The 142120-nt window shown below is 46.7% G+C and overlaps 2 protein-coding genes across 10 annotated transcripts; one reads left to right on the forward strand and one right to left on the reverse strand.

The window, feature by feature from the left end:
• The first annotated feature begins 7683 nt into the window (after positions 1 to 7683).
• On the forward strand, positions 7684 to 92380 carry FANCI (FA complementation group I). Of its 6 annotated transcripts, none has more exons than XM_082736063.1 (38): positions 7684 to 8315; positions 11398 to 11500; positions 21414 to 21486; positions 25448 to 25578; positions 26004 to 26160; positions 26240 to 26297; positions 28382 to 28423; positions 28741 to 28864; positions 29319 to 29404; positions 31116 to 31242; positions 34220 to 34312; positions 35326 to 35462; positions 39229 to 39409; positions 40879 to 40966; positions 58225 to 58355; positions 58825 to 58895; positions 60749 to 60863; positions 62150 to 62272; positions 64190 to 64258; positions 70110 to 70211; positions 71188 to 71358; positions 71551 to 71672; positions 72410 to 72571; positions 73155 to 73334; positions 78039 to 78205; positions 78556 to 78632; positions 79519 to 79635; positions 82058 to 82109; positions 83123 to 83250; positions 83348 to 83416; positions 83573 to 83666; positions 84035 to 84222; positions 85336 to 85389; positions 85472 to 85531; positions 89169 to 89240; positions 90453 to 90548; positions 90817 to 90924; positions 91704 to 92380. In XM_082736063.1, exons 2-38 carry the CDS (start codon positions 11417 to 11419, stop codon positions 91782 to 91784), a joined length of 3990 nt encoding a protein of 1329 aa, XP_082592189.1. In that variant the 5' UTR covers positions 7684 to 8315; positions 11398 to 11416; the 3' UTR covers positions 91785 to 92380. The 6 variants fall into 6 exon arrangements, with proteins under 6 accessions (XP_082592189.1, XP_082592188.1, XP_082592190.1 ...); XM_082736062.1 differs by having other exon boundaries at positions 7690 to 7790; XM_082736064.1 differs by having other exon boundaries at positions 7696 to 7790; positions 84038 to 84222.
• POLG (DNA polymerase gamma, catalytic subunit) lies at positions 91616 to 109143 on the reverse strand. 4 transcript variants are annotated; one of them, XM_082736069.1, is made up of 24 exons: positions 108927 to 109113; positions 107369 to 108148; positions 106520 to 106676; positions 104456 to 104651; positions 103463 to 103627; positions 103211 to 103357; positions 102984 to 103063; positions 102070 to 102252; positions 101833 to 101987; positions 101540 to 101666; positions 100386 to 100622; positions 99414 to 99534; positions 99180 to 99278; positions 98777 to 98884; positions 97107 to 97267; positions 96412 to 96465; positions 96193 to 96310; positions 95613 to 95748; positions 95270 to 95516; positions 93933 to 94055; positions 93638 to 93806; positions 93300 to 93508; positions 92505 to 92665; positions 91616 to 92127 (listed from the first exon to the last, which is right to left on the reverse strand). In XM_082736069.1, the coding sequence occupies exons 5-24, from the start codon at positions 103616 to 103618 to the stop codon at positions 92069 to 92071; spliced, it is 2850 nt and encodes a 949-aa protein (XP_082592195.1). In that variant the 5' UTR covers positions 103619 to 103627; positions 104456 to 104651; positions 106520 to 106676; positions 107369 to 108148; positions 108927 to 109113; the 3' UTR covers positions 91616 to 92068. The 4 variants fall into 4 exon arrangements, with proteins under 4 accessions (XP_082592195.1, XP_082592197.1, XP_082592194.1 ...); XM_082736071.1 differs by having other exon boundaries at positions 102984 to 103106; positions 108927 to 109092; XM_082736068.1 differs by lacking the exon at positions 106520 to 106676 and having other exon boundaries at positions 108927 to 109143.
• Positions 109144 to 142120: the final 32977 nt, after the last annotated feature.

Raw genomic sequence — 142120 nt, forward strand, 5'->3', positions numbered from 1 at the left:
AGGGGATTGGCCTGGGCCTGGCTGCAGCCACCTCAAAGCCCTCTTTTGTGTGCTTCTGCTCCCGAGTTCCTGCTCAGCCATGTGGAAGCTGGGCAGTGGGGGTGCGATCCGGGTCAGCCCCACCCCCTCCTCCTCGCTCACTCACGCTCACTCTCATTTGCGGGGTTGGGGGGTTCTGAGAAAGCACATCCCAGGGTAAGAAGACATGCAAGAGATGGAGGGCAGTTTTAAATGTGACTGTGGGTCCGGTGGAGGCGGTGACCGATCCAGGCCTGTCCCTCTCCCCCTGGGTGTGGTACTTGTCCCCTCCGCAGTGAGTGGGGACCCCTGGTTAAGGCAGAGTGGGAAGAGGGCAAGGCAGGGGGAGCCGCCTTCCACGCAGTATGGCGAGTGGTAGGAGCCTGCTTGGGAATAAGGCTGGCCGCTTTTCAGTCCTAACTCCAGACCCTTCTAGCTGTGAGAATTAACTTCAGCACTCTAACTCAGTGTCCTTGAGAAGCTGGGATAATTAGGCACAGGCTGGTGGCTTTAGTGAGGATGAACGTGCTTGGCTCAGTGCTGGACACTTAGTAAACGTAAAGGCACAGTAGATGTTGGCAGTTACTCCAAGTCCAGAATCCATATGCATCTGGGTGGCAGGGACCCACATTATCCAACCCTCTGCTGTCCCTCAGCAGGTGGCTTCCCGGGGGCTCTGCTTTGGTAGTTCCGTGCTGGGGGTGCGGTGGAGAGGGGTGGCGCGGGATGATTCTTTAGTCTTTCTCTGGGATTCCAAGGGCAGGGAGCTCCTTGCTTTTACTAGAGGACGATATTAGAGGATGATCCTCCTTGCTTTAAAACTCCTCCTCCGTCTGACCCCCAAGCAGCCGTCTATAATGTTACCCTCGGTCCTGATTTTGCCTCCCGGGACAGGGCCAGGATCTGTGCACAGGACATTTTCCAGAGTCCAACCCCAGAAAGGCTTTTTGTTTTTCCCCAGAAATAGTTCTTGGTTTTCAACCGATTCCTACTTGGATAGGTTTGGGATCCCTTCACCCTCCTGTTCCCGCTCCAGACACCCTGGGGCTTATGAAAATGTCATGGAGGGGCAGTCCCTGGGAGCAGCACCTGACCCCACTGGTCTCCCTAGACCCCTTCCTCTAGAGCAGGCGGCAATACCTGGGCTTGGATCTTGGGGTGCAGCTAAGTGATGTTAATCTCCTTTCTTCTGATGGCCCCTTCCCTGGGCTCCTGCTCAGGCTGCTGTCTGACTCTATTTCCTCCCAAGTCCTCCCTGGAGCTGGAGAACCCCTCATTTCTAGCATTTTGCTCCTGAGAATTCTGCAGAAGCCACTGGCCACATGTAGCTGTTTAACGCCTGAAGTCGGATAATGGCACCAAAGAACTGAACTGTAACCTTAATGAACTTAAATTTAAATTGAAAAGTTGGTACCAGTTCCAGTTATTGGGAAACGGTGAAGTATGTTTGGAATAACTTAGGTGTATGATTCTACTTTTTCTTTCTTCTTTTTTTTTTTTTTTTTTAAGATTTTATTTATTTATTTGACAGGCAGAGATCACAAGTAGGCAGAGAGAGAGGGCGAAGCAGGCTCCCTGCTAAGCAGAGAGTCCAATGCGGGGCTCGATCCCAGAACTCTGAGATCATGACCTGAGCTGAAGGCAGAGGCTTAACCCACTGAGCCACCCAGGCCCCCTCTACTCTTTCAACAGCAAATTCTGTGATCAAGTATTTAGAGTCTGACCTGAGATGTGCTAGAAATATAAGATACCTGCTGGCTTTTGAAGACTGAGTACAAAAGGAGCATACAATTTCCTTTTTTTAATTAAAGATTTTTATTTATTTGAGAGCAAAACCACTCATGCACGATCTGGTGGAGGGGCAGAGGGAGAGGGAGAGAGAATCTTAAGCAGACTCCCAGCTGAGCACAGAGCCCAGAAAGGGCTTGCTCTCTGGACCACCGTGAGATCATGACCTGAGCTGAAATCAAGAGTCAGATGCTTCACAGACTCAGCCACCCACGGGCTCCAGCCTAAAATATCTTATTAAGGATTTTTACATGACTTAGTGTTCTGAAATACTAGTGCTTATTGGGTTGAAAACATGAGTTAATTTCACTTGTTTCCTTTTCCTTTTTTTGATGTGGTTATTAGAAAATTTAAAATTTTCTCATTTTAATTTTAATGGCTCCCATTGTATTTCTAATGAACGGTGCTGGTCTAAACATTGCTACTCCTTGGAATGTGACCTGTAGACCAAGAACATCAGCATTATCTGGGAGCTTGTTAGAAATGCAGATTCTCTGGCTTTTCCCCAGATAGGCTAACTCAGAATCAGTAGGTTAACAAGGACTGCCCCCCCACTCCCCCACCCGCTCCTTCCCTCCCCCGCCTTCCCCCTGGCCCTACCCGTGATTCCTATGCACAGAAAAGTTTGAAAAGCACTGCCCTAGAGTTTCTGGCCCTCTCCCCCTTCTGCCTGTGCCCAGCACATGACCTTGCCTGATCTCAAATCTGAGGATTGGTGGGGAAGTAGATTGAGGATTATCCTTGCCTCCATCCTCTTCCTCTTTGGGGCAGGCCAGTGGTGGCGTGGGTGGGGATATAGGAAGTAGAGAAAGGAGAATGGGGGGGGGGGGATCCTAACCTGATTCCAGGCCACAGTTGCTCTCAGAGGGTGCTCAACACCTGTAAAATGGTGGTACGGGCTGAATTGTGTTCCCCCAAATTCATGTCTGGGAAGTACTATCCTCCCTCTGAAGGTGACTGTATTTGGAGATAAGGCCTTTAAAGGGTAAGTAAGGTAAAGTGAGGTCATCAGGGCAGGCCCTAATCTGACTGGTGTTCTTATATGAAGAGGAAATTTGGACACAGTTATAGAGGGAAATTATGTGAAGACACATATTGCACCAAAGGAAGAGGCCTGGGAAGAAACCAGTCCTGCCAACAACTTGATCTTGGGTGTCTCACCTCCAGAATTGTGAGAAAATGCATTTCTGTTGTGTAAGTCCCTCAGTCTGTAGTACTCTGTAACAAGCTAATGTAGATGTGATTCGGAACTTTCCCCCAGGTACCTCCCAGAGCGTGAGCTTTGTGGGAGACAGGGTGTGGTGGGTGAGAACTCCGGCTGCTCTGCGGGAAGGAAGGACAGAAGGCCCAGCTTAGGCCCGGTAAAAGCCAGCTGATAGAGTGCATTGCAAGGAACACTCCAGGGCACCAAGAACACTTGTGGGTTAAAGCCCCAGAAAAGAGCTTTTCAGGATGCGAGCAGGCCGTGAGGCCCTTTGTAGGGAGCAGAGCTTTCTGTGGCATTATTTCTGCTCACAGCCCTGCCTCTGCCCTGCCCTTCCCCCACCCGCAAGAGTCACGTTCATGTCCAGTTCCTGTGCTGGAACAATAGTGCCTTTGTGTGAGAGGGGATGCTGCCCTCATTGGCCCAGACACCTGTGCTGGTCATGTTGGCAGAAAACCTCGGGCTCCCTGGCTCTCTCTCCCAGGCTGGAGGCAGGCAGGGAGGGGGCTTGGATTGGCTGTGCCTCCTTCTGTACTGTGACAGGTGACTTACTTGCAGTATCTCATCCAGTCCTTTCAGATGTGAGGAAGAGAGGATCTTCCCCTTTCTTACAGAATAGGGAGCTGAGAGTTAGAGAGGTGGGAAGCCCTGCCCAAAGCCACACAGTTAGTGGGGAGTGCGGTCCTGGTCACTCTAAAGCCCCCTTACTGTGCAACACACAGGCTGGGTTCCGGCTTCCAGACCCTCCAGACATGAGAATGACACAGGTGTGGCTGCTCAGGAAAGTGACACCTGCCCCTGGCTTCTGGGGAAGATGACATCACCTCACTTTCCTGAGGTCAAGAGTCTGGTTACTGCCATTCCCTTTAGACCAGCAATAAATGTCCTGTGGGAGGGAGGACCCTAAGGAATGTCCTGGTCTCAACCTCTCCTTTGGAAAATAGGAAAACCCAGGTTGAGGGACATTCTGCTTCTTCCTTACAGTCACACAGTGGGAATGAGAGTGATATGACTTTCACGGGCTGCCCCACAGAGCTAAAAGCTTTCAGGTGTCCCGGAGCCAGGTTCATTCTTCAAAGAAGTGTCTCCCCGGTGGCAGTGGGAGAGTGGGCAGTGCCAGAGACGAAAGCTGTGAAAATAAATAAAATCCACCGAAGTAAGGTTTAACAATAAAAGGAAAAACAAACAGGATGTATTTCCCCCAAAAAAGGGACATTCTCATAATGAACCACAGTATAATGACCAAAACCATGAAACAATTAGATAATCTACAAACCTTTAAATTCCAGTTGGTTGGCATACAGTGAACTATGATCAACTACAAGCCTTAATGAAATGTTACCAATTGCAAGGGGCCGGGTTTTAAGGATTACTTTCCCCTCTCCTCCTCATCCTGTCTCTTAGACCTCTGAGAAAAAGAGAGACTGAGCAGGGGGAGGGAACTAACATTTTTGTTTGTTGTGGTTGTTTTGAACTTTTATTTTAAAAAAAATATTTATTTATTTATTTATTTGAGAGAGATCATGGAGGGGCAGAGCCAGAGACAGAGAGAGTCCCAAGCAGATTGCCCCTGGAGCACAGAGCCCATCATGGGGCTCAATCTCATGACCCTGAGATCAGGACCTGAGCCAAAACCCAGAGTTGGACACTCAACCAGTTGCACCGTCCAGGCACCTGTTTTGAACTTTAAATCTTCAAATGACTGCAAGTTCACAAGAAGCTTCAAGAGGAGTAATATATTTTTAAGCCGAAATTTGGGGTTTGAAATATAACATTTCATTGGGATAATTTAAAACCATATTTTTCCAAGGATGAATTCATGATTTTGTACCCATTTAATAAGCATGAAGTATCCTGGGCGTCACTTTTCTAGACACTGGGGATACAGAGAGTGAGCCGTTAAATTCCTACCCCAAACCCTACCAAGTTGGAATTTCTTCAGTGTAGACTCAGCTGGTTCTCCTTAACAATCTTATGAGCTGCCCAGATCGTATTATCTTTTTTAATTTTTTTGGCTAATTATCCTCACCAGCTTCTAGTGTCTACCTCAGTAGTGTGAAGTGTTCATATTGTTGTAAAGCAGATCTCTAGAACTTTTTCATCTCGCAAAACTGAAACTGTTCTCTATTCAACAGTAACTCCCTTTTTCTTCTTCCTCCCCAGACCCTGGTCAAGCATCATTCTACTTTGTGTTCCTGTGAATTTCACTCCTTTGATACGTCCTGTGAGTGGAATCATACAGTACTCGTCTTTTTGGGACGGGCTGATTTCGCTTAGCATAATGTCCTTTGGGTTCATCCGTGTTGTAGTGCCAGCATTCCCTCCTTTTTCAAGGCTAAAGATTATTCCTGTGTATGGCTATACAGACATATTCCTTCACTAGTCCTTGAAGATTTTGGTTGTCTCCACCTTTCGGCTGCCGTGAGCAATGCTGCTGTGAACAGGGGTGTACAAACCTGTGTTTGAGACCCTGAGTTCAATTCTTCCATATTCTTCCATATTTAGACCCAAATGTGGGACTGCTGGAGAGAACTGACACTGGGAAGGGTTTCTAAGTGCTAGGCTCGGTCCACGCTGGTGTGTACAACTGTAGGCCCAAAGGGTAGCCAACGGCCAGTCTAGGGGGATGAAGTGGTTTTCACGCAAACACAGGAAGCCCCTCACACCGCAGTACCCACTGTCCTGAATGGTAGGGGGCTTCTGTTTGTCCTTTTTCTCTGGACTCTTGCAAATATCAGTAGTGATAACGTTACCACACAAATGTGAACTACGGACAAGGCCTGAAGAACATTTCGTTCCACTATTGTGAACCTGTTTTTACTTGGCTGTTTCTTCTAAAGTTAATGGATCACCAGCTGCCCAGTATAGGAATCTAGTTGGTTGAAGCAGATAAGTAAGATTTGTTGTTTAGTAAGGAAGCCTGCGGCAGGGTGGGGAACACTGTTATTCGAGTCCCGTTCTTTTCCTTTGCATGTATAACACCCATTCGTGCTAATGGAAAACAGATGATGCATTCACTCAACAAGGGGGAGGCACATTGAACTGTCAGTGCCGCTGGGGAGAGACGCTCACACGGGCAGTTCAGTACGTGTACCCGGGATGCACACCAGGAGGCTCAGAAAGGCAAATGAGCACAGCCACATACGTTTGTCGCTGTCTGGCCCGCTCCCATAAGCAGCCAAGAAGGGAGGCTTTGAGGGAGAAGACGAGGCAAAGTCATCTGTGTCCTTGGCAAGCTAAAGGATTCCTTTCAGGAATCGTCTTCCAACTCAGCTGCTGTGTTTTAGCCACATATTACAGCTCAATATTGAGCCAGAAACGTGATAGAAGTAAAAGTTGCTTAAGAAGGGTCATAAGCAAGGAGCAGGCCTGGGCAGCTGACGGGCGTCCCTCTCTTCCAGCGGTTGTTTCTTCCAGTACTGGCCAAGTAGACCCATCCCACCCCTGCGGACTGCGGGTCAGGCTCCACACTGAATGCCTCCCATCTGAGTATTCTTTCCCATGAAAGCATCCTCATCACCCTCTCCCCAAAACCTACAGTTTTGTCTGTGCTCCCTGTGTCAGTTCCCAGGCAGTGTCAACACACCCCCGCCTGTCACTCAAGCCTGGATATTCCTCAGCTCCTCCTCCATCTACCCCAAACTGGGGCACTCCACTTCCTAATCTCTTTCACATGCAGTCCACTTGTTTCCGCCTGTCCCCACTGCAACTACCTGTTTCCAGGGCAATATAGCCCCTAGAGGGTCCTGCCTTCAGTCCTCCCCAACTCCATCATCTTTTTCTTTTTTTTTTTTTAAAGATTTTATTTATTTATTTGACAGACAGAGATCACAAGTAGGCAGAGAGAGGAAGGGAACCAGGAACCAAGCAGAGAGCCTGATGCGGGGCTCGATCCCAGGACTCTGGGATCATGACCTGAGCGGAAGGCAGAGGCTTTAACCCACTGAGCCACCCAGGTGCCCCCCATCATCTCTTTTTAAGTCTCTGCAGCACTCACCTGCCAGAGAGATTTTCCTACAATGAGTACAGTCCTTCCACTTCTGCTCTTCTACACTACCCATGATGTGAAGAGGACTTCTAAGCTCCTGCGTTCTCACCCCACCCCACCTCCACCTCCTGCACTAGTCAGGAGCTTTCTTGCTTGGTGCTCTCAGGCAGGCCCTTTGCCCAAGCTGCTCCTTCAAGCTAAAAAATCTGCCTGCCGCCCCCGACCCATCCCATTGCTCTTTGCTCTACTGTTAGTTGTTCAGTTAACAAATATTTACTGAGTATTTACTGCTTTGCCAGGCTGTGCGCTAAGAGCTGAGGTTTTGCAAAAAAGCCCCCTGGCACGTGGGACTTACATCTTGGGGGGGTTACCGACACCTCCCCTAGCACAAGGAGTGGGACACTTCTTGTGTCTTCATCTGCCTTCCAGGTGCCTCCAATGCAAAGACCTGCAGGTGCCTTGATTCTGCCACTCTGGCGCTCACTGTTCCCCTAACAGTAACCAGGGAGTGTTAACTGGTCAACACCACGCTCCAGCTGCGTTCAGGCCACATTACGCATGCTCTCCGCGGTTCTGAATGCGAGTGTGCACGCTGCGCCTCCCCGCGACTGGGAATGGGAACGTCCGAGGACTGCCGTTCCCTTCTGCCTTAATGGTACACCCCATGCGCATGCGCCCTGACAGCGGAACTAAGTCGCGGGTGGGGCGGGGCCTGCTGCGTCCCGTGACGGAAGGGCGGCGACGTGCAGTTGAGCGGGCTTTTTGGAAGTTTGTTGTGGCGGCGAGGCCGAGGTAACCGGGCGGAGGGGCTTCTCGCGCTGCCGGGGCGCAGGCACTCCGCGCCTCAGGGAGGGAGCGGGTCTGGGAACGCTGGAGGACTGCTGTTGCCAGCTGGCGTTCTGGAGGTTTCTCCGGCCTGTCTCCCGCCGCATCCCTCGGATTCCGCGGCTGCCACCTCCCGGGCGGGCTGCGTCCTCCGCCCGCCTGCTAGGGTCCTCTCTCTGTCGGGGTTCTGCTCCTGCGCCGGAGACCCCTCACCCCGTGTCTCCTCTGGGGCCGGGTCACGGCCCGCATCGCCAGCCGCCTCCCGTCCTAGTTTGTGTTTACGTGTTGCTCTCGGGGGAGTCCCGGCGCGAAGACCCGCGCGTTTCCCGTCCCCGAGCCGCGCTGGTCCCAGCGCCTCCAGACAAGAGGTGCTGCGCGCTTCGCAGTCGCCTGGTCGTTAGTTCCTCCTCTCCGGTTTTAGGCCGAATTTAGCAAATGGACCTGCTGAGATAGATTTCAGCGTGTTCCCCCTCTGGCTGCTCGTCTCTCTTGGTCAGTACGCCCTTTCTGCATTTTCTCTGCCCTCCCCGCTCCCCCCACCCAACCCAGGCCCTGACGGGGGCGGGAGTAGTAACTAAGAGCCTGCGGGTCTTGGGGTCTTGGGGGCTGGAGCTGGACAGATCTGGGTTTCATTTCTGTCTCTGCCACTACTGGCCTTCTAACCCTTGGGGGCAATTATGTAATCTCTCTAAATCCCTAAAGATCGATCTTCACCTATACTTTTTTTTTAAGGCGTTTGTTTATTTGACAGAGATGACAAGGAGGCAGACAGGCAGGCAGAGAGTGAGAGGGAAGCAGGTTCCCTGCCAAGCAGAGAGCCCGATGCAGGGCTCGATCCCAGGACCCTGAGATCATCACCTGAGCCGAAGGCAGAGGCTTGAACCCACTGAGCCACCCAGGCACCCTAAGATCTTCATCTAAATTGGAACTAATAGCACCTGCTTCACAGGGGTGGTCTGAGGATCAAATTAATGAATGTAAAGGGCTGGGCCCAGGGGCTTGCCATTAATTGTAAGGAGTTCAGTAATTTATTTGTTCAACAAATATTTATTGGGCTCTTGTTACAAGGGAGGTACTGTGATTAAGTACTGGAGGATCAGTGGTAAACAAAAACAGACATGCCTCCCCATCTTCATGAGGCTTGTAGTCAAATGGAGATAGTTCTTGATCTAGTAATTACAGGTGTCATGTTCAAGGTGTATGACGTAAGAGAAACTGCTGTTGCCTTGAAAGAATATAATAGGGGAGTATTTGGGGGCGCCTGGATGGCTCAGTCCCTTTCTGTTCAGGTCATCATCTCAGGGTGGTATGATGGAGTCCTGGTGGGACTGGGCGGGGATTTAGCTTGAAATTCTCTCTCTCCCTCTCCTCCTGCTCGCTTGCTCTTTCTCTCTAAATAAATCTTGAAAAAAAAAAAAATAGGGGAGCATTTAACCTAGCCTTAGCTTCTGGGGAAGGATAGATTGAGCTGAGATCTGAAGGATTTGTAGGAATTAAAAGACTGGGGGGTTGGGGATGAGAGGAAGGGTATGTATAGAAGTTCCAGACTGAAATTCAAGTGTAAGGGCCTGTGGCAGGAGAACTTGGGAGTTGGAAGGACTGAAAGCAAGAAGTATATAGTGATGAAGGGGACTTAGGTGTGGGCCAGACACTGCTGGGCTTTTTTTTTTTTTTTTCAATTTTTTCAATTTATTTATTTTTAGAAAAACAGTATTCATTATTTTTTCACCACACCCAGTGCTCCATGCAATCCGTGCCCTCTATAATACCCACCACCTGGCACCCCAACCTCCCACCCCCACCTGCTGGGCTTTTTTATCTTGAAGTCTGGATATTGGACCAATAGGAGAGCTGTGGAAGGGTTCTGAGAAGTTTTAAGGTGAGAATCAGAGGTGGAAGGAGAGTCAGCCACCCCCTCTGGTTTGTGTTTCGGAATGATTACTTTAGTTGCTGTGTGGGGGACAAGTTAGGAAGTTTTTGTAGTCATTCCGATGACAGATGCTGGTGGCTGTGGAGTGATGTGGCAGCAGTGGATCTGAGAAGTAGATTCGAGAGAGGTTTAGGGGGTGACATTGCCAGGACTTGTAGCGGATGTGAAGGATGAAAGTGAAATTGTTTAGAATGTCCTCCAGGCTTCTGGTTTCAGCAGCTGTGTGGAGGGTGGGACATTTTATGGGGATGGGAGACAAGAAGAAATACAGGAGGGGGAGCAGGTCTTCTTTGCAGCAGTCTGCATTTCCGCACTTCCCATAATACTCCTATAGCTGCTCACTAAATCCCACCTTCCAATAGGCTTCCGTTTCATCCCTTCCTTTCCACGCCCAGAGTCACCACAGGCTTTTGTGTCCATCACCAAAATAACCCTCCATAACTTCCTAGTCTCTGCTCTGTGTCCTTGCTCTCTGCCCACTTTAAGTGTTGATGCCAGATTGTTTGCTCAAACACTTAATTCTGTCCGAAACAGGCAGAATCTGAATCAGGTAGATTTTCTTTTTTTCCAAGAATTTTGGTTGTCATCATTTACAGAATAAAATCTGAATCCCTTAATCTGGCATTTAAGATCTTCCACAGTTTAGGGGCACCTGGCTGGCTCAGTAGGTAGACCATGCAACTCTTGATCTTGGGATTGTGAGTTCCAGCCCCACATTGGATGTAGAGATTATGTAATAAAATCTTAAAAAAAAAATCCTGCACATTTATTCCCAGCCTATCTTTCTAGCCTTCGTACTCATTGCTCCCCTACTTGAACTTCAACCTCTGTCCCTCATTTGCCCTAAATAGGTTTTTCAGATTCTTATATGAAGACCTTTGTTCATGACATTCTCCTTCCCAGTAGTGTATAAAGTACACCATCTGGCTGTCTTGACGATCTAAATTTAATCTCTAAGTTCCAGTTCAAGCTTTCTACTGGGAAGCCTTTTTGACTTCTATGCACACATTTATTTCATTAGTCTTGTTAACTTCTCATTTGTTTTTATACCATTTTTTTTTAATTTTTAAAAATTTTTTAGAGAGAGAGTGCTTCCAAGTGAGGGAAGGTGTAGAGGGGGAAGCAGATTCTCCACTGAACAGGGAGCCCAATGCAGGACTAAATCTCTGGACCCTGGGATCATGACCTGAGCCAAAGACAGATGATTAACTGACAGAGCCACCGAGATGCCCTGTTGTTATTCCATTTAATTGGCACTTTGTATTTACAGTGTTGTTGATGTATTCATTTATCAAATATTATTATAAGGTTATAATACATATTCTTATGTATATGTTTATAATTATTTGATATACTGTTATGTAGCAGTTTTGTTCTAGGCGGTGTGCTAGGTAGATGCTAAAAAAACATAAAAATGTGGACAAAAACTGTTGAACTACTTGATTAGAATACAGGTTTCTCATGTGAAAATTTCAGGGAATTCTCCAGATTATTTTGGTTCGGATAAGAATCACTTACTCATACTAATGAGAACCTACTGTGTACATGGTTTATAAAATGTGTGAAATAGTTAACAGGGAAAGAAAATAATCAAGCTTGTTTATTTCTGAAAGTATCATTCAGCTCTGACACTTTCCCTTACAGTTCCTTGGTATGTGCAAAAATGGACCAGAAAATAATATCTCTAGCAGCAGAAAAAACACCAGATAGACTGCAGAAATTTCTTCAGACCCTCAAAGAAGATGATGTAAGTATAAAGAAGCAAGTTTTGTTGAAACCAAATGTCAAGCATGATGGCAAATTCTTAGGACATGTTAGAAAAATTATTCTACCACTTCATCTACCTCCACTCTCCTTAGGAGACAAGGGTTTATTTGATAAAAATTCAAATGTAAAGAAATGGGGGAGAGGAAGAGAAACAGACAACAAATAGACATTTGTCTACAACTATATAACATTTAAACATTTATGCAACTGTATATACATAAACAAATTACCTTTAAGATTCTTAGGGCAATCCTATTTGAAGATAATATCCTGACTGTAATTATTGATGTGAGACATTTTGTCTATTGGTGCCCCTTTATTAATGTTTTCCCTTAAAGAAAATAAGTTTATAAGCAGTAAAATATTTTTAAGTTACTACTTGAATCTTCTTACTCTCCTGATATATATTTCCCTTTTTCCATAATAAGTGATCTCAGCTTATTCAGATTCCTGCATAGAAAGGAATCCCTGCTTAACATTAACCTTAAAAATTAAATATGTCTGACTTTGAGTATTATGTTTTTAAAGGAAATTTTGCATGCTTGTGTTATGGTCATTGAAGCTAGGTAAAATCTAGCTTGTAATCTCTGTTAATGTGTGACACTAATTGGGAGTTGATGCAGGGATGGGTTCTGGCTCTGTTTTTGATTGGTTGGTTGGTTTTTGTTTTTTTTTTTTAAAGTTATGTAGGATTGGTTTTTTAGTACCTTTTGAGACAACCCACTGGATGAGTTTCAGCTTGAAACATTCTATAGACATTTATGATTTGGTTAAAGCCAGCTTTTAATTAATGTATTGATTTAGAATTTGTGTTTTAAATGCTTCCAGAAGGAGTTTTAAGAGGTTTTAACATTATAAGTAAAACTAAGAACTAGAACAAAATTCATGATATAAGTAGATGCTGTGAATTACTTCTCTGATTCTTGCTTATCCCAAGGAAGGATCCCTATCTCTTGTTTTTTTTAAAGATGAAATGAGGTAATGCATATAAACCATCTAATAGGTACTGAATAAGTGTTAGCAAATTTCTTCACCAATGTAGACACAGTCTTCTGAACATTTCTGTTAACATTTCCCTAAAAGTTTTATACTTAAATTGAAGGACTTAGCATGACGTAGCATGTTTTCTACCACTAGAGTAGAATGGACTAACATTTCTCTTATTTCTCCATTCATGCAGAATCAACTTTTTGGCCACAGTATCATACTGTTGTCTCGTGCTCTTACAAGCAACCAAAAACTCCAACTTATTTTTGCATTTGTTGATATTAGGCTGATTTCCATCATCTCTGAATTCCTGTAGTTAAGTTTTTAGAAACCACCACATACAAAATTTTATATCTGTTAATTATCTTTTTAAATTAATTTCATTTCACTGTCAAGATCTTTTTGGATCTTGATTTTTTGACCAGTATATTAGTCATTTTTTAATATCTTCTACAAATTTGTTAAGTATTCTAGCAATATGTACATTTTTATTTAATAAAATGTCCATAGAAGGGGCGCCTGGGTGGCTCAGTGGGTTAAAGCCTCTGCCTTCAGCTCAGGTCATGATCTCAGGGTTCTGGGATCGAGTCCCACATCGGGCTCTCTGCTCAGCGGGGAGCCGGCTTCCTCCTCTCTCTGCCTTCCTCTCTGCCTACTTCCGATATGTCTCTGTCAAAGAAATAAATAAAATCTTAAAAAAAAAATGTCCATAGAAGATATGCTTAGAATAAAAAAGTATAAAACACAAAAAGAAGTCTGTGACAAGACAGAGTGAGATATCCAGTAATGGGAAAATTCATATTTGAAGATTTAGAGAGACTAGAGGAATATAAAAGGGACGTTACATTTCATACAACTATTTAATGTGATTTTTAACATATCCACATATGTGAGTGAAGAAATAGAATCCATAAAATAAGAAGGGATGGATTTGGAAAACAATCAGAAAACTAGAAGTGAAAACCTTGATGGTTAACAGTAGACAAAAAACACTGCTAAAGAGGAAATTAGTAGAAATGGAATATAGACTTTAAGATACCTAAACAAAACAAAGATTGCAAAGAGATGGAAAATATGAAGAGTATTTAAAACATGGGGAGAATACTTTAATAAAAGAGAACACATCTTCGGGGCGCCTGACTGGCTCAGTCAGTAGAACATGCAACTCTTGATCTTGGGGTTGTAAATTTGAGCCCCACATTGAATGTAGAGATTACTTAAAAAATAGATCTTTAAAGAAATACGTATATATCTTCTTAAACGTGTAAGGTGTTTGCAAAAATTGATTATTGTGTCCTATACTAGAGCACAAAGAAATCGTTGATGGGTCCCATAAGGTAGAAATAGATAAACCACCCTCTTTGATCACAACTCAGTAAAGACTAGAAATTAAAAATGAAATAAATAAAAAGGTAGTTTGTTTTTATTTGAGAGAGAGAGAGGAGAGGAAGAGGGAGAAAGAATCTTAAGCAGACTCCCCATTGAGCATGGAGTCCAATGCAGGGCTTGATTCCCAATCTTGTTTTTAGGATTGTGCCAAATCAAGAGTCAGCATTTAACTGACAGAGCCACCCAGGTGCCCCAGAAAGATTTTTCTACCTGGAAGTAAAATACCTTCTAAACAACTTTTTGATAAAAAGGAATATACTAACAGAAATCAGAGGATTTCTAGAAAAATAATGAGAACGCTACATATCAGTCTGCAGAATACTTTTTAAAATCACCAAAATCAGTTAAGAAGAAATAAATGAATAAAATTCTTGAAAGAGCAGCAAAGTAAACAAAAGAAAGACACAAAGAGGAAACCACTAAAATAAAACCGGAAACTTATCAAGTAGAGAACAGAAAACCAGTAAATCAAATTAATATATCAAAATCCTAATTATTTGGAAAAAATAGTTAAAACCATTATCTGACCAAGAAAGAAAAGTGGTAAACACAAATGTACAAAGTAAGAAATGAGAAAGGAAAATAACCTTTTTCTAAAAGATTTTTGTTTATTTGAGAGAGAGCATGAACCCAGGGAGGGGCAGAGGAAAAGGGACAAGCAGACTCCTCCCGGAGCCCAAGGTAGGGCTTGATCCCAGGACGCTGAGATCATGACCTGAGCTGAAGTCAGATGCTTAACCAACCAGGCCACTCAGATGACCTGGGAATAATTATTAGTGAAGAGAGAATATCAAATTTACTAAGACACTACTTTGTACACATGTATGCAAATAAATTTGAAAATCTAGAGGAAATGGATAATTAAGAGCATGGAGTTTAATAAAATTGACCCAGTTTGAGATGGAAAGCTTAATGAGACCAATTTACATAGAAGAAAAAGAGTTGAGCAGTTAATTTACACAGAAACACCAGGCCCAGATAATTTCACAGGGGACTTCCACCAAACTCTTAAAAATCAGAAATTAGAGATAGTCTCAATGCTACATAATTTTTTGACAGCATATATAACGTGGAAAAAAATGTATATACATAAGGAAAACTTCTAGATGCATAATGTTGATACTCTGAACCTGATAAAGATAGCATAGAAAAAGGAAATTAAAGGGCATCTTCACTTATAAACATTGATGCAAAAATCTTAAATACTAGGGGACATATTCCAGTATCAGATGAAAAGAAAATCAGTCATGACCAAGTGGAATTTATGCCAGGAATACAAAGTTGGTTCAGTGTTAGAAAGTATATTACTCAAAAGCCCCTGTGATTATCTTCACAAGTCAGAGAATGTCTTTGACAAAATTCACCCATTCCTGATAAAAACTCCTTGAGAAAATAGGAGTAATGCCTGTTTCCTTACCTTGGTAAAACCTATCCTAAAAAGTCAGCATCTTAATCGGAAACCCTAGAGGCATGATAATGAGACCACTGAGACCAGAAACCAGGCAGTATGTCTGCTCTTTCCACCGCGATTTAACATTGTCCCGGTCTGTTAGCCAATGCAGTTAAACTAGAGAAAACAATGAAAGGCATAGGATAGGCAAAAAAGATTAAAAACTGTCTTTGCAGATGTCGTACTAGTACACCTGGAAAACCCTGAGGAAGCTGTGGTCAGACCATCTACGGCAAGAAGTCAGCAAGGTAGCGGAGTATAAAAATCTGTAAAAATCCATAGAATTTCTTACACGTAGTAGAAACAAAGTTCATATAGAAAAATAGGCAAGAATATCTAGGAGAACGCTGAAATCGAAGATCTTTGAGGAAGGACCAGCCCTACCGGATACTGAATGTACCAAAAATCCTCTCTCATTCAGTGCGGTATTGGTGCATGAAGAGAAGAACAGGTAATGGAATAACAAAGTCTCTAAATAGACCCAACTATGTATAAAATTTAGTGTATGATAAAGTGGTATTCCGAACAATCGGAGCAAAGATCATATTTAATAAATGGTGTTGAGACAACTAGATAGCCATTTAGGGGAAAACAAAAAAAAGGTAAAATTGGGTATACTCTTTACATACTCCTAAAGAATAAGCTCCACATGAATCAAATCTAAATGTAAAAAAAAATTTGGGGTGCCTGCGTGGCTCAGTCTGTTAAGCATCTAATTTCACCTCAGGTCAAGGTCTGAGTCTTAGGATGGAGCCCCTCCCTACCTTTTCAGGCTCTTTGCTCAGTGGGGAGTCTGCTTGTCCCTCCCCCCACTGTGTGTGTGCTCTCTCTCTCAAAATCTTTTTAAAAAATTAAATCTAAATATTAGAAGAAAATGGTTGAAATACCTCTTTTTAATTTCAGTGCAGAGAGGGCTTTTCTAGGACTCAATCTAGATACAGTAGAAGATTGGTAAATTTACCTCCATATAAGTAAAATTTATGTGACCAAAAACACCATATACAGAATCAAAACACAAATGACAAATTGGGAGAACATGTTTGGAATGTATCACAGATAAAGGATTAATATCCCTAATTCATAGTAATTCAAAATAATTGGGGGTGGGGGGAAAAGCCCATAGAAAAAGAACAAAATGAATGAAGAGGATAATCACAGAAAGACATAGAAAGAGCTGTAAACACAAGAAAAGATGCTCCAGGGATGCTTGGGTGGCTCAGTTGGTTTAAGTCTGTCTTTGGCTCGGGCCGTGAACCCAGGGTCCTGGGATAGAGTCCTGCATGGGGCTCCCTGCTTAGTGGGGAGCCTGCGTCTCCCTCTGCCTGGTGCTCCCCCTGCTTGTACTTTCTCTTTCTCTCTGACAAATAAACTCTTGGGGGGGGGAAAAAAAGATGCTCCACTCATAAGAGAATAAAGATTAAAATGAAACAGCTACTATTTCTTATCTGTCAGAGTAGGGAAAAAAAATGAACATCTTGACTATATACTCTTGGTGAGATTGAGGAATCAGTGACTCATGCATTGCTGGTAGGAATGCAGAAATGGATAAGACCATGATTAGAATTTGATGCTATCTAATAAAACTACTTAAATACATTTTCCCTCAACACTCATCCCACTTCTAGGACTACCCTAAAGATGTACCTCCAACAACATGAAATTATATTATGCACGAGGTTGTTCTTCGACTCTGTAAAAAACAATGAACTTTAATAGGGACTGATAGTGATTTCTTAATACTAAGTTAAAAAGGGAAAATGAAAAATGTATATTATTCTACCTTTTATATAAGAAAGAAGGGAAGTAAAGTGTACATATATCTGTGTATGCTTACAAAAAGAAACTCAGGAAGAATTCCATAACCATACTGAAGGTGGGGAGGTGGGGAGAAAAAAAAAAGAGCTAATCCAAGTATTTGACTATATACCCTCTGTCTTGGGCAGAGGATTGAAGGAAGAAATACGAATAAACTGTGAACTTTTTAAAAAAGGATTATTTAATGTGATGATATGGTCAACGCGCTTCTGAAATGATTTTTAGGTGTAATACAGAGTTCAGTAAATATGTTGAGGTTGGGAGTCAGCATTTTTACTGTGGTACAAGGGATAAATACAGGATATAAGGTGGCAAGAAAGAACCCTGTGGGGATGAATTAGAAATGGAAGTGCTGGGCGCCTGGGTGGCTCAGTGGGTTAAGCCTCTGCCTTCGGCTCAGGGTCCTGGGATCGAGCTCCACATCGGGCTCTCTGCTCAGCAGGGAGCCTGCTTCCTCCTTTCTCTCTGCCTGCCTCTTTGCCTACTTGTGATCGCTATCTGTCAAATAAATAATTTAAAAAAAAAACTTAAAAAAAAAAAGAAAAAAAAGAAATGGAAGTGCTGATATGAACTTAATGACATACATGCATATCCACACACATGTATATTTGTATGTGTTTGCATATATGTATACATACCTGTGTGTGTGTGTGTTTTAAAGCTCTGTTCACTGAAAGAACTAAGATGTGGCACCAAAGATGCCACAGTAGTAACAAGCACAGCCATGAATTAGATCTTTGGTCTCTAATTATCATTCCCCACTAAAAGGAACCCTTTCAGAGAAATGGCTGATTTTAAGAGGGGTGCTTGCTAGATACAAAATGAGCCTGGAACATCTTGCTAAGCCAGAAAGTAAAGAAGTGCTCAGAAAAAATGATGAGGGCAAGTCACAAGGACATACGAGCTAGCTCGGACGGGTTCCATCATCTAGATCTGAGACTATTAGAACATCAAAATAATTAAGTTCAGCTATGAATTATAAGACATTGAAAAATAAATCTGTGACTCCATACTGATAATAAAAAAATAAGTGGGTAAGTGGGGAGAAGGACAGTCTCTTGCTTACTGTGCTAGCATTAGAAAATTGTTGCTTTGCAGCTGTCATGATGAATATTGGATCAGGCAAGAAACCAGTGGATGCTAAATCCAGGAAATTTTTTTGTTTTTGTTTTTTTGCTTTTATTTTGAGCTGCTTTTAGACTTACAGAAAAGTTGTAAAAATAATTCAGAGAATTTTGTGTATCCCTCCCATAGCATCTTACATAACCTTAGTCAGAATTTTTTTTTTTTTTAAAGATTTTACTTATTTATTTGAATCAGGCAGAGATCACAAGTTGGCAGAGAAGCAGGCAGAGAGAGGAGGAAGCTGGCTCCCTTCTGAGCAGAGAGCCCGATGCGGGGCTTGATCCCAGGACCCTGGGATCATGACCTGAGCCGAAAGCAGAGGCTTTAACCCACTGAGCCACCCAGGCGCCCCCCTTAGTCAGAATTTTAAGAATCAAGAAATTAACGTGGGCGCAATACCATTAGCAAACCTAAAGACCCTAATCAAACTCTGTATGGTGGTTTTCCCACTAATGTTCTTTTTCCCCCCCAAGAATTCCAGTCAGCATAATACACTGCACTTGTTATCTTTCCCTGATTTTCTGCAGTTTGCAACAGTTCCTCAGTTTGTGTTTCTCATGATCTTGATAACCCTGCAGAGTATTGATCAGTTATTCTGCTGAGTGTTCCTCAGTTGGTGCCTGTCTGGTATGTCTCATGATTGGATCGAGGTCATTCATCCCTGGTAGAAGGACCCCAGAAATGGTGCCTTGCCTTTTCCAAGTGTATTATATTGCTGGGCTCATGATGTCTATGTCATTCCTGGTGATATTGACTTTGATAACCTGGTAATGGTGGTTGTCATTGGACTTTTCCATTATACAAGGGGAAAACTAGATGAGGAGCAGGATATGTGCATGGTTAAAGTATTTCCCTACAAACTGCTCACTGTTTGTAACTATAAAGTGGGAAAATGAAGCAAAACACTTGGCTGAGTGACCAGAATTATTATTACCGGTGAGGGATAGATGGACATCCCATGCCTCTAGGTGTGACGCTATGAGAAGGACACAGTATCACCTGTGTTCTGACCAGGAATGCATAAACTCCGTATAATCATGAGGAAACATCAGACATTGCAAAATGAGGGCTGTTCTATTTAGGGGAAAAAAAAAGTCTGTGTCTGGACTGTGCCGTTAACTTGATAGTTGCAGTCTACCAATTAAAAGAAAGATGTTAAAGCCGTCTGAAACGACAAGGATACAAAATCTTATTTCGTTTACTTTTATGTTTTAAAATGCAGTAAAAAGCATAAAGTCAGAAAGGAAGAGGAGAGATCATGTAAGTGGAGGGCAGAAGGAGAGCAAGGGCCGAGGGAGTAGAAGAGTTACTCACTGAGCACCTGGACATTAGTTCTGTGTGTGTCATCTGCGTGACTCCTCCTAACTGTTCGTGGAGGTAGGGACATGGAGACACATACATTCGAATAACTTGACTGAGATCATGAAGCTGGTAAATGGCACGGCCAGGATTCATCATGTGATTCTAGGTCCAGTTTTCTTTTTTTCCCCATGCCATACTGCTTCCTAATGAAACTGAAATTGTTTCAAGAAGTGTCAGGGTTTCAATGTTTATAGCAGCAATGTCCATAATAGCCAGACTATGTAAAGAGCCCAGATGCTCCTTGACAAATGAATGGATAAAGATGATGTGGTATGTATACTCAATGGAATACTAAGCCATCAAAAAAAAAAGAAAGAAAGAAAGAAAAGAAAGAAAAAGAAATCTTGGCCATTTGCAATGATGTGGATGGAAGTAGAAGGCTCATATGTGGAGTTATAAATGAGGAACATTTATTTCTCATGGTTCTGGAGGCTAGAATTCAGAGATGAGAGTGCCAGTATTGTCAGATGAAGGCCCTATTCTGGATTGCAGACTTCAGTTGTATCCTCACATGGTGGAAGGAGCCAGGGAGCTCTCTTTATTGACTCATCTCATTCATGAGAGTTCTCCCCTTATGACCTAATTATCTTCAAAAGTTTCATTTCCAAATACTATCACATTGGGCATTAGGTTTCCAACATGTGCATTTAGGGGGGACGTAAACATTCAGACCACAGCAAAGTCCTACTAATTTGAGCTGTCAAATATATCTTTAGTCTACTACTTCTTTTTAAAAAAGTTTGCCAGGGCTGCCAACTATAAAAGTATTATAAACTGAGTACCTTAAATGATAAAAATTTATTTTTTGGTTGGAGATTCAAAGTCCAGGATCAAAGTGCTGGCAATGTTGGTTTCTTTAAGGCTGTGAGAATCTCATCTAGCTTCCAGGGGTTGATGACAATCTCTGGTGTTCCTAAGCTTCTATCACCCCGCTCTCTGCTTCGTTTTCACCCAGCACACTTGCACATCTGTCTCTGTGTCCAAGATTCCCCTTCTTATGAGGATAGTCATATTTGCACCAATTGTAATGACCTCAACTAATTACATTTGCAACAGCCCTATTTTCAAATAAGGTCACATTCTGAGGTCCTCTGTAGGTCAGAACTCCAATATTAATTTTTTTTTAAATTTTATTTATTTATTTGACAGAGATCACAAGTAGGCAGAGAGGCAGGCAGAGAGAGGGGAGAGGGAAGCAGGCTCCCTGCTGAGCAAAGAGCCCAATTCGGGGCTCGATCCCAGAACCCTGAGATCATGAGACCTGAGCCGAAGGCAGAGGCTTAACCCACTGAGCCACAACTTTAATTTTGAAGGGGGTTGGTGCAGGCACAGTCCAACCAGTAATATCTCCACTGCTCTTTGGGCTAAGCCACTCCCATCTCTCACTTTTGAACACTGTTGCAGTCTCCTAACATACCTCTCTTTCACTTTTAAGCCCCACCCCACCAGCCATTCTCTACAGAAGGAATAAGACTTATTTAAAGAAAAAAAGAAGAAGAAGAAGAGAGTATCCTGTCACTGTGCTCTTTTCTCTTTAGTTAGTTCTGTTGTACTTAGACATTATAGAGTGAAGATACAAATAAATTTCAGTCTTGACAGCCGTGCATCCTGTTAAGTTCTATGCTGTTCTAAGTCCGTGATATTTGTGATACCTGAAGTCTCTGAAGGGGGTGAACCTGACAGAGGATTCATATTGGGACTTTAGGCCATTGGGATAGCGAAATTGTTGCCAGAAACTTGAAGCTTCTTTTTTCTTTCATTGCAGCTGGCTAATCTCCTTCAGAATCAGGCCGTGAAAGGAAAAGCTGCAGGAGCGCTCCTGCGAGCCATCTTCAGAGGTAATCATTCATGCCACTTCTGCCCGCCTGGGTTTGTTAGATTGGTTTACTTTGGACACCTATTGCTGCTTTTCTTACTGTTTGAAGCCACACTGAGACTTCTCTTTGATTTTGGGATTTTTCACAAAGTCAACTAAGGCAAGCAGCCTCCTGTCTTACGGACTCAAATAATTTTACTTAAGGGGATTGAAGTGGATACGTGAGATTGTATCATTGGTTTGGGGGCCTATAAAGGATGTGTTTTCATGAAATGCACTTTGGTTTATTTGTGCTTTAAGAATTGTGGAGAAGAAAACAGCAATGTTTAGTACTTAACCTGTGCTTACTAACGAGGGGCAAAGGAGCTCTGGGGCTTAATGACTTGGAATATCTTGGTTGACTTCTATATTATGTTCCCACCAGCACTGAAGGAGGATGATGGTTTCTCCATATCCTTGTCAACTTTCTTACTGTCTTCCTCACTGTAGCCGTACTAGGGGGTGGGGGTGGTATCTCACTGTTGTTTTGATAAGCATTTCCCTGAGGGCTGATGATGTCGCGCATCCTTTCAGGTGCTTACTGGCCATTTCTGCATCTTCTTTGGAGAACTGTCTATTCAGATAATTTGCACTTTAAAAAATTGGGTTGTCCTTTTATTATTGAGTTCTATTAGTTCTTGATCCGTTCTAGGTACATGTCCCTTATTAAATACATCATTTGCAAACATTTTCTCCTCTTCGGGGTTGTTTTTTCACTCTTCTTTGATAGTATGCTTTGAAGCACAAAGTTTTTTGACGCCCATTTTATTTTCTTATAGTTTGTTCTTTGAGTGTTTTATCTAAGATACCATTGCTTAGTCCAAAGTTATGAAGATTTAAACCCATGTTTTGTTTTCAAAGTTTTATAGCCTTAGCTTTACATTTAGATCTTTGATCCATTTTGAGTTTCTATTTGTATGTGGTGTGATGTGGGAGTCCAACTTCATCTTGTCTTGTTTTCACTAGAACTCTTACTGAAAATCAGTTGCCCAGAAATGTGAGGGCTTATGTCTAGACTCAAGGTTCTAGTCTCTTAATCTGTATGTTTCCTTACATCAGCACCACACTGTCTTGATTACCATATTGTTGTAGTAAGTTTTAAAATCGAGAAGTTTGAGTCCTCCAACTTTGTTTTTCTTTTTCAGGATTTTTTCGGATATTCAGGGTCTCTTGTGTTTTCAGATGAATTTTAAGATTAGCTTGTCAGTTTCTGAAAAAAGGGAAGCTGGGGTTTTAGTAGGATTGTGTTGAAGCTGTGTATGAATGTGAGAACTATTGCTATCTTAGCCTAAGTCTTCCATTACATGAACATGGAATGTCTTTCCATTTACTTAGGTTCTCTTTTTTTCTTCCAGTGGTATTTTATAATCTTCAGAATATAAGTCTTATACATACTTTTTTTAGATTTATTCTTAACTATTCTATTTTTTTGATGCTATTGTAAATGGAATTTACTTAATTTAGTCATCTAATTGTTCATTGTTAGTATATGGAAATGCAGTAGACCTTTTTTTAAGATTATATTTTAAAATTTATTTATTTGGAGAAAGAGAGAATGAGCAGGTGGGTGGAGAGCCAGGCGGAGAGAGAATGAGAATCCGGAGAAGGGACTTAGCACTGAGCCCCTGCCGGGCTCAGTCTCAGGATCCTGAGATAAGATTTTATTTTAAAGTAATCTCAAAAGGGGCACCTTGGTGGCTTAGTTAAGCGTCTGCCCTCTGGTCAGGCCCTAATCCTGGGACCCTGGGATCGACCCCTGCATCAGGCTGGCTGCTTGGAGAGGAGTCGGCTTCTCCTTCTGCCTCTGCTTGCTGCTCCCCCTACTTGTGCTCGCTTTCTCTGTCAAATAAATAAATAAATAAAATCTAGAAAAAAAAAGTAATCTCTGCTCCTAACATGCGACTCAAACTCAACGACCCCTAGATCAAGAAGAGTCACATGTTCTACTGACTGACCAGGCAGGTGCTGCCCTCTAACAATTTATTTTTTTGAGTCTACCTTAGGGTTTTCTATAAACATGATTATGTCATTTATGAGTAGGGATATGTTTACTTGTTTTTCAAATTGGATGCCTATTATTATTTTTTTTAAGATTTTATTCCTCATTTTTTAGATTTTATTCATCAGGGAGAGAGCTTGACTGAGCGCCCCTTGGGATGATTTTTTGTTTGTTTGTTTTCATGTGCATATGTTAAATCTCAGTCTCTGGGCTGTCAAATTCTATGCATTTGGCAGTACTTCAGATTCTGTATGCAGCACTCCAGGATCCTGCAAGATAATCCCATCACCTGAAACCCCCCCAGGCCTCCCCTCTGCAGTTGCCCACTTCCCTTCCCCCAGCCTGTCAACCACTCAGCTGGGTTTTTTTGTCCCTACAGTTTTGCTTTTCCTAGAACATCTCTTGAATATAATCACACGACCTGTAGCTGGGGTTTGTGTATGTGTGTGTGGTGGTTGTATTTTGTTTTTGTTTTTGTTTTTAAAGATTTTATTTATTATTTGACAGAGCACAAGGGGGAGCAGCCGGCAGAGGGGAAGCAGAAGCAGTGTCCACTGAGGGGGGAGCCCATTGTGGGGCTCGATCCCAGGACCCTGAGATCATGATCTGAGCTAAAGGTAGACGCTTAACCGACTGAGCCACCCAGGTGCTCAACATGTAGCTGTTTTGATCTGTGTTCACTCACCTAACAAAATGCATTTAAGATTTTATTCATGTCATGTGAGTCAGTAGCTCTGTCCTTTTATCACCGAACTGTACCCCATTGTATGGGGGTCCACTGTTCATCCGTTCACCTACCGAAAGACAGCGTGGTTGCTTCTGGTTTTTGATGATGATGAGCAAAGCTGTGGTAAACATTGGTTTTCAGCAAATAGGTTTTTGTGTTGCCCTAAGTTTTAATTGGCTGAGGTAGATTACCTGGGAGTGCGATCGCTTCAGGGTCCTATGGCAAGTTTGTGTTTAACTTTATAAGAAACTGCCAACCTGTCTTCCAAAGTGGTCGCATCGCTGTGTGTTCCTCAGGAGCGATGAAGGAGCTTTCCCCGTGCTCTGCGTGGCCGCTAGCATTTGGCTGGGGAAGGGTTTCTGGATTGTAGCCGTTCCAGTAGGTGGGCAGTGGTATTTAATAGTTGTTTGCGTTTTTACTTCCTTAACAGAAAATTATGTTGAACACGTCTTCATAGATTTACTTGCCATCATAGGTCTTTTTTTTTTTTTTTTTGTCTGTTTAGATCTTTGGTCCATTTTAAAAATTGGGTTGTGTGTTTTCCTATTTTTGAGTTTTAAGATTTCTTATTCTGGATACATGTTTTTTTTTTTTTTTTTTTTTTGGATACATGTTGTTTATAAGATATGTGGCTTGCAGATCTATCAGTTTGTGGCTTGTGTGTTAATTTCTATTCTGTTTTTTCTGTATATGGGCCATACTCTTAAAGGATATTTTGTGGGAACTCTGGAAATCAGATTCCATTCTCCTCTCCCAGGATTGTTGTTGTTGATGGGTTTTATTATCTTTGTCAGTTTTCTTACTGCTTTTATGGAAGGAAGGATTTTCTGAGGTCTTTATTATTCTGCCATTCCTGCTGGCATTACTCAGTTATGTTTTGAAGTGGAATATGTTAAAGACATTTAATTTGGGTTACTGGACCCCAAAAGGCTCTAAGGTGTATTAGAAGGTATTTCTCCTTTTGCACTATGAATTTGTTTTTACAAATTAATGCTGTAGGAGGAAAAAAAAAGATGGCATTTCAATTGTCTGTCTCATTTAAGTATTCTTATAAAGCTCCTAAATATTGCTGTTCTAAACATTCTAGTAATCAGTAGTTTGATAGTTCTACTTCTGTATTAAAACTATATAGCTGTTTGTTTTTCCTGTTTGCCTTTCGACTTTCTAAGATTTCTTCCTTTATTCTTTGTTTCTGTACTACTTGTTTAAAACAATAAGGTTCCCCCTGCTCTGAGGAGGCTGGAGCTCTGAGGAGACTTAAGATATACATTTGTTGTATCCACTTAGTGGAGTCAGGGGACTTGCAGAAAGAAGTAGCATCTGAGATCATAGGATTACTAATGCTAGAGGTAAGATGGGAAACAAAAGCTTTTTAGGTTTTGGGTGGATTTGGGGACGGGGCTTGTAATTTGTTAAGGGAGGGTAAACTTAAACGTGCCAAACCTAGCCTACATAATTCTTACTTATGAATAAGAACTACTGTTAAATGGAATAGGTGATGGATGGGCCATAAACCCATGTTTATGTTAATTTCTGATATTGTGGACATCTGGTATCTTTGAAGAGTATTTGAAGACATTGGAGAACTGCTGGAGGATTCTGACCTTTGAAATCTTATAAGTTTGTACCAGAGCAGTCGCTCTCTGGGGTCCCTTATAGGACCAGTTCTGGGTTTCAGTACCAGTTCTGTTAATTCAGCAAGAGACACTATTTTGCGGAGATACCAAACATCTAGATTTATGCTTAACATTTTCTTTATCCCATAAACTTTTAGGCTCACAATTTTCCAGGATCATTCCTGGTTAAATTGGCCAAGGAGTTTGTTGGTGCTATCAAAGAGGGCAGCTTGACAAATGGAAAGTCTTTGGAGTTATTACCCATTATTCTCACTGCCCTTGTTGCCAACAAGGAAAATCTAAATTATGGAAAAGGTAATTTTCTTCCAAGTTTAGTGGCTTTTTTGCTACTTACTTAATCAAATTTATTTCTCAGTGTATTTTGCATTTCTAGGTGAACTGAGTGGGGAGGAATGTAAGAAGCAGTTGATTAACACCCTGTGTTCTGGCAGGTGAGTCTTATTAATGTGTAGCAGTTTCTCAGATTTACAAGTGGCCAAAAAAGGGAGTACTGTTTATTTCAGGAATTTGTATCACTAAGTCTTCAGTCTGTTAGTTTGTTTATAATGTACAGCATAAAACCCTTTTTATAGTTTGTGATGAATTTTTGAGAGATTACTTACTATACTTTCTGTTCTAAGATTCCATATAGTTTCTATTTACTTGACTTTCATCTTTTTTTTTTTTTTTTAAGATTTTGTTTGTTTATTTGACAGAGATCACAAGTAGGCAGAGAGGCAGGCAGAGAGAGGGGAGGCAGGCCCCCCCTGAGCAGAGAGCCCGATGCGGGGCTCAATCCCAGGACCCTAAGATCATGACCTGAAGGAAGGCAAAAGCTTAACCCACTGAGTCACCCAGGCGCCTCTACTTGACTTTCATCTTAACACAGTTTTGTCCTCTAGCTTTATTTGGAGTCCTAAGGTCCTTAAGGCTGAGAAGTCGCCCTGCTACTATATCTTTTATATTTTTTTTAAATGAGTGGCATATATATAATTAATGGTTGTACCTTTAAGCCAGAAATATGGGAAGCTACCCTAAAGAAAGACTCCAGCATAATAAGAAAATCTTCATACATGAACTTGTTCAACCCAGAAGATTGTGACCCACTTAAGCATATAATAATAGAGAAATGTAAGTTATTATGGTATGTAATCTATGTAAGTTAAGGTAGAGCCACTCCATGAAATTTAACCCCATTAAAGTGAAATATATAAAACCATCAAAGGTGAAAAATCCTTACTATAGTCCGTGAAATAAAGAGAATACTAAGTTGTATAATACAGTGATTACATTTGGGTACATTAAAAAGAAACAGAAGAGAGCTTCCAATCAGAAACAACAGCTTTTATGGTTCTTTATATAAGATTTTTAACATATCTAATTTTAAGTATATATCCACTCATTTGTTTCTAAATTTAAAAAATTTTTAGGATTTTTTTTTTTTTGAATTTTATTTTTTAAAGATTTTATTTATTTGACAGAGAGAGAGAGAGAGCACAAGCCAGGGGAGCAGAAGAGGGAGAAGCAGACTCCCCACCGAGCAGGGAACCCGATGCAGGACTCAATCCCAGGACCCTGGGATCATGACCTGAGACGAAGGCAGTTGCTTAACAAACTGAGCCACTCAGGCGCCCCTAAAGATTTTATTTTTAAATAATCTCTATACCTAACATGGGGGGATCAAACTCGATCCCGAGATCAAGAATCACATGCTTCTCCAACTGAGCCAACCAGCTATCCCTCATTCGTTTTTAATACACTAAAGAGTTTATTCGGTACATATTGTAATATACCTTGCATTTTTCATTTAACACATCTGTTTGTGTCAGTATACACAACTCTACATAGTTCCTTTTTTAAAAAAGATTTTATTTATTTGAAAGAGAGAGAGAGAGACAGATAGCACAAGCAGGGAGGAGAGAGAGAAATATGTTCTCCTCTGAGCAGGGAACCCAAGGCCTGAGTCAAAGGCAGACGCTTAACTGACGAAGTCACCCAGGTGCCCCTACATCTTCTTTTCAATAGTTTTATACTATTCTGTTATAAATGGCTAATCTCTAATTGTTAAGAGTGGTTTTTTCCCCAATAAATAATATTTAGTTTGTTTTTTTGCTATTATAAAAAGTATTGCAATGAACATCCTTACATCTAGGTGACTTTTTATAAGCCTGTACTTGGGATATATTTCTAATACTAATTTGAGGGGATCTGTGGTTATGTGCATTTTTAAACTTGATAATTATTGCCAGCTTGTCTTTCCAGAAGACTTATATCAGTATACACTCTCTAAAATAGTATATGGAGAGCATTTGTTTCCCCAAAATTCCCAGCATTGAGTATCATCAGACTTTGATTTTTGTAGTTTTGTAGGTTAAAAGCTGTTACTTCATTGAGTCTTTGATCTTGTTTTCCAGTAGAACCCAATCAAACTTAAAATGACCTTAATTTTTTCCCTCCTTATTAATTTTACATAGTAATATGCAAATGAGTTAAATTGAGAAGAACTTTCATATTCTTTGTCATTTTCTTTAACCAGATGGGATCAGCAGTATGTAATCCAACTTACCTCCATGTTCAAGTAAGCATCATTATTCCCTTTTCTCATTTTTCCTTGCTGTGTGAACTTGTCGGTTAGAAATTGAAGTTTAGCAAGCTCAAACACTACTCTCCCCCAAGTAAGAGTATTGGTACCTCTTTTCTGTTACAGAATTTTCTCCCTTTTTTACTTTAATTGCTTATTTAAAGTAGAACTATGATTTTTTTCCAATGTGGCTTTGCTTATGTAAAGCTTTTGGCCCCCTTTATGGTTCTCTCTTAGATAAAAACCAAAGAGGCAGTTATAATATTCTCATGTCTCCCAAATTAGCTCTGACCTTCAGAGTCTTTGATCCACAGGGATGTCCCTCTGGCTGCAGAAGAGGTGGAATTTGTGGTGGAAAAAGTATTGAGGATGTTCAGCAAGTTGAATCTTCAAGAAATACCACCTCTGGTCTATCAGCTTCTAGTTCTCTCCTCAAAGGTATAAGTAAAAAGTGTATATATATATATATATATTTTTTTTTAAACTCTAGTGGAATGATCAGTTAGGGCCATTCATACTCTTGATTTACATACTAAGACATAGATGCTTTCATTTCGTGTCTGAGGATATGATGAGTAGAAGGGTCATGCTCCTCGGCCAATGAAAATATGCATGTCTCTTGTATTCCCACATTGTGTGTGTGTGTATTAGCAGAAGAGATAAAGATCTCAAGAAAGTGTGGACTATTGGCCCCTTAAGTCTGACACTAAGATGCATTTCAAACCCAATCTCAACTTGAAAAAGTGTTCTGTAAATCCTTAGTGTGACTTTAGGTTGTAATTTACCTATTGAGGTTCATATTTGAGAATCCTCTAAGCTGAAAAGTAGATTAAGTTCAACTTGGTGACCTTGCTCTTTATGGGGAGACCTTACCTTTTTTGTATTTTTTCAGGGAAGCAGAAGGAGGGCTTTGGAAGGAATCATAGCTTTCTTCAACGAGCTAGATAAGCGACACAATGAGGAACAGAGTGGTGATGAGTGAGTAATACAGTACAGAAATAAAGTCATTTTGACAGATGCGTCTTCTTTTATGTGTTCGACTTCCTCTTATTTAACCTTTCAGTCCCTACCTTCACCTTAGCACAGAACCTCCCTAGTCCTCTCTGAGCTGCTCAGTCCTAAAGCAGCCAGCCTCCTCACCTAACTTATTTACAGCTCTCCAGGAGAACAGCGGTAGTTGTTGTGGAAGTTGCAGGTTTATAAGTTGTTTATGAAGTGTCTACTCTGTTCCAGGGACTATTTGGCCCTGGGACTGTAGTGTTGAAGCAGTCAGACAAGGTTCCTGCTTTCAAAGAGTTTAAATATTGGTGAGAAGAGAACAGGAAATAAATAAGAAAAATATTAGAAAGTGCTATGCAGATAACTCAAATGAATGATGTGATAGTGACAATGTAGTTACTTTAGAGTGGTGGTCAAGAAAAACCTCTTGCAGAGGGTGTTACTTTAAGTGAAGCCTGAATGGTGAGAGCCACATTACATAGATCAAACATTCTCAGCTCATGGAATACTTAGTATGAATGCAGGACACAGCTTGGCATGCCTGAAAAAGTTGGTTTTTGGTTTTTTTTTTTTTAAGATTTTACTTATTTATTTGACAGAGAGTGAGCACAAGCAGGGGGAGCCACAGAGGGAGAGGGAGAAGCAGGGAGCCCGATGTGAGGCTTGATCCCAGGACCCTGGGATCTGGAGGCAGACACTTAACTGACTGAGCCATCCAGGTGCCCCTGAAGAAGATTTTTCCTAAAGCAAATATTTGGAGAGTGTTTACCTGTGCTAGGTGCTGTTCTAAGCACTTAAACCTCACAACAGCCCTATTTTGCCTCTACTTAATGCATGCGGAGACTGAGGCATGGAGAAATTAAGGGATAACCTAAGATGATAGAGCAGTGGAGCTGAGATTTCAACCCATGGCTGCAGAGCTCATGCTGTTAATCTGATTGTAGCCTACCACTTCTACTGTAGGGTAACTTTTTGTTACGTGGCTTGAGCACCTAATTATAAGGCAATCTTATATACGGAGTTAGGAAAAACTGATGGAAAAGCAGGTGTGGGACAAAATAAGCTCAGTTTTAACCATGTTAAGTTTGAGATGTATATTAGCATCCCATATGGAGATATTAAGCAGATAGTCTAGAGATAAGAGATTGGAAAGAACTAAAACCATGGGACTGAATAGGGAATCCTAGGGAAATTGTGAAGAAAACCCATGACTGAACTTAACAGCATTCCACCATTTAAAGGGAGGGTGAGCCAGCCAAAAAAAAAAAAGAAGAAGAAGAAGAAGAATTCAATGACAGTGCCCTAGAAGAGAAGAGAGTGTTTCAAGAAAGAAGTGGTCAGTTGTATCCTATCTGCGGGGATATTCATTAAGGTGGGACTTGATTATAGGATTTGGCAACATAGAGGTCATTTGTAACCCTTGCAAGAATAGTCAAATGGCATTGAGGGGAGTGGGTAGAGAGGAGACAGAGCCTGGTTGAATTGGATTTAATGGAGAATAGGTAAAGAAGTGGAATTAATGATAATAGACAATTCATGCTTTCAGGAAGTTTTGTTATAAGTAGCTAGGAATGAGGCAGTAGAATTTACACTTCCTGCCTCCAGTATGAGTTCAACTTGAGTTCATCGGAGTACCTGCACTCTTGTCTCTTGCTCAAACTAGCTCATACCTTTCTGTTGAATCTTTCAGGCTGTTGGATCTTGTTACCGTGCCATCAGGTGAACTGCGTCATGTGGAAGGCACCATTATTCTACACATTGTGTTTGCCATCAAACTGGACTGTGAACTAGGCAGAGAACTCCTGAAACACCTAAAGGTAACCACAGACTCCTTCGGTGACCCAGGAGCTCTTTATGAAACAGGGATGTGTAAACTCAGGCCCCTTTGAGTGCCCGTTAAGGACAGGAGACGAGTGGAAGCATTGTATAATGGTCCTAGATCTAGAGGATGCCTTTTAATTTGGAAGTAGAAAATCTACATCACAACATTCTTAAGCAAGTTCCATTTCAACACCATGCTTAAAAGTTTGAGTGTTTAAAAAGAAAAAAAAGATGAGGACTGTTCAGCAGGAAACTTAACATTACATCATAACTCCATCATTGTCCTAGGCGAGCTTCAACCTTGACCTCTCTTTCTCCATTTGAGAATTGGGAGAGTGCCTATTTCTAGTAGTGTATTATGGAGTTTTGTGAAACTAAGTCATTCATCAATACATATGTGTAAGGTTGCTAGAATAAAATTAAAAGTGTTTTGAATTCTTAAAGAATATTAAGTGTACAGGTAAAGGACCCGTTTTTTCCTGTTTCATCTTTTGGTTAAGACAGTGACCATAAGTTTTCTTCATTTGCAAAGATCTAGGTTTCCTTTTGTAGTTAGAAAGTGATCTGTGGGCTTATAATTTAGATCATGTGAAAATCCTTTTCCTTAGCAACCTTTCACACAGTGGTTTTCGTTTTCCCATCTACTATTAGTGTTAATCAGTAATTATATGGGGAGTTGCAAAATGGTAGAATTAAAATAAAAAATTTCCAAGTCTATTATTCTTTCTACATTATTTAGCTGGCTTTCTTCCATGAAAAAAGCCTCGCCCCCCTTATCTGTATGCACCCACTAGCCTTTTTTAGTTCCTTGTATTCATTATTCACTACTTCAGATGAGACCCATATTTGGCCACGTGGGTCCTTGCGTTGGCTTCCGTGTCCTTCTGACATGACCCTTTGAGCACTGCTCTCCAAGGCTCTCCTTGTACTTGGTTTCCCTATTCATATGGCTATTACCTGTTTCTCCAAGGAGCCCTGGGTCCCTTTCGTAGGAAAGGATACTTAAAGACAATGATGTGGAGCTAGACTTTAAAGCTTCTTTATCTCTTCTGTATATGTTCACTCTTTTTATTTAGTTGCTATAAAACTAGAGATCATTATTGATCTTTTCAAAGAACCAGTTTTGTCTTTTTTTAAAAGATTTTATTTATTTCAGAAAGACAGCACATGCACAGGCAAGCCTGGTGGGGGCGGTGGGGGGGGGCGGGGGTATCAGGGTGGGGGATGGAGGGGGAGGTGTGGCGGAGAAGTCTACTCCCTGCTAAGGGAGAGCCTGATGCAGGCTTGATCCCAGACCTGAGCTGAAGGCAGACACTTAACCGGCTGAGACACCCAGGCGCCCCACCAGTTTTGTATTTCTTGATCTACTCCATTGTATTATTTTTGTTGGTTTTTTGGATTTTTTTATTGTCTTTTGGGTATCATTTCTTTTAGGCCTCAAAGACCTATTTTTAAAATTTTATTGAGATATTTTCTTATTTAAATTCAATTTAGCTAGCATAGAGTATATTAGTTTCAGAGGTAGAATTTTGTAATTCATCAGTTGCATATGACACCCAGTGCTCATTATATCCTGTGCCCTCCTTAATGCCCATCACCCAGTTACCCCATCCCCCCACCAACCTTCCCCCCAGCAACCGTTTGTTTCCTAGAGTTAAGGGTCTCTTATGGTTTGCCTCCCTTTCTATGTTCATCTTGTTTTATTTTTCCTTCCCTCCCCTTATGTTCATCAGTTCTATTTCTTAAATTTCACATGAGTGAAATCATATGATGCTTGTCCTTCTCTGAGATAAAATTTACATGACATACAATTTATCCATTTTAACTTTACCTCCTTATGCAACCATCACCATAACCCAGGTTTAGAACATTTTCATCACCCTGTAAAATCCCTTATGCCCACTTATAGTGCATTCACATTCCCAGGCCACCACTGCTCTACGGTCTCCATAGACTGACCTCTGCTAGACAGTTCCTGTAAAGGGAATTATACAATACACGATCTCTTGTGTGTGACTTCTTTTATTTAGCATGATGTTTTCAAAGCTATCCATGTGTTGTAGCCTCTGTCAGGATTTCATTCTTTCTTCTTGTTTAATAGTATTCCACTGTGTGGATCTATCAGATTGGTTTAGCTGTTCATCAGTTGATGGACATTTGAATTGTTTCCACTTCTGGGCTATTATGAATAACGCTATTGTGAACATTCATGTGTAGGTCTTCATGTGGACATATATTTCACTTCTTTTGGATAGATATCTAGAAGTGGAATTTCTGGGTTATGTGATAACTCTATATTTCATTTTCACCAAAGTGGCTATGTCATTTTACATTCCCACCAGCACTGTAGGAGGATTCCTATTTATATGGGTCCCTGCCGACATTGTTACTGTCTTTTTTATCATAGCTGTTTCAGTGTGTATAAACCGGTATCTCACTGAGGTTTTGCTTTGCAGTCCCTTAATGACTGCTAATTGAGTACTTTTTCATGTGCTGATTAGCTGTTCTTCTCTGGAGAAATGTCTCTTTAAATCTTTCGCCCATTTTTTGATTGCATATCTTACGGAGTTTTAGGAATTCTCTGTATATTCTGAGTGTAAGTCCTTTATCATGTAGCTAATTAGTAAGTATTTCTTCCAGTCTGTGCCTCATCTTTCTATCTTCTTAATGGTATCTTTTGAAACACAAATATTTGAATTTTTATGAGGTCCAATGTATCAATTTTTTCTTAAATTATTTTTAAATATTAAAAAAATTAAATTTTCTTAAATTTATTTTCATAAATTACGATTTTGGTATTATATCTAATCTTTGCCTAATTCAAGGTTTTAAAGATATTCCAATATATTTTGTTTTTAAAGCTTTATAGTTTTAGGTCTGAAGTTTAGATTTCTGATCCATTTAAGGACCTGTCTTCAATAGGCTATGTTATACTTTTAAAATGTAAATGACTCCTTTTTGGTTTCTCTGTAGGCTGGACAGCAAGGAGATTTCAGTAATAACATATGTCCCTTCAGCATTGCCCTTCTGCTCTCTGTAACAAGAATACAAAGATTTGAGGAACAGGTATTGATTAATGACTTTTTGGTTCCTTCTGTAGTTGATAAGGAGCACAAGAGCCCTTTCTTAGCCGGTTCTGCTAGTGGGGAATCCCTCGGTGTGAGGCATGTAGGCCCACGCTATTTTCTGGGGGCTGCTGGGAGACTTATTCAGGTACTTGGTATATGCCTTTACCTCCCTATGGTGTGGTAAGCCAGGTAGTGAGTGGGAAGAAGAGTGGAAACATACTACACAGGTGGAAAATGGGAAGTTTAGCTTGGAATTCACTGGCAGTTTATTATGTTGCAGTTTTTTAAGAAATTATCCCTGATTGAGTTGAAATTAATGAGAGCAATGTAGTTGCAAGGATAGAAATATAAAATCTTATACCCTTTTTTCTCATATGTGTTCCCTGATTGTGGGTAATATTAATATGGATTTTACCCCTTTTCCTTTCACTCTCTTTTTTTTTATAGAGAGGGAGAGAGTGAAGGGTAGGGAGAGTGAGTGAATCCTTTTTTTTTTTTTAAAGATTTTACTTATTTGAGGGCAAGAATGAGAAAAAGCACAAGCAGGGAGAGGGGCATGTGGGAGAAGCAGGCTCCCCACTGAGCAGGGAGCAGGACGCAGGGCTTCAGTCTAGGACTCTAGAACCAAAGGCAGACATTTAAGTGACTGAGCCAACCAGGTGCCACAGAGCAAGAGAATCTTAAGCAGACCCTATGCCCAGTGTGAAACCTGATGTGGGGCTCGGTCTCACAACCCTGAGATCATGACCTGAGCCTATCAAGAGTTGGACACTTGACCAACTGAGCCACCTAGGTGCCCCAGCCCTTCTTCTCTCTTAAGGAATGCCTGCCTGTCTTCAACTCTTTGAAGTGCCCACTGAAGGTCATAATTTTTATATCATACTCATCTAGTAAAACAGCTATCTTAGGAAAGCAAGTGTATGGTAGCAAGTAGGAACAGTTTTGAGTTAAGATCCTGTTGCATGGGCTGTCATTTTTTGACTCATTTTCCCGTTTCTTTCATTATATTAGGTATTTGACCTTTTAAAATCTTTAGTTGTAAAAAGCTTTAAGGATCGTCAGCTTCTTCAAAGCTCAAAATTTCTTCAGAATCTAGTCCCTCATAGGTCCTGTGTTTCAACCATGATCTTGGAAGTCGTGAAGAATAGGTGAGTTCATGAACCAAACCCCAGTAGGTTCGTAAGGTATTTAGTGTTAGAAAATGCAGTGTGATGCCAGACTTGGGGCTCATCAGAGAAAATTGAGGGCTGTGGCTGTTGACTTCACATATCAATGTTTAATCCCTTGAAATTGTTCTAGTGAGGTTTTCTTGTATCAAAAAATCCTTAAATCCTAAGCTTGATTTCTTGGCCACTTTGATAGTAATAATACAAACCAAAGTGGGTGACTTTGATTCTGTCATGATATTATACCTCTTTCTTGGCCTTAGTCTTCATTGGCTTTTTAGGTGAGTAAAAAAACATTAAAAGTTTTATTTACTTTAACTGTTGAAGTTTAGGACCGATGGATAAAATTGAATTAGCAGTTTTATACCAATCAATTTTATTTTATTTATTTTTTGAAGATTTTATTTATTTATTTGAGAGAGGGCACGAGAGGGGGAGGAGCAGATTCCATGCCAAGCGGGGAGCCTAATGCCGTACTCGATCCCAGGACCCTGAGATCATGACCTTAGCTGAAGGTAGATGCTCAACTGACTGAGCCACCCGGGCGCCCCTACACAAACCCATTTTAAACCAGATTGAAAAGACTGGTAACCACACTGGTCTTTATTTTATTTTTCTACTTTTTTTTTTTTAAGATTTTATTTGTTTATTTATTTGTCGGAGAGAGAAAGCATGCACAAGCAGGCAGAGTGGCAGGCAGAGGCAGAGAGAGAAGCAGTCTCCTTGCTGAGCAAGGAGCCTGATGCGGGACTCGATCCCAGGACCCTGGTTCATGACCCGAGTGGAAGGCAGCGGCCCAACCAACTGAGCCACCCAGGTGTCCCTGGTCTTTATTTTAATTCAAGATACACATTAGCTGTAGTAACCGTCTTTACTGTGTCATGTTTGCTTTGTGGATTAAATGTTTTAAAGTTTTATAATTTAAGCCATAATTTGAGGTAAATCTCATTCCATGTCCTGGAATTCTGATTTAGGTTGAGTTTACCTGAGGTTGACACATAAGGCAAATTTCAGACTAGAATCCTTTCTTTCTGAGTGATTTACCCATTGATAGGCTTTAAAGCTCCCTTATCTTCTCTGTATCTGGTTATTCTTTTTCGTGAGGTTTATAGTTGTATCTCCTGTATATTCCCAACCCAGTCTCTTCAGTTTGGGCTAAAGATACAGGCATGTTAGCTACCCAGGAAATTCCTGGAGAGCTGTCCTTCTGAAAGTCCCAGTTAGCCACAGGACCTGGAGTTCTGTCTCCGTCTATAATTAGGGTAGGATGGGCTGTTAACACCAGGTAGGATAAAACCTAGTGGGGAGGGATTTGGAGACTATTACTAGATTCCCTGAAATCATCACCTGGTTAGTTACACGTACTTTCCCTAGTCAGTTAACCTCTAAATAATTTTATGTTGTATACGATTAAATTTTTGGACCCCACATACCACATTTTAATGGTATTTTATTGTATTTAGTTAGACTTGCCTGTTAGTGTGTGGAGTTAACTTAGTAGAGTTGATTTTTCCCATTTTTTGCTGTAACACAGTGTATTCCTGAAAAACCTTCTGTTTCTTAAAATTAACACTCTAAAAATGATAGTAACTGTGGGGAAGATAGGGCTGAGCAGACATATTTGACATTGTAACCAGACCCCTAAGGTTTTTTTTAATTGAGATATAACTGACATATAGGATTATATTAGTTTTAGGTGTACAATGTAATGATTCAGTGTTTTATCTTAAAATGATCACCACAGTAGGTCTAGTTAATATCCAATGTGTTTTTTTAAGTATAATCAACATACAGTATTCTCTTAGTTTCAGGTGTACAGCATATTGACTGGACAATTCTGTACCTTGTTCAGTGCTCACCATGATAAGTACATTCACCATCTGTTACCATACAACTTTATTATTATTACAGATTATTCCCTGTGCTGTTCTTTCCATCTCTGTGACTTACTTATTTTATAACTGGAATTTCCTCTTCATCCCCTTTATCTGTTTCTCCATAGCCAAGATATGAAAGCAACCCAAGTGTCCATTAGTAGATGAGTGGATAAAGAAGATATGGTACATATACACACACTAAAATACCACTCAGCCATATGAAAAAGTGACATTTGATATATTCCTTTCACACACACAAACTAAATAAGATTTATTTATTTATTTTAGAGAGCATGTGAAGGGAAAGAGAAAGAAAGTCTTTTGTTTTTGTTCTGTTTTGCTTTGAGAGACCAAGTGTTAAGAAGACCCCACACTGAGTGTGGAGCTTGACTCAGGGGCTGAGATCACTACCCGAACCAAAACCAAGAGCTAGAAGCTTAACTGACTGGGCCACCCGGGTGCCCCTCCCATATGTTCTTAACGTAAAAGTTCTGCTACAGTAAATATGGGACTTCACCTTAAACAAGTTGTGGTAACTTGGAAGGGCACAGTAAGGGGGTATTGAAGCTGAATTCTGGAGACTAGAACCAAATGCACAAATATTAGGGAGAACCGCACAGTAAATACTTCAAAGATATCAGCTTGCATGTAGCCTAAGCCAAAAGGAAGAAGACAGGCTGGGTGCTTGGGTGGCTTAGTCGGTTAAGCATCTCCCTTTGGTTTGGGTCACAATCCAGGGGTCCTGGGACTGAGCCCCGGGTTAGACTCCCTGCTGAGCAGAAGAGTCTGCCTCTCCTCCATGCACCTCTCCTCTGGCTTGTGTGCTCTCTCTCCCCTCCTTGCTCTCAAATAAAATCTTAAAAAAACAAACAAAACAAAACAAGCTCAGGAGCATCATGAACAGTTGTACTGTAGTCCTCTGTGCTTTGCTGTGCTTGGTTCTGTTGATACACTTTGTGTTTACCTGAAGATACTTGGAGGTACAGAACATTAGTGTACAAGGAAAAAAAATCACTCGGGAACCAGTTCAACTTCCAGGTTTTATTTACTCCCCCAGTTAACAGGAGATTTTCGGGGGCGGGGAGAAGAATGAGCAAATGCTCAGCCTATTATCTTGATCCCAGATCTCCAAAGTGTGAATATTATTAAAATCTATTGAAATGTTGTGAGAATCTGTTCACAGCTGTCTCCTTTGTTCTTTAATGCTGTATTAGAATTTGTTGCTATTTAGCAGGTAGATATAATGATACAGAGGTTACTACAAGCATATCATTTCCTCTACTGTGGGTAACATTAAATGGTATAAAATCACCAAGGATTCTACTACTGTGCAAAAGGTTATTTGTAAGTTTGGCTCGTGCTTTTGCAGCCAGATCATGCATTGATTGCTTCGTACCATAAATATGAATATAAATATTCCTGCTGTGAACATTTACTGTGTGCCTTCTAAATGTTAGTCTTATGCGAGGCTGTATGGATAAAAATATGACTACAAGGTGGTCTCTCCCACGAAGAAACTCATTCTGGGGAGGGATGTAAAATTATAAGTGTTGTTAGTGTCTTCGGGAAAATAAAAGAAGCAACAATTAGCTTTCAGTCTTGCAATCTTGAATGGAAATGTGTAATGGTCAGTACATTGAGATATTCCAGTTTCATCTGTATGATTTTGAATGTTCTGTAGTTTCTGGATTTTGCCAGTGTTCTGTCAGTGAAAATACAGGAATTCAGAATTCTGACAGATAAGGGGGCATGAAAAGAAAAGTTTCATGTAAAGAATATTGGTGATCCAGGTCAAATTTGGGAAATGTGTAAACATGACAATGAACATAAAGGTGAGGTTCTTTTTAACTAAGCTTTGTGTTTTTTTGCAGTGTTCATAGTTGGGATCACGTTACTCAGGGCCTGGTAGAATTTGGCTTCATTTTAATGGATTCATATGGGCCAAAGAAGATTCTTGATGGAAAATCTATTGAAACGAGCTCAGGTCTTTCAAAAATACCAAACCAGCATGCATGTAAGCTGGGTGCCAATATCCTGCTGGAAACTTTTAAGGTGAGTCTCCAGTTTGGGAACCATTCCCTAATTCTGTCAAATTGTATTATAAACAGGGCATGACATTTGCTTGGGAGCTTAGAGGACAAGGAAATTTGAGTATGCAGCAGTTTCCAGGAACAGAGGTTGGAATAGTAAATGAAACATGACAAATCCAGCTTGATGGAGTATTTGCTTTTTCATCCTTTATATGAGGTTTTCATTTAATTTCTCCTTTTTCTGTTTATTAGAAATTTTAATATGAATTAGCATTTCATGATTTACTCTTCTTCCTCTAGTAGTAAATCATTTTTGATCATTTTCTGTTTTGGTGGGTGCTTTTGGATGCTATTATACGAAAAATAATCTTTAAGGTCACTGTAGAATATCAAACTTGAAGAATTATGCTTATTGGTTCATTGTTTCTGAAGAAACCAAAATAGTTCTTATATTTTTAAATTCATTACCATATAATGACCATCATCTCAATCTTAATTTCTGAAACAGCTTTTAAAAATGCATTTACTTTCAATTAAAACAAGAGCTAGGCTTTGTCTGAGGCTAACCAACTTTGCTAATGATTCCTCTACGTCATTTTCTTGACATTGAATTAACGTAGCTACACACCAAAAGTGTCTGCTGAAGATGTTACTTGGAGGCTAATTTGAATGTAAATCTATTCCGATTCAGAACTATGAAGTGAATGTGTATAATAGTCCTTGAGAGTTGTCTGTTAGATGATACAAATGACCGTTTTTAATAGTAATCTGATTAAAAGTGTAAGAGATTTAAATATTTTTTGTTTTAAGATTAATTTTTTCTTTTTAAACTAGTGAGGTTCTCTTTGGTTTCACACAAATGTCTTTGTCAAGGCATCTGTAAAGCATATAATTTACTACTAGTAATCTAGTGTTAGTCTGAGATCTGAAAGAAATTAATCTGTACTGTAAAGTAATCAAGTTGAGTTAAGAATTTTAATGAAAATTCCAAACAGGTTTTTTTGGTTTTTGGTTTTTGGGTTTTTTTTAGGTGACTATTGTGCTTCTAGAAACCAAGGAAGGGTTTGGAAAAGATTTTTTGAATTTCCAGAAATTTTCATGGGCTTTTAAATTTTAAGATGAAAGTCATACATGGCATACTGTTGGAAATCAGGGTTTTGACATGTAATGGATACCTTAGTAGAATGATTCCTTTTTGCTGCTGAACCTAACACATAGCAGTAGTTTCATGTGCGCTCTCTTGTAGGCTAATAAACATGGTAGTTGGCCCTGCCCGTCAATCTTCTGAGCACAGAATGAGGATAGAATTGAGTGACTCTGTCTTTCCAGATGATTCACAGTATATTTGTCTTTGAAATAAACAGTTGAGTTTTACCGATAACCAAACTGTTCCTCATTCTGTCTAACATGAATTGATGCAATTGTAAGCTGAAGGTCACCATAAATATCCCGTAAGATGAAATATTTTACTAACTGTTCTGTTCTTTTTAGATCCATGAGATGATCAGACAAGAAATTCTGGAGCAAGTACTCAACAGGGTTGTTACCAGAGCATCCTCTCCCATCAGTCATTTCTTAGGTATTGAACTGTGAAAGGGTAAAAAGGTGTGGAAGTTCTAGGAAATATTTTCCTGTAAATATCCTACTATATTGGTCCTGGATTGATTTTTTTTTTTTTTTTTTAAATAGGCTCCATGCCCAGCATGGAGCCCAGTGCGGGGCTTGAACTCATGACGCTGAGATCGAGACCTGAGTTGAGTTCAAGAGTCAGACTCTTTAAAGACTTTATTTATTTGATAGACAGAGATTACAAGTAGGCAAAGAGGCAGGCAGAGAGAGAGGAAGGGAAGCAGGCTCCCCGCAGAGCAGGGAGCTCGAAGGGGGCTCGATCCCAGGACCCTAGGATCATGACCTTAGCTAAAGGCAGAGGCTTTAACCCACTGAGCCACCCAGGTGCCCCAAGAGTCTGACTCTTAACTGAACTGACTGAGCCACCCAGGCGCCTTGGTCCTGGAAAAAAAAATTTAATGATGCAGTAGTATAATGCAGTATCTTTGATTATGATGCCAGTGAGACAGAAGTCCATTTACATTGTGGTCATCGAGGAGGAAACTAATGAGTAAAACTTCTGTCTTGCATCAGCTTTCTCTCTTCTGTTTTAGTATTTCTCTGATGAGTGTTGTCCTTATGCTGCAACTCATTGACCTCTCATTTCCTTAACCCATGACGTTCTGGCTTCACTCCTCTCTTTGTATTTTAACACATATCTTCTAAGGCCAAATCCACTGGTCTTTTCTTAGTTACTGACTTTCCTAATTTCTGTATCATTCAACACCGTTTACAATTTCCCTGAGACTTTCTTAGGTTCTTGGGTAACAGTTTGCTTTGTATCCTGCATGTGATCAGCTCTTCTCTTCCTCCTTTAGTGGTTCCTCTTCTTCTGCCGGTAAGTACTGGACTTTGCAGAATCTTGATGCTTGACCCTCAATTCTACTTTTTTCCCTTCTTTATGGCTTTACTGAAGAATAACTGAAGTACAGTATTTAAAGTCTAACAGTTTGATGACTTCTGACATGTGCACAGCTGTGAAGCCATCTACAAAATGAAAATGCACATATCACCCACAGATGTTTCCTGGTGCCTCTTTGTAATTCTTTCCTCCATCCCACTCTTCCTCCCCGCCTCCTGTCTCCAGTCCAGTCTGCTTTCTGTCTATAAATTAAATGCCATTTTTCAAATTTTATGTAAATGGAATCCTACTGTATGCACTCCCTTTTTGTCCGGCTTCTTTCAGTCAGCATAATTTTTTTTTAAAGATTTTATTTATTTATGACGGAGAGATATTGAGACAGGGAACACAAGCAGAGGGAGCTGGAGAGGGAAAGCAGGCTCTCCGCTGTGCAGGGAGCCTGATACGGGGCTCGATCCCAGTATCGAGATCATGACTTGAACTGAAAGCAGACGCTTAACGACTGAGCCACCCAGGTGCCCCATCACTCAGCATAATTCTTGTGAAATTTTTCCATGGCTCTTGAAAGGATCAGTAGCTGGTCCCTTTTTATTGTTAGTAGTCCTACCTGGTGAGAATATAAGCTCAATTTATTTATTCATTCACTTGTGGACAGGTTATGTAGGTTGTTTCTGATTTGGGGCTATTACGAATAAAGCTGCTGTAAACATTCATGTTTAAGTCTTTTGAGGAGATGTGCTTTTATTTCTCTTGGGAAAATACCTGGTAGTGGAATGGGTACATCATATGGGAGATCTGTGTTTAATGGTTTAAGGACCTGCCCGGCTGTTTTCAAAGCAGCTGTACCATTTTCCACTTCTACCAGCAATGTTGCTATCATTCCACATTGTGACTAATACTTGGTTTGGTTAGTCTTTTTAATTTTAGTCATTCTGATAGGTGCTTGATAGTATCTCATTGTGATTTTCAAATATCTGTTTGAATTTTTTGTCCATTTTTAAAAACTGAGTTGTTTACCCCCTTTTTACTGAGTTATAAAAGTTCTTTATATATTCTAAGCACAAGCCCTTTGTCAGATATGTGGGGTTTTTTTATTGTTATGTTAGTCACCATACAGTACATCATTCATTTTTGGTGTAGTGTTCCATGACTCATTGTTTGCATATAACACCCAGTGCTCCATGTAGTTCGTGCCCTCCTTAATACCCATCACTAGGCTCACCCATCCCCTTAGTCCCCCTCCCTTCTAAAACCCTGTTTGCCAGAGTCCATAGTGTCTTATAGATAGTCTGCCACTCCGATTTCCCCCTCTTCATTTTTCCCTTTCTTCTCCTAATGTCCTCCATGTTATTCCTTATGTTGCACAAATAAGTGAAACCATATGATAATTGACTTTCTCTGCTTGACTTATTTCATTCAGCATAATCTCCTCCAATTCCACCCATGTTCATGTAGAAGTTGAGTGTTCATCCTTTCTGATGGCTGAGTAATATTCCATTGTATATATGGACCACATCTTCTTTATCCATTCGTCTGTTGAAGGGCATCTTGGCTCATTCCACATTTTGGCTGCTATGAACACTGGGATGCATATGGCCCTTCTTTTCACTACCTCTCTGTCTTTGGGGTAAATACCCGGTAGTGTACTTGCAGGGTTATAGGGTACCTCTGTTTTTAATTTTTTTTTTAAGATTTTATTTATTTATTTGATGGACAGAGATCACAAGTAGACAGAGAGGCAGAGAGAGAGAGAGAAGCAGGATCCCTGCTGAGCAGAGAGCCCAACTCAGGACTCGATCCCAGGACCGTGGGATCATGACCTGAGCTGAAGGCAGAGGCTTTAACCCACTGAGCCACCCAGGCGCCCCTGTTTATAATTTTTTGAGGAATCTCCACACTGTTTTCCAAAGTGGCTGCACCAGCTTGCATTTCTACAGCAGTGTAAGAGGGTTCCCCTTTCTCCACAACTTCTCTAACATTTGTTGTTTGTTGCCTTGTCGATTTTCGCTGTTCTAACTGGTGTAAGGTGATATCTCAATGTGGTTTAGATTTGAATCTCCCTGATGGCTAATGATGATGAACATTTTTTCATGTGTCTGTTAGCATTTGTATGTCTTCTTTGAAGAAGTGTCTGTTCATGTCTTCTGCCCATTTCTTGACTTGATTATTTGTTTTTTGGATGTTGAGTTTAAGTTCTTTATAGATCTTGGATATCACCCCTTTGTCTGTAGTGTTATTTGCAAATATCTTCTCCCATTCCGTGGGTTGCCTCTTTGTTTTGTTGACTATTTCCTTTGCTGTGCAGAAGCTTTTGATCTTGATGAAGTCTCAAAAGTTCATTTTCGGTTTTGTTTCCATTGCTTTTTGAGACATGTCTTGAAAGAAGTTGCTGTGGCCAATGTTACTGCCCGTGTTCTCCTCTAGGATTTTGATGGATTCTTGTCTAACCTGGAGGCCTTTCAACCATTTCGAGTCTGTCTTTGTTTGTGGTATAAGAGAGTGGTCCAGTCTCATTCTTCTACATGTGGCTGTCCCATTTTCCCAGCACCATTTATTGAAGAGATTCTTTTCTCCACTGGATATTCTTTCCTGCTTTGTCAAAGATTAATTGACCATAGAGTTGAGGGTCCATTTCTGGGCTCTCTACTCTGTTCCACTGGCCTATGTGTCTGTTTTTGTGCCAGTACTTTGCTGTCTTGGTGATCACAGCTTTGTAATAGAGCTTTAAATCAGGCAACGTGATGCCCCCAGCTTTTTTTTTTCTTTCTCAACATTTCCTTGGCAATTAAGGGTTCCGTACATTTCCTTGGCATTTCCGGTTCCATGCAAACTTTAGGATTGTTTGTTCAAGCACTTTGAAAAATGCTGGTGGAATTTTGATTGGGAGGTCATTGAAAGTATAGATTGCTTGGGGCAGCATAGACATTTTAACAATGTTTATTCTTCTGATCCATGAGCATGGAATGTTTTTCCATCTTTCTGTGTCATCTTCAATTTCTTTCATGAGTGTTCTGTAGTTCCTAGAGCACAGATCCTTTACCTCCTTTGTTTGGTTTATTCTAAGGTATTTTACAGTTTTTAGTGCTGTTGTAAGTAGAATCGATTCTCTAATTTCTCTTTCTTCAGTTACATAGTTAGCATTTAAGAAAGCAACTGATTTCTGTGCATCGATTTTGTATCCTGCCACATTACTGAATCACTGTGTGAGTTCTAATAGTTCGGGGGTGGAGTCTTTTAGGTTTTCCACATAAAGTATCCTGTCATATGCAAAGAAGTTTGACTTCTTCTTTGCCAATTTTAATACCTTTAATTTCTTTTTGTTGTCTGATTGCTGTTGCTAGGACTTCTAGTACTATGTTGAACAATAGTGGTGAGAGTGGGCATCCTTGTCATGTTCCTGATCTCAAGGGAAAGGCTCTCAGCTTTTTCCCATTGAGAATGATATCTGCTGTGGGTTTTTCATGAAATTGGGGATTTTATGAAATTGGGGAATGTTCCCTCTAGCCCTATAATCTGAAGAGTTTTAATCAGGAAAGGATGCTGTATTTTGTCAGATGTTTCTTCTGCATCAATTGAAAGGACCATGTGGTTATTGTTTCTTCTCTTATTTATGTGTTCAATCACATTGATTGATTTGCAAATGTTGAACTGCCCATGCATCCCAGGGATAAATCCCACCCGGTTGTGGTGGATAATCCTTTTAAGGTACTCTTGGTTCCTATTAGCTATGAACTTGTTGAGAATCTTGGCGTCCATATTCATCAGGGATATTGGTCTGAAATTCTCTTTTTTGGTGGGGTCTTTGCCTGGTTTGGGGTTCAGGTAATGCTGGCCTCATAGAGTCTGGAAGTTTTCCTACTGTTTCTATTTTTTGAAATCCCTTGAGGAGAATAGGTATTGTTTCTTCTTTGAATGTTTGGTAGAATTCCCCAGGGAATCCATCAGGCCCTGAGCTCTTGTGTTTGTTTTTTTCTTTTTTTTTTTTTTAAAGATTTTATTTATTTATTTGACAGAGAGAAATCACAAGTAGTCGGAGAGGCAGGCAGAGAGAGAGAGAGGGAAGCAGGCTCCCCGCTGAGCAGAGAGCCCGATGCGGGACTCGATCCCAGGACCCTGAGATCATGACCTGAGCTGAAGGCAGCGGCTTAACCCACTGAGCCACCCAGGCGCCCCAGCTCTTGTGTGTTTTTTTGGGAGGTTTTTTTTTTGTTTTTTTTTTTTTTTAAAGATTTTATTTATTTATTTGACAGAGAGAAATCACAAGTAGATAGAGAGGCAGGCAGAGAGAGAGAGAGAGAGGGAAGCAGGCTCCCTGCTGAGCAGAGAGCCCGATGCGGGACTCGATCCCAGGACCCTGAGATCATGACCTGAGCCAAAGGCAGCGGCTTAACCCACTGAGCCACCCAGGCGCCCATTTTGGGAGGTTTTTGATCATTGCTTCAATCTTCTTACCGGTTATTGGTCTATTCACATTCTCAGTTTCTTCCTGTTTCAGTCTTGGAACTTTTTAGGTTTCCAGGAATACGCCCATTTCTTCCAGGTTGTTTAATTTATTGTCATATAGCTGTTGATAATAATTGCTAATAATTGTATTTATTTCCTTGGTGTTAGTCATGATCTCTCCCATTTCATTCATAATTTTATTAATTTGGGTCCTTTGTCCTTTCTTTTGAATAAGTCTGGCCACTGGTTTATCGATTTTATTAATTCTTTCAGAGAACCAGCTTCATTAATGTGTTCTACTGTATTTCTGGTTTCTAATTCATTAGTCTCTGCTCTAATCTTAAGTATTTCCCTTCTCGTTCATGGGTTAAATTTAATTTGTTGTTGGTTCTCCAAATCTTTAAGGTGTAAGGATTGTTAGTGTATTCAGGACTTTTGTATTTTTTTGAGAGGCTTGGATGGCTATGTATTTCCCCCTTAGGACCACTTGTCATATCCCATAGGTTTTGGATTGATGTGTCTTTGTTCTCATTGGTTTCCATGAATTGTTTATTTTCTTCTTTGATTTCCTGGTTGATCAAATTCCAAGGGTTTGAATTTCGTCCAAATGTCTTCTTGTGGTTGAGTTCCAGTTTCAAAGCATTGTGGTCTGAGAATATGCAGGAAATAATCTCAATCTTTTGGTATCGGTTGAGGCCTGATTTGTGACCCAGTAGGTTGTCTATTCTGGAGAAAGTTCCATGAGCTCAAAAAGAATCTGAGTATTCTGTTGTTTCAGGGTGGACTGTCTTGTCTGTATCTGTGGAGTCCATCTGGTCCAATGTTCTTGTTTCAAAGTTCTTCTTTCTTTGTTGATTTTATTTTTAGATGATCTATTACTGAGAGTGGAGTGTTGAGGTCTACTATTAACATATTATTATCAATATGTCTCATTATTTTGGTTACCAGTTTGCTTATGTAGTTGGCTGCTCCCATGTTGGGGGCATAGGTATTTAGAATCATTAGATCTTGTTGGATGGATCCTTTAAGAATGGTATGGTGTCCTTCTGTATCTCTGACTAGTCTTTAGCTTAAAATCTGTCTTGTCTGATAGGACAATTGCTACCCCAGTTTTCTTTTGAGGTCCTTTGGCATGAAAGATGGTTCTTCATCTCTTTACTTTCAGTCTGGATGTATCTTTAGGTTCAAAATGAGTCTCTTTTGGATAGCATATGGATGGGTCCTGTCTTTTTATCCAGTCTGCAACTTTGTGCTGTTTTATGGGAGCATTTAGGTTGTTCACACTGAGAGTGATTATTGAAAGATAAGATTTTATTGTCATCATGTTGCCTGTGAAGTCCTTGTTTTTATAGATTATCTCTGTATATTTCTGTCCTATAGCTTTTACTACTACATGCTAGGGCGTTGGTTCAGTCTCCTTGATCTTGGGAGAGGTCCTCTCTGCCTCTATAACATAAGTGCCTGCTTCTTTCTTTCTTTCTTTTTTTAAATTTTTATTTATTTGTCAGAGAGAGACTGTGCGCAGAGGCAGGCAGAGTGGCAGGCAGAGGGAGAAGCAGGCTCCCTGCTGAGCAAGGAGCCCAATGTGGGACTTGATCCCAGGACCCTGGGATCATGACCAGAGCCGAAGGCAGCTGCTTAACTGACTGAGCCACCCAGGTGTCCCTCTTTTTTTTCTTTTTTTTTAAGATTTTATTTATTTATTTGACAGAGACAGTGAGAGAGGGAACATAAGTAGCAGGAGAGGGTGAGGGAGAAGCAGGCTCCCCACTGAGCAGGGAGCCCAAAGCATGACTCAATCCCAGGACCATGGGATCATGCCCTGAGTTTAACAACTGAGCCACCCAGGCGCCCATGAATGCTTGTTCCATTCCCCAGATTAGGGTAGCTCTCGGCTACAATTTGCTCAAATGTATCTTCTAGTCTTCTCTCTCTCCACCCCCTCAGGGATCCCAATAATTCTGATGTTGGAAGGTTTCATGGCATCATTTATTTCTCTAAATCTGTTTTCATGGATTTTAAGCTGTTTGTTCCAGGCCTCCTCCTGCTCCTCCTTTTCTATCAGTTTGTCTTCCGATTGCTAATTCATTCTTCTGCCTCATTTACCCTGTTAGAGTATCTAGATTAAGTTGTATCTCGTTGATAGCATCTTTAAGTTCTGCCCGATCTGCTCTCATTTCTGTCCTTAGCGAATCTGTGCTGCCATTAATAGTTTTCTCCAGCCTATTGTCTTCATAACTGCTACCCCGAAGTCTTTCTGATATCTTGCTTGGATCCATATCCATTAGATCTGCAGGAGAGGCCATTGACTCTTGGTCTTTTTTTGTTGGGAGTTCCTCCTCCTAGTCATTCTGTTGAGTTTCGGCTGTACATCCGAAAACGCAGGCAAGGTGCACCCTGAGAAGGTTCAGAGCAATTGGAATTCACCACCAAAAAAAAAAAAAAAAAACACAGCCAGAATGAGACCCAAGACTAAGATTTATAAAGTACAAAAACAAAAAGACCACAAATAGCAAAACTCCCAAAAAACGCAGAATAAAAGGTAAGACTGACAGGAAGGTGGCTATAATCCCTCAGTGTGGGCAAAGAAGGTTATTTCTGTTCTTCTTGGGTGTATTTTGTTGTCTTTGTTAGAGAACTCTACTTCCTAAAGATACAGGGAAATTAAAACTGGTATATATATATAAAGATAGTATTGAATAGAGAAAAAGGAGTACATTGAAGCTTACATCTATATATGTAAAAAAAAAAGGAAAAAAAGAAAAAAAAAGAAATGATGAAAAAGTTCCAAGTTAGGGGCGCCTGGGTGGCTCAGTCATTAAGCATTTGCTTTCGGCTCAGGTCATGATCCCGGGTCCTGGGATGGAGCCCCACACCTGGCTCCCTGCTCTACAGGAAGCTGGTTTTTCCATCTCCCTCTTCCCCTGCTTGTATTCCTTCCCTCGCTGTCTCTTTCTCTCTCTGTGTCAAATAAATAAAAACTTAAAAAAATAAAGTTCAAGTTAAAAAGTTACTGTAGAGTATATTAAACATCTAGTTGAAATGATAAGTAGGTTAAAAAAATTAGAAACAGAATTAAAAAAAGAGAAAAGTTATATCTAAGAAATATACAGGCCATGAGACAACAGCAGGAGCTTAATATACTGTTTTCCCCTGGTGTTGGGGTTTTATAGTTTTATGGGGACCCTGGGGTAGTTGTCCTCTTGTTCTTTCGGCTTGTCTTCTGGGGGTGGGGCCTGCCCTGTTGTTTTTAAGTGAATCCTGCTTGGGCGGAGTTGCCCTGCCCTCCCCCATCAAGGGGCTGGGCTCCGTGGAAACAGGTTTTTTGGGCTTTTGTTCTCTGGAGGCTTTTGTTCTCTAGTGACTTTCACGCCTTTTCAGAGGGTCAGCAAAGTAAATTGTCTGCACCCCAACCTCTGCCTCAGAAGGCACAGTCTGCTCCTCTCTGAATTCTCCAGAACATACAGACACCCCCTCTGTAAGCACTGCCAAAACCACAGCCTCCCACAGTTGGTGCGCACCCCCAGCAATCTTCTCAGTGGTTGACCCAGGCTCCCGCTTGTTTCTGTGCCCCCATGCCACCAAAACCACAGTAATCCTGGTCCAGGTGAGCTCTGGTCCAAGCTGAGTCCCCTTGGGCGTGGGTATTGGCAGTGGAGGCAGCTGCAACAGTGGCAGTAACCAGCCCTAGGGACCACTGACTCAAGTCCTTGCCGGTCCTCTCAGGTGCAGTTGGGTGGCAGCTGTGGCTGGTCCCAGGGGTTAGGTCCATGCCTCTGGCTGCTCAGTCCCAGCATTTGTCCCTTAACCCCCTTTGTTCTGTTTGAGCACTGTTACCAGTTCCTTTCAGTCTTGCAGCCTCTGGTCTCCAAGCTATCGCTGTTCCCCAAGCACCGGGCGCTGGGGTATTACTTTCCAGTGGCTCGCTTCTGGTGGCTCCCTCCCCCTTCTGTTTATCCTCCAATATCTGCCTGTGCAATCCCAGCTCCATCCTCTGTACCTCTTGACTGATGGTCCTCTGCCCCCATAGAGATCCAGACGTGTATAATCTTAAATCTTGGGCTGATTTCTTGGGTGTTCAGAGTGGCTTGGTAGATTTCTAGCTAAATTCAGGGGACCGGTTGTAAAGGATTCGCCCATTCCTCTGTCATTTTCGGCCTTTTTTTTTTTTTAAGATTATTTATCTGAGAGAGCGAGCGAGGGAGAGCACAGCGGGAAAGTGAGGGAAAAGCAGATTCCCTGCTGAGCAGAGAGCCCAATACAGAGTTTGATCCTAGAACCTCGAGATCACAACCTGAGCCGAAGGTAGACTCTTAACCAACTGAGCCACCTGGGTCCCCCAGATGTGTGTTGTAAATACTTTCTCCTAGTCTGTGGTTTGACTTCATGTTTGTAACAATGTTGTTTGAAGAGTGAGTTTTTTTAAATTTATCAGTTATCAATTTATCAGTTACTTTTTACATTTCCTGCTTTTTGTATCATGTATTAAAGAGTCCTTGCCTAAACAGAAGATTGCTAACATTCACTAAGATTTTTCTTGTATTTTTTACTAGTTATAGCTTTTATACTTAGATCTATGATCCATTTTTGTTAAATTTTATATATGGTGTGAAGAGTCTCCCTGCCCTTTGGCTTATTCAGTTGCTCCAACACAATTCTTTTTATTAATCATTTTTATTAACGTATAATGTATTATTTGTCCCAGGGGTACAGGTCTGTGAGTCGTCAGGCTTACACACTTCACAGCACTCACCATAGCACATACCCTCCCCAATGTCCATAACACCCCACCCTCTCCCTAACCCACTCCCCCCAGCAACCCTCAGTCTGTTTTGTGAGATTAAGAGTCTCTTATGGTTTGTCTCCCTCTGGATCCCATCTTGTTTCATTTTTTCCTTCCCTACCCTCCAAACCCCCTACTCTACCTCTCTAATTCCTCATATCAGGGAGATCATGTGATAATTGTCTTTCTTTGATTGACTTATTTTGCTCAGCATAATACCCTCTAGTTCCATCCACATCATTGCAAATGGCAAGATTTCATTTCTTTTGATGGCTGCATAGTATTCCATTGTATATATACCACATCTTCTTTATCTATTCATCTGTTGATGGACATCTAGATTCTTTCCATAGTTTGGCTGTTGTGGACATTGCTGCTATAAACATTCAGGCGCACATGCCCGTTCGGATCACTATGTTTCCAAACAATTTTTTAAAAAGATTATCTTGGCATTACCATGGACTCTTGGCATCTTTGCTGAAATCAACCACATATATGTGGGTCTGTTTTAGGAATCTTCTGTTCCAGTGATCTGTTTTTGTCTTGAGTAATATACCTTTGTATTAAGTCCTAAGTAGTGTAAATCTCTCAATTTTGTTTTACAAAATATTTTTGGCTAATCTAGGTGCTCTGCAGTTCCAAATAAGTCGTAGAATTGGCTTGTCAGTTTTCATAAAAGACCTGCTCACGTTTTGATGGAAATTGCCTTGAATCTACAATCAGTTTGGGAGACAATGGCATCTTAACAGTATTGAATCTTCTAACCCATCCATGTAGTGGATCTCTACATTTATGTAGATCTTTAATTTCTTCTAGCAGTGTTTGTAGACCTCAGTATGGTTCTTGCATATCTTTTGTCAGCTTTATCCTTAAGTATTTGATTTTTTTGATGCTATTGTACACGATGTTTTTTAAAATGTCAATTTCTAATTGTTAATCAGTAGCTTGTAGAAATGGTTGCTTTATTCTACTGATCGTATGTCCTGTAATTGCTAGACCCGCTTTATTAGTTAAAACTGCTTTTTGGCAGTTCTTTAGGATTTTCTACATAGAAACCACGTCACTTGCAAATCAAAACTTTCCTAATATCCATAATTTTTTTCTGCATCAGTTTGGGTTAGAGACTTGGCAGTTTTACTGATCTTTCAAAAGAACGAACGAACTTCTGGTTTGAATGCTCTCCATTGTTTTCTGTTTGCAATTTCATTGATTTCTGTTTATTTCTTCTTCTTTTTTAAAATTTCATTTATTTGGGGGGGGTGGAGGGGCAAACACAAGCAGGGGAAAGAGCAGAGGAGGGGGGAAAAGTCTCAAGTAGACTCTGTGCTGAGCTCAGAGCCTGACACGGGGCTTGATGCCATAACCCTGAGATTGTGACCTGAGCCAAAACCAAGAGCTGGATGCTTAACAGACTGAGTCACCCAGATATCCCTCTGCTAATTTCTTACCTTTTGCTTGCTTTAGGTTTATTTTGCTCTTGTAAGTGGTTGAAAAAAATTAAAAGAAGAATATTTCCTATCATGTGAAAAATTTAGATTTCAGAGTTTATAAAGTATAGTTTTATTGGAATATAGCCAGGCTTCATCATTGATGTGTCTTCTATCTTGCTTTTACATTACATCAACAGAGTTGTGTAGCTGTTGTTTATACCATATGGCCCATAACCTAAAATAGCTACTATCTGGCCGTTTCTGGTCTGTTTACCTGGATATTTACATTGCTTTTTCTTCTTTCCTGATGTTACAAGTTTCCTTTCATTTGTGTGAAGGCTTTTAACTAAGATTTGTTTAATAAAAACAGGTCTGTTAAGTTATCTAAGTCTTCTGGGTGAACATTGGTAGTTTATGTCTTTCAGGGAATTTAACCATTTCATCTGATTTATTAAATTTATTGCCATAAAGTTGTTGAGAATATTCCTTTTAATGACTCTAGGTTCTTTATCAATGTGCCTTTTCTTATTCCTGAGAACCATTATGTGCATCTTCTTACCACTGATGCAAAAGATTTATCAATTTTATAAATCTTAAACAGCTTTTGGTTTCACTGAATTTTTCTGTTTCTGTTTTTAGTTTAGTTTATTTCTGCTCTTTTTTGTTTCTTTTCTGCTGCTTCTTTTGGGTTTAATCTATGCTTTTTTTGTTGTTGTTAGATAAGCTTAGGTCATTAATTTGAGACTTTTTTCCCCTAATACAAACATAAAACTGTAAATTTCCATCAAAAATTCCACCTGGGTGGCTCAGTGGGTTAAGCCTCTGCCTTCGGCCTCATGATCTCAGGGTCCTGGGATCGAGCCCTGCATTGGGCTCCCTGCTGCTCGGGGAGCCAGCTTCTCCCTCTCCCACTCCTGCTTGTGCTACCTCTCTCACTGTGTCTCTGTCAAATAAATAAATAAAATCTTTTTAAAAATAAATTAAAAATTTATTGAGACTTGTTTCATTCTCAGAATATGGCCTATTTTGAAAAATGTTCTTTGTGCTTTTGAAAAGAATAGGTGCAGTTTTCCATAACTCAAATCAGATGATTCAAGTCTTCTGTATCCTTACAGATTTTCCATCTACTTCCTGTTAATTATTAAGAGAGGAATGTTGAGATCTCTGACTTTGTAATTGTAGATGTGTCTGCTTTTTTCAGTTTTATCAGTTCTAGCTTTATGTATCTTAACTTTGTTAATAGGGACATATACTCATTTAGGATTGTTATGTCCCCTTGGTTAATTGACCTATTAATCATTATGAAATGATCTTTTTTGTTCCTAGAAATATTATTTGTTCTGAAGTCTACGTTGAATATTACTATAACTTCTCCAGTTCTCTTTCTTCCTTTCTTTTTTAAGATTTATTTGAGAGAGAGAGCATTGAGTGGGAGGGGCAGAGGGACAGGGAGAGAGAATCTTAAGCAGACTCTGTGCTGAGTACAGAGCCCATGCAGAGCTCCATCTCCTGACCCTGAGATGACGTCCTGAGCCGAAATCAAAATTGGGTGCTTAACCCACTGTACCACCCCGGTGCCTCTCTCCAATTTTCTTTTGGTCTGTGTTAGCATGGTATATTTTTTTCATCTTTTTAGTTTTAACTTATTTATATCTTTATAGTTAACCTGGGTTTCTTGTAGACAACATACAATTGTGTCTTTTTTAATGTCTTCCGATCATCTTGGACTTTAAATTGGGACATACCATTTGCATTTAATGTGATTTTTAAAATGTGATTATTATCTGGCTCTTTGTTTCCTATTTTGTCCATCTGTACTTGGATCCCTATTTTCTCCTTTCTGTGTTCTTTTGGGTTGAATTTTTTTCAATTCCATGTTTTTCTTTTGATTACTTCTACCTGTGTTTTGTTTTCTTTTAGGTTGCTTTAGGGTTTATGGCACATCTATAACTTAACTACAGTTCACCTTTAAGTAGTGGTATACCTCAGCAGGATACATCCATTTCCTCTCCTGTGATTTGATTCTCGTATATTTCACTTCTCTGTTTATTGAGTTATATCTGAATTGTTATGTTTGCTTTAAACAGTCAGTTGTCTTTCAAGAATTTTTTAAAAGGTCTTTTATTTTTACCCATGCATTTACCATTTCTGGTGCTTTCCTCTTGGTGTAGATCCAGACATCTTTCTTTGTTTCTTTCTTTTAAGATTTTATTTATTTATTAGCACGAGCAGGGTGAGGGGCAGAGGAAAGGCAGACTCCCTGCTGAGCAGGGAGCCCGATGTGGGCCATGATCCCGGCACTCTGAGATCATTATCCAAGCTGAAGACCAATGCTTACCTGATAGCCACCCAAGCAGGTGCCCCTAGCTCCAGATTTCTATCCAGTATCATTTTCTGTCTTAACTGCCTTTAACTTTTGATGTGCCATTGTTGGGTTCTTCTGTATGTCACAGAAAGTCTTCATTTAATGTTAGTTTTTTGAAAGATATTTTTGCTGGGTATAGAATTGACAGGGTTTTTTTTTTTCTTTTAGTGTTCTAAAGATGTTCCTTTCCTATTCTTTTGGTTTTCATCATTTCTAATATGAAGTCAGTTTTCATTCATATCCTTTTCCCTCTCTATATAAGTTTTTCTTTTCAGATTTTCTCTATATCAGTGGTTTTAAGGAATTTAATTATGATATGCTTTAGTATAGCTTTCTCCATGTTTCTGGTGGTTGGAATTTGTGAAGCTTCTTGGATATGCAGGTTTATGGTTTTCACTGGGTTTTGAACATTTTGAGATTATTTTGTCAAAAACTTTTTTCCGGGGCATCTGGGTGGCTCAGTGGTTAAGTGTCTGCCTTTGGCTCGGGTCATGATCCCAGGGTTCTGGGATCGAGCCCCGCATTAGGCTCCCTGCTCCACAGGAGGCCTCCTTCTCCCTCGCCCACTCCCCCTGCTGGTGTTCCCTCTCTCACTGTATCTCTCTTTGCCAAATAAATAATAAAAATCTTTAAAAAAACAAAACAAAAAACTTTTCTCTTTTGTCTCCCTCCCATCAGCACACTCATCTCCCACCCCTACCCCCAACCCCACAACATTGTGTATGTAGTAGGGTGCCTTATGTTGTTACATAGCTCACAGATTTTCATTTTTAGTCCTTTTTACTCTGTTTCATTTTAGATAATTTGTATTGGTAGAGCTTCTAGTTCCCGAATCTTCTGTTCTGCGGTGATCTTTTCCTCCGCTCTTGCCCTCATCCAGTAAATTTTTCATATTTAGACATTTGTATCTTTCTGAGTATAGAATCTTATCTATTAGAAGGTGTCTGCAATTTCTTGTCCTTTGTGACCTCTGAGAAACCTTCCTGCTCCTTGCTGGTGAGTCTTTCCTTGGCTTTTGTAGCTTCCTCACAGTCATACACCTACCAGAGCACAGTTGACGTATAAAGGGAGCTTCTTGCACTTGTCCAGAGCCTTCTTCCCATGTATCTCTTTCCTTTCTAGTACTCTGCCCTGTGAATTCTTACCACTTTAGCTTTCCCAAATGCCCCCCTCCAACTCTTTAAATTGGAAAACCACTGGACTCAGAATTTCCCCTCTGTGCTGCTGCCTTGAGACTTGCCAGGCAGTAAGATGGTGCAGTCATAAGGCTCACCCTGTGCATTTCCTTTCTCTCAAGGATCATGGGCCTGTACTACTTGCTGTCTGGGATCTGAAAAATATTGGTCAGTATCATTTGACTATTGCCGTCCCGCAGCGATAATAACGACTCTCCGTCCCCGTTGGGTTTCAAAAAAGCGGGCTCCTTTATTTCATATCGGCATCGCTTATATAGGGAAGCTAAGCCAATCAGCATAGACAGTGATATGCATCCACCAATCTTAAGCTTGTTACCAAGTACCCACAGCATAGCAATAGTTCAACAGCCAATAGATAGTACTTCCTGTTTACGATCAGTCACTCTAGACACACCTTCTGGCATATCGCCAGGCACGATTTGCAAAGCTCTGCGGTTGCCGGATCTCCGGGCCCCTGGAGCATCCGCCCTCGACATTTGACCTTTTGTATTATTGTTGTTTAAAGTGGGAGTATAGATCTGCTGGGTTGCTCAGTCAGTTAAGCATCTGCCTTCAGCTCAGGTCACAATCCCAGGGTCCTGGGATCAAGTACCACATCAGGCTCCCTGTTCAGCAAGAAGCCTGCTTCTCCCTCTGCCTGCTGCTTTCCACTGCTTGTGCTTACTTGCCCTCTCTGTCTCTCTGACAAATAAAAGTTTAAAAATAAAAGAAGTGGGAGGAAAATCTGGTCACCAATATTCCATGATGGTGGGAAGCAGAAGTCTGTTCCTCTTTTTATACATTCTCTTCCTTATAGACGTTATGCCTACTTTCATGGCTTCAGTTATTTTTGTGGGCTTTGGTAGACATGGCTTCCAAATCTTTATATCAATATTGTCTTCTTTCCTGAGTTCAGTGCCTCCATTCCTGTTGGATATTTCTATTTAGGTTTTCCTTTTATTTCAAATGCAATAGTTTTCTTCAAACAAATTCCCCTCTCGATTATCAGTATTTCTATTACTTGAAACCTGGTTCTCCAAGTTCCAGAAGCTGGAATTCCTTTTTATCTTCTCCAACATATTTGATACCTAAGTTCTCTTTTTTCCCCTCTTACTCTTCATTTTTTCTTCATTTTTGTACCTTTTCTCCCCACCCTTCCCGTTACCTAGTTTGCAATCATAGTCTTGCACTTAGACCGTCATCACAGCTTCCAGCTGATGGACCTGCTTTCTCTTCTCTCTGCAGCAACTCAGCCTGCATACGCCACCAGATAAGTTCCTAAAATATTTCTCAGAAGTCACCAGTGCCACCTTTAATAAACAATCAGCTCTTTATCCTGGCCCTTAAAGTCCCTGACAGTTTGATCCGTCCTGCCTTTTCAACATTCACTTCACTTACTTATTTTTCTGTATCCTTCACCCTGGCTCCACAGATTTTCCACCACTTTCTGAATTTGTCCTGTACTTTTACGTGTTTACCTCCTGCTTTTCCCTTTATATCTAGCAGGCCTTTCTGGTTCTTGGTGGATCTCAATGTCAGCCTTCTTTTAGAATCCAGCTTAAATTCTTCTCTTCATTTTCCTAAAGCACACCAACCCGTCATAGTCTCCTCTTCCTTTGAGCTCCTCTTTAGGCTTTGACATTTGCTAGGAAATAAACTGTGTTTGGGGTTAGTAGATGTTCGGTGTTGATCTGTTATCTACCTCTTAGTTCTTTCAAAAGTTATTTTTCTTGACTCCTAACCTAAATTAAAATTCTTGAAGGAAGAGACACCATGTTTTATGGTTAAGACTATACTGTGATTACACGTAGTAAAAGTTCATAAATATTTGTTTATTTACTTTAGCTTGGAAATAGGAAGTCGTATGCTACTTGTCTTGTTAGCATATTGGATTTCTTCCCTTCTTTTAGATTAATTTTTGTAGTCTTAATATTATCACAGAAGAAAGTTTGAAGTATTCTGGTTACACTGACCAGAGAAAAAGATACAGGATTAGTAGAAATTTATTTTGCAGTAATACTTGATTTGGGAAAAGAAACAAAAAACTTTTTTTTTCAAGATTTTATTTAGAAACAAAAAGCTTTTTACCATTTCTTTTCCCATATTTATTTTCCCTTTACTTGTAATATCTTTATTATTTGAGACAACTCACTATAGATTCTCTTTTTCAGATCTGCTTTCCAGTATCATCGTGTACGCTCCCTTAGTTCTTCAGAGTTGTTCTTCTAAAATCACAGAAACTTTTGATTATTTTTCCTTTCTGCCCCTTCAAACTGTACAAGGGCTACTGAAGGCAGTACAGGTAAGTCTTCTGACTCCTAAGGAACTCGACAAGACTGAGGTTGAACTACCTAACAAAAGTCTTACGTGATTCTTCATAAGTCTAGAAATTCTGTATCCCCGATTCTAAAGCATAAAGTTTTGTATTAAAAAGGCAGGAGCACTGAGCTAGACTCTATTTCCAAGTTTACCCCTTCTTCTTGTCATAGTTCTCTCTCTTTTACTCAGTTTCAAGTTAGTGAAGTGATTGAAAAGCCCTCAGAAAATTGAGGACAATAGATTTAAAGACATTCATAATTGGTTTAAATTTAGTATTTCAGTGTATTCTATTGTCCTTACTAAGTGTAATAAATATCAAATCATGTATTTAAAAATAGAACTAAATTTCCTTATATAAGCCACAGTGTAACAGTATTGGGTAGAAATGAACTAAGGCTAATAAACTTGGGTTTTGTTTTGTTTTGTTTACCCACTTGTTCTTTGTCCTCCAGCCCCTTCTCAAAATCAGTATGTCAGTGAGAGACTCCTTGATACTTGTCCTTCGGAAAGCCATGTTTGCCAGGTATGGAGCCTCCCATGCAAGTAAAAGCCTTCTGATGTTACACACCATCCTCTCTGCTAGCTCCTCATATGGCCCATTCACGGTGGTCATGTAGATGTCTGACCCAACAGAACACCTTTCGTCAAGCAAGGCCTGTGCTGAGTACAGGCTTCCTTCTCTCATTCAGTTTTCAGAGTAACCATACAAAGTCAGAATTATTAGTTTCCACTATGCAGATCAGGAAACTATCTTAGAGAAGATAAGTGACTTTCCAAAAGTCAAACAGAGGTTGATGGGGCTAGAACTTAAAGTTTGATCTCAGGTACTCTACTAACACCGTTAGAATAATCTTCAGGACAAGGTTTAGTGCCAACTGGCAATAGTTCTGAAAAGGAAGATATCAGGGGCGCCTGGGTGGCTCAGTTGTTAAGTGTCTGCCTTCGGCTTAGGTCATGATTCCGGGGTCCTGGGATCCAGCCCTGTATCGGCTCCTTGCTCAGTGGAGAGCCTGCTTCTGCCTCTCCCACTACCCCTGCTTGTGCTCCCTCTCTGTCAGATAAATAAAATGATTTAAAAGAGAGAGAGAGAGAAACACCTTAAAATATTCAGGAAACTCACTCTAGTGAACATTGATCAGAATTGTGATCTAATGACTGTAGACCTCATAAACTGTTGAGCAGTGTGAGGTTTTTTTGGTTTAGCCAATGCCTCCTGGATCTCTCTTCCTTAAATTCTTAGTGAATAAGCTAGAGATGATGATATTGCCTCCTAAAAAGTGTTGTGAAACCAGTAATGGGTAGAAATATTTGGTACTTTAAATATGAGATGTTCAGGGGGCACCTGGGTGGCTCAGTGGGTTAAAGCCTCTTCCTTCGGCTCGGGTCATGATCCCAGGGTCCTGGGATCGAGCCCCACATCGGGCTCTCTGCTCAGCGGGGAGCCTGCTTCTTCCTCTCTCTCTGCCTGCCTCTCTGTCTACTTGTGATCTCTGTCTGCCAAATAAATAAATAAAATCTTTTTTAAAAATAAATAAATAGGGCGCCTGGGTGGCTCAGTGGGTTAAGCCGCTTCCTTCGGCTCGGGTCATGATCTCAGGGTCCTGGGATCGAGTCCCGCATAGGGCTCTCTGCTCAGCGGGGAGCCTGCTTCCTCCTCTCTCTCTCTCTCTCTCTGCCTGCCTCTCTGCCCACTTGTGATCTCTCTCTGTCAAATGAATAAATAAAATTTAAATAAATAAATAAATAAATATGAGATGTTCAGTATCACATTGGCTATTTTATAATGCATTTGTGGATACCTGGGGAACAACTAGTAATTATCTGTTTTCTAGAACTGACAGTTTTTTGTTATTCTTTACCCAGAGGCGTGTCTGTCAGAACAAAATTGCTTTGTCGTAGCACCTCCATGAATTAGTCAGATGAGAGTCAGACAAGTCAGGGAGACGAGTGTTTTGTTTTTCTGGACGGAGGGTTTACAAGGCACAAGCACTATACTCCTCTGTGAAGAAAGAGAGGAGTCCTTTAGACACAGAAAATCAACAATTCCCTTTGGTATTTCCTACTTATATTTCAGTCATTGGCCCATTGGATAGCTTCTCAGTACTCCTGTTCTCGGCGTTCCCCACGTAGAAGAAAGTATAGATAGTGTCATGGGTTGAGTAGATCGGGAGAGTGCAAATCAGCCGAATTCCTCTACCACTAACTGCCAGGAACAGCTGATGCTTATGTTGAGTATATAAATTCATTTTATTTTGCTCCGTGCTTCATAACTTATTCCTTCTTGTACAGAACTAACTGGATTTGTCTGACCCCGAAGCCTATTCCTGTGAATTTAGTGCTGTTTGTTAACTACCTCTCTGTCTATTCCTGAGCTAGCCAGCTTGATGCCCGAAAATCTGCGGTTGCTGGCTTTTTGCTGCTCCTGAAGAATTTTAAGGTCCTTGGTAGCTTGTCTTCCTCTCAGTGCAGTCAGTCCATCAGCGTCAGCCAGGTAAGCCCTGTGCACATGGCACCGTGACGTGCGTCGGGGGCAGGGGCTGGGGGTGTGCAGGCTGTGCTTTCCTCTGCTGTTTGGGTTGTACAAATGATCTGGAACCTGAGCGTCTGCATCTAAGTGCTGTTATTATCCCTCTTTTTAGTAGTTTGTGTACTTTGCACCTGAACTGTTAGTAAGCCTGGTAATCTGAGGAAATAAAACTTTTCACAATTTTTTTGGTAATCCAGATTTCGGAGCAATAAAATTGTTTTTATACCTTAAATTTGTACTATATGACTTTTGAATAACAAGTTAATGTGACAGTTTTATCAGGAATCCTTTATTCTAGTGTAGCTATACAAGACTTTTGTTTATAACATTGGCACAGATTAAATACTAGGAGCACAGGGTATCAGTGTATTGTTATCAGCATCCCCATCTTAAGGATGAGAAGACTAAGGCCCAGGAAGGTTAAATAACTTGCACAGGGATATAGAAGTAGCGACGGGGAGAGTGGGGATTCGACTGCTCAGAATGCACTACCTCAGACAGGCCTGGAGTAAGGATTAGGAGTCTCCAGCTACAGCCACTGGATTTATTATGTAAATCAAACAAGGGCTGTTATTCTTTGTCTTGTCCATTTCCTTTTTTTTTTTTTTTTTTTTAAGATTTTTTTTTTTAAGATTTTTTTTATTTATTTGATAGAGAGAACAATCACAAGTAGGCAGAGAGGCAGGCAGAGAGATCCGGGAAGCAGGCTTCCCGTTGAGTAGAGAGCCCGATGTGGGGCTCGATCCCAGGACCCTGAGATCATGACCTGAGCCAAAGGCAGAGGCTTAACCCACTGAGCCACCCAGGCGCCTGTTGTCCATTTCTAAACTAAAAATTATCCACCTCTAAACCTCTTGGGATTTTGTGGAAGCAAAAAGATCTAGATTCTGCCAACTATTAAAGAAATTTTAAGGTAGCATTTTAGGCCTTTTAAGTAAAACTAAGTGTATTACGACTCTTGGATTCTCGTGGCGTGAAATCATCTGTGTGCCTTCCTAATAAGCAGCTGACTTTGTCAAGGAAGACCTTAAGGGACGGACAAGAGTTAATGGTAAAATGTTTGAAAATTCTTATTCTAAACCAGAGTAAGAGTGGCACTTACCATAGTCTTGTGATAATTGTAAGGCTGGCCTCAGTCCGGGGTTTTGGCATGCGAGGAAAGCTAAGTCTAAGTTTCTGACCAAGAATAGTGGGTCATTTTACCTGCTTTAAGAAAATTAATTTGGTGAACTGTCCTCTCCTCCTTTCAGGTCCATGTGGATGTCCACAGCCGTTACAATTCTGTTGCCAATGAAGCCTTTTGCCTTGAGATCATGGATAGTTTGAGGAGATGCTTAGGTCAGCAGGCTGATGTTCGACTTATGCTTTACGAGGTAAATCAGAATGGAAAGAACGTAGCAAACCTGAACTAATAATCCTTTTTATTTTTGTAAAATTTTTTCTGATATAAAAGTGTAGTTCACTCTTGTTTGATGCAATTAGGATTGGTAGTTTGTAATGGCTAGCCAAAATTCCAAACACCCAGAAGAAAATCAAGATACTGAGCATAAACCACATTGTACAGTTTACGCACAATAAACCTGTCATTTAGGAAAGACTTTGTGTCCGTGTAGAAGACTCTTTATTCCCAGATTCCCAGCTGCCCACCAAGGGCCAGCCTTGCAAGCAGGCTTTACTAAGGATAAGTCTCAGACCTACTATTTTGACTTTTCTGCAGTCATCCATGTGCAAAAAAGAATCCCTGCCCTTATCTAGCTCCAAATTTTAAAAATTAACTTGATAAGGATTGTAGACTGATCTGTTAGGATATTGGTATTCATTTATCATTAAAGATGATACATCATCAGTTTGTAAAAACTTTTTATATATTGATATTAACACTCATGGTCAACTTTGTTGCAAGTGTAGGCCAGATTGCCATTTTCTTGGTGGTGGTGGTGATGACGATGATGATGATACTTTTAGTACAAAAATACTAATTTTTTTTTTTTTAAAGATTTTATTTATTTATTTGACAGAGATTACAAGTAGGCAGAGAGGCAGGCAGAGAGAGAGAGGAGAAAGCAGGCTCCCTGCCGAGCAGAGAACCCGATGCGGGACTCGATCCCAGGACCCTGAGATCATGACCTGAGCCGAAGGCAGTGGCTTAACCCACTGAGCCACCCAGGCGCCCAAAAAAATACTAATTTTTGGTTGTTTAAATCTATTGATCTTTTCCTTTAAGATATGTTATTTTTATGTGTGAAGAGTCCATAGCTTTCCAGTGAATATTCACTAATATTTCTTCTAGTTTTTTCCTATTTTGTTTATCTGCTTAGTCCATCTGAAATCGGTCTTCCTATAATATATAAGGAGTTATCTTTTCTCCAGGCTAATCACTTGTCCAGACAGTATTGCCTTCTTTATGCGTACTAAGTCTGTTTCTACCTGTATACTATTTCTTGATTACATCGACAGATTTTTGTGCCAAGACCACAAGTGTCTTTTATCATTATACATTAGTAGAAAACTTAGGGATAATTTTCTTCTGTGTCTTTTCTTTAAGATAATTTTTAGGGGATCAACTCTCATTTGCTTTTTCTCAAAGATGAACTGTACAATCTTTTCCTGGTTCCAAAAAGAAAGTTTCTCCCAGGGTTTTAATTTAAATTGGTTTTTTTGGGCGGGGAGTGGGTACAGAGGGAGGGAGAGAAAGAGGGAGAGAGGATCTTAAGCAGACTCTATACCCAGTGCAGAGCCTGACATGGCACTCGATCTCACAACCCTGAGATCATGACCTGAGCCAAAGTCTGGAGTCTAGTGCTTAACTGAGTGAGTCACCCAGGTGCCCCTTAATTTAAGTAGTTTTAAACTATGACTGGGAAATTCTGGACGGGAAGAAATACCACAGTCATTTGCATTAGGCTGCTTAGGGCCAGGAGACACTTTCAAAGCACTGGAAACTTAAGTGGACGTAATGTCCTAGATGGGAAGACTTAAAGAAGGATGGAGAAAAGAATGAAGCTTGGGAGATTCTTCCCCATAAAGGAGCAGAGTACTCCAAAGCCAGCAGTGACCTACTGTTTAAAAATTGCAACAGTTATGGTCAGTATATTAATCCACTTCTCAATGATCAGAGATCTCTTTTCAGGCAAATACTCTAAACTTCCTGAATCATTTCGCCTTCAAATATGGTCTCCATGTTTTTCAAAGAATTGAGAATAAGGTAGAGGAAGAGTATTGTTTTAAATTTGTGACTGTTCATATCACTAGTGTATCTGTTAAAGAGCTTACTGTTGGTCTCCTCTCAGGGGTTCTATGATGTCCTTCGAAGGAACTCTCAGCTGGCTAATTCAATCATGCAGACTCTACTTTCACAGGTAATGCATATTTTTTGTTTTCTGGATATACAGAATAGATAATAAGGCATGGAGAGATGATGGACATTTTCCAGACTTTTCAAAGTAGAATTCCCAAAGAGTTCGCTGGTTAGTACATTGTGAACATGCCTGGGTATGTAATGCTGTCATGATGTTTTATTTTAAATACCACTTATCTCTCCGCCCTGTTGCCATCATCTTAACAGTTATCCTCCCACTTAATGGTGTGCACCCTGAGTCAGAAGGACGCTTTAAAGAACCATGTGTATAAGGGCTACCAGCAGCTGTGTCTGTTCGTTTTACTTCTAAAAAGAAAAGAGAGATCTGAAGCAAATGTAGTAAAATATGGACATGTTAAATCTGGTCTACAGATCCATGGGTGTCTTTAGGTTATTTTCTGTACTTTTCAGTTTTAAAAAGATTTTTAGATTTAGAAATATTTCATAGGATGATCACAATGAGAAGAATTCAGCTGGAGAATATTTGGCATAAATAAGACCTCTTATCCTGAATATTTACTTGTTAAGCATTATTTAAGTCTTTTTTGCAGTTGCTTTATTGAGAACCCATTTAAAGTGTACAACTCATTGGTTTTTACCGTATTCATAGAATTGTCCAACCATCACCACAATAAATTCTGGAACATTTCATCACCCCAGAAGCCTCACAGCCTTTAACTAACACTCCCTAATTTTCTCATCTTTCTCCCACCCACCTAGCCCTAAGCAACCACTAATCTGCTTTCTGTCTTTACAGAATTGCATATTGTAGACATTTCTTGTAAATGGAATCATACAATACATGGTCTTTCGTGACTCATGTCTTTCACTTAATGTTTTCACGTTTTATCCATATTATAGCATCTATCAGTACTTCATTCCCTTTTATGGCTAAATGATATTTTATTGTATGGTATTTGAGTCTTTTTATATATTGAGAGTTTGTTGGCTCGTAACCCTCACAGAGCTCCCCGGGTATAATCTGAAACTGGCCTTTATGTTCAGAGGGCAGGGAGAGATTAGCAAGAGAGGCAGGCCGCTCTGGGTTGGTAGGTAGCAGTTTTAAGAAACAGCAAGAATTTAACACGTGAGGCTTTTCTTGGACAGCAGCAAGACCAGTGTGTCTATGTGCACAGTCATCTGCCACATCGTAAAAGGCTAAATAGAGGCCCTAACTGGGCTTAGTCACATGGACTATAGATGTTCTCAGCACCACATCACCGTCTCAAGGCCGTGTCCTTGGAGTGGCCGCTGGGAGCAGGAAAGGCAAGCAGAACCCGCATTCCGAGGACGGGGGAGGGGAGGGAGGTAAGGACCGCTGATCCCCCACGTCCAGCTCATAGGTAAACTGGTGGTCACATCTTCTTGGTAACTTCCCTAACAGAGTTCCGGATGCTTTATGTACTGATAATAACAACAATACCTACTGCATCATAGTGAGGGCTGGTTGTGTAGGAGGCACTGTAGATGGGTGATGTCATTTGATCCTACAAAACCCTATGAAATAAAAATTGTTACCTCCATTTTAGATTCTGAAGGGTTAAGTAATTTGTCCAAGATCCCATAGATAGTAAATGGCAGAACTGGGATTTGAACTCAGATCTTCTTGGCTCAAGAGCCCAGGCATGAAAAACCTCATGTAAAAAAACACCAGATTAAAGACAAGGAGAATCTTTTCAATAAATGATGTTTTGAAAATTGGATGTTCACTTTTCTGAAAATGAATTTGGGTTCTTACTTTACACTGTACAAAAATTAACCCAGTATGATCAAAGACAAAAACATTAATAGCTAAAATTTTAAACTTCCTAAAATATAAGGGAAAGGCTTTATGACATTGGATTTGTTAATGATTTCTTGGACATTGACCGAAGAACAGGTAGCAAAAGAAAAAAATAGTCTTCACTAGAATTAAAAACTTTTGTGTAGTCAGCACTGTCTACAGAGTGTAAAGGCAGTCCACAGGATGAGAGAAAATATTTACAAATCCTATCTGATAAGAGATTAATATCTAGGGTATAAAAAGAACTCCTACAACTCAACAACAACAAAAACAACCTAATTAAAAAATGTGCAAAGGCCTTGAATACACATTCATCCAAAATATATATATACCCAAATAGCCAATAAACACAGGAAAAGATGCTCAATGTCACTAATGACTAGGAAAATGCAAATCACAACCACAGTGAGACACCACTTCACACCATTAGGATGGCTACTATCAAAGTGAAAAATAACAGGTGGTGGGGTGTGTATACAGAAATCGGAACCCTTGTGCATTAATGGTGGTAAGGGAGAATGGTACAGCTGCTGTGGAAAAAAGTATGGCAGTTCTTGAAAAGAATTAAACAGAATTACCATTTGATCCGGCATTTCTCCTCTGGGTATATACCCAAAAGAAGTGAAAGCAAAGATCTTGCATTTTTAATCCAATATGATACCCCTCTGGATGGCAGTGTCTAGTCGATTCACATTTAATGTGATTATTGTTATGGTTGGATTTAGGTCTGATATTTTGCTATTTTATTTTTTATGGACTTTTTAACTATAGTTTAATTTTTAAATTCTTTTTAAAGATTTCTTTATTTAGCAAGAACACGCATGAGAGAAATCAAGTGGGGGGTACAGAGAGAATCTTCAAGCAGACTTTCTGTTGAGCACAGAGCCCAACGTGGGGTTGGTCATGAGATCGTGACCTGAGCCGAAACTAGGAGTCAAACGCTCAAACCCCTGAGCCACCCAGACGCCCCTCTTAATGTATTTTTAATTTTGCTCTGGAGGTTACAGTGTGCATCTTTAATTTATTACTATATATTTAGGTTAATAATGATACATTTCCAGTAAAATATAGGGACTTCGATTCATCCTCCGGCCTTTATGATATGGTCATAACACGTTACAGATGTTAACTATGTCTATGTTATATCTATGTTATGTATATGTAACTGTATCTATATTGAAATCCCAGCAAAATGGTGTTGTATTTTATTATAAATAGTTATATTATGTCTTCTATAGAAATTAAGAGAAAAAGTAGTGCAGACACATTCTGTCATACCTACCAGCTTCTTACCATTGTTGATGTTCTTCATTCTGTGTACTCAGCTTTACCATCTTCAGTACCTTCCCTTCAGCCTGAAAAACATTTTTTAGTATTTCTGCTGTTCAGGTCTGCTGGCGGGAACTTCTCTCAGTTTTCATCTATATAGAAATACATCATTTTGCCTTCATTTTTGAAGCATAGTTTCACTGGAAATAGAATTCTTAGTTGACAGTGTTTTCTTTTGGTACTTTGCGTGTATCATTCCAGTGCCTTCTGGTTTCCATTGTTTCTCAAGGAGCCAATTCCTGAGTGAACCAATTACCATGTCTTTGGTTTCTGTATTTTCTATGTCATTTTTCTCTTGCTCCTTTCAAGATTTTCCTCCTTGTCTTAGGGTCTTAAGAGTTTGTATGTTTACATGTGATTCTTTCTATATTTCTATTTGAATTCATTAAGCTTCATGGGATCTATAAATTGATTCTTTTTTTTTTTTTAAGATTTTATTTATTTATTTATTTGTCAGAGAGAGAGAGGAGCAAGAGTGAGCACAGGCAGACAGAGTGGCAGGTAGAGGCAGAGGGAGAAGCAGGCTCCCTGCCAAGCAAGGAGCCCGATGTGGGACTCGATCCCAAGACACTGGGATCATGACCTGGTCTGAAAGCAGCTGCTTAACCAACTGAGCCACCCATCGTCCCTATAAGTTGATTCTTTTCACCAAATTGAAGAAATGTTCACTCATTATCTCATCAAATATTTTTTCCGCCCCTCTCCTTTCATTCTGGGACTTCAGTTGTATATATATTGGAATGCCTGATTTTGTTCCACAGAGCTTTGAGATTTGATTCATTTTTGTTCAGTATTTTTGACCCTTCAGATGTGATATTCTCTCATAATCTGTTTTCAAGTTTACTTTTTTCTTCTGCCGTTTCAGATCTGTTGTTTTACTCTTGAATGTGTCTTAAATTTTGGCAAATGCATTTTTGTATCTATTGAAATGACCATTTTTTTTTTAATGTGTTACTATGGTGATTTGTATTAGTTGATCTTGTAAACCAACATTGCACTCCCCGAGATAAACCCAAACTGATTCTGATTTTTTTTTTATACATTATTGGATTCAGCTTACTAGTATTTCATTTAGAATTTTTACATATATGTTTATAAGAGAATGGCCTGTAATTTTTATTTCTCATACTGAACTTCTTGGTTTAATATGACCTAAATGATTATTAACATCTGTTAAAATGACTGAGGACTGTTTCCTCTTTTTCTAGTTTGTATAAAATTTGAAATTATCTAGTTATTTCTCTTCCTCCTTCTCTTCCCTTTTTTGGGAGGTATGTGCTATCTTTCTTTAATCTAAACTTTGAATTTTTGGCTTATTTTTTCTTCAGACCACAGAAGTGATGTGAATTCTAGCCCAAACTACATTTGGAGACTAGCTTATGGTTAGAAATTCCTGGGGGTGGGGCGGCTTTTTCCCTTTTCTACTTAAAGTCAAGGCTCATTTAGGTACATATCCTTACCAGCCTTTTCCATATGGTAGATTTATTTTTTTAAGGCTTATCCATAAAGGATATCTCCTTTTGAGAATTCCAGCTTTGTGTGAGGTTCTCTGATTCAGCCTTTCCCCCATGAGGGCCGGCCTAGGCTTCGTCTTCAGGGCCCTGAACCTTACAACTATAGCTGTCGGCCTCCAGGATTGGCAGGTGCTGCCTTAACACCAGTTTCAGAGTTCAGTTCATGTAGTTGCTAGAATCATACTTTATGACATTTTCTAATATAAACAGATGTCTGAGGACTTCTCTCATTTTCTCATCATTTTAGCTATCTATTTAAAATTTTTAATACAATTTTTTAAATTGTTCTCTGCCAGGAGGTTTTCTCCAGATGCCTTGTCTACCATCTTGCTAAAAATGAAAGTTCTTTTTCTCTCCCTTTTCCCCCACTTCTGTATGCCTTTGTTTTGTTATAGTTCTACCGAAGAAGCTGCCTTTGAAGTTAAGATCTCAGATGTGTAGAAATATTTGGAAGGTACTATACTGTTTATCAAAAGCTTTCCTTTGGGCCTCAAAAATTTATATCCTGTTAACTATAGTGTACATTTCAAACTGTAATAATCAGCTCATCAACATTCACACACTTAACAAGCAAAAAAAAAAATTGTGATGAAACCATAGAACAGTGCTTCCCAACTCAGGTTAGTATATGGGCCAGTAAGAGTGTGCAGACTTCAAAAGTAAAAAGAAGAAAAATAATGGCTATTGTTTCTTGAGCACTATTATGTGCTAAGTAGCGAGTTTGGGTTTGTTTGTTTGTTTGTTTTCCAGCACTTTCCATGTGTAAGCATGTTGAATCCTTATACAGCCTTATTGGTTTATAGTAATAATAATCTCACGTCACAGATGAGGAACCAAGGCATGGATTCTTTTACCAAAATTATTAATAAGTGGTTGTCCTGGGACTTGGACTCAGCCATTCTGACTCTGGAGCCTCTACTTAACTATCAAGCTATACTGAAAATGCTGATTGCTTATGCAGGTTTACAAATTGGTGTGAGAGTGTGCGATGTGTTTTGGAGAGTTAGTGGAAATGGAGTAGGAAAGAATATCTCACATGATGCCTGAAGCAAGGGTAAAGGACATGCTTGAGGCCAAGCAACACAAATTTTGCTACATTGTTCTTTGGACACTTGGGAAATACATCTTAGAAGGTATTGGACTTTAAAGGTACCATTAGTTCGACCAGTGAAAGAAGTGAAAAGCATTCATGAGCTGTGGGGTCTTTTTTTCATTACCATATATAGTTAAAACAGTTCTATGAGCCAGAACCTGATGTGCTGCCGCCTCTGAAATTAGAAGCTTGTATTTTGACCAAAGGAGATCAGATCTCTCTCCAAGAACCACTGGTGAGTCTTTTGGTCCGTCTATAACCATTATTTTTACTGTTAAGTGAAAACATCAACCTTGTTGATAGAGGCAGTCTTCAGGAGAGACCTCCTTCCTGAAAGCACTCTTCCGGTTCTCCCAATGAAATTTTACTCTTAAATCGTCCCTCTTTAGCTTTCCTGATCCATCACCATGTTGGATTTGTCAGTAAGATAGCTCCACATCAGCACTTTACTAAATCAAGACATCCATCACTTCCCCCAAGGAGCATTTTGTCTCCCACTTATGACTCTTTGACTATATAATATACTTAAAATATACTTTGGAATGGGGAATGAAGGTCACCCAGTAGCAGATGAACCCAGGGAACCTGTTTCATTAGTTGGAGGCGGGGAGTGTATGATTTATGCTAAGCTAGAATTGGCATTCTCGAACCTTCAGGGGAACTGGGATAGGTTGTTTTTCTGTTCTTGTGCTGTAGCCTCAGAGAGACAGGGAAAAGAGATGAAAAGTGAAACTTCACTATCCCAAGTAACTTAGAGCTCGTGACCTGGGAGGGAAGTGGTCTCTAAGTTGTCAGATCCTGCCTTCATAAATGGGTCTTCTTGTGTGTGCCATGAGATGGAGATGCTCTGTTGGTCTTCTAAAGATGCCCTCAACATAAGCCCCTGTCTTTAAAACAGCCTGTGGGACTCAAGGGTCAGAGAATTTCACTTTACAGTCTCCATGGTATTTCCACCAGATCAGAAGTAGCACATTCTGATGTTGCTGTCTGAGGTGTCCAGTACTCACAAAGCCAGTTTTGCGGAAAGGTCAGGAAAGGATGCCTTTGTTGGTTCAATTTTTTCCAGTTTTGCCAATTGGGGTTGACTTAGTTTGTGATGCTAATGAGGAACTTCTTTTAGCCTTATGGGTAAGAATTTTATCTGTTGATTACCCACAGCCTCCTAAGTTGTCCCTTAAACACTCAAAAATGTTTACTATTTTCTTCTACAGGATCATCTGCTGTGTTGTGTCCAGCACTGTTTGGTCTGGTATAAGAGTAGAGTGATGCCCCTACAGCAGGAAGAAGAGGAGGAGGAAGAAGAGTTCTACCAAGAGTTAGAGGATATGTTGGAGTCTATTACTAGTAGAATGATTAAGAGTGAACTAGAGGACTTTGAACTGGTAATTGCTTAATCTCAGGTGATGTAGGTTTTTAGTAGCTTACTAATTTTTTTAAAGATTTTATTTTTGAGTAAACTCCATACCCAATATGGGGCTTGAACTCACAACCCTGAAATGAAGATTTGCTCGCTCTTCTCACTGAGCCAGCTAGGCGCCCCCGTAGCTCATTAATCTTTACCTTGTCTCTTTTAGGATAAATCAGCAGATTTTTCTCAGAGCACTGGTGTTGGCATCAAAAACAATATCTGTGCTTCTCTTGTGATGGGAATTTGTGAGGTTCTAATAGAATATAATTTCTCCATAAGTAATTTTAGGTAAGGTATTGCTACAACTCTTTTTGCAATTTGAATACTCCCGTTTTATGTTGTGTTTTTTTGTTTGTTTGTTTATAAATTATTTTTATTATTATTATTTTTTTTAAGATTTTATTTATTTATTTGACAGAGATCACAAGTAGGCAGAGAGGCAGGCAGAGACAGAGAGGGAAGCAGGCTTCCCGCTGAGCAGAGAGCCCAAAGCGGGGCTCGATCCCAGGACCCTGGTATCATGACCTGAGCCGAAGGCAGAGGCTTAACCTACTGAGCCACCCAGGCACCCCTGTTTGTTTGTTTCTTAACTCTGACAGTACAGTGGGCACTGGACAGAGCACAGGCTGTGACACTGTCTCTTAGGTGGACATCTAGCTTAAGACCAGACTGCTCTTTCTACCAGAGGACACCAAACATACACCACAGGGGTGGCAGGCTTTCATTTATTCCAAGTTCCCAGACCCTGAACTCAAGAAGTTCTGACTTCAATAGAGAAATTTGGTTTGGTTGGTAGTATTGGACTTTCATGCTCAGCCTTGACTGGTAGAAATAAGAGAGGAAGAAAATAACACAGATGAATTAGAGAGATCTGGAACTTAATGCCAATTAATTCATTTATAATGTGTTTAAAAGAGAACATCTGAAGAAACATTGTGATGTTCTTATTATTGGCTGTGAAAGTAAACCACAGTATTCTGATGCTTGACCTTAATGGTCTCTTTCCTTTTATACCTTTTATATAGTAAGAACAAGTTTGAGGAGGTTCTGAGCTTATTTATGTGTTACAAGAAACTCTCTGACATCCTTAACGAGAAAGCTGGTAAAGGCAAAACTAAAACGGCCAACAAAATGGAAAGTTTTTGGTCCATGAAATTTGTGTCTGATCTGCTCACTGCTCTCTTCAGGTAAGTTTGTAACAGTGCTTAAAGACATCTGTGCAGTAAAGATAGTAACAGGTTTACTAGTATTATCTAGTTTGGGTTCCCAGTTCTGAGTGTATATGTAATAAATAAGTCAGGAGGTTTGTAAGCTTCTTGACATGAAAGCTGGCAAATTCTAGGTCTTCCTTTAAAGAACTACCTTGAATTATTAATAGAAAAAATTTAGAAACAGTGGCCTACTGACGAAAAGATAGGAATGGATCACAGTAAGGTATTCTAGGAAAATCAACGTGAGTAGCTGGAACATTGTAACAGATAAAAAGGGAAGAAAGAAAAACCAATGAATTGAAAAAGGAACAACAGTAACAAAACATGTAGGAAACTGGCATTTAAATCTTACCAAGTAAAGGAATTGGGGGAGGGGAGGAAAGTAGATCACCCTGAGAAGGAGGGTCGTAAAAAGAAGCTGTGGCAGTGGCCGGCATGGGCTGCCTGGAGGCTGTGGTTAAGAGCTTCCTAGGTTCTGCTCTTAAAACCAAATTCCGGATCCCAGTAGCAGTAACAGAATCTCTTCTCTCTCTCTCTCTCTCTCTCTCTCTCTCTCTAGGGACAGTACCCAAAGCCACGAAGAGAGCCTTTCTGTTCTGAGGTCCAGCAACGAGTTTATGCGCCACGCGGTGAGCGCAGCCCTGCAGAAGGTACAGCAGCTCAAGGAAACGGGGCATGTGAGTGGCCCTGATGGCCAAAACCCGGAGAAGGTCTTTCAGAATCTCTGTGATATAACACGGTAAGTCACTGTCCCCTCAGAAACCTGTTCCACTTGCTGTGGAATCTCCAACAGGGGAAGTTGGGGGAGGAGTTGAAGGCCGTTTGAACTTGGGCATGCCTTAAAAGTGCGCTCACTAGTTCTGGGTCTTTTTTTCTAGTCCTGCTTTGCTGTGGAGCATTAGACACATAGAAAATGTTACTTTCTTACCAGGAATAGAGAGGGCTGTTACCTAATGACTAATTCATCAGCAGGTGGACATAACAGTTTTAGCTGTATCTGCACCCAAGAACAAAGGACCAAAATGCTTGAAGCACAAACTGATAGCACTGAAGGGGATAAAAATAACTCATCCCCCGTCAGGAATCAGTGGAGAACTGGTAGGTAGAATATCAGGAAGGACATAGAAGACTTGAGCAGCACTTGTCATCCGGCTTGACTTCATGGGTATCTATACAATATTGAACAACAGCTTCAGAATGCACTTTTTTTTTTATGTGCACATGGTATGTTCATCAAAATGGACCCTGTTTGGGGCCATAAAACAACACATTTTTAAAATAGAAATCAGTATGTTCTCTGAGCACAACAGAATTAAACAAGAAAGCAGTAGCAAAATTACTTTTAATTTTTAATGATCTTTTTTTAAACAACTGGATTATCCTTGTATGGTTGGAAATTAAGTGCATTTCTAAATAACTCGTAGAGAGGAAGTCAGAAGTCAGAAAATACTTTGAATAGAATGAAAATGAACACTACATTTCAAAATTTGTATGATTCAGCTAAAGCAGTGCTTAGGTAGAAATTTGTAACTGTCAGTGGTTACATTAGAAAAAAAATCAAATCTGTACATTTCCACATTAAGAAAAGAAAAAGAGATTAAAATGAAAGTTAGTAGAAGGAAGTAATAAAGACAAAATAGAATCATTGAAAAAAGAAACAACAGAGAAAAATGAATAAAACCAGAAGCTGATTCTTTGAGATCAGTAAATGCAATAAATTGTAACCAGGCTGATGAGGGAAAGAGAGAAGATACAATTACAAATATCAGATATGAGGAAGAAGAGATAGTAGCTATAGATTCTACAGACAGTAAAAATTGTAGTAACAGTATGCCAATAAACGGGATTGCTTAAATGGACAAATTTTTTTTAACTCTGGAATAGGTAAACTGAATAATCCTGTGCCTATTTGAAGAAATTGAGAGGTGCCTGGCTGCGTAGTCAGAGGAGCATGTGACTCTTGATCTTGGGGTTTGTAAGTCGAGCCCCACGTTGGGTGTAGAGATTGATTAAAATCTTTTAGGATGCCTGGGTGGCTCAGTCAGTTAAGCATCTGCCTTCAGCTCAGGTCATGATCCCAGGGTCTGGGACTGACTTCCGCATCCGGCTCCTTGCTCAGCAAGGAGCTGGCTTCTCCCTCTCCCTGCCACTCCCCCTGCTTGTGCTTGCATGCCTGCTCTCTGTCAAAGCAAATAAATAAAAACTTCAACAGAATGATAATATCTTAAAAAAAAAAAAAAAAGAAATTGAATTTGTGGTTCAAAATTTTCCCTCAAAGAAAACTCTGTACCTAGATGTCTTACTGATGAAATTTGTCAGATATTTAAGGAAGAAATTATATAAGGCACCTGGGTGGCTCAGTCGGTTAAGCATCTGTCTCTTGATTTCGGCTCAGAACATGGTCTCAGGGTCATGGGATCAAGCCCTGCATCAGGCTCTGTGCTAGATGTGTAGCCTGCTTAAGATTTTCCCTTTCCCTTCTCCCCCCCGCCCCCCACAAAAAAAAAAGGAAGAAAGAAAGAATACCAATTTATGCAAACTCTTCCAGAAAATAGGAGGGAACATGTCCTGACTCATTTATGAGGCCTGCAGTTCCCCAATGCAAAACCCAATCAAAGACATCGTAAGAAAACTGACCAATTTCCCTTATGAATATACATATAAAAAATATTAGCAAGTTAAGCCCAGTAGTTGTAAGAAGGATGATGTAATTAAGCACAATATTTTCTCGGGAATGCAAAGTTGGCTCAAAATGTGTAAATGAGTCATAATTCATATCAACAGACTAAAGGAAAACACTCTGATCATCTCACTAGATGCAGAAAATTCAACATAAATTTGTGATCAAATCTCTGAGCACACTAGGAATAAAAGAGAATTTTATCAATCCACGAAAACCTATGTCAGCAGCGTACTTAATGATTAAACGGACTGAATGCTTTCTCCCCTGTGCTCTCACTGTTGCTGTTCAGCATTATACTGGAGGCATAGCCAGTGCAGTAAGACAAGAAAAAGAAATAAAAGGCATCCACAGTGGGAAGGAAGAAATAATAGGGTCTTCAGGGATATTATGGTTGTCTGCATAAAAAATTCCAAAGACATTTTTAAAAAGCTACTAGATGTATTAAGTGAGCAATTTAGCAAGGTTGCAGAAAGCAAGGACAGTATTTTTAAAATTGTATTTTTATTTACATGCTAGCAGTGAACAATTGAAAATTGAAGTTTAAAAACAGGACCATTTACAGTAACATCACAAAATGTGAACTTACTTGCGAATCTAACATGTAAGATTTATGTGATGAAAACTCAAGCATTAGAGCACAAAGAAGACCCAAGTAAATGTAAAGATGGATTTTATGTAAAATGTAAAAATGTCCACAGAATAGAAGATTCAGTATTGTCAAGGTGTGAATTCTTTGCAGATTGACCCATAGATTCAACACAATTTTATTTATTTATTTTTTTAAGATTTTATTTATTAATTTGACCGAGAGAGCACAAACAGGGGAAGAGGCCAAGGGAAAGGGAGAAGCAAGCTCCCTGCAGAGCAGGAGAAGCCCGATATGGGACTCGATTCCGGGACTCTGGGATCATGACCTGAGCTGAAGGCAGTGGCTTAACCAACTGAGCTACCCAGGTGCCCTCAACACAATTTTAATCAAAATTCTATCAAGCTTTATTTTAGTAATTGACAAGATGACTCTAAAATTTATGTGGAAAAGGTAAGGACCTAGATTAACTAAAACAAGTTTGAAATAAAAGAACCAAGTTAAAGGACTCACACTACCTGCTCTCAAGTCATATCAAGTTACTTTATTTAAGATCGTGTCATATTGGCAGAATCAGAGGAGCAGAGTAGAACAGAAATAGATCCCACAAATACATTCATTTGGTTTTTTACAACGGTGATAAAGTAATTTAATGGAGAAAAAAATTCTTTCAACAAATGGTTTTGAAACGGTTGGACATCCTTTTTTTTTTTTTTTTTTTTTTTTTGGTAAAGATTTTATTTATTTACTTGACAGAGACAGTGAGAGGGGGAACAGAAGCAGGGGGAAGGGGAGAGGGAGAAGAAGCTCCCCACTGAGCAGGGAGCCCTGTGCCAGGCTCAATCCCAGAACTCTGGGATCAGGGCCTGAGCTGAAAGCAGACACTTAACAACTGAGCCACTCAAGCACCTCAGAACAGCTGGACATCCACTTTTCAAAACAATGAACCTTTATTCATTCCACACATCATAAAAAATTAACTTCAACTTAAAATGGGTCAGAGACATAAATGTAAAACCAAAAATTGTAAAACATCTAGGGGAAAACAGAAAAATCTTCGTGATCTTATTTTAGATAAAGATTTCTTAGAGCACCAGAAGCACAAGCTATATTTAAAAAAAAAGAAATTTAACTGTGCTCTTTGAAAAGCACTCTTCAGAAGATTAAAAGACAAGTCACAGATGAGGAAATATTTGCAAAGCACATGTCTAATGAAAGACTGGTAGCCAGAGTATATAAAGAACTCTCAAGCTTAAATAAGTTTAAGATAGCAAACAACCAAACTTAAAAATGGGCAAAATATTTGAACAGCTACTTTAAAAGAAGACCAGTAGGTGGCAAATAAGGACACACAAGGATGGTCAACAATAATTAGTTCATAAACTAAAAAATAATAAAAAGACTGACAATACCAAAATATCATGGATATGGAGGCATTTGAACTCTTACACACCGCTGATGGAAATGTAAAAAGGTACGACCGCTTGAGAAAACAGTTTGGCATTTTCTTCAGAAGTTAAGCACGCACCTAGTATGAGCTACACATTTCACTATTAGGTATTTACCCAAAAGAAGTGAAAGCATCTGTCCATATAAAGGTTTGTGATTTGTAGCTCTGTCCATAATAGAACTTGCAAACAACTCCCACATCCTATCCAGCTGAGTGGAGAAACTGGTGTATGTGTGCAGGGGAATGCTACTTAGCATAAAGGGGATAAACCACCCACACATGCTGCCACACGGCTGACTCTCAGAAGCATGTGCTAGTAGCAGACTAGACTCTGAAGAGCTACCATTTTTACCTGCTGTTTTGTAAATAACAAAAGCATAGAGAAGAATCAGATCAGTGACTGGAAAATCGGTGGGGGGGCACAGAGCGGTGTAAGGGAGCTTTTGGGACGACAGAAATACCTTGGGTGTGGGGATGATTACACAACTGTATAAGTTTGTTAAAATGCATTGAACGGTACATGTACAGGATGTGAATTTTATGGCATATAAAACTGTACCTCCCTGAACCTGACATTAATAAAATCACTTCTCTGGGGCGCCCATCTGGCTCTGCCAGTAGAATGTGCGACTCTGGATCTCGGGGTCATGAGTTCCAGCCCAATGTTGGATGTAGAGCTGACTTAAAAATAAAATCTCTGCTTAACCACTTTTTTTTTCCTCAGGGTCTTACTTTGGAGATACACCTCCATCCCTACTTCAGTGGAAGATCTAGGAAAGAAAGAGAAAGGGAAGAGCATCTCCCTGCTGTGCTTGGAGGGCTTGCAGAAGGTCCTCGGTGCTGTGTCGCTGTTCTACCAGCCCAAGATCCACCACTTTCTCAGGGCTCTGGGTGAGCATTTCAGCTTTGCTAAATTGGCTTCCTGTGGGTTTCTCTTTCTTAACCAAACCTCTGGATTCTATTTGCTCATGTACCAGAGGACACCTGAGAGCAGTCCTAATGTTTGTTGCTAAGGAGTGACATCTAGTGGATTCAGAATTGGCATTTACCGGCTTTTACACGGGACTGCAAATTGAAAGATAGTGCTACAAAATTGCAGAGCGTTAAGAATACATTTAAATCTGCCCCCAGACTTACTTTTTTTTTTTGGCTTTCTAAAATTTTAGCTTAATGTTAAAAGGCCAAAAAAGCATAGGAAGTCAGTCCATTTCAAAGAAGATCACATTCTTTTCCTTTCCTAGATGTCACAGATAATGAGGGAGAAGAGGCGGAAGACAGCATCAGTCACAGAGCAGCGTTCCAGATCCGGCAGTTCCAGGTAGGAGGCCCGGGCACGCTGCCCTGCTTGCCTGAGGGCCCTGCAGGGGAACTGTCGGCTGGTCCAGCTGGTGGGGGCGGGCAGACAGCGAGCGAGAAGGTTGGGATTTCTGGGTCATCATCCAAACCAGCAGGACATAGCTCTGTGCATGAAGGTAATGGCCTGTGGCACCGTCGCCTCCGAGAGTCACTGAGTTGATAAGAAGAGGTGGCCGGGGGCCCATTAGTGTATGGAGCATGTCTTTGCCTCATGCGTGTGGTATGGTCTGGCTTCGTCGGATTGCACAGACTGGACAGTGAAGCCTGCCAGTCTCTAACCAGTGGTTGTCACAATATCAGGATCTTCTGTCACAGAGGATTTCTTTAACATACAATTACAGAGCTCCTGCTATGTGCCAGGGACTGTTCTAGGTGTTGGGGGTGTAACAGGAGAAAAACAAAATCCCTCCCCTTGGAGAGCTTTCCCTGAGTGGGGAAAGTGGCTGACAGATAAAAGAGTATTTCAGGTGGCGAGAGGGAGACAGGGCAAGGGAAGGCGGGGCAGAGCTGGGGCCGGGGCACCGTCCGTGCCCGACGTCCGCGGAGGGCCTCAGAGGGTTACGAGCCTTCCAAAGTTGGGCGCACTGCATTGTTCATTCCTATCGCCCATTTGGCAGAGAGTTAGAGGAGGAGGAGTCCATAGTTTTCAAGGGAACACTCAGATTTGGGTCGAGAACAGGGTAGGAAATGACTTGTTCAATCCAGGTTTATTTTCAGGCTTTGTCCCCTTGGGATTTTGATCGCTTTGAATCCTTTCTGTCCCGGCCTTAGGAGTCTCTGGCTAGATGTCTCTTCTCCGTGACAGGAACATGCCTGCTAACGTTTCCGTGTGTACCTTCCTTTCCCAGAGGTCTCTGTTGAACTTACTTAGCAGCCAAGAGGAAGACTTCAACAGCAAAGAAGCCCTCCTGCTAGTCACTGTTCTCTCCAACTTGTCCAAGCTGCTGGAGCCCTCCTCCCCTCAGGTAGGAGCACTGCTGCTGCAGCCCTCCGGCAGCCCCCCTCAGAAGGCCAGGAGTCCTGCATCTTAGACGTACAGTTGACCCTTGAGTAACACAGGCTGGAACTCTGTGGGTCCCCTCACACCTGGATTTTTTTCTGATAAATACAGCACAGTACTGTAAATATCTTTTCTCCTGATGAGTTTCTCGATAACCTTTTCCTTTCTCTAGCCTACCTATTGTAAGAATACAGTATATAATACATACAACATACAGAATAAGTGCTACTTGACAACTGATACGATGGGTAAGGCAGATGTCTGGTCCATGGCAGGCTATCAGTAGTGACGTTTTTGAGGAGTTAGAAGTTCTCCATGGAGTTTCGACTGCTAAGGGGGTCAGTGCCCCTAACCCTTGTAGTTTTCAAGGATCAACTGTATATATCTAACTGTCCTCTTTATATCTCTAAGTAGTAGAAGATCTGGAAAATGCACCCTTTCTCATATGGTGTTTCTACTATGACGTAATTACGTGCAGCCGTGGAGGGCATGAGCATACACGGCTCTTGATTTGGCCGCTGCCCTGACCCTTGTCAGCAGTGAGCACTCTGGAAAAAAGATCTTGTTTATCTTTGGTTACTTCAACCTTCTTAGCTTGTGTTTTTACTCACTCTTGATGTTTGCTCTTTTCTAAGAGGAAAGTGTATGAATTATCATGAAGGTAGCTGACATGGAGCACTTGACCTTCTCAGCAAGGTCAGCTGGTGCGAAGTTTGGGAGAAATTCAGCAAAAGGGGATTAAGTCAGAAAGCGTGACTTATAGTTCCAAAGCAGAAGGAACTCTGTGAGATGGCTTGTGTGTATGTGCACGTAGGTAAGCACACGTCTGTAGAAACGTGGACCACCTGAGCGCTCACACACAGGGAAGAGAGGGGCCCCATTTTGTAGGTCTGATCCATTGTGGAGCAATTCCCCTGTAGGATGCCGTAGAGCACCCTTGATGCCTCGGGCTGTGTGCTCCGACCACATCTGCTTCCCGATCCGTGAGGAAGACCGGCTCCCCACGTGAGCCCTTGCCTCCAGAAGAGCTAGTCTTGAGCGGACTGTAGCCTGGGCGGTGCCGGAGTGCTGCAAAGCCAGCCCTAGCGTCCTGTTCCTACTCCCCGTGGCCCAGAGAAAGTCTCTCTTCCCAGCCATTTCTGTCGTCCTAGCAGCAGCCGCTCCTCCCGCTCTGCCTTCTGCCTCCTTGTTTCCTGCTGCTGCAGCAAACAGAACACGAGGAAGGAAACAGCCATGGGGGCAGCGGGGCTGGGGGAGGTTTGAGGGAAAGTAGATGGATTTGGAAAGGCTCATAGATACAGGATAATTTTTTTCATTCAAAATGCATGAACCACCTATCCCTGTAACTTGAGGTACTCTCGCCCAAATTTTTTTAAATTTCATTTTGAATGGATAATAAAGTCCTGTAATTTGAGAACCGGAAATGGTAAGATTCGCAGTGAACGGTCTTCCTGCTGCCCCTGTCCTCGGACACCTGCTTAGTTCTCTCCGCCCAAATAAGTAAATAACCTTTTTCGTTTCTGATGTGTCCTTCAAGAGTTTCTTTATTCCTGCGGAAGCAAATATGAACATGGATTCTTATTCCCAGCCCTGTCCGTCTTCGCGCAAAAGCTTGTTTGCCTCCTGCTTATTACTTTAACACCGTGTTCTGGAGACCTTTTTACATCCGTTCACAGAGACCTTTCAGAATTAGCCTCTGAATTTATTTTTTACCCCAAGAGGTCAAACTTTGAGTTATTACTGTACTTAAGCGTACTGCATTTCTTTGCCTTTATGGCTGAAAACCTGTTCCAAAGAGCTGCTGAAGTGAGCTCGAATGTGCGTCTGGCAGCGCAGGGCCCTGCTGTCCCAAGACCTAGAGCCTCCTCTCCTTACCTGAGAAAACTCCGTCTGGGGTGCTGCTGCTTCCTTTTTTTCCTTGCTCCTTTCTAGCCTCCTCTGGCCTTCCGGCTCCTAGAGGCTGATCCTGCTCTCTTCATAGCCAGATCTTACTCTCGTCTCCTGCATCTCTCCGACAGACGGACCTCCTTAAAGATGTCTCCGATGTGAAGTGTGTGAGGCATGGGAAAGGGAAAGGCACGTTAGCCCTGGACCATGGTGGGAGTGGGAGGAGGAAGCTTAGAGGGCAAGAGCCTAGATGCCAGAACCTTCAGCCCTTCATGAGCACACAGACTTTGAGAATTGAGTCAGATGTTACTGCATTACAAGAGAAGGATTTGTAATTCTTATCATTCTTGGCTTATTTTTACACTGTTAGTAGATTTCCACCTTAGATGCAAGCGCATGTTTTGGCAGGTGATGAAAATTGGAAAGGTGTCTTGTCGTCTGACAACAGCTAGATTTGTCTGTCTCGTGGCATGTTTCTTTAATATCTGAATGTTCTCTAGTTTGTGCAGATGTTATCCTGGACATCAAAGATTTGCAAGGAAAACAACCAGGGTAAGTTTCCTTCCTTGTTTCCTTTTAGGCTTTATGTAAAATCATCATTTCCAAATGGTATTTAGAAAAGGAAAGGTACTGGGGCACCGGGGTGGCTCAGTGGGTTAAGCCTCTGCCTTCAGCTCAGGTCTTGATTTCAGAGTCCTGGGATCGAGCCCTGCATCTGGCTCTCTGCTCTGCGGGGTGCCTGCTTTCCCCCTTCTCTCTGCCTACTTGTGATCTTTTTCTCTCTGTCAAATAAATAAATAAAATCTTTAAAAAAAAAAAGGAAAGGTATTCATTACACAGTCACTAGAGTGACCAAAATGAAAAAGAGCCATGCCCGTGGCTGGTAAGCACACAGAGTGGTCGGCCCTCCCGCTCAGCACCGGCAGAAGGCCTCGTTCGTGTAGCCAACGGGAGGACTGTTGGGCGGTGTGTGCTCACGGTCCAGCAGCCCCACTCTGGGCCCCGCAGGCCGCCGGGTTCTCCCGGCCGCACTGTGTCCGTAGGTAGAAACAAACCCAGGTGTTGGTCGGCAGTGGAGGGGGTGAAGGCGCGGCGATGTGCACAGGCAGCCGAACCCTGAGCAGCTGTGAGAATGGCAGGCCACCAGCACCCAACACGCAGGGATTGCACAGACTGTTGAGAGGGAATGCTTCCCGCATGAGTCCATTTGGATCAGGTTCAAAATCGGACACCCCAGATGTGATGGTAGAAGTCAGGAGAGCAGGTGCCTTGCTGGGGCAAGTGAGGTAGGAGGGGGTTTCTGGAGGTGTTGGTAGTTTTTTGTTTCTTGATCTGGGCACTAGTTCCTCAGCAATAGTGACCGGAGAATCATAGGAAACCTCTGCCTTGTTTGGCCCTGTGGACAGGAGTGTAGCTTGTGGGAGAGCTGCCTTGGACGACTGTGTCCAGTGCTGGGATAGCATACGTGGGACACGACAGGCTGCATTTCTGGTTAGGCCCCCTGTCCCCTGAAGACTGACTGGGTCAGAGCTTACCTTTTCATTTTCTTTCCTTCCCACTCTTAGAGGATCCCTCGTTTTGCAAGGGCTTGATGAATCTGCTCTTCAGCCTCCACGTTCTGTACAAGAGTCCCGTCACCCTGCTGCGTGACTTGTCCCAGGACATCCATGGGCATCTCGGAGACATAGACGAGGTACGGCAGCGAGCCTTTGCTGCGACACGCTGACTGGGGCTGGAGCTCGGGGCCCAGCCTTCCTGCAATCCCATCTCCTCTCTCTCTGCCTCCTCAGGATGTAGAGGTAGAGAAAACGGACCACTTCGCGATGGTGAATTTGAGAACAGCTGCTCCTACTGTGTGTGTAAGTGTGGACCACCAAGCCATGGGAAACGGCCTTGTCATTCCTCCCATGTTTCTCCCTGCAAAGAGCACACTGTAGTGGCTCGTGTTTCTGGACGGACCTGGTGGTTCTGTTGCTCCAACAGGGAGCCATGCCAGGCCTTCTTTTCTTTTACAGTTGCTTGTTCTGAGTCAGGCTGAAAAAGTCCTAGAAGAAGTGGACTGGCTGATCACCAAGCTTAAGGGACAAGTGAGCCAAGAAATTGTCTCAGGTAAGGTGCGCTCAGGGTGGAGTCACAAGGATTGTGATGAGAGCGGGTCCCCAGAATCCAGATTGCGTAAAATCCAGATTGTGTAAAATCCAGGTTGCGTAAAAGTGCAGCTCGTAAGCCAGGGAGCGGGGGAAAGTGCAGCTCGTTTGTTAGTTGGCTTGAGCCGGATTTCCAGTGCAATGGAAAAAGTAGACGGTAGTGTGGCTTATGATAGAAGGGCTATTGATTGACTGTGCATGATGGATTGCATGCTCGTTGTCCGCAAAAACTTCCCGTTTCATCACGCTTAGTAGATTTCTACATCTCCTTCACTTTAACTAGAAAATAAGGTCAGTGGTTTTGAGTGCGCCAATTTCATTTCCCTCCAGAAGAGCCTTCCTCTCAGGCAACCCGCCCACATCATCCCATCGAGAAAGCCATCATCATGCAGCTGGGAACTCTGCTTACCTTCTTCCACGAGCTCGTACAGACGGCCCTGCCATCGGGCAGCTGTGTGGACATCTTGTTAAAGGACCTTTGCAAAATGTACACCATTCTCACAGCACTTGTTAGATATGTGAGTGTCCGGGAGATGACCCGCGTCCCTCCTGCCCTGTCGCCCCAGCCAGCTGGAGACCCAGCCAGGGCCCCGCTCTCCACAGGGGAAGACCCCCTTGCAGAGCTCTTGCCTACCCCTGTGCAGGCTGTGGTTTGATTCTGGTTTGGTCAGTGGGTGGCGGGTGTCTCCAAAGGCCAGGAAAAAATAGCAGTTGACGGCGTAATTCTAAATCTTCTTTTAGAGGTCTCCCCCATCCTTTTGGGGGGCGGGCATTAAGTGTGTGGCATCCGCTTGAGAGTGAGCGCCTCTTTAGGACTTAATCTAATCTACGGCTGTAGAATTCAGCAGACACTTCATTGCATGCAAAATGGTACTATTTCAAACCAGTCTGGGCACTAAAGAGGTGTTTATTCCTTATTTTGTTCCTTTAACAAGTAGGTGTTAAATGCCTTACAGGTCAGGTGCATGGGTGGGAGAAAGGTTATTAATTTTAAATGCGAGGCATGTTCTGCCCTGGGTTTGAGTTGATGCTCTCTAGTGTCTGTCAGCAGGGAACCCTTCTCCTGCACTTAGAATAATTTTGGTCCTCAGCAGACACTCAGCAGGAAGTAGGCACGGGTGATGTGGTTCTGATTCTAGCAGTGATCCATGTTAAATACCTAGAAGGGCCTAGACAACCCAGAAAGGACGGTAGACCGCCGTGTGGTGTCCCCAAGCAGCAGCATGGCCATCTCAGAAGGTGCGGCTCTGGCCACACGGTGTGTCTCTTAAACATCCCTGCTGGAAATACTGAAAGCCTCTTCTCTTTACTGGCATTTTTAAAGGAAAAACAGGAAAGTCACTGGTTTTCTAGATGCAGGAGCCACTGGCCTGAAGAGCTTTTAAGGCAGTAAGATAACGAGTCAGAAATGGAAGCCCTTCGTTCGTTGTCTGTGACTGGGAGGCTCAGGAGCTTTGAGGAAGGAACAGAGGCAGCCTAGTGCTAGGATTCTCCATGAACGTGCGAGCTTGTTTCCTTTCCCTCGGCTGCCAGCAGCGAGTCCCACTCCCTTAGCTCGTGACTCTGCTGCAGGCGTCTGGGGACGGGGACGTTGACCGAGGATGTCAGCTAATCTGGGAATCTTTGGTTAGTATCTCCAGGTGTGTCAGAGCGCCGGAGGAATTCCAAAAAATATGGAAAAGCTGGTGAGTTGAAGATGCTTTTCCTGGGAATGGGGGAAGCCGTCCCTTCCTGCAGTTACATTGGTTTCCTTGTCTTTTGCTGCAGGTGAAACTGTCCGGTTCTCATCTGACCCCCCTGTGCTATTCTTTCATTTCTTACATACAGGTAAGTGACTCAGTACCAGAATAGATCTGCCTGGAGGAAGGGACTTGTGTCTCCGGGGGGGGACTGCGTGGTCCCGGGAGCCCAGTGTCCATGCAGTTTCTTCCCTATTTGCCATAAACCAAAGGTTTCACTTGGAAGTGGAAGCCAAGGCTTGAGGTATTTACAGCGAAGAAACCTTTAGTCATGCAAAGAAAAAAGTTCTTAATTTGGAGAAAGTGGTCCGCTTGCATTTGGAGCAGGGAAGGAACATGCCTGCTGGCACTGTGACTTGGTTTGTATTGATTCTAAATCAAGCCATGGGCTGTCCTGCGGCGAGTGAGTAAAGTAGCAGGGGGCACGTGAAGGCTGACGTCCAATGGTGCGCGTACGTGGGGGCCCAGCCCTTCCACGGAGTGGAGAGCAGGTGGGCTAGTCTTGTCCGGTGCCCAGACCCCTTTCTCCTCCTCCTAAATGAAGAAAGTAATGGGCTCCTGCAGGACTAGGAGGAATTTTCAGTGTCCGCCAGTCACAGATCCCACCAGGTTCTTGTCATACCTGACGATTGTTACTTTGGCTTATTAAACGGGGATTGTAGGCCTCTGCGTTATGGACATCTCTTGAGCCAGATAATTCCTTGATGTGTGGCCTCTAACCTGCATTCTGGGTTATTTAGCAGCGTCCTGGCCTCTATCCACCAGATGCCAGTAGTGGCCCCCAGTTGTGATAACCAGAAATGCCCCTAGAAATTGCCAAATGTCCCAAAAGGGCAAAATCACCTCCAGTTGAGACCCTGTGGCTTCAATACATGACGACCCACGGTCTCCCAAGGCCACTTAGTCCCAGGTCGAGTGAAGAGTATCACGGGCCGTTACTCATCTTCACCGAACCGAGCAGATGTGCACTGAGTCAACCTCAGCCAAAAGTCCAGAACCAGTTGTTACAGTGGTGGATTGGGACCGCTTTGTAGCGGTGCCCACGTGCTTTCTAACTCTGGGTTGTGCACAGACGCATCTTCCTATCGGTAACTGTTTCATTCTGTGCCAGAAGGGGGCTCCCTCCCCTCCCCTGGTGCATCCGTGACCCAGGGGCCGGTCACCTGGGTTGGGCCAGAGGAGCGCCGAGTCGTGCGCTGCTAGCTAAGGTTCTGTCATCTTGCCTTTGTACCACGCTTGCGATCTGGGTCAGGCCTCCCGTTTGGCAACAGCGTAGGCCTGCTCTCACCAAGCTGTTGCTTCTGGCCTCTCCTTTAATCTCACGTGCGTGCTTGCTCAGAAATGTTCACATAGGTGCCGTCCTGTCAGACCCGTCTCTTGTCTGAATAGGGGATGTATCCCTCCTCTCCTGGGTCAGGTTTGGAGTTCCCCGTCTCCAGGAAGGCCCCATTTCACAGAGTGTACAGACTGAGACAGTCCTCAGAAAGGAGGAGTCTGAGCAAGTACCTGTACATGTTTCTCACCTTACAGATTCACGGTACTCATGAGCACAGCGAAGTGGCCGAGAGGTCCCACGCTGATTAAATACGTTCCGTGTACTTTTCAAGTTCAAGAACTTTTTTTCTTTTTTTCCTTTTTTAAATAACAAGTGCCGTTTGGCAGAATAGCAGTCCAAAGAGTACAGCTTGGAAACTAGTGCTGTAAGACCATATTCGTTTTACCAGAGCGGCGAACACGCAGAGAACCTTCCCCGGGCTCTCTAGGATCCTGGCCTGGCGTTAGGTCAGGCTTCTCTCCCTCAGCCCCTTAATCCTCCTCACTACCTCCTGAGTCAGGAGTTGCCCAGTGTAAGCAACTGGAAAGGAGGAGAGGCGAATGCAAAGAACAGAGCCAGTCCAGAGGCAGACACTGAGCCCAGGTAGTCTGGCCCCACAGCAGGGGTCAGCAGACGTTTTCTCTAAGAGGCCAGAGAGTAAACGTTGCAGGCTGTGGTCGGTTACGCTGCCCGCCTCTGCCGTCGTGACAGAGGGGCAGGTCAGGCCGCCTGGGCAGCGGCTCGGACAAGACAAGCAGGGACTGGATTTGGCCAGCGCCCGCTCCAGGACCCGCTGACGCTGGTGGGCGTGTGAGCTGTTAGAGGGCCTTGAGTTGGTGTTTCTCAGCCCATTCTCAAGCACTGTCTGCTGGGAGTCTCCAGGCTTCTCCTAGACTGTTTCCCCGCATCACACAGAAACCAGTTCGCTAATTCTCAGGCTGCCCTCCCCAGCCGCACCCGCGGTTGACTGGAAGCCATACACGAGTCGGCTGATCCACAGCCAGACATTCTCCTCGGACGGTGAGACGTGCTTCGTGAGCAACCTTGGGCAAAAAGCCTCTGGTTCCTTTAATTCCAGCTCAGCCAGAAACCAGGATTGCATCTCCCACGTCATTCAGAGAGCTGTTATTCTCTTAAAGCCGCTTCTTTTTTCCCCCGCACAGCCTTGGGTCTCTGTCAGTGGGACACAAGCAACGAAAACCAATACTGCAAACCCCTTAGCGTCCTGCTCCGAGCTTGCCTCTTCATGCCTCGTGGGGCGCCTGGGTGGGGGGTTCAGTTGGTTCAGCATCCGCCTTCAGCTCGGGTCATGATCCCAGAGTCCCGAAACTGAGCCCCACGTCAGGCTCCCTGCTCAGCGGGGAGTCTGTCTCTCCCTCTGCCTGCCACTCCCCCTGCTTGTGCTCTCTCTGACAAGTGAAATCTTTAAAAATAAAAAATAAATAAAAGATACCTCCTCCAGCTGGGATTTTTAGTCCTCCTGAATCACCAGGAATGGGCAGTGGACAGGGACTGATTGAAGGAGTTTCAGCAGAGTTCTGTCTATGGCAGCCTCCCTGCCCCTCTCTTCAAAGGGCCTCGCCCTCTACCCTGTGTTCCAAAGCTAAAAGTAGACTTCTTCACACCAGCCCCTCTCGAGTCCCTGCCATTTCTCAGTTTCCAGGACATGCCACATGGACTCCTGCTTCTCCCGAGGTTCCAGTGGTACACTTCTCACCATTTTCAGGTCTCTGTTTCTCATTCTCTGACTTGTGGCGTGGGGCAGGCGTGTTCATCCACAGGCAGGCACAGAACGCCCCTTCAGGTAGAAGTGCCCGTGTTTCGTGTAGCTCACATGCGGTGCGGGTCTGTGCTCTCTGCCGCCTTATCCTCGGTTCCCTTATTCTGTGCCCAGAATAAGCTCTTTATTCTGCGATACTGACAACACAGGTACGTGTTCCTAGAATCTTTAAACCTTCCTCAAGCTCGTAACCACATGGCACATGAGACGTGTCTGCGGTCCCTAAGTGGAAAGACGGAAGGCCCTGGGAGCCACCTCTGGTTTCCTCTCCTTCATGGAAACCCTTGGAGCCAACTGCCCCGTGGGGAAATCGAATTCCTGCCGCCATCCTAACAGTCCCCATTGTCACCAACCTCTTGGCTGGCCTGGTGTAAGAACAGTCAGTCCTGCCTTCACTTCCATGTGCTAGTACTAAGAGCAAGATTGTAAACTTCCCAACAAGACCCCCAAAATATCTGAGGATCATAAAGCGTTACAAAATGTTCCCCGTTTTCCAGCATCTGCCGCTGGTTCTCTCTTCGCCCAGACTTGGTCCCCTTACGAGGCCCCCCATATTCTGCCGTAATCGCCTTCTTAGGAAGTTACCACCATCATCTCCGGCAATGAGAGAATCTGTTTCTGTGTCTTTAGAACAAGAAAAGTCAGAGCCTGAAATGTACAGGAGAGAAGAAGGGGAAAGCAGCCGCGGTTGCCACAGCCATGGTAAGCAGCTGCCGCTCGCAGACACGGTGCTGGGCAACTGTGACTGCGTGCAGGGACAGAAGCCAGTCCCTGGGAGCCCACGTGTGGCGGGATTCCATTTACAGGGCAGGTCCAGGACAGGCAGATCTAGAAAGATGGAACGTACATTAGTGGTTGTCCAGAGCCGGGGAAGCCTGCAGAAACGGGTAGCAATTCCTGGGGGGATGAAAATGCCCTGCGCTTGGTCATGGCAGTGGCGGTGGTTAAACAACTCTGGGTACTGAGCCCTAGATTGGTCAGCTGCGGGCCATGTGCTTTGTAGCTCGTAACGCTCTTACCGAAACGTGTGTGGGGCTGCTGCTCAGCTCAGATTGTGTTCAGAGGGAGCGTTTTTTCCCTCTGAACCAAAAGCCCCATATTTTATTTAGGAAGCCCTCGAACATCTTAAGCTTTTTCTTTAAAAATGACAATGGTTTAGGATTCTCATTGGGAGGGAGTTGTTTTAGGAAAAGTTAATGAGCCCAGTAGATGCTCCCTGAAGGAAATGAAAGGGGCAGGGCGGGAACACGGACGAGGTCGCTCTAGGATGCTGCTGGCAAAGGTCCCGTCCGCAGCATTGGGGGCAACTGCCGAATTTCAGGAGCTCCGACTCCACTCGTGCCCTTTCCCACAGGAGTGGAGGCTAGAAGCCCGCGTACAGGAGGGTCCTAGCGGTGTTGTTTGTAAAAGCAAGTCCTGAAAAAACCGAGATGCCTACCAAGTGGACTAGCTAAATGGGTTTGACAGTGCATCATACTGTAAGACATGGGCCTGAGAAAAATAAAAATTTAATGTTCAGATACAGAATTATCTCCAAGGTCATGTTTTTTTAACCCCCAAATCCTCATTCGTGGCCTTTATTAAATTAAAAAAACACAGCAGTGTGCACCAGAATGAGCTCCTGGTGTTGGGGTATCAGGTCAGGGACACAACCAGATTTCTCCAAGAGGCCCTTCTTTCAGCCAGTGGTCTACAAAACCGTAAATCCCAGGGGATTATCGACGGGGATTCAGTGCTCTCTCTGACGAGATTAACTGCCAGAAATCGTAAGTTACCAGAACATAAGGAACCCTGTGTTTGATTGGCAGACAGACTAGCTTTCTCCTGCTGCCGACCGCTTCGCCGACCCCTTCAGAGGACGACTTCAGAAACCTCTGAACCTGAAACTCAGGTCTTCCCTTCTTTGCCCTGCAGGCCAGAGTTCTCCGAGAAACCAAGCCAATCCCTAATCTCATCTTCGCCATTGAGCAGTATGAGAAATTCCTCATCCACCTTTCGAAGAAGTCCAAGGTAAACACACACAGCCGTGCCACTGTTCCCACGGACCTGGGAGGGGCTGCGTGGACTGAAGCTGCACAGAGTGGTGGGAAAGAAAATAGAACTCTCTCTCTTTGCTCCTCGTGGTCTGATGCCCTGAGTTCAGCTATCACTTGGGAACTCTGGGAAAAGGCCATGGATGTGTGGGCTTTAAGGAGGAACTGAAGGGTTGTTGAGGCCATTGCTGGCGGGGCCTGTTCTGGCCGGAGGAGAACGTGCCCACAGCCCGGTCCTGTCCTAGGTGAACCTGATGCAGCACATGAAGCTCAGCACCTCGCGAGACTTCAAGATCAAAGGGAACATCCTGGACATGGTTCTCCGGGATGAGGAGGCGGATGAACCCGAAGAGGTCAGTGCCTGCTTCCAACCAGAGCGCGGGACGCCACCCGCCCCCTGATGTGGGGAGCCTCGATGGGAGCAGCCCAGGAGGGCGGGGAGCCCCCCCGCCCCCCTCCCCCCGAGGAAAAGGCAAGGCCGGCACGGCCGACACTAAGCAGACCACATGGGAGTCCCCCACATTGGCACACAGGTGGGGCAGACCTTTCCAGAATGGGGGTGAGGACACAAGTTCTTACTGTGGGTCTTTCTTGTGACCTTCTGAACCCCTGGAAGGTGACTAGCCCCAGGGTTGTGGCTCAGCAACCAGTTGGTAGAACCTCTCTGCCTCTTGCCTGGCTCAGGTGCGGCTTTTCCAGGTCCCCCGCCCCCGCGCCCTTTAGTTGTGCGGTCGTAGACCCGACCCCAGGGAGCTCCCCGTACTGCCGCAGCTCAGGTGTGTGTAAGGGTGGAAGTTCACACTGCCGGCTTCTCAGAGAGCTCGAAGCTGCATTCTTCATGTATCCCCCTGCAGGCAGTAATGCACCTGGCCCCATGCGGTCAGGGGGCTCGGGGAGGCACAGAGGCGCCTGTTCTCTCACCCCCTGCCTCTGCCCTGCAGAAGGGCCTCGGTGCTGGCTGCTCAGCCCCGTGGCAGGCCTCCCTGTTCCTCCACAGACAGAACCACCTTTCGGAGAAGGGGAGAAAGCAGGACTACCACAGGCTTTGATGAGAAGATAAAGGATTTTTGTTTTTATTTCCACGGCCTCTGAGCAGGCTTATCACATTTGAGCATTACTTCTCTCCCGCTAGGGCACTGCATCAGAGCACGAGGGACAGAACAAAGAACCAGCCAAGAAGAAAAGGAAAAAAGAAATGAAATGCCTGAGTTAATGTGAACTTTGGGGCTTCTGCTTTCTTTTTACCCAACAAGCAACAGTGCCCCGTGTCCTACAGCCTGCACCACTGGTGGCATCTTGGCTCTGAACCCACTGGACTCCGCCGCACTTTCCCTCGGAGGCAGGCCGTCTAGGCGGCTCCTGCTGCTGGCGAGGGCTGGCCTCCCGCGAGCCCTTTTGCAAGCAGCACAACGCGAGCCTGAGTGTGGGAGCCTGCGCCACCCCGACGGAACTCCACGGGAGCAAATTCGGGGCCTGCAGCTGCGGTCCAGGCCGGCTTCACGGTTCCAAGGAGCCTTTGGTGAGTTCAATTATCTGGTAAATATCCAGCGCTTCACCTGAAAGACAGTGCCCGTGGTTGGTGGTGCCCAGGAGCCAGCAAGGAGGGAAGAGCAAGGCAGAGCAACCGCCGGGGACAGAAGGTGCCGTTGGGGAGTGCCCGTTTTCTTTCTGTATAAAATAAGCTTATTTTCTTTTTAAATGTATCTTTCTGCTTGTTTGGTATTCAAAGCACATTTTTCACCTAAAAATGCACTTTGACCTTATACAAGGTGGCATCTAAAATATATTTCTCTGTGGTTAAAGAGGAAATATTTTGAGTTCTGGTTTCTTCCTTCATATGCCGTGAACATCATGGTCCCTGGAGGTCCCGGGCACGCCCTCCCCGGACCCGCCCGCACTCTGCGCGTGCCGACTGGAGCGGGGTGCAGCTCACCCTGGGGAATCCCGTATCTCCTTTCCATCCCAGTTGGATTGGAAGGGGTTTTACAATCCATGGTCACTTCCTTCCTGAGGCACCGGTCAATATCGACTGTGCTGAAAAAGGCGACGGACTGAGGCAGGTCATTGAGACCCAGCTTGTAGGCAAACATACACCTGCAAGAGACCAGTCCCCTCTCAGACCCGGCCCTCCCCCAGCACACCGCTGCACAGTGAGGGGTTTAGAACATGTCTCTCCCCCCGAAGTTCACTGTCAGCTGTCAGGCACAACCGCCCCAGGGGCAGATGGAGAGGGCCATGGAGTGTTAAGTACCGTCTCCATGATCCACCCATTAGGAGATCTGCTTCCCAAACTAGTTCTGAATGATAGACCATTACGGAACTGTGATTACTGGAGTCAACCAGGTAAACTAGGAATCTTACTACAAGGGAATACAGCCCCATATAGAAAATGTTTTTTAAGCCACATCGGAGTTTCAGACTACCACCAGAAAACACAACGAGGAATCATAAACTTCTGGCACTTAAGGAAACATGGATAAAAGAAAAACCTCTTGATTTTACATGAACTGAGAAAAGCTTTCATTTGATTTTTAAAACAAAAGTCTGTGGCTAGAGGAGACCACGATGGCAGCTACTCATGGAACACCTCCCTGACCTCCTCACTACTTCCGTCCTCTAGTCTGGATTTATGGTCTTTTCAAATCCAAGAAATCCGACTTACAGCTGAGGCTGGTCTTTTTAGGACCTTCATTCCTAGGGAGATGTGAGCAGCCCCTGCCCCGCGTACCTGGTCAGGAGGTTGGTGATCTGCAGGGCCAGGGCCGCGCGGTAGCGGTCCTCCTCTCGCACCAGGTAGCGGACCTCATCGTGGATGCTGATGCAGAAGCGCCCGTCGATGGCAAACTCCTCAAACAGCCACCTCATGGCCACGAGCATGAGGTGTAGATAGTCCACGGCAGAGCTCTGCACCACCCAGTTCACGCGGCTGGTCATAAACTGGGGGGGGAGGGGGCACAGGTCAGAGGGGTTCAGCCACACACCGGCTCGCTGTGGGGAGGTGGTGGTACCGGAGCCCTGCCCCTCCCTGTGACCCCCTCTCCCCAGGCTCCGAGGACCGCGCACTACCTCCCCCTGGACAGCCGAGGGCTCCAGGGCCCGGCTGATGCGGCAGCCCAGCACTGGGGTACACGGGGTGTCAGACATGGCAATGCTCTCCAGCTTATTGAACATTTCGGACTCCGTGCCCCCCATCCACGCTCGTTCGGCAACCACCTCCCACTTCTTCCATCGTGACCTGGGGACACACACACAAAAGCCAGGCTTTGCCTTTCAGCATCTCTGAGCTAAAACTAAGTATATCCCAGCTCCCCCAGGCGAACCCAGACCTGCCCTCCCTCCTTAGGACACAGAAGGTTCTTACTTCCTCGAAGCTTCTCTCTGGATCTTGCGCAGATCCTGCAGGGAAACCCAGCCGTCTTCAGTCCTGTCCACAGGGAGGTCCAACTCCCTCACGAGCCACTCGCCCTCGTCCGACAGCCGGTACCTGGGGGCAGCGTCCCCACATCATTCCCGTGGGAGTGCCTCCTGGGTGCCCGGCCCCAGGCTGCAGTACTCACAGACACCCAGGCCCATGCCTGTGCCCCTGGGCTCGACATCAGAGGGGGGAACAGGCTGAGAGGGGGTAAGTAACTTGCCAAGAGGTGAAGCCCAGACGGGAACTCAGGCCTCCACGGGCTATGCCATGGAAGCCCAGTAAAGGACAGATGCCAGCCTGGGAGCCAGCACGGTTACCACTGTCCTCGTGCTGCAAACGCCAGACCGCCCAGCGGCCACTGAGCTCCATGCTTTAGTGCAGGAGACACAAGGGCTGTGACCTCAGAAGGGAGGGATGGTAGGGAATGGGATACTCCTTGAAGGGAGAAGGACATGTAGAGAAGACCGCGCTGAGCCAAGTCAGACCGAACCCCTCAGTTTCCACTGCCCCAGACTCCCAGCTCCGGTGCGGCCTCAGACCTCACCAGGCTTGACCCTGACGGCTCCCCATGCCCGTCACTCACCTCCACACTGCACTGGGCCTTCCCCACCACCCGCGTCCTCGGGCCAGACTCCCCCGTGTCCCCTTCAAAGGTCTCCACGACTAAGGCCCGACCTCATCCATCCTCATCGCACAGTCCCCACAGTGCGAGCTGTACCCCTCCCCGGTGTTCGCACGCTCCCCCTACACCCTCACTTGCTCGCCCTGCAGCCTCCCAGGAGGAGACCTGCTCGTTAACTGTGGCCCCTGGACATGGTACCTGTGGAAGGCAGACCCGTCCCTCTCCTCCCGGTCTTTAAGGCCCTCCTGGGACCCAGTAAGGCCCTGAGCACACGAGGCGGCACGGCCAGAGGGAACAAACCGCAGCCTCCTGGAGCAAAGCCCATCCGAGGTCTCCAGGGCTCCAGCGCTGCCCCTACCAATGCCCACCGCCCCGCCCCGCCCTCACTCGCTCCCCGGACCCCATGCCGCCACCGTGCCGCCGCTTCGTGGCAACACAGAAGTCCAGCCTAACTCTGATGAAAACTGCTTCAAGTTATTCAATAAGCAAATGTCACAACCCCCGGGGCCAACTATCCTGGAGCCAGGTCAGAGGGCTGGAGGGAGAGGAGCCAAGAGAGGGCTCAGGCCAGGGGGAAAGCGAGATGTGACGAGGGCAGTGAAAGGGAGCAGAGGAGGCCTAAGGCTCTGGGGGAGACGCGGATGGGGGAGGGGCCCCTCACCTGCGAAGGCCCTTGGTGACAGCGTACATCTGCTGGGCCTTCTCGGCTGCCTCCTGCCGGGTGAGCCGGTGGTTGAACTGCATCAGCAGGCGCTCGGCGAAGGGCTGCCCCGCCCCGTAGATGCGGCCGTAGTTGAAGATCTTGGCGTGCTCCCGGCTGATGCCCACGGTCGCCGCGGTCTTACTGTGCAGGTCAGTGCCCCTGCTCTTCCTGCCCTGCAGCGTCATCCAGCCGAAGGCCGTGCAGCCTGGGGAGGGGGGCGGGGAGCCAGGCGTAAGAAAGGCGGCCTGAAGGCGTTCTGCCAGCCCCACGGCTGCCTCGGCTCCGGCCCGGCCCCTCTCACCGTGCATGCCTGCAAAGTGGGCATCTCCGAGCACAGCGGCGATCCACAGCTCCTGCGAGTCCACATCGGCACCCACGAGCACATAGCCGGGCGGGGCCTGCACCATGGCCTTCAACTCACTGCCTACTCGGTCAGGCTGCGGAAGAGGAAGGTCAGGCCCTCCCCAGACACCCCAGTGAGACTCCTCCCCCCGCCCCATTCCTGGAGTCGGGCTCCACTGAGAGTGCTGGGCCTTTCCTGACCGGGTGCTTTCGGTAATGCCAAGCACGGCCCCACACTCCACCCCCAGGGGCTCCCAGGACAGCCGCCGAGCAGCAGCGCGAGGGGACAGTAGACATCCGGCCCCGCCTCCACCCCACCGCAGCTGTGCGCATCACACCTCGTCGTGTCTGACTACGAGGAGGGGCTCAGGTCAAGTTTGCTGAAGGAACCACAGAGCGGCAGAGCTAGATTTGAACTGGGGTCCTGACTGCCCCAGAACTTAGGGTCCTTTTCGTGCTCCTCCCGAAAACCCTCTGTACCCAGTTTCTAAGGAACCCAGGAGAGGCAGCACAGAGACGCGACGGCAGCGCACACATACCCGGGCGTTGCTGGCAGTAAGCCATGTGGGCTCCACGGCCCGGCGCGTGATGGTGCCAGCGGTCACCACCTGAGGCAAGATGGCCCCGTAGCGACCTTCCTCATCGTAGTCGGGATGCCTGGTAGGGTAGGGGAGAACATGAGTCTTGGCAGCTTGCTGTAGTCCTAGGTCCTCCCCTACTCAGTTCTCCCGTCCCCTCAACCACTTGGCAGGCCATACCTGGTCACAGCACGGGGCAGAGCCGACCTGGGCAGCCACACCACCATCTGGGAACTGCGGGGACAGGACTGAGGCTCAGGAAAGCCAAGAGGAACAGAATCCAGCTCTGGGGGCCACTGCGTCCCCTCCTGGCCAGGCCTCACCCTCTCCCCACCGACTTCATTCAGGGCGGCCGAGGCACAACCAAGGCCTGGGGCCCTAAGATCCCTCATCCAGGAGTATATGCCATCTGAGAACCAGGCAGGCCTCCCAGATGGCTTCTGTCCTGCCCCAGAGTGTCTGTGAGGAGTCTGACCTCGGCCCTGCCATGAGCATCTTAGCCACACTCGGGGCGGACCTCAGCAGCCACGGCAGCAGCCTTCTGGCAGCCAGCCCTGCGGCAGAGGCCAGCTGCCCTCCATGCCCCTCAGCCACATCCAGGGCTCCAGCAGCTCCACCATCCAGGCCCAACCACACCACTTTCTACATAAACACAGAGGCTGAGGCTAGGAAGGAAAGGGGCCTGCCCGCAGTCACACGGCACCCAAACCACAAGAAGCCAAGCCTCAAGACTGTCGCTGGGCTGTCCCTCCGGTGCGGCACAGGGGGGTGGGCGGGGGGAACCTGGGTGGGAGGTGGGAGAAGGGGATCCCAGGGCTGCCGTAACCTGGCCAGGGGCACAGATGACAGGTTTCCACCCTCCCACGGCGGCCCACCTGATTCGTTTATGGGCATTCCTCCAGAAAGAAATCATTTTGTTGATTTCCAAGGCACGGGGCCCGCTGGCACCTCCTGGGCCGGCCTGCAGGGTGCCATCCTCCATTTTGGGCAAAAAGTCCTTGGCAAAGGGGCTGCCCACGTTGCAGCTGCTACCATCCTGAAAAGGGCAAAGGAAGCAGGGGCTCTTGGAAGCTGGTGGCAGATCCCTAAGGAACCCCCTGTGTACCTCAGCTCTGACCAAGCCCAGAACCTCAAGCAAACCAGTCTCGGGAAATCCCCAAATGCAACACAGGTGCATGTGCATGCACGCACATGGACAAGCAACTGAGACACAAACACCATCTCCCTCCACCAGGCAGCTGCCCCCTTGTCTGGGGTGGGGGAGGGTACATAGGATCCGAGGTCCCCAGCAGATGTCCCACACTGCAGAGCGTGGACCCATATGAGCTTTCATCCTACATGTGTGTATTTATGATAAAACTATGAAAAGGATGCCTGGGTGGCTCAGCCGTTAAGTGCCTGCGTTTGGCTCAGGTCATGATCACCAGGGTCCTGGGACTGAGCCCCTCCTCAGGCTCCCTGCCCAGCAGAGAGCCTGCTCTGCTCTCCCTTTGCTGCTCCCCCTGCTTGTGTGAGTGCGTACACGCACACTGTCAAATAAATAAGATCTTAAAAAAAAAAAAATATGATAAACAGCACATGGTGAAACTGTCATAGAAATATCTAATAAAACAGAAGTGTAACAATAAGGCGCCTGGGTGGCTCGGTAAGTTGAACCTCTGCCTTCGGCTCAGGTCAGATCTCAGGGTCCTGGGATCGAGCCCCAAGTCGGGCTCTCTGCTCAGCGGGGAGCCTGCTTCCTCCTCTCTCTCCCTACCTGCCTCTCTGCCTATGATCCATCAAATAAAATCTTCAAAATAAAAATTTTAAAAATCATTAAAAAAAAAAGTGTAACAATGAACTGTAATAAAAGTTATACGTATCTGTATTCCCTCAAAATATCTCACGTACTGTATCCACCCTTCGTGCACTAACGTGAGGGATAAAATGCCTCCTGTCTCCGTGAGATGAAGTGAGGTGAGAGACACAGGCACAGGCCGAAGCCTCAGTCTCCTTGTGGCCTCCTGAGGCTGCCTCAGCAGGAAAATCCTCAGCGGACACAGGGCAGCTCAGTCAGTTGAGCATCTGTCTTTGGCTCTGGTCATAATCCCAGGGTCCCAGGACTGAACCCCGCATCGGGCTCCCCATCCTCTGCAGGGAGCCTGCTTCCCCCTCTCCCTCTCCCACTGTCTGCCACTCCCCATGCTTCTGCTATCTTTGTCAAATAAATAAAAGCTTAAAAAAAAAAAAAAAAGGGCAGATCACCTGCTTCAGGATCGAGGCTGACCCAGGGAACTACCCACCGTGGGACACCAGCACCCATCATGTGACCCACATGCCCGACACCTGATAGCCACCGTCATTTAATCATACCACCATGCCCCTCGCCAACCAACTTTCAGGAGGCAGAGACTCCAAGAGATGGGGAACTGTCTGGGACCATGCCCTGCCCCACCACGTGTGTTGCTCCTGTGCTAGGGCGCTTCTGGGTTGAGTCACTCCAGGGACATGGGCGCCCAAGGCACGGTGAGGGCAGCACGGAACAGGCGTCTATCAGGACACACACCTTGTGAGGCAGCTTGAAGAACCAGCAGCCGGGGACGTCCACATCGTTGTAAGGTCCGTTGCCATGGTGATAGGCTGGCTGGCTGCCTTTGGGGCCACCAGCGGCAGTCTGTGGGGGCCACACACCTAGATGAGGCCCTGCTCAGCACCTGCATTCGGTGAGGGCCAGGGCATGGGAAAAGGGCCTGAGGCAGCCAACGGTGTGCTGAGAAGTGGCAGGATGACCACGAGCCTCAGGCTCCCTCCTCAGCCTCCAAGAAATATGGGGCCACCCACGGGCAAGGCAGTGTGTCCCCACCCCCACCCCCGGGACCTTGGGAATGCTCTGGCAAGGGGGAGAGCTACGTAGGGCACAAGAGCAAGGCCCCGCCACCCAGACAACCCCAGCCCAGAAGCCCGCTCACCAGAGCCGGGGGCTGACTGGGGACAGCCGCTCCGCAGCGCTCCGACCTGGCCTCCACCTCCACTTCTGCCTCTGCTTCCAGGCAGCCCAGTTCTTCCACCTGGATGGGCCCAGGTGCCAAGGAAGTGAAGCAGGGGGCTGGCCTAGGGCCAGCACCCCAGGGCCCCCAGGGCGCCGCCCCCACCCAGAAGGCCGCCTGTCCCCAGGAGGGAGCAGACTTCAGAGCTGCCCTCACCGTCTGCCACATGGCGCTGCCGTCGGCGAGCAGGAACTCCTCCGCCAGGCCTGCCTGCTGGGGCTCCGGCTGCTGCTTCCCCTGTTCAAGACAGTGCTTCCTGTACAGGGACTCGATGGCTCTGTGCAGAGAAGAGCAGCGGCCTCTGATTACAGGGGGGCCCGGGCCGGGCGGCTCGCTAGGGCCTTCCCCAACTCCCTTTGCTCAGGCCTCAGAACCAGCTCTGAGGCAAAGCGGGACAGCGCTCTCCCTGGTTTTCAGACAGGGAGTGACAAATCCAAGTAAAACACAACACGCCGGTGGCAGGCGAGGGTGCGAGCCCTGGTCTGACCCCAATCTGAGCTCCCAGCTCGCAGCAGCCGCCTCCCCTGGGAAAGCTCTGGGAGCTGAGCAGCCTTGCCCACAGGACCCCAGGCCCCTTTTGTCCCCAGGGCTCTGCAGGTAACTCGGGCTGTCCTGCAGAACCGGGCCTCCCAACTTGAGCCATGTGGAGTGCCACGGCTTGTCCCCAACACCTGCCTGTCCAAAGCTCAGGACTCGGGATCTCAGACAAGTCCAGAGACTTCCCTAGACCTCTGTTCTGCCAACTCTACCGTGTGGCTAACCACTCGATCTGACGCGGCTGCCTGCGAACCAACGAGGGGCACCACGAAAGCTTTATGATCAGAGTGGAACTCGTGCTTGATAAACTCTACACAGAAAAGAAAAACAGCCCACCTCCGCTGCTGCTCCCGACAGCCCCCCGCAGCTCGCTCCTGGGAAGGCAGCTGTGCCACTGGACCCGAGGGCAGGGCCTCAGGCCTCCACGCCCCTGTGGGGCTCCGACCGCACAAGGAAAGGGCAGCCACGGAAACGAGGACTCACACCCAGACCCTCGCACCCCAGCTCTTCCCGCTGGCCTGGGCCAGGCTTGGGTCCTCCAGCAAAGGGAAGGGGTCCCCAGACTCCACCTTTTCCTTTCCTGAGCCTCACCTGTAGGGGCAGGCCACCCCAGCTGAGGCCGGGGCGGTTTCCACGGGCGCCTGGGCCAGGTTGTCCCGCCGCCCGGGCACCAGATACCCCCAGCCATGCCGCTCCGAGCAGTGCAGAGGGAAGCCATCCCAGGTCATTGCCATGAGTTTTGGAGTGACCCGCATCTGCAGGCTGAGGAGGCTGGGGCCCGGGGTCCACGCGGGGTCATCTAGCCGGGGACAAAGCTTCCGGTACCACCTGTGCCCCACCCGAGGAGAGCAGTGTCACTGCGGTGAGGGAGGACAGCACAGAACCACAAGCCAGGCTCCCTCTCCCATGACCACGCCCACCCTTCAAAGCCCAGAGGCTTTCTGGTGACCTCAGCCTAGAGTCCCAGTGCCCTCCCTCTGCAGGTACACCCATGACCCCCAGGAAGTCCCCTAGAATAATTCACGCATCTGAAAAGGAAGATCCTAGGTCAGGCCTACCAGACTAGTCAGAAACCAAGGCCTGTAAGTGTGGGCCAGCACTGGGCTCCTTCCCAACCTCCGTTCCATAGAGAGCAACTGGCCCGAGAAGACAGCAGATCTGCCCCACTGCTGCTCCAGGGTCACACAGGGCTTTCAGAGCCCCATCTATCACACACTGTTCACCACGGCCAACCCAAAGGTTGTACACAACTTAGACCTCCCTTAAGTTGTGAAGAGATCCTGCTATTCACCCTGGTTGCCCCTATTTTCTCATCTCTGCCTGTCTATGAGGCTCATAAAAATCCCCTCCTCAAGGAAGCCTTCCCTGATTTCTCCAGGCAGAGTTAGGTGCTGCCTCAACACTGCTCACTCTTCCTTCTCATCAGGAATATAAAGACTAGCTGCCTGGGTTGGTTTTCATGCCTAGCTCCTCCTAGGGAGAAGCAGCTCCTAGAAAGGAACCGTCCCTATCTGTACCCCAGGTGGCTGCAGTGGGCCCAGCATTCAGCAGGGGCTCAGTGCACTTGCACTGAATGAGACCAGCGAGCCGGGGGTCAGAATGAGCAAGTGACTGGAAGACAGAAGGAATGACAGCAGGTCCCCAAGGGTTCCCCACAAACACCACCCTGGTGCTGGGGCCCAGGTAAAGGGAGTCTCATGGGAGGAGAAGTGCGGACTCTGGACACATGAGGGGCTGAGGCTTACCCAGGGTGTCCAGGAAGATGCTGGGGCCGCTTGGGCAAGACCTCTGCAGTCCCCTTCAAGCGCTCCAAGCAGGCACGAGCCATGCCATCTCGCTGAACCTCCTCCTCCTCACTGGGGGGGCCGGGGTCTGCAGAGGGTGGGCAGGACCATTAGGACCCGCGGAAGGGTCTCTCCGGAAGACCTGCCCAGCCACTTATCTCTGGAAGGCCGGAGGACCCCTTTCAGTGGTCCCAGTGGGTCCCAGGACCTTCCCAGGGACCATCCCTGCCCCACCTCCCGCCCATGCTCCCCACCTTCCTGATCCTTGGGCTCCCCAGGGGCCCCAGCCCCCTCGATGGGCAACTTGCTGGCTGTAGTTGGCTCCTTCCTCTTCACCTTCTTTGCCTTCTTCTGCTTAAACTCTTGCAGGTCCCACTCCAGGTCCCAGAGCCAGGGGTCTTCCTTGTACCTGCAGAGCAAGTACACCAGGGTGGCGTAAGGCCCAGCCCACCCGTACTCACCTAGATCCTGCCCTCCCAAGGCCTGCCTACCTCTGTCCTGAGAGCAGCTGGCAGGCGTCGTTGGCCAGGTCCATCAGTGACTTCTTCATCTCCCGCTGGAGCTCCTCGTACGTGCTCTGCGCCTCTGCCAGGTACCGCTCCCAGTTGTGGTTCACGGGCAGGTAGGAGACCCCCATCTCCAGCATGCCAGCCAGGGTCACTGGGTGGGGGCACCTGGGGGTGGGCGGAAACACCACGGCAGTCAAAAATGGCCCCAGAAAGCAAGGCGTGGGCCCAGTCCCTGAGCCAGTCTGGTGAGCCTCAACCTGACCACCCAGGCAGTGTAGCGCTGATGCCAGACCAGGTCTCAAGCCCAGCTGGAAGACTCTGGAACCCTGAGATGCTAGGTAAGTCACTTCCCCTGACATAGACAGTTCCTCTATCAAGTGGATACAGTATCATCCCGACCTCAAGGGATAATCCTTGTTACAGTTACAGGCAAAAGTGGAAACAGGTGCCTTCTCCTATGTCAAGCCTCAGCAAGCACCCCGCACTGCACTAGATCACAGACAAGCCTCCCAATGGGGCTGGGCGTTATTTGTGTGTGCTTTACAGACACACACAGACACTGAGAAACCAAGTGACCTGCCCAAGGGCAAATGAATGAGACAGGCCAGTCAATTCAAATGAAGTCTAGGGGACACTTGTGACTGGCCACACTGTATGAGTGACTCACTACCAAACATGACCAAGACAGATGTGAAGCCCTGGGCTCAGGGTCTGGGCACGGACAGGGTGCTCAATCAGCCAGGACCACACACAGGAAGCACTGCCACAGCCCTCAGCTCTCCCCTCCAGGCCCTGAAAAGGCTAAAGTCCACAGGCTGAGGGAGACCTTTTGACCAAGGATCTAGGTACCAGAACTCTACTGACCCCCAGGGGTTCCCACCGGGGCCCCCCCTCACCTCTCCAAGAAGAGCGGTAGCTGCTGCTGGAAAACCTCATAGGTGGCCCACACGTCCTGGGCACAGTACTGCATCAGGTCCTGGCACAGGCGACAGGAAGGCGCTGGGTGGGCAGCCATCCCACTGCCATGGCCAGGTCTCAGGGTCAGGTTGGGCAGCCACACTCCCTGGGGTCAGCTAGGGGCTGCCACGGCCCAGCCCCCCAGAGCCCTTCACCAGCACCGTACCTGGAAGTTCTCACGGATGTCCTTCATGCTACCCTTGACAAACAGCTCTCGAGGCTCCTTCTCTAAGGGGGGCCCCCCAACATAGAGGCCATGCACGTCTGCCAGATTATTGACACTGCTGATGTCCAGCCAGTCCCAGGACGAGATCTGGGGGGCCAGAGCGAGGGATACAGTTCAGCCTCGGGACAGACAGGCAGGCTGGTGAGACAGTCCCAAGCGGCCCAGTCCGGCCTCCCGCAGTTGAGCGCTCACCGCTGGGCCACCGGCTTTGCGGGGGGCCTTCTGGCCTCGCTGCGTGGGGTGTTGGGCCTTGCGCTTGCCCTGCTTGGCTGCCATCCACAGACTGCGCTGGAAACCGCTGAGCCCCGAGATGGCCATGTGCATGCTCATGGTGTCCAGGAAGCGCATGCGGGAGCCCTGTGGGGGGCAGGGGGGCTGGAGCTGAGGCCACTTGGCACTGCTTCAGGGGTGTCACCCCACCAGCCCGACCCCAGCCTCCTATCACACGACCTTCCAAAACTTAAGACTCTCCTCGTGCTTGCTCACACTTAGCCCTCTGGCGGGGACAGGCTCGCCCTCCCACATCCCACCCTCCAAGGGGCAGGCCTGGCTCAACCACAACACACGGGTCCCTCCCAGCGGGTCCAGCCACAGCTCTGAGGGCTGCCTTGGGAACAGAGGGGCCAGATCGAGGCCTTCTGAGCTCCCAGCCTCGGCCCCCCACCCCAGCCCTGCTGCTCGCAAGCTCTGTAGCCCTGTTCAGGTCAACAAGGCTACCCTCACCAGGCCCACCTTTCTTCTGGGCTGGCTGTAAGGAGGCATCGTTCAACCCCCACCCCCACCCCAACCCTGCCAGGTAGCTTCTGCCTGCGCCCCCTTTTCACAAGTAAGGAAACGGAGGCTCAGGGACGGTAAGGCGCTCAGGCTGCTTGCCCCTGTTGGGGGCAGGTGTGAGCCCAGGCTGTGTGGCCCAGAGCCTCCAAAGACCCACGCTATGCTCTAAACCACCACGCCAAGAGAAGGGATAGCAGTACTCCCTGACAACGCCCGCGCCGTACCAGGCCAGTCCTGGGGAATGAACAGCAGGGCCCAGGGACCAGGGGCTGCGCTAGTCAACTGGCAGGCCCCACAGCTGCTACCAAGATAGAGAAGCTGACGAGGAAAAGCAATGCCTTCCCTAACCCCCAGGGTCAGAGCTCTCAGGACACCCCCTGCCAGAAGCTACCCTGGCCCCAGGAACCTTACCTGGATCAGGTACTGCTCCCTGATATGGGCTCGATCAAAGCACACGTTGTGCCCCACCACTAACTGCTCCTGCCAGCCGCGCCGGGTGGGGCCGCCAGCACTGGCAGGGACCTCCAGAGGAATGAGGTCAGCCGGCGACAGCTGGTTGGTCCAAGAGTAACGCTCTTCCACCAGCCGCCGGCTGCACCAAGAATACCTAAGGGAGGCGAGAGGCAGACAGGCTGGGCACAGGCGCGGCCGACTTCCACTCCGCGACCCCACACCTACCGCCGCGAGCCGGCTCCCAGGCTAGCAGCTGGGACGCGAGCGAGCCCAGGGAGTGCTCCCCACCCTCACGGAGCCGGAGAGCGGGTGGGGGCGTGTGGGAGGGAGGTCATAAAAGCTCCTTGACTTCACCCTTCCACAGATAAAACAGAGCTAAATGCTGCATGCTGGGGGTCCCACACGGGCACCCAACCTGAACCCTGGGGTCCAGGGTTCACAAAGTCTGTGTTTATGAGCACTGTCTACCCCTCGGATCTGGAAGCACCCAACAGCAGGTGTTCAAAACGTTAGTAAGGGAGACAGACAATTCCAACAGAATCCAAAGTGGGAATTTTTTTTTTTTGGTTGAAAGTAGCAAAAAAAGAAAAAAAAAAAAAAGACAAATGCTGCACATGTACAGGATGAACCATCTAAATAACGGCTGGAAAGACTCTGAAGGACCAAGAGCAAATCACGCACCTTGGAGCAGGTACGGGCCTCTCCGAGCCACCCGAGGGGAGCCGAGGGCAAGTGTGGGCCTGGAGGGGCCGGGCCACCCGGGCAGAGAAGAGCACCATCTGCGGGCGCCTGACCCCGACTCGGGCAAGGCTGGAGGGTGCCCAAGATCCACGAGGCCAGGCATGGCAAGGCCACTGAGGAAAAGCCCACTGTGAACCACAGAGGACGCCAGAGAGTCAAAGCCACTCAGCACCAAAGGGAGGGACGAGGCCTCCTGTGACCTCTGCAGCCACCCAGCCCCCCTCCGCCCCGGAGCAGCTGGGGCCATGCGCCCCCGCCGCAGCTTCAACAAACACAACAGCACCTTCCACAGGGGAGGGGGAAACCGGCAGAAAGCGGCTCCTCGTTTTAAACCTGCTAAAGTCTAACTCACAACCAAATGTGGCCATACGCTCAGGGACGCAGGCCGCGACCGCCTCCCCCTTCTGAGCCCTGGCTGGAAGAGGAGGCTGGAAAGTGTCACATGTCTGAGGCTATGGTGACGGCAGGAACTCCAGGCACAACAAAAAGGCCAGACTGGTGTCAAGATCCAGGGCTGCAGCTGCGCACAGAGCCGTCTTACGACACGTCTGTGACAAAAAAGCAGCCAACATGCAAACACGTGTGGCACATACAAGAGGTTTCGAATCAATGCCGTTAACTTAACTCTCTACACTTGTCCTGTGAACCGCAGATCAATGTTGGCACCTGTGTGACGACCCTCTAGTGCGACGACCATAGTCTTCGGCCACAGCCTTTGGGAAGCTGCTCTGCGGAATGGCTAAGCTGCCCTCCCCCGGGCCCCCAAAACCACCCCAAAATCTCAGGCTGAGCTGGAACTTGCGGTTACACAGCCACACGGGAGGGACATGCCCAAGTTCACAGCAGACTGCTCAGAGGGGCCCCATCTGGCACTCCCTGCCCCTCCAGTCAGGCTCCCAGGAGGAAGGCCCCCACGGGAGCCCAGGCCTCGGCAGGGACTCCTGCCACCCCGCAAACCGAGCAGTGCCCCCAGGACCACTGGCAAGAATGGACTGAGGCTGAGAGGGTGGGGAGGGCGGGGAGAGGGAGGAGGAGGGAGAGAAAAGGGGGCTTGAGGTAAAATGGCCAAAAATGACCGAGAGATCAAAAACCAAGTCTTTCTTGTCACTGGTTTCCTAATTTGCCTTCAGCCACCACAGCCTGCTTTACCTTCTCAAACAGTGGGTGGTACTCCCTCTACATGGACCGTCAAGTCACACAGGAAGCACTGAGATTCTCGTCTCAACTGGGACTAAATCAATGCGGAACCTGGTTTTGCTCTTTTCAGCCATTAATGCCTACCTTATCTATTTAGCCATGTTTTCACCATTTTCAACTGCATATTTAACATTTCGCAGCTTTCTGTACAAAGATGTAGCTTCCAATAGGGATAAAGAAACTGCTAACTTTTGTGCTGGCCATGCCTGAAAGCATTGGGGCTGTAAAGAGTATTTTAATCCTGGAATGAAGAATAAAAAAGGGGAGAAACAGGACTGCCATCATTGTTTGAAAAAGAAACGTGGGTAGCACTTAGAAAGTTATTTAAAAAGAAGAGAGAGAAATTTGGATATACCTTCCGGGGACCAAAATGCCTGTTTGGGAGGCTGGGGACAATGAGGAGGGGTTGCGGGGGGTGGGGGGGGGGTGCTACATCTGGGTGGGAGTGTGTTTGGCGACATTGTAGGGATAGCTGGTCTGGCATTTAAGGGAGCAGCTGGCGACGCTAAATGCTCTGTACTGTCTGGGACAGCCCATGATAACCACCAGCATCCCCAAACAGAAACACTGTTCAAAGGTCTTGGACTAACTTCTCAGGAAGCAATTAGGGGAGGGGGAAAAGCACCCAATCCAGGTGGCCTCTAATGGTCTCCCCTAGGATCCCAAGCACAAGCTACTGTCCTTCTCCACATAGCCCCTATCACCACTTGCTGTTTGCTTGGGTGTTTGTTAACTGCCTGTGTCTTCCCACCAGAATATAAGCTCTGTGAAAGCTGGGGTCAAGCCTACTTTAGTTCACCACGAATCCGCAGTCCCTACAAGAGCACCCTGGTGGCACACAGTGGGACCTCCGGAAACGGTCACTGAGACGAACCATTCAGCTGGGCCCCCCCACACCTGTGCTAAAGTCCCCGGAGCCCAGCCCCTACTTACCAGGCCGAGGGGGATATGGCCACCGCCAACGTGGGGCAAGTTCCCTCTGCCAAGCAGACCTCCACGTCGAACACCAGGGCCCGCTCCTCGGGGATGGCCACGGGTACGGCCTCCCCCGCGGGGCCGTACCGGGTCCAGCCCTCCGCCCAGGCCCAGCTCGGGGGCTGGGGGGGCAGCTGGGCCTGCAATAACGAGTTGGCCGCCTCCAGGTAGGGCAGGCTCTGCTTCTGGGCCAGGAGCCGGAAGTGCTGGTCCAGGCTGCCCCCGTAGAGGGGCGGCAGGCGCAGCTCCACGTCCGGCAAGGGCGTGGCCGGCTGCCCCCAGAGCCCGTGCCGCTGCAGGTGCTCGACGCTGCGGCGCACCGCGGCCTCGCCAGGCGTCTCCCCGCCGCGCCCGAAGATTTGCTCGTGAAGCCCTCTCGAGAGCATCTGGATGTGCAATGGGTTGTGCCGCAGCTGCCCGCCCTCCGAGGATGGCACTTGCTGCGGCGGCGACGGCGGCTGCCCGTCGCTGGGGACGGGGGCGGGGCCGGAGCTGGAGACCCAGCGCCCCGGAGCTGGAACTGGCCCTGGCCCGACGGTGGTGGCGCCGGCCACCCTCTTCCAGAGCAGGCGGCTCATGGTTGGTGCAGGGAGCCCCCCGCTGGGAGTCAGGACACCTGGCTTTGGGCTCCAGCTTGGCTGCTTTTACTGGCCGAAAGACGTGGAGGGAGACACGTCCTGTCTCTGTTTTCCAGTCAGTGAAATGGGTCTGACCATGCCTGCCTTCCACCCACAAATCCTGAAGGAGACAGACGATACCAAGTGTTATTTCTCACATGTGCGGTACGTGGTCCGTGACGAGCCGTCACTCCTCGAGCACTCACTGCGTCCCAGGCAGCGTGCCAGGAGCTTTTAGGGACATTTTCTCAGTGAAGCCCCCAACAGCCACGAGAATCACCAACACCCCTCCTGAGGACACTGAGGTTCCAGCAGGTGCATCAGTGAACTTGGGGGAGGAGGACGCAGTGGTTACCAGCGACGGTCCCGGAGGAGGACGCGGCGGGTTTGAATCCCGGCGCTGGCTGTCAGGAGATGCGTGACCTTGGGCGAGCTCCCTAAGGCCCCAAGCTCCTGCTCCGTAAAATGGGATTACGGATTCTATCGGTCACGCGGAACCGCCGTGCGGGTGACTCAGGGCGAACAAGTCGCGAGACCCGACCCTTGGCAAACGCTTGCCAAAGGGTGGCCGCCAGCTCCGCGACCGGCGCGGCCCCAGGGCCTAGCGCCGCCAGGTGCCAGCCCCCGGATTCGAACCCGCAGGGCGGGCCGCCGGCCCCCGGGGCTCCCACCCGTGCCCGCGCCGTGGCCCCGCGGGCCCAGGGCGCCCTGCAGGAGGCCGCGGCCCCCGCGCGCCCGGGCGCCCGCCCGTGCCCGTGCCCGGCGGCGCGCGGTGCGCCCTGGGACGAGCCTCCGCCCAGCTCCGGGCCTCGCTCCCTGACTGGAGAAGGAGGGGCCGCACCGCCGCTCGGCGACCCGGCCTCCCCCGCTCCCCGCCCCGGGCCGAACCCGCCGGAAACCTCGGTCCGTCCGGTGCTTCCCGGGCTGCGGCTCCCGACCCCAGGCCCACGGAGCGGCGTCTCCCGCCGCACGGCCTACGCGAGCCTCGGGGTGGCGTGTGGCCTCCACCCGACCAGTCCGCCTCGCTGGCAGCCGCAACTTCCCGTCTGCTCCCCGTTCCGTCCCGCGGCTACCCGAGAGGCAGGCGGGAGACCCGGCGCGACCAATAAGAGCGCCGCAAGTGGACTGGTCCGCCCGCAGGGGGGAGAGGGAGACTTCCGGGTGGGCTCTCCCGGCAGTACCCTGGTAGCCAAAGTCTAACCTCCCCTGCTCAAGGAACAAATGGATTGGTCCCAGGCAAGCCGGTGGGCGGTAAAGCTACTTTTCAGATTGTCCAAAGAGAGCTAGGCGTCGGGCGGCCGCGTGGCCTAATGGATAAGGCGTCTGACTTCGGATCAGAAGATTGCAGGTTCGAGTCCTGCCGCGGTCGCAGAGGGTCCGCTCACAATTTTTGGCCTGTTCCGCCTTCAGAAGGCAGCGTCGCGACCCGCATTTCACCCCACGTCGAGATCTGGGAACGCCGGGATTCTCAGAAGTAACGGTTCCTCCCTCCGATCACGTCCCTATGAAGTGGACTCCGGGGCACGTTTCTAAATTGCACCACCAGCCGCGCATACCCGCAACGCAGGTGGAGGAGGATGGAGAGCGAGGGGCATCGTTTAGGGAAATCCTAATTCACACTCGATTGGTTTGTGGGAATGACAAGGGTTCGCAGCTGGAAGGGAGACGCGTCCTCCCCCAGCCCCCTGCTCCAAACATACTGCCTTTTGGGAAACCCGAGTCTGCGGTCCGGTCGCCAGCCCCCCGCCCGAGCGCCTGGGGAGCCTTCCAGCCTTTTCGGTCTCCCGCCTCCTCATTCACCTCCTCTTGCTCCAGGGGCCGCAGCCGCTCTGCTGTCGGTGCCCGTTGGTCCCTGGTCCATAGACTGTAAAGTACCTGGAGGAATGAGGCCCTTGTGAATAACTAGAGCCTGAGGCTTGGAGCTCGGAGAGCAGCTGCGCCGATTTAAGGTCACGGGAGATTTGGGGTCGACCCGAGCTCACAGAGCTGATTAAGGACCACATTCTGGCCTCGCTGGAAGTCAGTCCCCACCTTCCAGCCTGTGCATGTGTGGGGACACCCTGAACGTATTTGACAAACTGACCGTATTTTCCGAGGGTAGCGTGGGCAGATAGCCAGGCCGCTTTCTCTGCCTCCTCCTGTTGCCCCCAGAGAGGCAGCGAGAAACCCCAGACCAAGGCTTGGGAAGGCAGCACTGAGCCTTGATTTTTCCATACATTTTCCCCTTTATTTTTAAGTATGAGATATTTTTCATATGCTATTCTAGGTATGTTTAATAGACACACAAATATTTGATTTATTTTGTTTTTCTTTTGGCCAAAAAAAAAAATCCAGTCAACTGAAAATCCACTGTATCATAATCTGTTTGTTGTTGGGTTTGTTTGGTGGTTGTTAGTTTTCACTTAATCTTATAACTGTTCACATTTTTGCAAAATGCCGAGAGGGGATCTCAGCTTAAATCAGGGAGTCCCTGAGTGGGGAAAATGCTTGTCTTATTACTCCTAATCTCCTAGTGCAATCAAGCTTCTCCTTCAATTGTGACATTAGGTGACCAAGCACAATCCTAGAAGCAGCACCTGAGACTTTTTTCCCAATAACAATCACAGATCTTTTCATAACACGTTCCAATTGCTGTAGATTTTTCCAAATATTGCTTACACTCAACTGCCCTTCAAATTAACAGTGTCACTGGGTCACTGCCGGACCTTGTCGTTTAATGAGTTAATTAAAAAGTACATGGGGCACCTGGGTGGCTCAGTGGGTTAAGCCTCTGCCTTCGGCTCAGGTCATGATCCCAGGGTCCTGGGACCAAGCCCCGCATCGGGCTCTCTGCTCAGTGGGGAGCCTGCTTCCCCCTCTCTCTCTGCCTGCCTCTCTGCCTGCTTGAGATCTCTGTCTGTCAAATAAATAAAATCTTTTGAAAAATTAAATTAAAAAAAAAATAAAACACACATATTACCTATTCTTTCTACTATTTCATTATCTTTGGTTTCTTTTGTAATCCTATGTGTTTTGTGCATTTAAAAACATTATTCTAAGAAGGCATCTATGGCACACACACACACAAAGCTAAGAACGGACCCCTGGCCCAACCAAATGTCATTTCCAGGGGATACTGTTTGTTGGGTCTGCCTGGTCTCCACTGGGAGAAAAACCCTCCCCTTAGGTTCAATGGCAGGAAATAACCATGAAGATGCCTGCCCCTCTCACAAGGCTAATTCAGGCCAGTCTGGTGCCTTCACCCTGGAATTAAAATCTTTAGCAAGGACAGAAATGGTCTTCACAGATTCCTATGAGGAAGGGGACCCAGAGGCATGAGCCCTTCCTGCCAAGCTGCCCTGTTTCCAGGACCCAGTTCCCCCACCTTCCTTCTCTCCCTTGCTGGGAACTCTCTCACATCCTTCTAGAACAGTCTGTCCTGCTGGTAGTATATGAGAAACCAAAAACATTTTCCCACAATTTCCTGGACTTCTCTTCCCACACAGCAAAAGACAAAGTTCATCAGAAGCCCCTTCCTAAAGGAAAACACTGTGTACTTTCTTGCAAAGCATGTACCTCAGTTGTAACAAATGCTGAATTTTGAAAACTCTACCCTTCCATGACTGCTGTAAATTTCCATGAAGACTGACCTGGTGTCTCATTGTATGTCCTGTTCCAGGGCCAGGCTGGGGCTTAGTAATAACCAGCACTTACTGGATGCCACGTCCTGTTCTAAAGGCTGACACAGTCAACTAAATTAATCCTCACACTGACCCTAGGGTCGAGGTACCGTTATCATCCCCTTTTAACGGTGAGGAAACTGAGGCACAGAGAGGTGAAGTAGTGTGCCTAAAACCCTTCGGCTGAGATTTGAACCCAGGGAGACCTGCTTTATCGCAAGGAACTTGATAACTGCATAATTCAGTAAATACCCACTGACCTTGAAAGCTGGCGACCCCTGCTCCAAGGTTGATACCCGGCACCGGGCTGGGGCCAGGGATGCCGGTTGGTGTGGACTTTACATCACTACTGCTAACAGAGGGATTCCCTCTGAGTGAGGGACTCCTCCAGGTTACTCTAGTGAGCTTACTTTCTGGTGACCCTTTTCTGTCCTGTTTGCTAAGCCCAGCTTTGGCAGGTTCCATCTCCGAGGGAAAAAAAAAAAAATCTCTCTCCTCTTCCTTTTTCTGAAGAGCAGAATCACTTCGAAACGAGCCAGGCTAAACACCTAGGGTACCATTTCGTTTAATTCTTCTGATCACCTTCCTGGTACTATCGGTAAATTGGTAATATCGTTATGCCGTTATACAGAGAAGAGGAAGGCTCTGGTAACAAGTGTGAAATTGACTCCCTCACCCAAAAATCACACAGTGAGGAGGGAGCCTGGATCAGAACCCAAGCACCCAGGGCACCTGGGTGGCTCAGTTAAGCGTCTGCTTTTGGCCTAGGTTGTGATCTCAGGATCCTGGGATCGAGCCCCACCCTGGGCTCCCCCCTCAATGGGAAGTCTGCTTCTCCCTCTCCAACTGCCCCTGCTTCTATTCCTTCCTTGCAGTGTCTCTCTCTGTCAAAAAATAAATAAATTCTTAAAAAGGAAAAAGAGGGGTGCTTGGGTATCTCAGTGGATTAAGCCTCTGCCTTTGGCTCAGGTCATGATCTTAGGGTCCTGGGATCGAGTCCCACATGGGGCTCTATCCTGAGCCAGTAGCCTGCTTCCCCCTCTCTTTCTGCCTGCTGTTCTGCCTACTTGTGATCTCTCTCTCCTCTCTCTGTCAAATAAATGAATAAAATCTTAAAAACAACAACACAAGCACTCTATGATTCCAAAGCCACCGGGCACTTCGGCAAGCCCACTAAACACCCATAGGCAAGAAAGTAAATTTGGGGAAACAGAAAGCCAACCCTGATCATTGGTTTGCCGCCCCACACCAGAGTGATTGGGGTAAGACCTCAGGCCCCTCGGATATTAAGAGTTCTATATGGGAGGGATTGAGATCAATGCCTGGCCCACAGGAATTGCTCACAAACGAAGGTATGTTTATCTTGTGTCAGCGCCTTCATAAAAGTTGTGCCAGGACTGAGCACCCTGGGGCACTTGTCCCTGAAATAAGCAGACCTGTCCAACCAGGCTTCAGAAGGCAGAAGGCACCAATCCCTTTGGAGCTGTTTCTAGCAGAAATATTCAGGAGAGGGAGGGCTCCTTTGGGGTCTACTCATGCCCTTTGGGTCTCCATCTTCTACCCGTGGAATCAAACTGGCATGTCTATGAAATTCGGAATGAAAATTAATAGGGCTCTTTTCACAATACGCTTCCTTTTTTTAAAAGATTTTATTTATCTTAGACAGACAGAGATCACAAGTAGGCAGAGAGGCAGGCAGAGAGAGGAGGAAGCAGGCTCCCTGCTGAGCAGAGAGCCTGATGGGGGACTCCATCCCAGGACCCTGAGATCATGACCTGAGCTGAAGGCAGAGGCTTAACCCACTGAGCCACCCAGGTGCCCCCACAATACGCTTCTTAGTTCAGGGGGATACTGGTTCCGTCAGACCTGGGTAGTTTAGGGCCGGGAAAAAGGAAATGGCTGGAAATGTAAACCATTGTTTCTGTGGATGAGAAGCTCCCTTACAGGAAGGGACTGTGTCCCCTACCTTTTTGCATCCCTAGCATGGACCGGTCACAGAGAGGCAGATGCTTGTTGTCCCTACCACCAATGTCCCTCCCTGGCTCCTGGCCAAGGGCTGAGGAGCTCTTGGTCCCTGTAGCCAGAGAGGGGGCTTACTAACCAAGCAGAGCCAATCAGGCATTCCACCCCAAAATGAACAGTATTTCCTTCCTATCATCAAATAGCTGTGAATGTTGAAATTTCCAATGGCTGGCGCCTCTTCTTGCTTTAGCTAGTTTGGGTTGGATTTTCTGTAACTTATCATGGAAAGAGCTCTCACTGATTAAGGGCTCCTTAAATATTTGAGCTTTTGTCCCCCCCATTTTAGCTACATTTCGCTGAAGTAAATTTCCCTGAGAGGAGACTAGGCTACATAGAAGATTCTTTCTTTTTAATTAGATGGGCTGAACTCTTTTTTCTTTTTTTAAGATTTTATTTATTTATTTGACAGACAGAGATCACAAGTAGGCAGAGAGGCAAGCAGAGAGAGAGGAGGAATCAGGCTCCCTGTGGAGCAGAGAGCCTGATACAGGGCTTGATCCCAGGACTCTGGGATCATGACCTGAGCCAAAGGCAGAGGCTTTAACCACTGAGCCACACAGGTGCCCCTTGCAAATGTTTGTGATTCAGCCTTAACTCCACCACTATTTATGATACCAGAAGTGTCTCTGACATAGGTAAGTATTTTTTAAAGAAAGCTTGAGGGGTACCTGGGTGGCTCAGTCAGTTAAGCGTCTGCCTTTGGCTCAAGTTATGATTCTGACGTCCTGGGGTTGAGCCCTGTGTTGGGCTCCCGGCTCAGAGGGCTATCTGCTTCTCCCTCTTCCTCTGCCTCTCCCTGCCCACCCCCACCCCCGTTGTGCTCTCTGCTTCTCTCTCAAATAAATAAATAAAATCTTTAAAAAGAAAGAAAAAAAGAAAAAACAACTTGATGTATTTCTATGATACATTGAAAACTATCACATCATACATATAATTTTAACATACACTTACATATGACTATATCATACATAATTGACATAATAAATACACATTGAATACATCACACGTTTTAACTTCACATATAAAATTTCAAAATCACAAATACCAGTAAGAGATTCAACCAGTTTATAAAAATCCATGCCTGAAAACCTGAAAATAAGTTCCTCCATCAGAAGAATGAAACTAAACAGAATTGGACACAGAATGGAGATACTCAGTTAATGAGTTAGTTTCAGAGTAAGTTCTGGGTCGATAAGATAATTTCATTTTTAGGGGCGCCTGGGTGGCTCAGTTGTTAAGCGTCTGCCTTCGGCTCAGTTCATGATCCCAGGGTGCTGGGACTGATCCCCGCATTAGGCTCTCTGCTCGGCGGGCAGCCTACTTCTCCCTCTCTCTCTGCCTGGCCTCTCAGCCTACTGGTGATCTCTGTCTGTCAAATAAATAAAATCTTTTTAAAAAATTTTAAATAAATAAAAGTTTGAAATTAATCAGCCTTGAGAATTTCAATCCACCTGTGTATGTCACCAGAAAGGCAAAAGATACTGACCTGCCTTCTCTAACCCACCTTTGCATGTTTGCACATATGTCACGTACTCAGCAAGTGTGAATTTCAGAAATGAACATGTCTACGAACTACTGAAAACAAAGTCCCCCATAAGGGTGGATCTGTGCCCACGAAGACCCACCCTGGAGACCATGTTATCAGTGCAGGCTGTCCTTCCAGACAGAAAGGCAGAACCCTTAGTTCTTGAGGGATGAGACATCCATGGGCTCCAAGCCCTGGCTGGGGCTGCGTGGCCTGTTTTCTAGCTGCAAAATTTCAAATGCCGTGTCCTTACCTATTAGATCCCAGCCAGGCCTGACAAACGATGCCTTCCATGGGATGAGCAAGGGGGGGGGGGGTCCACTGGAGACAGAAAATAGGTTTCTTCCTTTATTCTTTTTTTCTTTTTTTTTTTCAGTAAATAGGTTCATTGCAAATTGTTTGTCCCAAAAGATTTTAAGCTCGAAATGTAGGCTGTAGGATGAAAAGCAATGGCTATCTCCCAAGAACTTTGTAGAAATAGTCTTGCTCTCCTGTTAAAAGGGGACAGACCACACCCCACCCCAGGAACAAGAAAGGATTAAGTCTTTCATTCACCTGGGGGAAAATTAACAGCAGGTCTCTGACAATAGGTGTTTCCAGGTAGGGAGGGGAACATCCCCAGCATTCTGTATCTGGGAGAAAGGAGCTGCCTTATTTTGGCCTTTAATTGTCAGTGTTGCAAGAGAAGATTCTGTCTTTTACCCTCAGGGAAAATGACGAGCAGGTTTGGTAATTGGAAAGTACCATTCAGTTTGGATTAGTCTGGTTATTAATTTATTCCCTGCTTTGTTCCAGAAAAACTTTGAGGTGGTGGAGGTTAGTGGTGATCACATAACCATTATTTTCTGAGCATAAAGCAAGGCAGCAGCACGGGTTGGCATCTGGTGGGGTCAGCAGCCATGGGGTCCTGCCCAGAGGCTCACCAGGGCCCGTCACACTGTGCTCCCCCAGGAACCTGGCTGTGCCCCCCTAGCCTCAACTGTCTGGACCTGGGGGAAGTACCTGAGCCAAGGTACCCATAGCATTCTGACTGCGTCCTCTTTCAAGAAGCGTTGAGAAGGGACCGTGGCCGTTCTTGTCTGTGAAGACAAGATGCCTGGGGCCACCAGAGCCACAACTGCGTCCACGCCAGGTCTCCCCCATCACTCAAAACACCAAGTCTGCAGTTCCGGGCATGGCCGTGACCATGGTGGGGTGGTCACTTTGCTAGAGGGCCAGTTCTGGAGGCCCAGCGAGAGAGAGCCCACCCTCCAGCCCTTCCAAAGATTTTTAGGTACCTCATTTCCCATTTCAAGTCTCTTTCACATTACAATATCCGGAAAGATCTCTTTTCTGAAACCAAACATTGCTTGATGCCAGGACCCTCCCCTGGGCTCTGTCGCCTTGTGGTATGGATTCCACGTCTCCTCCCCGCCCACCGTGAGCTCCCTGCAGGCAGGTGCCAGACGCAGCTAGTGTCTCTTACACCCCAGCACCTAGCCCAGTGCCCGCACAGAGGAAGTGCCCTGTTCACAGGTACTGCGTGAGCCAATGACTCTGCCCAGGGGCAATACAGTTTTCCCTCCATATCCATCATGTCCTTCAGATTTCAAAGCAGGAACGAGGAAACAGTCTGGTTATTTCAAAAAAGCAAAAAGAGATGCGATACAGGGCTTTACCCACATGGGCGAGGATGACTGGGGGTGCTGAGGGGTGGCCGCCAGAGGTGACTTGCTTCAAGGTCAACCCCCACCACAGCTGTGATCTGGAGCCAGATTCTAGAGGAAAGGAGGCCGCCGTTGCCACGGCTACCGCTATGGCTGCCACCACAATGAAAGCCAGTGACTGGAGGGTGACACACCGAGTTGGGCTGTGACAACAGTCTTGTCAGCCAGAGCTTGCTAGTCTGGGCCAAGGCCACAGAAAGATGGTGCCTCCCTCTCTTTGGCCTCTCAGATCTCTCCTATGTATCTCACGGACCCAATATCAATCCCAACCAGAACCCTAGCTGCAAGGGCATCTGGGAAATGTAGTTCTTAGCCTCCTACCCCCTGTCATCCTTAGGGGAACAGAGAAGAGGATGGGAACGGAAGCCAGGTTCTGGCAGACAAGATCTAGCAGACACACCTGGCCCGTTGTATTTGCACCTCTACTATGACATGTGTCGTCTTCTGCCTGGCCCAGAACCTGGGAGCAGGCACATGGCTCATGGCCTCAAGAGAAGGGGGTCTTCTTCACCTTGGACCTCCTGGGCCAGGCACAGCATCTGAGAACGAGCGCTCCATCGATGTTTCAGGCCAAGCTCTCCACCCATTCCTGTGGGTTCCCAGGGATTAGGATCGGGGAGAGGGGCTGCCTCGCTCCCCTTAGAAACTGCCAGCAAGTGGCCACCACCCCCTTACCCCTACTCCCAGGAATAAAGAGGCCAAGGGGGGGCGCTGCTGAGCACCAGGGCCTGGGACAGGAAGCCCCTCAGCTCAGGGGCCAGCAGGGAAAGCAGGGAAAGCAGTGAGCACCGGCTGGCCCGAGGTCCGGCCTGGGCAGGGCAGAGGGAGGAAGGGGGGCACCCTGCTGGTGAAGCCTGGTGGCTCTAGACGGGTATGCCCAGGGTGGGGGACCTGGGCCCAGCATATTACTGCAGGAGTCCACCGGAAGAGAGGACAGGAGTCAGCTCTCCCTCTTCGGGTCTGCAGAGAGGATCCATGAGCCCCAGATGGAAGCAAAGGCCACCGAAATGTGACTAGTGTCCAAGAGGCCGGGACCCGAGGCGGACTATGTCACTATGTCAGAGAGAACATCATGGCTTCCCTGACTTGCCAACTTGGGGCTCCTCGCCCCTCAACTACAAGTCGGTGGCCTTTGGCTGTTCTGGTTCATCCTCACTCAGTGCCTCATGAGTGGGTCAGCGGGTGTTGGGTCCCCTGAGGAGCCCATACCTAGCAGAGGGCAGACCTGGCCCATCCAGTCAAGGTTCTCTAACCTTCTACCAGTCCTGGTATGAATGGGCTATGAAGAGACCGGGGCACAGAGAAGCTAAGACCCAGCGGGTGGGCAGAAAGGAGAGGGAGGGCCTTGTGTTAGCTGCTGACCTACTCCGGCTCTGGTCAGGAATGGCGGAGGGTCCCCAGGGCATAACTGGAAGCACACGGTTGGGGAGGGGAAGCTGGGTCCACCGGGGAGCAAGCACCCCCAAGGCCGGATGAGTGTAGCTAACGCTGGCTCTCAGCCAAACTCTGGCCTCATCTCCACCCCAGAAGTCCTAAGGGGTGTGGCCAAGGCTCCATCCCTTGGACACCATGATGCCTCCAGGGGCTGAAGACAAGATTCCTCTGTTCAATTCAGTTGGAGCTTTTGAATTGTGAGTTGTGAGCTTCTTACCTGTTCAAAAATAATGTATTAAGCTAAAACTGCATTTAAAAAAAGAGAAAAAGAGGGTCGCTTGGGTGGCTCAGCTGTTAAGCATCTGCCTTCAGCTCAGGTCATAGTCCCAGGGTCCTGGGATGGAGCCCCACATCGGGCTTCCCGCTCGATGGAAAGCCTACTTCTCCCTCTCCATCTCCTGCTCCCCCTGCTTGTGTTCCCTCTCTCACTATCTCTCTCTCTCTGTCAAATAAATAAACTAAAAAATCTTGAAAAAAAAAAAAGGAAAAAAAAACGAACAGTGATTTTTCCTCTCCAAATATAGTTGACATACTTTCAGGGGCGGGGGGCAATCAGGTCACCATGATTCCTCTGGCAGGCCTGTGTTACTGCTCCCCGCCCTCCCCAATGAACCCTCCAGCCTCCTGCAGGTGACCCAAAAGGAGCCACATCTGCCACTTGCAAGGACTGATCTAAGGGTGGCAAGTGGTCCAAACGAGGACCCGACACTCCGTTTGCTTGGGATTTTTTTTTAGATTATTTATTTACTTATTTATTTTTAAGAGACAGAAAGAGAGAGAGAGAGAGAGCGTGTGCACAGACACAGAACGGGGCAAGGGTGGGGAGCAGGGGGCAGGGGGCAGGCAGAGGGAGAAGCAGACTCCGCGGGCAGAGAGCCCAACATGGGACTCAATCCCCGGACCCTGAGATCATGACCTGAGCTGAAGGCAGACACTTCATCGACTGAGCCACCACCCAGGGGCCCAAGGGATTATTTCAAAGCGGTAGCTAGAGGAGGGGGTCAGGTCTCAAGTCTGGGTGAATGTACAATTAAAACTGCCAGAGCCATGCACCTGTGGTGTGGAGAAAGCCAGTCTGATCTGCAGAAAGGAAAGAGAAGGGCCAGACAAGACCCCAATGACATCAGGTTCCTGATGTCCCTTTTCTTGCCGCAGTTTGACAATACAAGCCAATAAATTCCCCTTTTGTCTGCCAAAACTGGTTTGAGTCAGGTTTCTGGTGCTCGTAGCCAAAAGAATTCTAAGGGATTGGCATTACCCTCTGTGAAAGAAAGGGGCTGATGGGTTGGGTCTGTGGGGTGCCAAAGACCTTGCGCCACACACACACACACACACACGCAGTGCCCTGGAGGGAGCCGGGGGTCTGGCCTGACTGTGATTCCCCCAACACAGAGGCGGAGCGACCTACATACAGACCATTTCTCTCAAGGTCAGGCAGACTTGCTCAGTCTCGGAACATTGCATTCAGGATGTTGGGCCAAAGGACAGTAAGGCAACTGGCCACCTTCTCCGGCTCTATCCTGATGTTACCTGCCCTGCGGCTGGGCCAGCCAGCTCAGGGGATGTGGGCGCACAACCAAAGCCTCCTCTGAGCAGGGAATCAGCGCACGTCACGGTGGCTAAACGTCACAGACTCCCTAGAAGGCCATTACTTTCCCATTCTAGAGATGAGGACACTGAGGCCCAGGGCGATCCAGTATGATCTGCTTGAGGTCACCTAGCTTTGGAGCCAGGATTCAAGCTCATTTCCTTCTGAGCCCCCCACTTGGCTGTCCTGCAGGCTCTGCCACTCTTTGGGGACCCTCCCACCCCCAGGGTGTCAGGCCAGACCCTCCTGGAAGGGAGAAGAAAATCCGCTCTCTCCCAGTGGCTTGGCCACCAGGCAACAAAGGGACGCTCTGCCTTCTCGCTCAGCTCTCAGACCGCAAACCAGCGACCTTTCGGCAGTTTACTTGGGGCCACAATTTTCCTGTCTTGATGCTTTTTGTGGGTGATTTTGCTGCTTAAAATGACCCCCAGGCATGGTGCTGAAGTGCTCTCTGCTGTGGCTAAGCCCTCCTCTGTGATGCGACGCACAGAGCAAATACAGAATAGAGAAGCTTCATTCAGAGGTGAGTCATCGCGCTGCTGCCCCAGAGTGCGATGTTAATGAACCAGCAACATCCATTAAATAAGATGTCTTTAGGTAGAAACGCACATAAAATGAGCTTCTGTAGTTACGTATGGATCAATTGATAAAGTTGTTGTGACCAGAGGCTCCCAGGAACCCAGCCCTGCATCGCCCTAGGACCAAAGGTTCCCCATTTGCTGATTCGGTGCTCTCCTCGACTTTATCCAGCAGGACGTTTCTGCCGTGAATAAGGAGAATGGGCTGTCCATTCATCCGGAGGGGTGACCGTGATACTCAGCTCCATGCAAACTGAAGGTTGCAGAGCCCTGCTTATAGGACGATTCCACCTTTGTTTAAAAAACAAAGCCCAGGGGGCACGTGGGTGGCTCAGTCATTAAGCATCTGCCTTTGGCTCAGGCCATGATCTCAGGATCCTAGGATCGAGTCCCGCATCCGGCTCCCTGCCTAATGGGGAACCTGCTTCTCCCTCTCCCACTCCCCCTGCTTGTGTTCCCTTTCTCTCTCTCTCTGTCAAATAAGTGAACTAACCAGACAAAAAAATTGAGCAGAGTTACATATGTGGGTGTGTGTGTATTATTTTGAGCATTTATCTTTTTAAATTTAAATTCAATTAACTAACATATAGTGTATTATTAGTTTCAGAGGTAGAGGTCAGTGACTCATCAGTCTTATATAATACCCTACTGCTTATTCTATCATGAGTCCTCCTTAATGCCCATCACCCAGTTACCTCACCCCTACCGCCCTCCCCTCCAGCAACCCTGTTTGTTTCCTGTAATTAAAGAGGTCTTGGGAGGCACCTGGTGGCTCAGTCAGTTAAGCGTCTGCCTTCAGCTCAGGTCACGATCCTAGGGTCCTGGGGTCTGGCTCCGTTGGGCTCCCTGCTCAGTGGGAAGTCTGCTTCTCCCTCGCTCTCGCCCTCTCCCGGTCCCCCTGTCTGTGCCCTCTCACTCTCTCCTAAATAAATAAATACATACATATATACATAAATAAAATCTTTTTTTTAAAGTCTCTTATTGTCTCCCTCTCCAATTTCATCTTGTTTTATTTTTTCCCTCCCTTCCCCTATGATCTTCTGTTTTGCTTCTAAAATTCCACACACGAGTGAGATCATGTGATCGTTGTCTCTCTTTGATTGACTTATTTTGCTCAGCGTAACACCCTCTAGTTCCCGCCACGTCATTGAAAATGTATCCCTCCATGTGTGTTTTCTGGGTTTGTTGGAACTTGGAGAACAGAGTGGTGGGAGCAGCCCGGCTTCCCTGGGCAGAGCCCGGGCGAGCACGGAGCATGAGGTCTTTTCTCTCTCCATGGCTATGTATTGCTATGAGAGGCATGTATAGCTTTTGTCATTTTTAAAAGTTTCCTCCACCAGAAAAAAAAAAAAGCAGGAACTACTGCCTGCTGGAGGCTGTCTTTCTGGGTGGCACCACCGGTGGGCACAGATGGAAGGACTGTGACGTTAGTGATCCTTACTCACGCCCTTGACCCCAGCGCCCGCCCTCAGGATTCCCCTGGGGACATCTCACCTGGGTTCCAGGCCCAGTGGCATGGTCTGTTGGCCACGGAGGCCTGTCTGAAGGCCGGCAGGCCCTCCAGCAGGCACCCCAAGTGTCCGGCTTCTCTTCTGGAGAGATGGAAGGCTGTGATTCTTTTTTTTTTTTTTTTTTTAAGATTTTATTTATTTATTTGACAGAGAGAGATCACACATAGGCAGAGAGGCAGGCAGAGAGAGAGAGAAGGAAGCAGGCTCCCCGCTGAGCAGAGAGCCCGATGCGGGGCTCGATCCCAGGACCCTGAGATCATGACCTGAGCCGAAGGCAGCGGCTTAACCCACTGAGCCACCCAGGCGCCACAAGGCTGTGATTCTTAATATGCCAGGAAACTTTGAAGGCTGGACGCAGTGAGGGGTTCAAAGCTGGGTTCTTGGGGCACCTGGTGGGCTCAGTCGGTGGAACATGGGACTCCTGATCTCTCGCGGTCGTGAGTTCAAGCTCCGTATTGAGCACAAGGCGGTGAGTTCAAGCTCCGTATTGAGCACAAAGATAACTTCATAAAGAAAGACTTTTTTATTTTTTTATTAAGTTTTTTTTTTTTAATTTACTTGACAGATAGGGATCACAAGCAGGCAGAGAGGCAGGCAGAGAGGAGCGGGGGGAAGCAGGCTCCCCACCGAGCAGAGAGCCTGATGCGGGGCTCGATTCCAGGACCCTGAGATCATGACCTGAGCCAAAGGCAAAGGCTTTAACCCACTGAACCACCCAGGTGCCCTAAAAGACTTTTTTTTAACTTCATCAATGCATCAATTCATCAAAGCTGGGTTCTTAAGAGCGTGTGACCTTTGATGGGTCAATTAAGCTCTCCCGGACTCAGTTTCCTCATCTGTAAGGTGGGAAAATCAATAATATCTATGCATCAAAGTCAAAGCAAACTGCTTGGTAAGTACCTGACCCCTTGTAAGGACCCTATAAGGGTTAGCTCTTACTGTTGTATCAGGATTTAGAAACTTTCAGAAGGTTCCAATGATATTGAGATTTATAAGAAATACTGAATATATTTGGTCCAGGGTTCAGCTCCCAGAGTCCAAAATCCTTGGAATTTCCTGAACAAAAGCAACGGGAGCATCTTTTTTCACAATATTTGGTCTCTGGTCCTCAGTTCCTGAGATCATTTCAGAACCGTAAAGGTGAACCCAGCAAGTGTCTTGTCATTCGTAACAAGCCCCCCTCAACCATGGCTGAGTTTATGGTGACGAGATGGGTTTTGGAAATCCCCTAAAGAAAGGCGGGTGCTGGTTGCCAGGGGAACCGACCACAACCAAGGGGTGTAACTTTCAGTCCCTCCCCTTGATTTCCTGGGAAATTAGAGATTGACTCAGCCACCAGTGGAAAACTATTTCATCAATTGTGCCTATGTACTGAATCTTACATAAGAAAATCAAACCATAGGGTGCCTGGGTGGCTCAATTGGTTAAGCATCTGCCTTTAGCTCAGCTCATAATCCCAGAGTCCTTGGATTGAGTCCCACATGGGGCTCCCTGCTCAGCAGGGTGTCTGCTTCTCCCTCTCCTTCTGCCCCTTCCCCGGTCTGTGCTCTCTCTCTCTCCCTCTCAAATAAATAACTAAAATCATTTAAAAAATCAAATCATTGGGGTGCCTGGGTAGCTCAGTGGGTTAAAGCCTCCACCTCCGACTCAGGTCATGATCTCAGGCTCCTGGGATCAAGCCCCACATCAGGCTCTCTGCTCAGCAGGGAGCCTGCTTCCCTTCCTCTCTCTCTCTCTCTCTGCCTGCCTCTCTGCCTACTTGTGATGTGTCTGTCAAATAAATAAAATATTTTTAAAAATTCAAATCATAAAAACCCAAAAGGCTGGTGTTCAGAGAGCTTCCAGGATGGTGAACCAGAACTCTTCCGTGTGCCACTAGGTGGGGCCCCAAACTCCCCAGAGACACAAGGTACTTTGTTCTGGATCTCACCCCATGTATCTCTTCATCTGGCTTTGGTAGTTGCTTTTTTAAAGACTTTATTTATTTGTCAGGGACAGAGAGAGACAGAGAGACAAAGCACAAGCAGGGGAGCAGCAGGCAGAGGGAGAAGCAGACTCCCAGCTGAGCAGGGAGCCCAATATGGGGCTCGATCCCAGGACCCTGGGATCATGATCTGAGCTGAAGGCAAATGCTTGACTACTGAGCCACCCAGGTATCTCTGATACATAACTTTTTTTTTTAAACATTTTATTTATTTACTTGACACACACAGAGAGAGATCACAAGTAGGCAGAAGCAGGCAGAGAGAGAGGAGGAAGCAGGCTCCCTGCCCAGCAGAGAGCCCAATGCGGGTCTCGATCCCAGGATCCTGAGATCATGACCTGGGCCGAAGGCAGAGGCTTTAACCCACTGAGCCACCCAGGCGCCCCGATACATAACTTTGAATATCCTTTTAATAAGCCAGCAATTTAGTAAATACACTGTGAGCCACTCTTACAGATTAATCCAATCTAAGGACAGGGTCATGGGAACCTCTGTTTCACAGCCAAATGGTCAGAAGCACAGGTAACAATCTGGACCTGTGATTGGCATCCGAGGTTGGGGTGGTCTGGAGGGACGGAGCCCTTAACCTATGGAATGGGATGCTGTTGGAGAACTGAACTGGTGGTGGTGTGGGGGAAAACCCCTACACACATCAGAATGGGTGATTTGAATCCAGGTTGGTAGGATAGTGGTACAGAGCTGTATTCCTGGAGCTAACGTGAAAGTCGCCTTCTGGCTGCAGATCCTAGGAGTTCCCCAGGCCAGCCCAGATGGACTGTCTGAATCCCATTTATTTATTATTTTTTAAAGATTTTATTTATTTGTTGGAGAGAGAGCGTGAGCATGAGCAGGAGGGAGGGGCAGAGCGTGAGGGAAAAGCTGACGCCCTGCTGAGCAGGGAGCGCGATGCGATGCGGGCCGATCCCAGAGATCACGATCCCTGAGATCGTGGCCTGAAGTCAGACACTTAACCAACTGAGCCACCCAGGCGACCCCGAATGTCATTTAGACTCAGGCTGGCCCTCACCGCTACCCCTCCCGCTGGTAAAAAGAATTCAAACCTTCCAGGAACGCGTCACTAGAGACAGTCACTAACATTGCGGTGGGCGTTCTTCCTGATGTTGCTATATTCCTGATGCGCGGTATCTGTGCGCCCACACACCTGCGACTGCAGAGGGATTACTTTTCCGCGGTCACACATGACCCTTGCCACAGTGTTTGTGACCGCCTGGACACTTCGGCTGCTTTCCTCTGATTTCCCGCTCCAGATGGTTTGTGCGGATCCGTGGGCTTTGCTGAGGGGATGCTGGGAGCCGCCCCTGTGGCACAGAAGGGTGGCGTCACTGTGTTTCGATTTAGCTGAGGCACGAACAGATGCCACTTGCACAGGCTGTTGGCAGCATTGACCTTGATTGATGCTGCAAAACTCCTCACAATCTAGAACCGACCTGTCTCTAGAACCAAGAGGCTTTGGACAGGTGCCAAATAGACCCTTAGGGAGACAGGCATAAAGACCCACTCTAGCCTGGCATGAGATGGTGTCCACTGTTGGCCCCGGAGCAGGGACAGGACAGGAGAAATGCAGGAGAGCTTCCCTGCGCAACCAGCCTGGAACTGGGGCCAGTGTTGGCCTGGAGTGGTGCCCGTGTCCAGGTGAACATAGGACTTGATGGTTTCTAGGAAGCCAGTGGCAGATTCTGGAGTGTGTGTGGGGTGGGGAAAGCATGTATGGATCAGGACAGGACGGCAGGTCCTCCACGGAGCAAGGGACCACACCAGACTTCAGAGAAGGGTGGTGGTGGAAACTGTGGAAAGGGGAGCAAGAAAAGCCTGGTGACCCAGTGGCCGGGTAAGACCATACACCTTGGGGCGAGGAGGGGGATGGTCTCTGCCTTATGATAATCCCTACGCCCCGCATTCACGCTAGCCCTGACCGGCTGGAGTCCACCAGCCAAGATGGGAAACGGGGTTGGCTTGTCGCCCATCTGCTGGGGCTGGACTGTGTCCACCCAGAACTCATATGTTTAAGTCCTAACCCCCAACACCTCAGAATGTGGTTGTATTTGGAGAAAGGATATTTAAGGAAATAAGTAAGTCAAAATGGAGTCATTAGGGCCGGCCCTCATGGGATCTAACCGTCCTTATAAGAAGAGGATATTCAGAGGGACACCGGCTGGTTCAGTTGGTGGAGCAGGTGACTCTTGATCTCTGGGTTCTAAGTTCAAGGGTTTTATTCTTAAAAAAAAAAAAAAAGGAGAAGAAGAAGGAAGAAGAGGAGGAGATTAGGACACAGACACATGCGGAGGGAAGACCATGCGGGGAGATGTGGGAAGGAGAGGAAACAGGTTGACTTTGAACTTGCTGGTTGGGCTCTTACTTTTCATTCCAGCTGGTCGGGTTGCTCGGGCAGAAGACCCTGAGGGCAAAGAACCTCGGTGGGAACACACCAGCCCCTCAGGTGACAAGGACTGCCCTGTACCAGCGAGACCCACCCATGATTGTCTCGTGAGATTTGACCTTCTTCCCACATTCTGCTGACAGAAATCTGGAGGCATTGTCAGCACGTTGAGTCTTGGAGAGGCTGTCCACGGTCTTCCCGGTGTTGATCTCATTGAGATGAACTCCTTTCCTGTTTCACCGACGCTCCTCTGTCCGCCATGGGATTCTGTCCGTGGCGAGTGACCATTCCTGGTCTGTCTGGGAGCCCCGGAGCCCTGGTCACAGAGATGGCATCAGTAAACCAAGGAGCGTGGTCTCAGAAGGAACCAACCTGGTCACACCACGAGAACTGTGAGAAAATAAGTGTCGTTGACGCCACTGAGTCTGTGGGACTTTGTCATGGGAACCGAGGCAAACCTTGTCTTCCAGGATGTGGGGTTCTGACCCGGACAGAAGGGAATGGCCACTACGTGCCCAGAACTGTGCCAAGCAGGGAGGATACAAAGTGAATACACCAGCGTGGTACCCTGCCAGGGGACACACTGTTTTTAGAGTGTCCGTTCAGATGACCACAGTGACAGAAAGTACTTGACCACAAGTCAAAGTACTTGACCACTTGAACACAAAGAAGTGTTCCTCCCCTTCTTTGCATATAGTCCCATGTACCTCTATTCCTTGGGTGACTAGAGAAGGATGCTGGAGGTTATGGGTGACCTAAACCCACCCTTTGGCCCACCACTGGCACCGAATGTCTGGGACCCCTTCCCTCTTACCCCGTACATGCCTCACCCTGTCCCATGCCCTCTCCTGCTGGTCACTCAGAGGGAGCTCACCCACTCTTTAGGACCACCAATTTTGTCTCAATTTTGTTCCTTGATCACTCTTTTTTTGTGATTTTATTTTTTATTTTTAAGATTTTATTTATTTATTTGAGATAGAGTATGCAAGCGAGAGGCTGAGCAGGGAGCCCAACATGGGGTTCGATCCCACGACACCTGATCAGAAGGCAGACGTTTAACCAACAGAGCCGCCCAGGTGCCCCTATTTTTAATTTGCTTTAAAGATTTTATTTTAAAGTAATCTCGGGGGCGCCTGGGTGGCTCAGTGGGTTAAAGCCTCTGCCTTCGGCTCAGGTCATGATCCCAGGGTCCTGGGATCGAGCCTCGCATCGGGCTCTCTGCTTGGCGGGGAGCCTGCTTCCTTCTCTCTCTTTGCCTGCCTCTCTGCCTGCTTGTGATCTCTGTCTGTCAAGTAATAAATAAAATCTTAAAATAATAATAATAATAAAGTAATCTCGGGGCACCTGCTTCTCCCCTTCCCTCTCTCTGCTGCTCCCTCTACTTGTGCTCACTCTTTCTCTCTCTGCCAAATAAATGAAATTAAAAAAAAAAAAAAAAAAAGTAATCTCTACACCCAACGTGGGGCTCATACTTGCAAGCCCGGACATCAAAAGTCACATGCTGGGCGCCTGGGTGGCTCAGCGTCTGCCTTCCCCGGCTAGGGTCCTGAGCCCAGGAAGCCCCGCATCAGGCGCCTTGCTCTGCGGGAAACGGGACTTTTTCCCTCTTCCACTTCCCCTGCTTGTGTTCCCTCTCTCACTGTCTCTCTCTCTTTCTCTCTGTCCAATAAATAAATAAATCTTTTTAAAAAAGGAAAAATAGAGTCACACGCTCCTCTGACTGAGGGGGAGGAGCAGAGGGAGAGGAAGAAGGAAAGGAACCCAAGCAGACGCGGAAAGGAGCAAGAGTCACACGCTGAGCCTCATCTCGTGCCCCATGAGATCATGACCTGAACTGAAACCAAGAGTCAGCTGCTCCACCGAAGGAACCAGCAGGTGCCCCCGATCACTTCGAAGCAGACACAGACGTCTCCTGCTTTCCCATGACAGCCTCGCGCACGATTGAGAATCAAGATCTCCGTAAGCCCCATTAGAAGAAAAGATTTCATCCACCTCTACTTTCTGTAGTTACAGTACATGAACAAAGCAGGTTTCATTTTTCCAAAAGGCAAATTTTATACCAATATACATATTTTTAGTTTTTCTTTAACTTCTGAGTCGTTCAGGGCGCCTAGGTGGCTCAGTCAATTAAGCATCTGCCTCTAGGCTCAGTCAGTTATGCATCTGCCTTCAGTGGCCTTCATGATCCCAGGGTCCTGCAACAGAGCCCCGTGTCAGACTCCCTGCTCCTCCAGGAGACTGCTTTTCCCTTTCTCTTTGACAGCCACTCCCTCCGCTTATGTTCTCTCTCAAATAAATGAATAATATCTCTTTCAAAAATTCCAATTAGTTTGGGGTGCCTGGGTGGCTCAGTTGTTAAGCGTCTGCCTTCGGCTCAGGTCATGATCCCAGGGTCCTGGGATTGAGCCCCGCATTGGGCTCCCTGCTCAGCGGGAGCCTGCTTCTCCCTCTCCCTGTGTCTGCTGCTCCCCCTTCTTGTGCTCTCTCTCTGTCTGTCTCTCTCTCTCTGTCAAATTAATAAATAAATAATCTTTTTAAAAATTCCAGTTAGTTCATGTACAGTTTAATATTAATTTATGCCAATAGTAAATGTTTTTTATCCTAATTTTATTTTATTTTATTTTATTTTATTTTTTATTAAGCTACACACCCAGTGCAGAGCCCACTGTGGGACTTGAACTCATGACTATGGGATCATGGCCTGAACCGAGATCAAGACTTGGATGTTCAACTGACTGAAGCACCAATTTTATTTTAAAATATTTTATTTGTTTAGGGGCGCCCGGTGGCTCAGTGGGTTAAGCATCTATCTTCAGCTCAGGTCATGAACCTGGGGTTCTGGGATTGAGTCCGGCATTGGGCTGCTTGCTCAGCAGGGAGCCTGCTTCTCCGTCTCCCTCCGCTTCTCCCCCTGCTTGGGTGCTCGTTCTCTCTCTCCTCTCTCTCTGTCGAATAAATAAATAAATAATCTTTAACAATTTTCTAATTTATTTAGTTCAGAGAGCACACACACAAGTGGTGGGAAGGAGTGGAGGGGGAGAGGGAGACAGATTCTCTGCTGAATGGGGAGCCAGACATGGGACTCGATCCCAGGACCCCAGGATCATGACCTGTGCCGGAGGCCGACACTTAACTGACTGAGCCGAGCCACCTGAGAGTTCCAACTTTTTTTTTTTTTTTCCAATGGTATTCTTTCTCCCTTCCGTGTTCTGATATGCACCTCCGCCCACTTCCCCTCCCTCTACAATATGCACCCCTGGGAGGAAGGACCAGGGTCCATAGGAAAGGCACCCGGAAGTTATCTAGTACCCCAGCCCCAGCTGATACAGCTGTCCATGGTGAGTATCTCAGCTCAGCTAAACATGGCCGCTCCACATCTGTCAAAGCCAGACCATCAGTGTGGGCTGCAGTCACCAAGACCGGCAGAGATGTCTGCAGAGATGGAGAAACTGTGCCTGCCCAGCTCCTTCCAAAGCCAGTGCAGGGACCTGAGTCTCCTTGTTTCAGGCCCCAGGGAGGTATCCAGGCCTTGGCTAGCCTCCGGAGGCCTTAGCTGGAAGAGTGACTTCAATCACAGAAAAGGATGGGGAGGCAGCCAAGCCATAAGGGCTTGGCAGAGACAGAAAATTCAGTCCCAAAGGCAAGGAGGTGGAGACCAACAATCCGGTAAAGGCTAGAATCAGGAGGGAAAGGCGTGGGGCTAGACACACAGCACACAGGGCATTGATATGGTTCCTGGAGCCCCAGATGAATCGTGGCCTGAAAGCGTCCCTGTGTGGGTCACCCATTCTCTCAACTCTGCTTGCACACCTCCAGCAACAGGAGGCTCACCACCTCAACAGGCAGCCCATTTCCTGTTTGGGCAGATCAAGTTATTGAAAACCTGTTACTTACACAGCGGAGCCTCTCAGACCACACCACAGAGGAGAGAAGGCCACTGCTGTGATAAAAGCCAGTGGCTGAGATGGCCTGTCACTGGCATTTGGACATTATTCTCAGCACTTTCTAGCAATGAGTCCATTCGATCCTTTCAATAACCCCCATGAGGAGGGGGCTCCATGACCAGCCCCATTTTACAGATATGAAAATTCAAGTACATAAAATTTTTCCCGCCATCGACCTCCATGTCTTTAACGTTTTCTTTTCTCTTCTCTTTATGTTATTGGTAAAGCTTCAAGTCAACAGCAGGCTATTAGTAGTTAAGTTTTCAAGGAGCCAAAAGTTATTTGGTTGTTTTTTAAAAGATTTTATTTATTTAATTGACAGAGAGAGCGTGAGAGAGCATAAGCAGGAGAAGCGTCAGGTAGAGGGAGAGGGAGAAGCAGGCTCCCTGCTGAGCAAGGAGCCGGAAGCAGGACTCGATCCCAGGACCCCAGGATCATGACCTGAGCCCAAAGCAGATGCTTAACTGACTGAGCCACCCAGACGCCCCGTGAGTAAAATCTTAAAAAGAAAAGAAAAGAAAAGGTTGTCTATGGAACTGTTGGCTTCCATCATCTGGGAACATGGCTGCACACGCTCAGGCAGCTGAAAACTGAGCACTGGAACATCCTGGGGGAAAAGTCCCACATCTTCACAGCATTGCTCAAAGGCAACCAGAAGATGGTCCCCGCCTCACACCGCCCCCCTCCAGATTGCTTCTAATTAGTGCATCCTCATTCCCATCCAGAATACCAGCTCTACGGGAGTCTGGATGAGGTACTATTCGCTTCCCAGTTTGTGCAGTGCGGTGTGATATCTTATGAGCTTTGTTTGCATCCTCCCCACTAAATTGTTGGCCTGTGATAAGCTCGTGGTCTGCAAGGGATCCCATTTTTTTTTTTCCTCCAAAACCTGCCCCAGTGTACACTGTGTGGGATGTTTACGTGCAAGTATTCAAAGACTTTTGTTGCAGTCTCCGGAAGAGAGGTGTCTGAATTTGCCATGGGAGTAAAGAGAATAAACAGAGACTTGGACAGGATGTGTGCAGCTTCTTATCTCTACAAGGTTGCATGGAATGTTGACTGTGTCTTCCCTGCTAGGAGCTGAGAATGTGGAGGTGAGTAAGGCGGATTCCTTCCCTCAATACACTTGCAGTGGAGTGAGGGAAAGAGACAAGCTGAGAATGACTTACTCTGATTCTGATAAGTACGGGTTGGTTGTTTTTATGGACACCTGGATTTTCTTTCTTTTCTTTTTTTTAATATTTTATTTATTTATTTGACAGAGAGAGATCACAAGCAGGCAGAGAGAGAGGAAGGGAAGCAGGCTCCCTGCTGAGCAGAGAGCCTGATGTGGGGCTCGATCCCAAGACCCTGAGATCATGACCTGAGCCGAAGGCAGAGGCCTCAACCCACTGAGCCACCCAGGCGCCCCAGACTCCTGGATTTTCTGAACTGGAAATAGGACAATAGGAAACTATCACAAGAGGCAGTGGGGGCGCCCGGCTGGCTGGTTGCCTCAGTTGGTGGAACGTTCAACTCTTGATCTCGCGATGGTGAGTTCGATCCCCAGGTGGGGATGTAGAGATGACTTAAAGTCTTTAAGAAAAAATAAAAGGTGGGGCGCCTGGGTGGCTCAGTGGGTTAAAGCCTCTGCCTTCAGCTCGGGTCATGATCCCGGGGTCCTGGGATCGAGCCCCACATCGGGCTGTCTGCTCAGCGGGGAGCCTGCTTCCCTTTCTCTCTCTGCCTGCCTCTCAGCCTACTTGTGATCTTTGTCTGTCAAATAAAGAAATAAAATCTTAAAAAAAAAAAAAAAGATTTATTAAAAGAAAAAATAAAAGGCAGTGTGATATGGCGGTAAAGAACGTGGACTCTGGGTTCTCACTCTGGTTTAGCCACTGACGAGTCGTGACCTCGGACAAATTACTTAACCTCTCTGTGCCTCAGTTTCCCCATCTGTTGAATAAGAGTAAGAGCATCTGTGGCATAAGGCAGTTGTGAAGATTAATAACATAAGCGCTTAGAATAAATGGTGTTTGGTACAATATACCCACCTAGTGAGCGTTAACTGCTAGCAAATTCTCACTCTGTGAGTAAATGTGAAAAACAAAACCGTAAAACATTTTAAGGTCGATCAATAAACACGTTCCGAGCGGGCGGCGGGAGGGACGGTAAGTTGCGCTTGTCCTAATTGCCACACGGTGGCGCCCATGCTGCCGGCTCAACAGGAACGCTCGCATTATGAGGCCGGTTCTACAGGAGGGACGCTGCGGCCGCGAGAGGGGCCCACATGCCCTTGACAGAGGCCAGGTGCTGCCAAGATGGGAGGCTGCGCAGGGGAGGAGAGCCACGCTTGGGAGGAGTAGTCGGGGAGCTGACAGTGGCACAGGACAGACTCCTACTCAAAGCAGGCCAATGGAAAGGGGCTTTACCGCAAGACTTCCCTGCCAGGGAAGGGGTAGAAACCATCTGGGACGGTCCTGGGGACTCTCTGGAGTCATGTGGACTTTTCTCCCCGTCTACTCCATTCTCCAAGGAGCTTCTCTGCTCCTTTGTCACCCAGGCTGACCATAGTACCATGCCCATCAGCCCCACCGAGGACCCTCTCTACCGGTGTCTCACTAAGATGCTCAGGATGGATGCTGGTGGGCTCAGGCTGCACCAGCGACTATCCTGGGTGGGCCACGGCTCAGTCACGGTCAGGGGCAGGTGGGGATGCTGAAGGTATGAACAGGGTCACTTGGGCCCGCCTGGTCTTTAGCAGAAGGAGGGGGTAATAGCGGATAGGTCTAGGTCAGAGCTTTCAACAGGTGACTTTCACCCAGAATCATAAATACATACACTCACGAGAGCAGAGCATCACAGGTAGAGGGACTGTCAGTGCACACAGAAGAAAGGGGTGAGCGGAGCCAGAATCTTGGCCTTGGGGACACCTGGGACAGCAGGAGCGTTGGGTTCATAGAAAGGGCGAGATGGGTCGTGTCCCGGGGTAGAGGTGGTTTGAAATCATTCAGAGGAGAAAGGAGAGATAGGAGTGGGCTGGCGCACACTGGAGGCTGAAACCTGGCTCTAGCAGTTTCTAGGTGCGTGACTTTGAGCAAGTTTCTCTGAGTTTTGCCTTCCGAAGTGCCTGGCATAGTAGGAGCTCAGCGTGTATTTGTTGAATGAATGAATGTCAAGAACCCATCAGAACGTAGGACCAGACTGAGACCCGATCGCCACGCGGGGGCTGGCAGGGATGTTCCTGCCGCTGGAGGTGAGAGCCTGGGGGAAATCTCAAGGCTCCCACATCCCTGACCGTGGCCGCACGTCCCATCACTTCCTCTTTCTCGTCTCCCACTCGCCCTTGGAACTGGAGGTCTTCAGGGCGTGACGAGAAGGGGCTTTTTTTTTTTTTTTTAAAGATTTTATTTATTTATTTGACAGAGAAAGATCACAAGCAGGCAGAGAGGCAGGCAGAGAGAGAGAGGAGGAAGCAGGCTCCCTGCTGAGCAGAGAGCCCGATGCAGGACTCGATCCCAGGACCCTGAGATCATGACCTGAGCCGAAGGCAGCGGCTTAACCCACTGAGCCACCCAGGTGCCCCTGAGAAGGGGCTTTTATGTCTTAATTTTCTGAGGTCCTGAAAATATGAGAGGGTCCTGGCTGAAAGGAACACCACAGGTGGGCGGGCAGAGGCTGGAAGCAGACTGTCGCTGCCATGGGGACAGGGCACACAGCTTGCCTGGCTGCAAGAACCCCTAGGAAGGTCCCGAGTCTGCCCCTTTCCCTCCTTCCTCAGTCTCCACGGGACCTTCCCGAAGGGGTCAGGATAACAGAGTCCCAGTCTCAGGTAGAAGAGGAGATGACTCTAGGCCTGGCGATCGACTGCCTCGCTCACTGCTGTCCCTACTATCATGAGTCCCTGTTTCCTCCTGATGGTCGGGAGGGCTCTGCACACAGGAACAGGGGCTCTGCGTGGAGTCTGAGAGGCAGAGAGGAGCCAAGGGGAAAAGAGTTGTCTAGACGTCATTAGGCTACTGCATCCCTGTCCCCTCTATCCAGACCCCAAACGTGCCCGGGACAAACTTCCTCGGGCGGGTCTGGAGTCCTTTGCACCGCGCCCCGGCAACCTAAACAGTGTGCGCCTGCATCTCCCGGGAACTACCGCCAGAGGGCGCTGTTGGACAGCGCGCAGAGCAGCGCTCTGGCGGCGGGAGAGCAGCGAGGTCAGGACTGCCAAGGAGAGGACCTGAGACGGGTGGGAAGGTCGGAAGGATGAGGACGCGGAGTGGAAGCCTGGCGGACCCTCAGGAGTTCCTGTGTCCTGCCTTAGCGTAGTCCGACCAGGCCTTGGGGGTGCGCGGCTCTCAGTATCCCCAGTTTCAGTTGTGGAAGCCGATGGGAAGGGTCTGGGTGGGAGGCACTGATCGAGCTACCGCAGAGACGTCAGAGGACGCTAGTCTGGCTTTCTCCGCTGCCCATCTAGGCCGCGGCCGAGTGCACGAAGTCTCCCCACCCCTAGTTCTCTGCGGTCCTGGCCTGGGGAACCGAGTCATGCGGGCTCGGGAGAGGGAACGACGGACGCAGCGGTGGCCACCCTCCCTCCCTGGCCAACGTTCTCCCTCTGCCCCCGTGCCCGCATCCGCGGCCTTTCTCCTTCTTGGGGCCCCGCCCCTGGACTCCTCCCCACGGGCTCGCCCCCCGGAGTTTGGCTCCCCGAAGGGCATGGCGGATTCTTGAACTGGACAGGGTGCGCCTGACCACAGGCCTGAATGCCCTCTAGGGCTGGGCGTCCATGTTCGCCCTGGACTCAGTGACCCCATTAGCCCCAGAGTAGGAGGGAGAGGATGAGGGTGGCGAGAAGGAACCTTCCGGTGCCAAGAAAAGATACATTAGAAGCAACCGACTCTTTCCTGGACGCGCCTTCTGAGCATGCTGGCCCTTCTGAACCTTGATGTTAAGTGGGTTCAAGCTGAATGCCCTGTCTGTTCTAGGCCTTTCGCGGACTCAGAGAGCATACAGCTCCCTAGAGGAACCTGGGGGACACTCCCAGGAGTACAATGTGTCGGAACTCCATCCCCAGGTGCCCCACTCCCTGGGGCACTCACACTGTCGGTGTCTCCGGTGTCTCCGTGGGTCCTGAGAGAGGACCAGTCAAGGGGGGAGGAAGGTGTTGGAGACAGACAACCTTAGCACCAGCCCTGGTACCCTGGGATCCTTCTGTCCTTTTCACAGTGAGCTGGGGAAGAGTCGCCAGGCTGGGGAAACTGGCCTGTGAGGGCATCATGGAGCTGCTGTGCTCTACCCCTAAAACCGGACTGCCTCCTTTCACTCCCTGAACTCAGGGAAGGCTCACACCCACTGGAAACTGGGGTCTGGACCAGGAGGGAAAAGGAGGAGGAAGTCCGGGCTGTAGGAACACGGCTGGGAGGCTAGAGAAGTGGAAAGGAGGTATGCTGCTGACAGTTCCCTCAAACTCCATCCCTGAGGTCAGAGCTGCTACCTCCTCAAAAGGGGCTGCACAGGTCCCATTGCCAAGGGGCAAACACAGGATTTGGACAGGACCCTAAAGAGGGTGTGCAGGCAGGGACAGAGTCAGTCAAATTCGTGCTAGGCCTGCCTTTGTGGTCTAGTCCCTCCAGCCAGGGTGAGACCCAGATAACTGTCTCACGGACCAGCAGCATTCTGGGACTCTGCTGAGGCATCCAGAAAAGACAGCTGAGGGCGGGAGTGGAGAGGATGGGGGGGGGGGCTGCCGGCGCCCGGTTTGACGGGCGCCTCAATGGGCCGCAGGGGCCAGGGCAGCGGCCTAATGGATTCAGGCCCTGCCGGGCAGAGGCGCACCCGCCCGCCCGCTCCTGCTCTCAATAGCGGACAATGGAGTCCCGGGGTGACCTGAACAAAGAATTTGGAAGTAGTTAAACTGCAGAACACGTTCTGGGCCTGGGTGCCTCCTTTCAAAGAGAGCGAAGGGAAAAGAAAAGAAAGCACTGGGGGGTGGGGGGGAGTGAGAAAATGCCCAGGGGAAAAGTTGGTAGGTCGCCCTAGTTGCCGCCAGCTACCAGACGCCAGGAATTCAATAGGATATGGGGGGAGGGGGGAGAGTGGCCCAAGTCTGCCTGACCACAGGGAGAGACTGAGAAAGTTCTCCCGGAGATGACTGGGGTTCCCCAGCTTACCCATCCCCACCCTCCAGACTTCTATTCTGGGCCAGACTCAGGAGCTGGACGGGGCAGGAAGCCTGGAAGAGCTTCTCTGGGCTTTGGAGGCTGGAATAGGGGTCAATGGGTGAAGGGGAAGGGAGTGTGTGGGCCCTGCCCTGATTCCCCAGCAGAGACTGAATGCTGTCTCTCTTGGTCTAACCCTGGGTCCCTCTGACATTATCTCTCTGGACAATGTTCCCCTCCTGGTCCCTTTCTCAGGATTTGTTTTTGTTTTTCCTTCCCCAACCAGTTTAGAAGGGCTGGGTGGCCCAGGTCCTCTGCTCGTCCCACCCTACACAAGCAGCAATCTAGATTCTTTTAACTAGAATATTCTCCCTCCCCCTTTTCAAGTCAGGCCTCCAGGTGTAGAAATTAAGGCAAATTATTATTATCTCTTATATTTTTCTGAACTTTCCAATTTTTCTACAATGAGCACAGTCACAAAATGGGAGAAGGAGACATTTAGGAAAGCAGTGAGTTACACTGACATCCAACTAATTTAGAAGAGGAGAATCCGGAGAGATTATGGAGACCAGATGAGTATAAGTAAAATGACAGGGGAAAATGGTCAGGAAATGCACTGAAGTGGGGTGTGTGTATTGAGGGGAGATAAATCCTCTTTCCTTCTTCAAGCCCTTTCCTCAAGTTGTTCAGAAAAGAAAGAAGTAGGGAAGAAGAAAAAAGCCGTAGGGGTCACTGTTTGGGAGAAGCGATGCCTCTGGAATCCGAGACAGCGCGCCCCCGCTAGGCGCCTCCCTCCGGTGGGAGGCGCTCGGTTTGCAAGGGGTTAACAGCGTTGCTCGTGAACTTGGCCTGTCGGTCTGGCTCTTGATGGATGGTGAGACCCGCTGACAAGTTCAGCCAGAGGGACCTCCCCTGCTGTGGCGGCGGGAGAAACACGTAGGCGGAGGGGACCCGGGGCGAGCGGCCAGAACACGCGGGGAAGACAGTGGTATGGCGTGGCAGGGCGACCGACAAGGCGCGCTGCTCTGCCTGCCCTTCTCGGTTCCCGCCTCCCCTTGACCGCTCGCCTCCTCCCCTGGAGCTTTCCTGTACCCTCCCGGAGCACCAAAGTTTCCCGGAGCTTCGCGCTGTAAGTCCCGCAACCCCCTGCCCTCCCCTGCGGGTAACCGCGAGCGGTGGGGAGCCGGGCGCCGGGAGCCAGCCTCTCCGGAGGCCGAGTTCAGCATTTGGACAGCGGCTCTGGGACGCAGAGTGCCCAGCGCTTTGAGTTTGCAGGTGCACAGCCTAGGGCGGGTGGGGGAGGGGGAAGGCAGCATTGGGTCTTGGAGAAGCAGGACCAAACCTGGAGGGTACCCTCGGCTCCGAAAGGGGCACCTTTCCCCCAGCTAAAATATTCCTTCCGAGCCTGCAGGGGGTCCTAGGGACCGGTCACTCCGGCGTGGATACCCTCAGCCTAACCAACACTTCCTTAGAGCAAAAAAATAGGCCCCCTTCCAGCCCAGAGAGTAGACGCCCCCGTCTCCTCAGCTCTCCATTCTCCCCAAAGCAGCCTGGATCCCTGAGCTCAGAGCTGCTTGCGAGGCTTCCAACACGCTGCTCGCCACCACCTCCCAGGTTGTTGGTGGCTCTGGACAAGCCTGGCAGCGCGCGAGGATGGCGGGGGGGGGGGGGGCGGACCGAAGGCTTGAATGGCGCCGCGACTCTCCGGGCAAAGCTGGGAGGCACGCGGGGCGGGGGTTGGGGGGGAGGAGGAAGCGCCGGGGCGCGGGGCTGGGCGCCCCTCGCAGCTTGCCTCCGCCCCCTCCATTCCGCACTGGTCGGGGTGAGGGGAGGGGGGCGGGGGGAGCCGCGCTGACGTCACTGCGGGCCGTGCCCGCCCGAGAAGGCGGCGCTGGGAGCCGCTCAGAGCCGGGAGAAGCCGCGCGCCGCCAGGAGCCCCCGCACTGCCGCTGCCGTGCCCGCCTCCCGCGGCTCTCGGCCGTGCGCCCGCCGAGGCAGGGGCGCCTAGAGAGCGTCCGGAGCCGGGCCCGAGCCCGCGACCGCGCCTCATCAGGGGCCGTGGAGCCGCTGTCCCTGCAGCCGCCCCACCCCCGCCGCTGCCTGGCGGGCCCCCGGCCCCCTTCTCGGTCCGTAAGTGCCGCTGCCTCCTGTGTCTCGGTGAGGCTGGGGAGCGGGGACTAGGGCGCGAGGGCGGCAGCCTCGGCTAGAGCAGCGTCAGGGAGCTGGTCTGGACTGGGAGAGGGGGCTGGGGCATCCCAGCTCGGCCCCCTTGGGCGGCTTGGGAGGCTCGGGGCTTCCCGTCTCTGCCGGGCGGGGTGAGGGGTGCGCTCTGCGGGTGGGAGGCGGGGCTCAGCCTCAAGGGCCTGACCCAACATCCCCAGTAAATCGTCAAGGCCAAGGTCAAGGGTCGTGGGGGCAGTGGGAAGTGTCCAGAGGTGAGGACTTTGGGTGTGTAGAAAGGCGAGAGGCGCGGGGCCCGATGGAAGTTGTGGGACTGCAGACAGGTTTACCAGAAAGGAAAGAATGTTTCCGAAGTGACGTTCCCGGGAGTCTCCGGACCGCCCCCTTCCTCACCTCTGCCCCTGACTCCCTTCTTTCTTCTTATCCCCTCCCTAACAAAAAATAATAACCCAGAAAGCGGCTTCCTGAAAAAAAATATTTTAAGAAATAATGCAACACACAGCACCCACTGCAGACAAGATTTATGGTCCGTGCCCCCCCCTCCCACAATGGGAAGTTGTTGGGAAAGCCTTTCTGCTCTGTTCCTCCCCACCCCGCACTCCCAACCCCCTTCATCACCACCACCCCCTCCCCCCGCCCCCGGCACCCCACGCCTAAGAACAGGCCTCTCCGATCTGTTTGAGGGTGTCTCTGCAGCCTCCTCCAGCCCAGGCTCCAGGCTCCAGAGAGCTTAGGAGGAATGAGGGCAGCAGTGGAGGTTGAAGCTGTGGTGAGGGACTATCTGGGAGAAGGTGGGGTGCGGAGGTGCGGGGGGCGTGGAATCCAGGCTGGCCCTCAGCAAAAGCTGGGGAGAAGAGTAGCAGAAGCCGGGAGATACTGTGGGGTCAGGTCATGGGAGTCGTGCATGCATTCAGAAATACACAGTCCAAGTCCTTGTGACTGGAGAGAAAGTCAGGCGCTGGGGTTGAAAGGGAACCCCTTTTTGAGTCCACTCTCTCCTGGAGGAGGTGGATTCTTTAGCTGTAGATAGGAAGAGAATAGAGTTTGAGGGTCTGGCTTTTAATCAAGGGACAGAGGCCAGAGGGTTGGGCTAGGTAGGGGGGCTGGGGGGGGGGTTGCCTGCAAGGTTAAAGAGCAGGAGCTGACATTAACAATGCCAGCTTCTGCAGACCCCAGGGTAGGGGTGCTGTTTTACCCAGGCCTTTCAGGAGGGGTATTTCTGGGTTTCTGCCCGGCCTGGGCCTCCCCAGAGTCCACACCCTGCATGCCTGAGCCTCAGCTTCTGAGAAAAGGGAGGCCAGATGTGGGAGCCGAAGAGGACAGGCTAGCCCAGCTGACCCTATGAATAGGAAAGTGGGTGTGGAGCCCCCCACCCCAGGGACCTCGGGGACAGGAAGCTGGATGCATCTGAGCTAGTTCAGGGCTGGACTTCAGGATCCACACAATAGGAAGACCAGATTAGTCAAAGCTTGGGCCTTAGGGAGGAGCAAGGGAGGGAGGAAGCCGCGGGGATAGGGCACCATGGACCTAGCCTAGGTTGTGACTGGTGATTCTGTCTTCTAATTAAGGCCCATAGGGGTTCAGGAAAGGAGTGTTAGTTCCAGATAAATGTGACAAATGCCCGGTCTCTACTGGAGCTCTCAGGCTCCCAGCCTCTGGATCAGGGCAAGTCTAGTCACAGGACACTGGATGCCTACACAAGGCTGTTGGCTAGAGTCCAAACTGCCCACTCTCCTTTCATTTAACCCCTTAATTCACTGTGTCCCGAAAGGGAGGGAGCACACTCCTGTGGGTCATCATGGACCCTGTACTGAGTTGTGTAACCACCAACAGGAAATAGGAACTTGGGCCAAAGCCAGCTTGGACCACTAGCAGCTGAGGTCACCAGTGGGTACAAGAGCGCTTATATATACATACGTGTGTGCACAGGCAAGCTATCTGCCACCTGCCTTAGGTTGGCTGCTGCATGGGTATTTGAGCCAAGCTTGTGGGGGGTGAGGTGGGGAGTGCAGATGTATGAATCGGAAGGGGTCCAGGGCACACATGTGGCTGCAGCAGGAATCGGCATTTCTGTAGATACAGGTATGGGGGGCAGGATCCTCTCTGCCCTTTGATGGAGGTTTGAATATGAAAAATGGAGTCTCTGGGCCTTGATAGGCACGCCTAGGAGGGAAGCCTCTTCTTGAGGAGGCACCTGCCACTGGGGCTGTCTTTCTCTCTGGCTGCTGTTACTTTTTCCTGGTAGCTGCTGGTGTCCCTGGAGCTCAGGTTTGGGGAGGCGATGAAGAAGTTTGGGGCAAATGCTGCTGTGCAGAGAGAGGTCCTGTAGACAGCTCTCAGCACCCTGGCCAGGGCCCGGCCACCGGCGTGGGCATGTTGCTCTCGGCACCCACCCCTCAGGCAGACCCAGTGCCAGCTCCCCTTGATCTTAGGGCCTGTGCAGCAGCCTATAGGCCAAGGCCAGGGGCTTGGTGTGGGACGAAGTGCATAGAACGTGCAGGGAGAGGATGGTGGGGCCAGGGCTGATGGGGTTCTCTCCACTTTGGTTTGGAATGGGCCAACCCAGCATCCTGCCGCTTTCATCTGGTGGTGCCAGATGAGGTGTACCTCCCCCCACCTGCATCAACCTGGACCATTTTCTGGTCCCTGCCTAAGTTTCGCTAAGCTGTGGAGGCCGGACAGTAGGCCACAGAGACCCCAGCCAGTTCTGACCCACCAGCGCAGCATCTGCCCTGCAGCCTACATCCTCAAGGCCAGATCTCAGGGTGGCCTCCATCAGGGCAGTGGTGCGGTGACGGCCAGGTGCTGGAGGGGGATGTGGAGGGATTCCACAACAGTCCCACTCAAGCAGAGCACAGAAGCCCCCAGCCAGCCTCACCTGCTCCCCACCAAGGGACTCAGTTTCCCAAAAAGGGTAGCACAGCTGTGGCCCTGATGACAGTGACCTCCCGCATTTGAACCGAATCCAAATCGGGCTTTTAATTCTTTCTCCCAGAACCCCCACCTGCCCTCAGCTTGCCAGTCGGGCCTCCGGCGCCGCTGTGTTACCGTGAGCCTCGCTGAGGAGCCATTTTGTGCAGCATCCTGCTTAAATCACACTCCAAGGGGCTCCTGCCTCGCTCTCTCTCCCCCCTTGCTCCCTCTCTCCCTGCCCTCTCCCGCAGGTGAACCTTGCTTCTCCACCCCTGCCCGCCTCCGCAGCCCCACCCTTCCCACCCGGGGTGGCCCAGAAGGACTAGGGCTCTGGAGGCCGCCCCCACACACACACCAAGAAGGGGAGACAGTGCTGGTTCCTCGAGCTGCAGGAGGAGGGGAAGCAAGGGGCGCCTCCCAATTATGGTAATCCTTTGGAATTAACTGTCTCGGGCCCAAATTCGGGTGGTTCCTTTTCCAGGGCTGCCGCCAGCCTCTCTGTTTCTCCATGGCGGCCTGCCG

Source organism: Mustela nivalis, assembly GCF_964662115.1.
Source record: "Mustela nivalis genome assembly, chromosome: 6".
Lineage (NCBI taxonomy): Eukaryota > Metazoa > Chordata > Mammalia > Carnivora > Mustelidae > Mustela > Mustela nivalis.

Bases quoted from the DNA above. Each gene is read 5' to 3' on its own strand.
- POLG (XM_082736068.1), bottom strand. From the start codon at position 107,988: ATGAGCCGCCTGCTCTGGAAGAGGGTGGCCGGCGCCACCACCGTCGGG. The intron at 97,268-98,776 runs GTGTGTGTCCTG...TGCCCTTTTCAG, and splicing joins TCTTCAAGCTGCCTCACAAG to GATGGTAGCAGCTGCAACGT. The intron at 94,056-95,269 runs GTGAGGGGCCCC...CGCTGCCCCCAG, and splicing joins GTCACCAAGGGCCTTCGCAG to GTACCGGCTGTCGGACGAGG.
- FANCI (XM_082736063.1), top strand. From the start codon at position 11,417: ATGGACCAGAAAATAATATCTCTAGCAGCAGAAAAAACACCAGATAGA. The intron at 25,579-26,003 runs GTAAGATGGGAA...ATAAACTTTTAG, and splicing joins TAGGATTACTAATGCTAGAG to GCTCACAATTTTCCAGGATC. The intron at 90,925-91,703 runs GTCAGTGCCTGC...CTCTCCCGCTAG, and splicing joins AGGCGGATGAACCCGAAGAG to GGCACTGCATCAGAGCACGA.